General features: G+C 48.8%; 7 protein-coding genes across 7 annotated transcripts; 4 read left to right on the top strand and 3 right to left on the bottom strand.

Annotated features, from left to right (window-relative positions):
• Positions 1 to 905: 905 nt before the first annotated feature.
• On the bottom strand, positions 906 to 58,225 carry PTCD1 (pentatricopeptide repeat domain 1). The gene is made up of 9 exons (XM_057416818.1): positions 57,797 to 58,225; positions 56,575 to 56,715; positions 56,159 to 56,377; positions 55,469 to 55,570; positions 54,399 to 55,154; positions 54,056 to 54,172; positions 53,546 to 53,728; positions 53,129 to 53,337; positions 906 to 916 (listed from the first exon to the last, which is right to left on the bottom strand). Exons 1-8 carry the CDS (start codon positions 58,223 to 58,225, stop codon positions 53,152 to 53,154), a joined length of 2,133 nt encoding a protein of 710 aa, XP_057272801.1. The 3' UTR covers positions 906 to 916; positions 53,129 to 53,151.
• ARPC1A (actin related protein 2/3 complex subunit 1A) lies at positions 13,453 to 29,557 on the top strand. The gene is made up of 10 exons (XM_057416825.1): positions 13,453 to 13,616; positions 16,659 to 16,740; positions 17,337 to 17,441; positions 19,960 to 20,182; positions 21,604 to 21,711; positions 24,952 to 25,164; positions 27,018 to 27,093; positions 27,299 to 27,492; positions 28,209 to 28,299; positions 29,149 to 29,557. Exons 2-10 carry the CDS (start codon positions 16,677 to 16,679, stop codon positions 29,185 to 29,187), a joined length of 1,113 nt encoding a protein of 370 aa, XP_057272808.1. The 5' UTR covers positions 13,453 to 13,616; positions 16,659 to 16,676; the 3' UTR covers positions 29,188 to 29,557.
• ARPC1B (actin related protein 2/3 complex subunit 1B) lies at positions 35,608 to 40,699 on the top strand. The gene is made up of 9 exons (XM_057416826.1): positions 35,608 to 35,766; positions 36,396 to 36,500; positions 37,160 to 37,382; positions 38,269 to 38,376; positions 38,562 to 38,768; positions 38,890 to 38,965; positions 39,032 to 39,228; positions 39,941 to 40,031; positions 40,458 to 40,699. The coding sequence occupies exons 1-9, from the start codon at positions 35,703 to 35,705 to the stop codon at positions 40,494 to 40,496; spliced, it is 1,110 nt and encodes a 369-aa protein (XP_057272809.1). The 5' UTR covers positions 35,608 to 35,702; the 3' UTR covers positions 40,497 to 40,699.
• PDAP1 (PDGFA associated protein 1) lies at positions 42,050 to 49,669 on the bottom strand. The gene is made up of 6 exons (XM_057416833.1): positions 49,630 to 49,669; positions 46,759 to 46,850; positions 44,843 to 44,950; positions 44,356 to 44,477; positions 43,403 to 43,554; positions 42,050 to 42,867 (listed from the first exon to the last, which is right to left on the bottom strand). The coding sequence occupies exons 1-6, from the start codon at positions 49,640 to 49,642 to the stop codon at positions 42,809 to 42,811; spliced, it is 546 nt and encodes a 181-aa protein (XP_057272816.1). The 5' UTR covers positions 49,643 to 49,669; the 3' UTR covers positions 42,050 to 42,808.
• BUD31 (BUD31 homolog) lies at positions 49,849 to 52,650 on the top strand. The gene is made up of 5 exons (XM_057416834.1): positions 49,849 to 49,871; positions 50,027 to 50,190; positions 51,013 to 51,135; positions 51,902 to 52,068; positions 52,388 to 52,650. Exons 2-5 carry the CDS (start codon positions 50,097 to 50,099, stop codon positions 52,436 to 52,438), a joined length of 435 nt encoding a protein of 144 aa, XP_057272817.1. The 5' UTR covers positions 49,849 to 49,871; positions 50,027 to 50,096; the 3' UTR covers positions 52,439 to 52,650.
• A 158-nt stretch (positions 58,226 to 58,383) lies between the features above and the next one.
• On the top strand, positions 58,384 to 65,215 carry CPSF4 (cleavage and polyadenylation specific factor 4). The gene is made up of 8 exons (XM_057416832.1): positions 58,384 to 58,652; positions 59,519 to 59,569; positions 60,308 to 60,460; positions 61,246 to 61,341; positions 61,490 to 61,583; positions 62,278 to 62,350; positions 63,185 to 63,277; positions 64,166 to 65,215. Exons 1-8 carry the CDS (start codon positions 58,550 to 58,552, stop codon positions 64,232 to 64,234), a joined length of 732 nt encoding a protein of 243 aa, XP_057272815.1. The 5' UTR covers positions 58,384 to 58,549; the 3' UTR covers positions 64,235 to 65,215.
• A 1,141-nt stretch (positions 65,216 to 66,356) lies between these two features.
• ATP5MF (ATP synthase membrane subunit f) lies at positions 66,357 to 68,003 on the bottom strand. The gene is made up of 3 exons (XM_057416836.1): positions 67,850 to 68,003; positions 66,887 to 67,003; positions 66,357 to 66,536 (listed from the first exon to the last, which is right to left on the bottom strand). The coding sequence occupies exons 1-3, from the start codon at positions 67,941 to 67,943 to the stop codon at positions 66,508 to 66,510; spliced, it is 240 nt and encodes a 79-aa protein (XP_057272819.1). The 5' UTR covers positions 67,944 to 68,003; the 3' UTR covers positions 66,357 to 66,507.
• Between the last annotated feature and the right edge of the window lie 40,336 nt (positions 68,004 to 108,339).

Below are 108,339 nucleotides of genomic sequence, written 5' to 3'. Positions count from 1 at the left end.
AATGAAATGCTTCCAGAAGCCTTTCTTATAAAGCATCCCCAAGGGTCTTACTGAGACACCAGGGCTGCCGGACTCCAGCTGACAACAGGTACTTGGCCCTTCCTCAGATCTAACAGATGTGCAAGCAGGAAGCTGAGCCGCGGAAGCTACTCCTGGACCTGGAGGAGGCAGCCCTGCAGAGCAAGGTCAGGGCTCTCCCCTGCACTGGAAGCACACGGTTGCCATGGCAGAGCTCATGGAGAGTGAAAGCAAAGCTGGAGACAGACAAACAGGTCACAAAAGCAGAGATGGATGCCCTCAGTGCAAGATTAGTCTGTGCAGAAATCCAAGGTGAGAGGCCATCAGGGAATTCCTCAACAAACCAATGCAGCCATCAGTGCCCGAGAGGCAAACCAGCATCAGACAGCAGCTGTTTGCAGGTGGTGCTGATGAAGCAGGCGTCCCCCTTGCTAAAGATCAGGACACTGCACTCTCCCTGGCTATAACAGTCATCCCATAGTAATTACAATCAACTGGAATAAGCAGAGTCTGCAAGAGGAGGAGGATCTTTTGGCCCTTCAAACCTTGCTCAGCATTTTATGACTGACTTCTCTTTGACTGAACTCACATGGTGATGTTCACTATCTGGAGGATAACCTGCCTGAAGCCAATGCCCAGCTGGCTCAGGTGGAGAAGAGCCAAGCTGAATTTAATGCCATCAGGCTCCAAGGTACATTCCTTGACAGCTTTGTGCAATGTTACCTTCTCTTCCCCTACATTTCATCCACCTCTGGTCTCCCCTATGTCCTTTAGGAAATCTGCCCAGTCCTTCACTTCTATTTTCTCTCCAGTCAGATTGAATTAGTTCTGCTCCTACTTCTTTATGCAGTTTTCCCACTGCCAGAACCAGCCAGCTGAGTTTGGGAGCACAAGGAAGCTCAGAGCAGGCTTAACCAGATTGTCCACATCAAGATTTCTCTCACCTTGAAAGCAGATGACTTCAACAGGCAGCTGGAAGAAGAGCCAAAGGTTCTGGGGAACACAACTGCCTACAGTGCCTACAGAGGTTGCTGCTGTCATGGGACGTGCAGTGCCAGCTCTTCTGCATGCTGTCCACTTCAGAGCAACACATCTTGTGTTGGCTCTCACAAAGGAACACCTCCTTATCCAAATTAATCTCTAGGCCTGTTACCAGCTGATCCTGGAGGGGGGGGGGGGGGGGCACAAGCCTTACGTGGGTATGAAGATAAGATACAGAGTGTCCCAGAGGTCAGCAGCAAAGAGCAGAACACACACCTCTTGATTCTCAGTCCACTGTCCATCCAGTAAGTCATATAGCAGCTTACTTGCACAGATCACACAAGTTTGGCTCAAAATACACCAGTGCTTCAGTTCTCTGCCTTGGAAATTTCTACTTATCTCTAAAGAGTATTTCTAGTGCTGCACCTGTATATCAGAAGTCTGGCAAGAATTCTTCCTGTGCTCAGAACAATCACCAAATGGGTTTACTGTCAGAATGCCTTTGAAACACTGCTTGAGAGAAAACAGTGATGGTGACAAGCCAAGTTCTGTTTTCAGTTGTATAAGCTAAAATTCAATTCACTGCAGCACAACAAAAAACAGGTACAGAGAACACAAACTTGGCTCCCGACAAGGAAGGGAGTTGGGGCCTGAGATGTTTCTAGTCAAAGAGGGGCATTCCAGTTGTGGGGAGTGAGGTCCGTGTATTCCTACTTCCAACAGGACAGATGCACAGGAATGACTGTGCTGTGTCTAGTCCTGCACTGCAGCTGTAGTGAAGTCTGGCCAACCCCAAGTATGATTTGGATCCAATGAAAGAGTACTTGGAGGAAGAGGAGGAAAGCAAAACTGAACTATAATGCCTGGTCTCTAAACTCAATGCTGAAATCACAGTCTGGAGGACTAAATGCAGGCCTGATGCCATTTGAAAGATACAAAAAGCTCGAAGAAGCCAAGCTTTCAGGGGGTCTGGGATAGGACTTACGGCAGTCTTGTTATTTAGTTTGGCTGCTGAGTCACAGCTTATAGATGGGCTCTGTTAGGAGTCAATTTGGTAAGACAGAAACAAAGCAAAGGGCTCCAGCCAAGAGACAGAAAATAACACTTGGAATTATAAATAGACTGTTGAGCCCTAACACTTGTACACTGACACCAGAAAACCATCACCGATCCTTTCTGATAAAGGCTTGAATTTGCCAGCCTTTCTTTCTTCCAGCAGCCTACAAAAGCCCACTAGGCATTTCCTAAGAATAAAGCAAGCCAAACCAGGCTAAAACCTTCAGGATCTGGTCCTTGAGATCTGGTATTACAAGCAAGAAGTCCAGCCAAACTTTGTAGCAGTCTAACAGAGCTAATAAAGGTGCTTTCACATAATAGCAACAAAATGTTGAGGCATCTGGAGAGTTTCACACTGTGTGCCTGAACAAGTTGAGACAAATTCAATAAGCTACAGCATCTCTGCGGGACTTGGTACTGAGACCCAGGGATACCTCTAAGGGAAGGAGGCTCAGACAATATACTACCTGAATGGAAGGTAGGGAAGCATCTGTCACCAGTAATAAAGACCCAGGCTGCAACCTAGTATGCCATATTTACCAGTGGAGGGAAGAATCAGCCACATCCCAGCAAGGTTTTCATAGTCCCTTTTCTGAGACTGCTGCCAGGTTTTAACCTTTTCACTGGTGAAAACAGTGACAGTGCTCTAGGAGATGAGAGCTGCTGACTCCTAACACTCCTCCTTCCATGAGCTACTCACCAGGATACTTCTGCCCTCCTTCCCTCAAGACAACGCTGGCTGTGAGGCTCCAAGCAGCAGGGAAAACAGCTGAATCAGTCCAAGACTGGGTTGCCAACATGGAGAAAACAAAGCAGAGGCTTCAAAATTAAGGACCTCACTGCTAACCTTGAGAAGGCAAGAAATCCAGCTATTCCAGAGTGCATTCAGCACAAGCCTGCCCTTCAAGGTCTAAGACCTGGGAGTCTATTAACTCAGGTTGACTTTGGACTGGTTCCTTATTTCCTAACATTTTAAGACCTCTCTATTAAACCCCAAGTAATCCGCATGGCCATGAGAAGCATGGCTGAGGTTTATAACATCAAGAGAAAAAGCCCAGCTGAGAGGCACAGCTAATTCCTAGGAGCACACAGTGTGATTCTCATAAGCTCATTAGCTGACTTCCAGAAACAAGAGTAGAGCTAAAGCAAAAGTCTGCCTTTACTGCAAGGCAAAGGATTCATCTTCTTTTTAAGGATAATGATATCCTGCTTTGAACTCTGCAGCACCAGTGGGTTGGCCACTGGTTATTAACTACCACAGTCCAGCACAGCTAAACAACATCTAGTTTAAACACCAACAACGCTCCTTCATTATGTTAGTATCTCTACTCATGCTAGTGTCAGTGTAAGAGCATGAACAGCAGTGCACCTGTGGGACATCTGAATCAAAATGTCACTTAAAATAGGCACAAAAGTTGCTCCAAATCCCCTGAAGCCCTTGGGCATCTGCCAGTGACTGCAGTTGGTTTCAGAGCAGGTCTCGAAGGCCGATAATCCCCACATACAGCATCATGTTACTGGGCTCAAAAAGAGCTGTTTCACCATCCCATACTTTAATGAAGCAGTTCTTTATTCTACAGTTCCTGTGGTGTGCTTGTCACCATGGCACCTGAATGCATGTGCAGATCATAAGGATATGTAGAATACTTGTGATTAAAAGCACCTAGGAAAGAAAAATGTCCCTTTCTTCTTTATGACAGGCAGTTAAACACAGTCTAAAATAGTCTTGAATAACATCTTGTTTGGAACCGAACTTGAAATAGAAAGTCACAGTAATCAACCCAGGCAATTCCTAACAGCACATCTGCACAGGGAGTATCTGAAGTGGAAAACATTTGCTCCCCAGCAGCAGCATTATAACCACAGGAGCAAAGAGGACTCTCACACTGCTGGGAACTGGGTGATCTTGTTAAATTCCTAATGGTGAGGAAAGAAAGTGCCATCAACATTTTAATCATGCATTCAGAGTGACCAAGAGAAACTCTGACAGTCATGAGAGTGGCTGCCAGCTTAACCGTGACTGGCTGGCAGGACACACAGAGAAGTGAAGCGTGAAGAAAACTTGTATCCAGTGAATGCTTGGCTTTATCTTTCCAGGCCAATGCTGCTTGTGCTGCCCTGGACAAGAAGCAGCAGAGAGCCTTTGGTAAGATGCTAGCAAAATGGCAACAAAAATGCAAAGAGCTATAGGAGGAAAGGGACAGTTCCTAGAAGGAATGTACACAAGTGAAATCTGGAGCTTAGGATTGCCTATGAAGAATCCTTGGAGCACATGGAACCTATGAAGAACAACAAAGCCCTTCAGGGCAAGTCCTGATTTGCTGTCTGCAAATCGTAAGCCACTTAATTCCTACTGAATGATCTCTTGTGTCTTCAGCACCAATCTCACCTGTATTCCCAGCAGTGCTTTCATTCTCTGGGGACGTACATTTGATGCATTTACAGTCTCAGGACAGATTCCGCTCCTGGGACAGAGTTTGCATTCACAAACATTCCACCTCTATCAGATCATCCAAGACTGTAACCAGCCCCAGCTTACTGCTGCCAGGGAACCAACTCTAGGAATAACATTCAGGATCCAGGTCCCTTCTGAATCCCCAAAACACAATAGCATTTTGCTTGTACTGACTCTTATACCAGGAGGTCATCACTCCAGACTGGGCCATGATCTCCACCAAAGCTCCACGTAAGGGAATTCTGGACTGATTACAGCACTAGACTTAAATCAGATGCAGGCTGCAGTCCCAGTTCTGGTGACCAGCATTCCCTCTAATTCTGAGCAATTCCCTTAGGGGACTAGTAACAACAGCCAGATTTACCCTGGGAAGACATTTCCTTTAACCTCAGAGGGGAGGATGAGGTATCTCCTGGAATCAGTTAGAGCATCAATTAAACTCCTGCTCAGAGTGTCCCTCTTTGCATCACTTCTCCCCCACTGGTGGCACTGGGAGACCAACTCCTTTGGCTCCTTTTATTTAGATTTTTTTTTTTAAACACTTCTGTAAATTACAAAAATTGATCTCTTACAGGAGGCTGGAAGAGAACACTGCAAATGTTTAGAAGATGCTACAAGCTGGGGCCCTTGTGGCCAACAGCAATGGACTCTCTGGCACAGCCCCAGTGTTTTCTGGGCTTTCTCCCCTAACCCTTCACTCTCCCCTACATCAGCTGGCAGAGAGCCCCATGCTGCTGGAGAGAGATGATGTGGTGCCCTGTTCTCACTTTGTTAGAGCAACCAACTGAAAGGGGGAAGAGAGGAAGGCTGGATAAAGGCTGGAAAAGAATTCTCTTGATTTAACAGGCTTCATTCTTCCACCTCCATGAACACATGCAGCCAGCAGGGCTCATTCACAAATCCAGGATAATATTTAGCAAAGAAAGAAAAGGGCAGCAGATAAAAAGTGACTGGAAGCATGTCATGCCATTTCCAGTCAAAGAATCTGTCTGGGGCACTTGGTAAAGTTCATAGTCCTGAAATAAACTTATCACATGAAATATCCATTTGCTTCCCTAAAGGAAATCAAGGATCTAATCAATCAGCTGGAAGAGGGAGGAAAGAGCATTCATGAGCTGCAAAAGACACTGGAGATGGAGAAGGATGAACTGCAGGTGCCACTGGAGGAAACTTCCCTGGAGGTACCAGTGCTACAGATGTGAGAGCTGAATGCCAGCATGGTGCCCGCTGCCCACATTCCATCAGATGGATTTGGGGTGAATAACCCCACAAAAGGCATTTGTTCACTATTCTGTTGCACCCTTCCTTGCAGGCCAAAGAAAGTAAACCGATTTCCATTCAGCTTAAAGCAGCTCAGGTTAAAGCTGAGGACACGAGAAGGAAGGACTTGAAACCACCATGTACAGCAATGGTATGACATTAAGCTTCAGGCAAAAGCTGCAGCATGGAGGAAAGTTTTATAATCATCAAGGGGAATGACCCCTTGGACCAGATTGTCTGGAGGTGGTAGAGTCTCCCCCATTGGAAGTTAAGCACAGGCTGTTTACATGTTGTCTAATGGGACTGGTTTAGCAGGAGGTGAGCCAGATTTTACACAGATCACCTCCTGAAATCTCTCCTGGCCTTATCTTTTAAAAGAAGGTCACATAAATGGCTTGGTGTAAAATCCTACCTCAGTTTTAAACAAGCTTGAAAAGTTCCTGTAGTTTTATTACTTGGTGGGCAATAATTTGATGCAAAGGCTGGATCAGCCTCAACAAAACAGAATGCTGGACCATATGTTTCACTGGACCCTGCAGAAATAATCACCAGCATGCTGCAGCTGAGTCTCTGCAGGAGAGTCTGGAGATAGAAGTGAAGGGAAGTCCTGAAGCTCTGTAACTCAAGAAGATGGACACTGACCTGACTAGCAGTGAAATGTAAGTGAATTGTGCCAACAGGAACAAGAGAGCTTGTCAGGACACTGCATAAACTGCATGTTCAAGGTAAACTAGAGAGAGTGGAAGCAGGTCCCTGGGTGGAAAAGCATACCATGTCTATTTGATAGCACCAGCAACAAAGCAGTAGATTATGTACTTGTGCAGAGAGACATCTTGAACAAATGGAGAATTTCTATTCATAAGCCCTGGTTCTCCCCCTCATACCAATTTAAATCTGCATTAGTTCCAACAAAGCTCATACAAAATAAGCATTACTATCAGCTCTTGTCAAACCAGAAATCCAAGGAACTATTCACATGTAATTACAACAAAGCTCTTTTAAGTTGTAACTGCTGTTTTAACAGGATAGCCTAGAAACGGACAAGAAACTAACAGAAATATAAAACTAAGGAGCTTCCTTTGGCTCTTCAGTTCTAAAATAAAGCCAAGTACATCAGTAAAAGGCTAGTCTCTTTGTTGGAATAAAGTGATACAACTACTGCCAAGAATCCAATTTTAGTAACTTAAAGAATAGCAAAGATTCTTTCTCTCTATACACACACACATATATATATATACACACACACACACACACTCAAACATAACTTGTCCTCAGTTATGTCACTCTCAGTCAGAAGTAATCCTCTTGAAGTCAGGGTGGCTACAATGATAGGACACAGGCAAACGTACAACTGGGATCCTGTGTTGTGGGGTTTGCTTTTTGTTTTTAATCTGGCATCACCTTATAAAATAGCTTTACAGAGAGACCTCTTTTATCTTTCAGCTTCCTCTCCCTTCCTTATCTACATTCATCTTTCATCTGCTTTTTCAGGTCCAAATGAATGAGGATTCTCAGCAACATGAGGAGCTGCAGTAGCATCATGTGCCACCCCTGCCTGCTACAGAAGGAGCTGGAAGTGCAGACAGGCCTGGAAGGCAGTGAGCACCCTCCCAAAACCCCAAAAGCAGGCATCGATCATGGAGAAGACAATGTCCATGCACAAGGAGAGCAGAATTATTTAGGCAACAGCCATCTCTGAGTTTATGTCGACGTGCTTCAATGTTAAGCCTTAACTCTGGGTGACAAGTACAGGATTAGGCCAATAATGGATAAATATAACAGTCATCTGTAAGACAGGTCTGGTAACTCTACAGAACACAGAATTCAGTCTTTCCAGATGTTACACTGGCAGCAGGACTTTTTTAAAGCACCACCTTGGCCCAGCTTTGCTCCTGGCAAGGTCTGTGAAAAGACTTTGAGCAAATTTGGTGGAAGAGTTAAGACAGAGCTGAGCACTTCTGAGAAACCCACCTCAAAAGAGACAGTGCAAAATTCTGTCCCCATTGAAACTATCATTTTACTGGTTGTTTCCATGGTGCTCAGATCCCTTCGATAGACTGTAGCCCACAGTGAGCTCCATCTTAGGGAAGTTTTAAGCCTTCTTGTGTTACAGATTGCAGTATGAAATAACATACCTGCCGTTTCATTTTGTGCATAAAGAAGCTACTTTCACATTCACCATTACAGTCTGCAGTTCTTTTCTGTAAAGACCATACATGCTGACATTTCCAAGGAGAAGAGTGTAACTTCTGGAAAGGACTGATAATACAAGCAGCATCTCTCAGCTGCCATTATGGGACATCAGTTACAAGAACTGAGTTGTAAATGTGACTTTTATTCAAATAGGTTTAAAATCACGCAACCAATACATTCACTTCCAATTGACTGATGGTAAAGGGATGCATTTTCAGCAGGTGAACTGCCATCTCCATACCAAATTTGGGGTTTAAAACTTATTTGTTATACAAAACCTATATAGCAGAGAAATCGTGCAGCATTCCAGAACACAACGGCACATTTACATGATGATGTTTTGCTGAAAAGCAGTTCGTGTTGCTCAAATGTAGTTTTTCCCTATTAAAGCCTTTGTAGTTCCATTTCCTTAAGAGCATGTTTTTTGTATTATTAGTTTTACAGCAGCAACAACAACATTCTCCAATGATTCATATCAGCAAACAGTAAGCACTAAATGAGCTGTAAGGGTCATATTTTCCCATGAGATAAAAAGAACCATACACACCATGAACAGTGGAGCAGAGACCATGTTTGTTGAGATGCAATCAAATGCAGTTCCAGTTGGGTCTAAAGCCAGCTGCTGCTATAGCAGCATGACTTTGGAATAATATTGGTATATAAGATCCATACAAACAGAAACTCAGGGAAACAGACTCAAGGCCTTCATAAATAACAGGGTCTATTTTTGCCTCTGAGGCGTATCATCATTTTAGCTCTCATTTAGTGTGCAAGTAAATACACAGGTCCTAATGTTCCCTATTGCAGATCGAGATGGGCTGAATCCCACTTGGTTTAATAGTGCACAATTTTAGAGAGAAAAAACAAACTCTACAGAAAACTGATGCACAAATCATCTCTTCTGAGAGCCAAATGGGAAAGCTGGCAGATAAAATATTCTGGGTATCTAAGGCTTCTTTCTGCCCTCTAGAATCAGTCTGCCTACTGTTAAATGGAAGCTGGAGGCTGACCTTCAACACACTAATGAGCACAGGGAATTCATCAGTGAGTATGCAGAGGTTGAGAAGAGAGCAAAGCAAGCTGTAGCTGATGCAAGTCACCTCCCCACCTTTCTGCCCTTTATGTTGTGGCTGGAAACCTTAAGGTATATAATCCATTATTTCTCTCCAGTGCTGATTTCAAAGCACAACTTGTTAGCACTTGCATTGCTTTTTATGATCCTGAAAAGCAGAACGCATGTTAGCTCACTGACTGCAGCCTGGCAAAATTAATCCACAAAGAAGAAATCCGCTTCCTCTCTGCCTCCCTGGTAATCTACATCACAGATGGCACCCTGAGGAATTCCTCCATTTTCTCTTGATTTGTCCTTTCTTTCACTTATTACACAACTCCACTCATCACACCGATCAGGCCTCCAACAAAGAGTAGGCTGGCTTCCCTCTCTAGCTAGTCAATGGCATTCATAATTGGCACAGAGGGGAGAAAAGTTGCCAGGACTGAGCAGATTGCTCCTTTGGCACTGTGCTGACAACTGGCACTTCAGAAATATCACAGCTAGCTGTGGATTTAATGCAGAGCACTTCCCCCCTAGACTAAGGCTGAGCCTTCTGCCACCTTCGGGCTTTCAGCTACTGCATGTTCAGACAATATCTTCACCTTCCATCTCCAGCACATGCTCAGCCACCCTCTTTCCACTGAAGAGTAGAAATTAGAACTAAAGCTAATGAATTAATAAGAGGTGGGGATAACACCTTTGAGTAGTCCAGTGGTACTACACAAGCATATCACCACTTGGTTTACAGTCTGATCCCAATGTGTTCAAGTGAGCTAGTATTACTCCCACTGATTTCAGTGCATTATGGATCCAGTCTTTAGAAAAGCAGCTTATGATACACAGGAAAATTAAAGCTATGGCAAAATTTCTCAGAAGGTAACATACAGATATGGGGTCTGTGTATCCTAGCTGTCAAGGATCTGTATAAATAGCTGTGTTGTCAATCTGTTTCATACCTTCCTCATAGGCATCCTGTGTGGCTGAAGATCTGTCAGGAGCAGGATCATTATGTGCACCTGGAAAAGATTAAGAACTATTAAAATGCAATAAAAGACCCAGAAGTCAAGATGGAAGAGGCTGAGCAGTTAGCCCTGAAAGGAGAAAAACCCACCATCATAAAACTCCATGGTAAGAAAAACATGTACAAAGATCATGAAATGAAAGATCATTCCAACAGAGCAGATGTGAAACATTTCTCTGCACATGAGCTTCTGCATTCAGCAGAAATATGTGAAAAGGAACATTTTCATTCACCAACCAACACATCCCAAAGGGAATGCACTAATTTAAGGAAATCCAGACAAGGCAGAAAAGATGTATGTAGGACACTCTCTACCCACTGGAGCACAAGAGAACTTCAGCACTTTGCACCCCATGCACAACTCATCCATCAGAATCGTTACAGTGCTTGAGTAGAGCAGGAAGAAGCCCGTGGGAGCAGCAGCTGATCTACACCCATGAAGGGGAATTCACAAGGTGCAGTGTTATCAGCAGCATGACTTGTCATTTATTATTCAACTGCAAACTCTAGAGAACGAGTAGCTTCAAATTCCTAGGGTAGATAGTGGAAGGTGTGCCTGCCTATGGCAGTGGGGATGGAATCAGATGAGTTTTAAGTCCCTTTCAACCCAAACCAATGTGGGATTCTATGATCACTGATGAAAACTGCAGTTACCCGTTTGTATACACAAAAGCCTGTTTGCAAAACCCCTCCTTTTTGACTAGCTGCTATCCATCTGCATGCATCTGCTGCATGAAGATATCCCAGCTCTATTTTGGTTTTATATATCATAAGGTCTGACTGCACCCAAACTACTTTCACTCACATCAATTCAGTCATGCTTTGGAAGCCTTAATCTCAAAAACACTGGCATCCTTTTGGATTAGCACAGCATAATTGTATCAGCAATATACCAGGAACAACAGCGGAAAATTCTCCAGCAAGCTTCACTGGAGACAGGGCCTGAGCTTGTAATGCTTCAAAGCTCTGCAGTGCTCCTCATTTAGATACTTTCATTCCATCTGGTGGAAATCATTTTGTAAACATAAAACCATACTTAAACATCATTGCATTCCCATTACGTAACTTTACTTGGCCCAGTTGTGTATCTTTAATCTCTGCAGCTGATCTAGTTTTATCATTCAGCCAATAAGGGCTGCAGTGATTACGTATCTCTCCGTTCCAGCCATGGTAACACCGATTTAGGAGCCCATCAACTCCAGCCTCCTTCCCAAATGCAAAATCTTGTATTGCACTTTGCCATTCCAGCAAATATCTGTCTGATCCATTCTTAACCCCCTCTAAGAGCAGCCCTACACCCTGTCAAGTCAGTCCAACACAGGGCTTAACGACTTCAAAGGAATTGCTGAGATGTTTTTTCACTGTAACCTAGATCTGCCTTGCTGTTATCTTAGCTTCTGACTCCTCGCCCTACCCACAGTGGACATAAGAGAACAAATTGTTCCTTCCCTCATAGCAGCAGCCTTTTATCTATTTGAAAGCTACCCACCTCTTTCCTCAGTTTTCTGTTCAAAGACTGATCATTATTGACACCTTTTTCTCCAAAACATCCCTGTTTCTCTTGTGCAGAGCTCAGGATTCCACATATTCTTGTGGCACAGCTCAGTAGAGCAGGACTACTGTGTTTGCTTTACCAGCATTTTCTCACCCCTAGGGACCCACATGGCCTTTCCTTCTTGTTCCACAGCAAGATGTTACAGACTCCCAATCCACCTGGGACCCATGGCAGCTCCTCCATCCTTTCCTGCAGCACAGCCAGCTGCCCAATTCTTCCTGGTCTTGCAATTCCAAAGCTGAGTCCACAGCAGTGCACCTGCTACTGAACCGCATCCTGATTTTTCCCAGAGAGCTCCCATTTTGAATCCTAGCTCTACGCCTGTGTTTATCCTGCCTTCAAACTCAATCTCATCTCCTAATGCAGTAATTACATTCTGCATTTCAACATGGATGAGTAATGGACCCAGGGTAATTCCCTGTACAAGCACCGATTGTACAAACCAAGTACATTTTCCCCTCAACCAGTTTTGCAACTCCCTTAGAGAAGTATTATCTAGACTCAGTTCCCAGTTTATTATTAGAACATCCTGCAAGCCAGTGTCAGAAGCTCTACTAAAAATCAAAATATATGACACAGAGTGCTTCTCTCTTATCTGCAAGCCTTGTTATGCTGCAAGAAAAGGAAATGAGATTGGCTCAATTCATTCACGACAAAGCCATACTGGCTCGCATCCACCTTCTTGCTCCCTCCTCGATGCTTATAAATTGCATATTTTCTCTCAGACTCAAAATTAAACTCCCCACTCTACTGCTCCTCAATATATCTGGGAGTCACCAATCTCCCCCCACCCACTCATACTTGCCTTTTGTTGTGCTTGAGCCCACAGACCCTCACAGGTAATGGGAGTCTTTACAATTTAAGCAGATCCCAAACAGCAAGCAGCTCCTCAATGGGATTAAGTGTAGGGCAAAGAACTGCAAATACCTTTCTAGATTCCACCCAGATAGGAGGGAATGTCCTACAGCATCTGAATGAGTTAGGATTATTATCCCCTGCAACAGAGAGCACCTTGCTTCCAGCCTCCAAAAGGGAGGAGGAACACAGAAACTCAGTGTTGCAGCTCTCCAACTCTTCCCAAGTCACCCTACACTGGACAAGCCCACAAAACCCCCTTTCAGCTCCTCACAACCTCCTCCCCAACCCTACCTCAGCAGACCTCACACAAACCAGCCCTCCAGCAGCGCTTTGGGCCTCTCCAAACCCAAAGAGCCCACAGACACTGTGCTCCTGCCCCTGCTGACAGCAGCCACCTTCAGATCACTACAGAGAACCATAGGGTGTATCAGGTTGGACCTTTAAGATCATCAAGTCCAACCATTACCTCAGGATTTACCATGTCACTGAGGGCCTCATCTACATTGTGTGCACACTTCCAGGAACAGTGTTTCCATCACTGACCTGGGCAGTCTGTTCCAATACCAAACCCCCTCTCCATGAAGAAATTGTTCCCAATATCCATGCCTGGCACAGCTTGCGGCTGTTCCCTTGTTTTATTGCTTGTTACTTGGGAGAAGCAACAGACCCCACCTCACTATATCCTCCTGTCAGGCAATAACGTCCCCTCTGAGCCTCCAGACTAAACCCCCCAGGTCCCTCAGCCGTTCCTCATCACACTTATGCTCCAGGCCCTGCACCAGCTCCATTGCCCTTCTCTGGCCCCACTCCAGCACCTCAGAAGCACACCGATAACACAAACTCCCCTCTCTTCCCAAGGACACTCGCACCTTCCCCCGTTGAGCCACCGCGCACCTCACAGCGCTCCCGCCTTTGTGTGAGGCGCGGCCACGCCGTGCGCGCACCCTTACCCCTCCCATCCCCTCGCTCTACGCATGCGCACAGCCGCTCCCGGCCGGCGCTCATGCGCAGAGCGCGTTTCCTGGCTCCCTTGTCAGTGCCGGGTACCCCCCCCCCCTCCCTCCCCTCGGCCTCCGCCGCCGGCCGCTCCCTCTCCCGCCGCCCGGAGCGGAGTCGCGTTGACTGCCCAGAGTCCGCGAGTCCCGCTCCGCTCCCGCCGCCTCAGGTGAGTCCCCGCGCCGGGGGAGGCTGTCCGCGGCCCCGCTGGGCCCGCCTGCCCCCGCCCCGGCAGCGGCGGGGGGTGAGGGGAGCCTGCAGGCCCGCCGGTGCTGAGGGGATGGCGGCGGGGCGGGAGCAGCCACCCCGTGTGAGGGTGAGGCGATGGGGAACACTCATCCCCTTCGTCCTGAAGGGACGGGGCCGCACCGGGGGATGAAGGGGCTGGGAGGGAGGGAGGGAGGGAGCGGCTCCTGCCTGTCCTCATGCCCCGCCGCGGCCTCCGCACCTGAGTTACCGGTGGCAGCCCGCAGTCCATCCCAAAGCGGCCGGCTTTGTAATGGTGTCCGGTGTCAGGCTTGCCTGCGGGGAGGTACCCTCCTGGGGAAGCTGCCGGAGTGCCTTTAAGGGAATGACAGCAGCGGGAGGCAGGCCTGGGGTATAGGCACTTCCAGGTGTTTGGAAGTGATGTTGGTGCGCTGAAAATAGGGAAGGATTTAAATGCTCCCTTTCTCTTTCACATACACACATGCTCTGTCCACTTCTGGATACAGCATCCTTGCTAGGTGCTTGTCCAGCAGTGGTCTTGCCCCACGTTATTTCTAACCCCATTGAGAGATAACAGCAGGTGTGTCCTGTACTTCCCAACCTTGACCATTTCATACTGGAAGAACTGCTGCACAAAGGTGCAAGTTTCCTTTTCTCCCCCTTGATTGAAACTCAAGGGCAGTTACTTTGCATTTGAGGGAAATAATAGGGCAGAGGTAGTTGTGTTAAGTACTTGGCTAACAAAGTTATCAGAACAGTATCTTCCCTGTTTGACATTCCGAGGTTACTGACGGGAGGCACTGAGGTTTTTCCTGCATAGGAATGACATTAAGAATCACAGAGCCAGTTGTAGTTTCTCTAGTGAAATGTGAGTTTGATTTTTGTCTGTATATCAGTAAGGAATAACTATAACTGGGAAACTGCATTAAGATTTATCTTCCCAAAGCAAATAACAACTCTCAGGTGACGGAAATGAGTCCCTTTCCAAAATGGAAAGCAGTCGCTTGCTACACGTTACAGTTCTCAAGAAACCCAATCAATGGGAAGCAATGGATCATGGCTCTAGAATGATGCTGATAACATGTAGGTTAGTAAAAATCTCTGGACTCAAAGTTAGGATGGGACCACACCATTTATAACCAGTGCCAAGCCATGAAGAAAATACCAGGCTTGTATTAGAAAGTGTTTCAAAATAGCTGCCTTCCTTGGGGAGGGGAGATTGGATATTTTTACATTTTATTTAGGAAAAAGTAGGAAAGGCTGAGCATTCCTTGTCGGTAGAGCAGCTCCTCAACTTTTCCTGTATATGGAAATGTCCTGCTACCGAATGTTGGCATGGACGAAAGCAAGATTGTGGAAAAAGCAATTTGCAGTTGGGTTTTGCTTATATTAACCCATGGAATCTCAGATGATGGCTGGCCAAGGGCAAAGGTAACTCAGACTGTGTCAACATTTTCACATTAATAAAAAGCAATGAATTATATTGCTTAGCACTGTATATATGTAATAGTTTCATTTGATGGGTAGAATATGATTCTTCAAAGAACCATGAAAATCAGTTCATACAGTTAAAGGTTGTATCGGAAGTGCATTTGAAATATAACCAGAAGTTGCATTTCCTTAAAATAGTAGTGTTTGAGGCCTTAAATAAAAGGAGGAAAGGAAAAGTCTCTCCAGTTATTTGAATTTCTGGGGTCCTGCATCATCCCTCCTCCAGGATTCAACACTTGCAGTGTATGCGTTAAGCCAGTGCTGTGGTAGTAATTGCTGAGCTCCATCAGAATGTGCTCTTCTTTCATTCACTCCCGAGTTTCTGTTGGACTGCCATTCATTTCCTGTTTGCTTCCAAATTCCTACCTTGTCCTCAAGTCTCCACCCTCTGCTAACATGGCCATACTTGGATATGTTGTAATTTCAGGCTAGAATGGGTGTGGGTGCCTTGGAGTAACATCACAGAGCGATTTCTTTTCAGATGGATATAGAGGGGTAAAAAGCCTTTGATCCATGAGCCAAGGATAAATTACTGTGAAAATTAGTGGAATACATGGAAGGAATTGACAAATCCAAGTTGTGTCTGTTGAACTGTGCGGGTTTCACTTAGCACAGGTGACCTTGAGTTTTTACAATGTTATCTTCCATCTGTTTATGCTGCCCTGGGTTAATACAGGACATAAAACCCAGCACAGTATTTTAACCTTCTGCTTGTGGGAAGGTGCAGCTCCAATTGCAGATGGCTCTTGCAGCAGGCTTAAAGAAAAAGCAAAGTATCTAGGTTTTGGTTTCGAAACAAATTAAAATACATGACTCAGATTGTTCTTTTAGTGTTTGAATCTCATGGGGGCGACTGCTGAGCTATAAAGCAGTTCAGTGCTAGAGTTAATTTGAAGTAATTAGTAATTAGTTACTAATTGTAATAATTTTTCCCTAGAACACGTAGAAATGGCTGTATCAAATAGTACATCAGCAGATTACTGTTACATCTCAATGTTCTGGGCACACACATTTAAACTCCTGAAAAAGAAGAAAAACATTTTATTGTAGTGCTGCCTGGGAGCCTTGGTACATGTCATGGTTTGGAATCAATTCACTCAGCTATGTCCCTGGATTATTATTATTATTTAAATATTCTATTTCCATAGTAAAATTCTTAGGGTTGTTAGACTTCCCAAGACCCTGCTCTCTCATTTGGGAAGTTACAGCAAGTGGGTGCAGCAGCAAATGGATCCAGCTTTTAGGGCAATTGTAATTAGCTGTAATAAGCAAGACAGTTAAAATTCATCAGCCCACTGAAGGTATTGGGGTGAATGGCAAAGGCAGCTCCTTAGTGGCCTTGACATGTCTACTGAGTAAGTTGTGATCTTCTGTAAGTGAATTGTAATACTGGGCTGAAACAACCTTGGTGAATGGTGAAGGCTGATTTTGGTTTAATAATGATCTAATTTGGAAGTGTTTTGTTTTGTTTTCCATTTTGCACCTTTCAGCTTTTTCACTTTTTACAACATAGGAATCTCTTTAACTCGGAATGTCTCTACATCAGTTTTTACTGGAGCCAATCACCTGCCATGCGTGGAACAGAGACCGGACTCGTAAGTAACACATTAGCTTTAACTGTATTTTTCCATTGCTGTTTTCTCTTTGCTGTCAGTTTGTGATCTCATAAGGTTCTGAATCACATTTAGGGAAGGTATGGTCGCATTCATAGTGCTACATGCTAAATATCCCACTTTGGATCCAAAAAGCACTCATCTTCTAAATCTCAGCTTTACTGAACCCATTACTGGAACTCTGGCATATGAACAAATCTAGTCCTGCTGATGTTCCAGAGAGCTTTGCCTCTTGGTCTGCCTCTCATGAGACTGACCTGGCCTTTACCCTCTTAGACCCTCTATTTCCATACCCCAGACCAGCCCTTTCTTTTAGTAGCCTAGTTTTCCACTATACTGTGGAATACTGTATGTTCCAGTACATACAATACTGTATGTTCCAATACATATGTTCCATATGTCTTGTCTTTCTCTGCATGTACTCATGACCATGTTATGACCACAGATGTCAGCCCTCAATAAAACCTATGTAATGCTCTGCAATTTTAGAATGCAGTTTTTAGATTTTCAAGGCTCGGCAAGTATTTAGTATTAAAAAGCCTTCTGTACTATTGGATTGTATTATTTTTTTCTTCAAGAGATTGCCATTAGCCCTAATAATCATGAAGTCCACATCTACAAGAAGAGTGGGAGCCAGTGGGTAAAGGCTCATGAGCTAAAGGAACACAATGGACACATTACAGGTAAGAGAAGATTGTGCTGTGCCAGACATTAAGTTTGCCCACCCCCTGTTTTCCCTAGTCAAAATCCTGGGAACACTTACAAATGGGAAGTCTTTAAGTGTTGAGTAAATTGATCTTCTTATAGGTCGGCATTCCCACTTCTGGAGAGCTTTGCAGCATTTTTTTCCTGGACTGCATGCAGTGAATGTCAGGAAGAAAATCCCAATACATGCTGCTTCCTTTCCAGTGCTAGTATTCAAACTTCATCAAGTGCACAGCTATTGCTTTGTTTTGTGGTTTCCAACAGTAATAAATATCCTTCTTAGGGACTGTATAAAGACCTGAAGTGGTCAGCTGTAGGCTCAGGACAGACCATCAGTGTGCGTGATTTACTGCAGGCCTAGAGTGTCTGCAGTTCCACAATGAAAATGTAAGAAGAGCTGCCACGATGAGTCACAAGGTGGTAATTTTAAGATGTGATTGTCCTGTGGTAGCCTCTTATATTACTGTTTTGTTTGGGTTTTTTTTATGGTGATATTTTTGTAAGGGCTTTATTCTCTAAGGAGAGGAAAGTAATTAATACAAGCACTTGCACAAAACAGCAGTATCCTTTATTCTGTTCTCAACTCAGTAATGGGCAGAAATAGCTGCCTTGACTGGAGGGTTTTGCAGGAACTTTATTCAATTTACCTGATTCTTGCTGTCAAAGAGCACAAGTGTATGTGCTCTTTTGTGAAGAGCCACTTGGGCTCAATTTACAAGTGACATGCAGTTTCCCAGAGACAGCTCTCTGCATTTTACTTGTACCTGTTAGTGTTAGAAGCCAAATATTCATGACTTGGGAAAAGAGCTTTCCCTGCTCTCCAGCGCAGCGTATACCTTTGGAATACCAAATGCTGTGGATGTAGTGAAGAGTAGACTTAAACTGTGGTTACACACAGGAGATGGACTCATCAGTTCGCTTGTTGCCTCTGATGGGAGTGATTGAGTTGCTGTCATTCCAGCTTCTGATCACGAGGGATAAGGTCCCTTGTCTTGTCTTGTATGTCTCAATTCAGAGATTCTGGTGAGCTGCTTCCAAAACGAGCATTATTCAATCTTTTTGTTGGCTTAGTTTTTCTCTGAGCTAAAAAGCTGATCTTGGGTCAGAAGAGCATCAGTGCTGGCACAAGGGAGGTGGTGGGCAAGAGAAGCAGAGAGAGGCAGGATGGTCCTCGTTTCAAAAGCAGTGCTAGATTGACTCATGGAACTATGGTTTTGGAATACAAACTGCTTCAAAATTGAACTTTTTAAGCATAAGCTTACTTTGAAGTAGACCATATATGAATTATATAGTAAAATCAATACGAATTCTTTCTGTATCTTGTGTCCTTTTCAGTTTGCGTGCTTAAGGAGTGTTTTTAGTACTGAATGAAGTTATGGAAAACCACTGGAGGATAACTTTGAGGCAGGAGAGTTTTGCACACTGCATCTCAAAGAAAAGATGAAAAATAATGTTGCCATAAGACTTAACAGTTGAGAACATCCTTCACTGCATTGGAGGGGAAAGAAGCAATGTCAGGCTTACCAAAGGATTTGGTTTATTCTTTGAGATTGTTATTTTTGCTTGGTTTCTTTCTCATGGTACATCTTAAATAGGCATGGGAAAACTAGGGATTATATCAGTACATAAAGATTGATAACTTCTAAATCCCCTTCCTAGCTAAACTTCCAGATTCTGACTGCAGTCTGGCAGCAAGCAGACAACCGTGTTAGAGGTTTGTGCATCAGTTTAGAATCGCTGGGTTTCAGCTGCTGAAATGGGTCTCGTGTGGAAGTCAGGGGTTTGCCAGTCTTTGCCAGTGCAGAGCTCCACCTGTGGGCCAGCTGGCAGCAGGCAAATTCTCTGTGGAATCGGGAAGTTTGGAATCTGCAATTTGGATGAAAGCTAGAGGGAGAAGCAGATACCCTGAGCAGTATAGAATGGTTCCTGGGAAATAAGAGAAGAAGGAGCACTGTGTGCAGGTCTGATGTCCTCAGCATAAGAAGATGTTGGAGCAAGTCCAGTGGAGGGCCATGAAGATGACCAGGGGCTGGAGCACCTCCTGTATGAAGACAGGCTGAGAAAGCTGGGGCTTTCAGCCTCAAGAAGAGAAGCTGCAAGGGGCCTACCAGGATGCCAGAGGGACTCTTCATTAGGGACCGTGGTAACAGGACAAGGGGTAGTGGGTTCAAATTAAACAGGGGAAGCTCAGGTTAGATATAAGGAAGAAGTTCTTTACTGTAAGGGTGGTGAGGCACTGGAATGGGTTGCCCAAAGAAGTTGTGAATGCTCCATCCTTGTCAGTGTTCAAGGCCAGGTTGGATGGAGTCTTGGGTGACATGATCCAGTGTGAGGTGTCCCTGCCCATGGCAGGGAGTTGGAACTGGATGATCTTAAGGTCCTTTCCACCCCAAACCATTCTATGATTCTAAGGGGAATACTAACATAATAGTAATAACTATGGTAAAGCAAAGAGTACAAAGAGGCAAGTTTATTAATGTGACCTCTACATTGCAGGGATCGACTGGGCTCCCAAAAGCGATCGCATTGTAACTTGCGGTGCTGACCGGAATGCCTATGTGTGGAGTCAGAAGGATGGTGTGTGGAAGCCAACCCTTGTGATCCTGAGAATTAATCGTGCAGCTACCTTTGTGAAGTGGTCTCCCTTGGAGAACAAATTTGCCGTGGGAAGTGGAGCTCGACTTATATCTGTGTGCTACTTCGAATCTGAAAATGACTGGTGAGCTGTTTGAGTTGATTTCCATTTCTACCGTTAAGATCATCACGGAAAAGCTAAAGCTTGGAGCTTGGTGGTGGTAACTGGGTTCCTATCTTGCTAATCCCTAAAATCTTCAGGAAATATCAGGGATAGGCCTCATCAGTTCTTTTATTTGTACATCTTAGAGAAAAGGTTCCCTCTTCTTTACTCTGGTGTAGCACCTGAAGGCCTTGGACTTGGCGTATTTTCAGGTTATACATGTTGGTGTGGATGTGTTCCACCTTGTCATCTGCCTGTTCTGTATTCTGTCGTATATTTGTATCCCACTTTACAGATTTCAGACAGGACTATCACAGCCATTTCCACCGTTAACACTTCTTTCTCTTTGGGATATGAACTTAGTGCTTCTGATCTTTAACGGATCTACTTCTGCACGTGTTAGAGCTGCATTTACCAGATCGCCTGTAGGTGAAATCAGTATGTTGAGGATCTGTTACCTTGGGTTGCATAAACCTGCATTAAACCACAGGTGTCTGTGCCCGAGGTGTGCAGTCTTCCATGTGGAGATGGGAAATGACAATACCATCTGCAAAATACCTTTTAAAGCTTGTTTTAGACTTTTATGCTTTCCAGCAGACTCAGTTATTGACATTTTCTCCGCCTCACTTGTCTGCAGGAGAATCAAAACCTATCTGTTGAAGACAAACCATTTAGTGTGATCCTTAAAACTGCTTTTGCCTGATGGAAGTAAATTGAGAGAAAAAGCACCATCATCCCAAAGGCCATCAAGTGAATAACAGATTTCATTACTATTTTGTAAATGGTTCAGACTAAATCTGCTGGGATGTATTTAGGTTGATATTGATGCGTTCAACATCAGGACCACTTTTCACTATAATTCAGATAATTGATGTGTGGACGAGTCACATCACTGCCAGGGCACCCATTACTTGTTGCATTTTATACTTATTGTACTATTAAACAGTAGAGAAGTCAATAGGCAAGAGAGGTGGCTGTGAAACTCATTGGAAGGAGCTGGAGAGGACCTGTGCTTAGTGAGCTAAGAAAATAGTGCTGCTTAGCTCAATGTGACAGAAAAAGCTGAGCTCTTATCATAGATCTGAAGGACCAAGCAAATACTGCACAAAATTGGCATTAAGGAGTCCTGCCTGATGTATTAGAAAAATCAGTTGGAAGGGGAATACGATTCAAGTGAAGAGGGACTTCATAGTGTTTAAAATTGGAATTAAGATAACCGTATAATGTTCACAGACCTCAAGGGAATATGAAAGTTTTGGGCATGAGTGTTTTGCAAAACTGATGTGCGTAGTCACTGCCAAAGGGTGATCTTTTTGAGGAGTACTTCATGGAATTGGGGGAGTTTGGTAGAATATTTCCATACTTACTGTATATCTCTCTCTTTTTTTCTCTCCTTAATTTAGGTGGGTGAGCAAACACATTAAAAAGCCCATTCGTTCCACTGTCCTAAGCCTGGACTGGCACCCCAACAACGTTCTGCTCGCTGCAGGGTCCTGTGACTTCAAGTGCAGGTGAGAGAAAAAGCATCTGTAAATCCCTTTGGATTACTGTTAGTCAGTACCATGAGCATGCTGATGATGCATTTGCTGTCAGAATAGAAGATGGCTTGTTGCATACTGGTGTTGTTACTGCAATAAAACATCCAGCTTGAGAAACTTTGGCTTTGGTGCTACCACATGCAGACTTTGAGCTGCTAACATGTATCTGGTGAGGGACATGCCTCAGTTTCATAAACTGGTGGATTTCTTTATTGGCAGTACAGAGGAGTAGTACTACTGTGCATGCATTGAGTGCTGAGGTCTAGTTGTTCGGCTTAAATTAGGTTAGGAGGTGCTACCTTGTAGAATACCAACATTGCTAGTTAGTTTAAAAAGCAATATCCTAACAGTGCAGTTCCAAAACTCATGGCACTTCCAAAGGCAGGATCTCATCTTTTTCTTCCCTGAGTCACTTGTTCTCTCCTCTTTGTGCTACCCTTAACATTCTTGCACCCCTGTAGTGAGCAAGGAGTTTCTCACCTTGAACAAGTGGTCAGGGAATTGGTCCACCTGAAACTCAGCACAGCAAAACACATTTTTGAAGAGCATTATTAAAACCAAGGCTGGTAAAACCAGATGGGGATGTGAGATAGATGGTGTGGTTGTGAAGTTACACAGTGAGGGATAGCTCCTGCACGTTGCCCTCTGCTGAGTGGCTGGGGTCACTGTAGTGAAGTCTGCATGGGAGCTGTCTGCAGAGCGGTTGACTTGGATTCAGCTTTTAATTAATCACTGGTACCTTGAATGCTAATGAAAGCTTCTTTTCTTAAGTTCTTTATGTAATAGGGCAATTTTTAGGCTTCACAGTGTGTACTAAAAATGACTAAGTAGGAGGGGGAGGTGGGACTATTACACTCCTTATTTCAGAATGAAACCCAGGCATCTAAATTCTATCTTTTGATACCTTTTTATGTAAGGAGAGGTGTTAAATGGAAGCTGGGAAGAAGAGGAGAGTTGTCTCCCTTTCCTGCCGTAGCTCCAGATTTAATGAGATAAACTATACATGTTCACTTCCTTTCACAAAAAAAAAAGGATGTGAAATGTATTCATTCATCTTCCAGAGCAACTGCTTTTCACATATGGGAACTTGTCCATGTTCATAAAGCATTTTAGGACTTCAGCATTAGGTCAGCTGATAACATATATCTCTCTATTTATCTGTTACTTTGGACTTGAGCTCTTTTGTCTCCAGGCTTTGTTGTGTACATTGCATCCCTCATTATCTCCTCTTCCCAGTTGTGGTTGAGGAGTTCAATTTGCATCATTTTGTGTTCACTGTGACTTGGGTTTTGGGGTGGGGGGTGTGTATTTTGGGGGGCTTTGTTGTAAGGAAGTCAAGGTGTTGTTCAGTCTATTTCCTAGGAGCATTCTCTAGAAGGCTGACTTAGTCTTTTGTTTCCCATCAGAACACTCACTGTCCTGCATCCTACTTCTCTGAAAATGGGGTATATTTTGAATGCCTTCCCCAGCTCTTGATATAAAACATTTGGGAAACTTTCTGCTTTTCCTTAACATCGTAGTTTAGGGTGACTCATTTCATCATTTTGCTGCTTTTATCATGGAAATCTCCATATTGAAATATTAAAGAACAGTAGTAGGGATTGGTACTAGGTTTATGTTTCTCTTTCTTCCCCAAACCCATGAAAGAATGTTCTCCTTGGTGAATGGTGAATACAGATCTCTAGAATTCCAGTTCTAGGGAATGTTCAGTGACATAATGAAGATATCTGGGCCTGAAGTGTGCATCTGTTCTGATAAGTGGCTCTGAGGAGAATTATGAAATGGGTCTGCCAGAGCCACTGCCAACTAATAAGCAGCAAAGTGGGAGACATTTGGGTAAAGAATGGAGCACAAAGAGGCTCCAAGATGCTCAGTATTCAGTTTCCTTGGTACCTGGCCTGGATGAGCTCCTCTAACACAGATCCAGCTACCACCACTGCATAGATGTGAATTTTATATTCTTGCTGGAACAAGCTGCTGTGGGAATGAAAGTCATTTCCCAATGTTCTTTAAAGGCTGGGACCTTCAAGCTGAGTGAACTTCGGGTTTAAAAGAGGGGGAGATTTCAGTAAGGGAAAATACTCATTTTCTAACAGTTATCTTTAAGGTCTTTCACTACATAGGAATGATTTTTCTGCCTTGTGTTAAAGGCTGTGGCTTTAAACATCTTGTCCCATTTCCATACATTAAGAGATACGTCCTTTTAGCCATCTCTATAAAATTAAGTTGGTTGAAGGATTATCATTAGATTATATTTAAACTGATAGAGCCCAATATAAATTCACACTTAATGCTCTGAAAATCTCTACCTAATATAGCTGCAGTTAAACCCTTCTTGTTCCAAATGATCAGCTTTATTTGAGTAAGCTGAATATAGAGACCTTTTGAAGTGGATACGCCACATGTGTAAAAAGATCTCAAATAACAGGGAGGGGGAGCAACATTTCCTTAAACTCACTATATATATATATGTGTATGTGTGTGTGTGTGTATGTATATGTATTGTTTGACTGCAACCAGTATTTGATCAGGGGTTGTCATTTATACTGGCATATTTCTCTGGTAGTAGTATGCTGTGGCTCACTTGTTCCTTCTGCTCAATGGACTCTTATCCTATGTTTGTGACGTCCCCGTGCCTTCCATGGTAACAATCAAGAACACCATATTGTGGCATGTCTGAATCATGCAGAAGGAATTTGATGGAAGGGGGAGGCTTTTCTATTTAAACCTATCTCGCAAATTGTAATGCTGGCATCGGAACATCGGTTTTCTTTCTTTGAAACCAGGCTACAAAGGGAATGTTCTGAAAAAGCGGGTAATTTTGTAGGTGTTTGTAGCAGCTTCTAATTATACAGTGCAATTTGTGGGTTTTCTCTTCCTGAAGAACTGACTCTCAGAATTATTAGGACCTCTAAAGGATGAAAGGGAAATCTCAGCACAGTGGAAAATGCAATGACAATGTATGTGCTTGTGCCACCTTCTGGAAAAGGAGGAGAAAGAAACGAGTACAGAAACCTATGTGCATTCCACCCTTTGTACTATTGCTTTCTCTCTGTATAGTGAAGCTTCCCAGCCACCAGTGCCTTGTTGGAAGGTAGTATTTTATTTGGGTGGAATTAGAATGCATCTGTTTGCTTCCGATACCAAATGTGCATGAAGCTCCCAGGAGCTCTTGTTCTCTCTTTGTTCACATTGAAATCTCTTCATTTGCAGGGTGTTTTCTGCTTATATTAAGGAAGTGGATGAAAAACCAGCCAGTACACCCTGGGGCTCCAAAATGCCTTTTGGGCAGCTGATGTCAGAATTTGGGGGTGCTGGAAGTGGTGGATGGGTGCACAGTGTCAGTTTTTCGGCCAGTGGTAACCGCTTAGCCTGGGTCAGTCATGACAGCACTGTGTCAGTTGCTGATGCCTCAAAGAATATGATGTAAGTATGTTCTTCCTCTCAGTTAGCAGCTCTTTAACATAGAAGGGTGTGGGATACTGTGCTTACAACAACGAGAGCTGTGACTGCTGTTCCCACTTGTGACAGTATTACTCTTGATTCCAGGAGTCTCTTTGAGGCCTATTGAAATAAGGCAGACTCTTGGAACTTAAGGTGATATAATTGACATTTCTGATAAGAGCTCTTCAGTGGGGGTGCAGTCACTTTACCCAGGGTGGGAGCATTTGAAAGAAAATATGTTCCACTTCAGAGACTGGGGAAAACCAGTATTTCCTTGTAAATGGATTCAGGAGAATCCAGCAACAAACTCGCTCTGTAACAAAGACCTATTCCCAACCAGGATCTGGAAAATAAGTTGCTTGTTAACTCCAGCCATTGTCCTTACGACTCTGCTGCTGGAAGGTTTCAACTTACACCTTTCCATCCAACAATATGGTTTATTAACAATTCATAGGATCACAGAACGGTTTCGGTTGGAAGGGACCTTAAAGCTCATCCAGTTCCAACCCCTGCCATGGGCAGGGACACCTTCCGCTAGAGCAGCTTGCTCCAAGCCCCTGTGTCCAACCTGGCCTTGAACACTGCCAGGGATGGGGCAGCCACAGCTTCTCTGGGCACCCTGTGCCAGTGTCTCACAACCCTCATAGTAAAGAATTTCACCCTGATGTCTAATCTAATTCCTCCTGCTCCTCATCTGCATAACTCTTCAATGTCTGTGGCTTTCTAACCAAGAGGGAAGAGGTTCCTCATACAGTCTGGCAGCAGAGATCTCTAGTGGATCAAGCTGGCATTGCTGTGCTTCAGTTTGAATTACGGTGACAGCTGCAGCTGCATAAGTACCTGGCTGGGGACAGCATTTAAGTATAAAGTGTTCTGGAGTTCTTCCCTCATTTGTTACAACATTTCTAAAGTTGACTAAATTTAATTATAGAGGCATTTTCCTCCTGAAAAGACGATGTGAAGCTCTAAATCTTCATGTTTGTATACGTAAATGAAATGAATGGCTTCATTAATTTGGACTTTTTTGGAGGAGCCCATTCTTTTTAAACACTATTTACACACAACATTAAATAACACCAGCCTTTACCTGGAATACTTCATGTTTGGTCCTTCCAGGACACTTCCATTAGGTTAAAACATCCTATTATAAACTGCAACCTTGTGGTGTCACTTTGGGACAGCTGAGCTGCACTGACTTCCTTTCCAGTAGGAATGGTCTCTAATTTGGTTGGAGCCAAAGACAAGAGGTTTCATAGAATCATAGAATCATAGAATGGTTTGGGTTGGAAAGGACCTTAAGATCATCCAGTTCCAACCCCCTGCCATGGGCAGGGACACCTCACACTAAACCATCTCACCCAAGGCTCTGTCCAGCCTGTCCTTGAACACTGCCAGGGTTGAAGCATTCACAGCCTCCCTGGGCAACCCATTCCAGTGCCTCACCACCCTAACAGGAAAGAATTTCCTCCTTATATCCAATCTAAACTTCCCCTGTTTAAGTTTTAACCCATTACCCCTTGTTCTGTCACTACAGTCCCTAATAAAGAGTCCCTCCCCAGCATCCCTATAGCCCCCCTTCAAATACTGGCAGGCTGCTCTGAGGTCTCCATGCAGCCTTCTCTTCTCCAGGCTGAACAGCCCCAACTCTCTCAGCCTGTCTCCATACAGGAGGTGCTCCAGTCCCCTGATCATCCTCGTGGCCTCCTCTGGACTTGTTCCAACAGTTCCATGTCCTTTTTATGTTGAGGACACCAGAACTGCACACAATGCTCCAAGTGAGATCTCACAAGAGCAGAGTTTCAATGAAGTCCTTTAACACATGTTCTTGTGTTCAGGGTTTCGCAGCTGAAAACAGAGTTCCTCCCACTCCTGAGTGTCTCGTTTGTCTCCGAGAACAGTGTGGTGGCAGCTGTAAGTGTCTTTTATCTTCTCCTTGTAGAGTGTTGTAGTGTTTTGGAGAGGGAGAAACACCCAAGTTACTACTAGAACTTAGTAAGAACTAACTTATAGTAGCATACGTGTAAGCAAACTCTTCCATAGTGTCAGAACAGCAGCAGAAGAATGAGATGGTGATTGTGTTTGTTTCCTGACATGCTTTTGTGCTGTGTGCTTGCAGGGCCACGACTGCTGCCCCATGCTCTTTAACTGTGACGACCGTGGCTTGCTGACCTTCGTTTCCAAACTAGACATTCCCAAACAGAGCATCCAGCGCAATATTTCCGCTATGGAACGCTTCCGAAACATGGATAAAAGAGCCACTACGGAAGATCGTAACACGACCCTGGAGACACTGCACCAAAACAGTATAACGTGAGTGTCTTGCCTGCTATTCCAAGGGGAGGGAATGCTTTCCTCATCGCTTTGGTTTCCCAGGATGTACTGCAAACTGGGGAGAGCTCAACTTAGGTACACCATCCGGGTTTAGCTGGTATCCCCTCTTAGCCTTTTCCTACCAGCTGTCTGTTTCTGGGATTTATATGGAAGCTGGTGGAGTTAATCATTAACATGGCATGCATGCTGCTGCTGTTTGCTCATGGTTAGTGTGCTCTGGAACTTCAGCAAAGCTTACCTTATCAAATATGTAGCTACTTCACAAGGCATTGGTAGCGCTGTGCAAAATCCAGTCAGCAAAATCCACCTGGAGCAGGAATTCCCATACCAGCTCCCTATTGCTGAAGTTATTTCCAGGTGTATTTATTCATCAGAAGGATCAGTTCAGGTTCTTCAAGTACAATATCCTTGCATTGAATAAAATACGTGAGCCTGGGGGATGCTGGCGTTCCTGAAGCAATTTGTCTTTATCCAAGGCAGATGTTCAGGCTGCAGCCACAGAGCAATAAAAGAGCTTTCAGAATCCTATTTCTGTGCTTATTTTTCTGAAGCATTGTACCAGAAACCTAACATAAGCTCTGTTACACTCATATCTCCCTTGGAGAGAGTAGGAGTTGAATTCAACCCAGGTTTTCCAGCTTTTTGGCTCTCTGGAATGGGTGTCTGTGTTACCAGCTCTCACTCTCTGCTTTCAGCCAAGTGTCTATTTATGAGATAGACAAACGAGACTGTCGTAAGTTCTGCACCACGGGCATTGATGGAGCAATGACCATCTGGGATTTCAAGGTATGCTTTTACTACTCTGTGTGTGTAGTGGGAGGGAATTTGGTGATCTCTACCATCAGCCTCTGAGCCTCAGCCCTAACACAGGTTTTATTAGCAGCAGGAAATCCAGGCTGGAATGTTCAAACCTATTAGTGAGCTCCATAAGGATGAGAGATCCAAGATTTTCAGCATAAATGTAGATAGACTTTGTTTAGCAGATGGTGCTAATCCATACAACTTTTTCATGCAGTCTGTAGGAATCCCACTAATTCTTCCTCTAACCTCTATTTCAGCCACATTCAGGCTGGAACCATCATTGGTACGACACTGCCCACTACCTCTTCTTGCTCACATCCCTTTGGGCTCTGTTCACTGTCCTTGTGCAGAACATGGTCCTTCCCTTTCATATTTAACTTCCCAAAGCAGTAAGAAGATACTCAAAAGAGTTACACTGAGTCCTGTATTGAAAACCCTGACAGGATTTATGGATGCAAACGCTTGCTTTGCTGAGGACTGGCCAACAGAGGTCTCTGCCGGCCTCCCCAAGGTGCTGAGAGCCTGCTCTGCCTCTTAGGAAAGCCGTAGTTTGTCTATTCTGTAATGCAAAAGGTCTCTGGTGGGGGCAGGAGCCACGAAACTGAGGTGATTTATAACCTGCTTTAGTGCAGGTTCAGGAGAAGGGGATGGAATCATTGGTCTATATATGCATGAATTTGAAAGGAATGGCTGTAGAGGCCTCTGGCTCTTGAATCTGAGTCTAATCCAAAGTACCCAGGGCTTTTGCTTGTTCCTCTTAGTATCAGCATCTCCACTGAATTATTGACCACAGGAAACCATAGCAGATTGTGATTAAGATGTTTCTCTTTCAAGACCTTAGAGTCCTCTATCCAAGGGCTACGAATCATGTAAAGATGGATTGCCCTCATCTAGCAGGACAAACTGCTTGACAGAACGCAGCTCCCACATCTGCACAAACCCGAAAAGGGAGGAGGAAAGTGGAATAACTTGGAAACACGGAGAAAATACAGCTTGGCCCATTTTCTTTTGGATCTCAATTTGGTGAATTGTGTTGGTTTCAAAATCAGCCGTGATTGTTCTTATCTCTTTTGGTTTGGTTGTTCTTTCTGTTTTCGGTTGGTTGTTTCATTCCATTCTTTACCAAAGCTGCTCCTTAAGTAGTTCGTTGCAGGAAGTTCTGAATCACTAACTTAAAAGGGGAATGTTATGTAAATTGTCTGCTAGAAATAATAATAATAATAATAAAAACCATAAAAACTGATTCTTTGTTTGAATGCTCATTGGCATAAAAAGGAATTAGCTCAGAAAAAGTGGGAAGACCCCTGCACTGATACTCTGTGGCCTTAAAAGAGGCAAAGTTCATCTTTACTGAAAGTTTCTTAGTTGACAGATGAAGACCTGGAGGTGGGATGAGCTGGATGTGATCACTCCTTGGCTCTCCAGTCTACGGATCAGCCTGTGGATGGGAATCGGGGAGTCTCGCTTGGTGCGATACTGCCGCCGGTGCACTGTTGTGGTCGCGATTGGCACTTGTTGTTCTTCGACCTTCAGCAACCCCACAACAGAAGGATCCTTTGAGAGACCAGGCAAGGTGGACAGCTGCTCAGTTTCCTCTGTCTCCAAAGCAGCAATACCAAAAGCCCATCGGTACCCTGTTGGGTCTTTGAAGTACCCTCTTCTGAGGATGCATGGAGCCTCTGGACCACTCACAATAGGGTGCTTTTGCCATTCCCTCCCAGTCAGGCTGATTTCAGCCTCCAGTACAGCCAACTCTTGGATCCTCCTGTCACTCCAGAAATATAGATGTGTTCCACCCCTTGACAGCTTGATGGCATCAGGCATGGATGTGAAGAACTGTTCCCTTGAGGTGGTGATTTTGGAGGGTGAATACTTTTGTCCTGTTCTTCTTAATTCTGTCTGCATTGAATCTGGTAATAGAGCAAATTAGTCTGAATGTCTTTCTTGCTGTGTATTCAGTGGGTCAGAGTCTTCCAAAGGTGAATGACCAGAATGATTTGTAGTTACCTTTTAGGACCTGCACAAAGACTTCTCACAGTGCTTAGGAGACAGGCTGGAAATTGCATGTGGAAAGTGAGACAAAAATCTGCTGAGCCCCCTCTTAGGAGGACAAAGTAAAAGCAAATCACTGTAAGTCCATGGAGCTACACAGACCTGCATGTCCTGTTAGAGCCAAGTGCTCAGCCTGCAGCAGTCTGTGTTTATAAAGGCTGGTGGGGACCTGGCACTCGTTTAGGGAGGTGTCAGCATGGGCTGGCTTCTGTGCACCTCCCTTTTGGAAGCTCAGTTCTGAGCCTCAGGAGCTCACAGAGGCGTTTGCGTGTAACTTGGTTTGTTCACATGGTCTGGTAACTTAACTGCGTTGCTGCCTCGAGGCTCTGGAGGGGCTTCTCTGCCTCCCAAGCTTTACAAGGTTTAAGGCTTCATCTGAGAATGCAGAAGTGTCTGACAGAAAACCCCAGTGACTGAACTCACCACTTCCTCTGGCACCAGAGTTGCTTCATACTCTGCTCATCTCAGCTCGGGGTGAGCGACAAGGGAGGATGGGAGATAAGCTCACAAAGCTGCTGCTGTTCTGCTGCTGGACCACTGTGTCCATCACAGAGCTGGGGCATTTTCAGGTGCAGTGTTGGTTGTGTGCAGAGGATAGGCTGGTTTGCCTGTTCCTCCTGGTTCTCTGGTGTCTCCCACCTCCCTCCCCCGGCAGTCAAGCATAGCTTTGCCATTTCCTCTCCCTTCTAAACATAAACCAGTGACTCTTTAACCTCAACTCATCTTGCAGCCTAGTGACCTGATGTGTACAGTGACTGGTGGTGGGGTTGGCTTTATCAGCTAAACTCCCATCAGTGCTGATGCAGTTGAGTGTCTTCTGGATCAAAGGGACCCTGTCAGCCTTGGTGGCTAGACAGAAGATGGCTTTGTCCATCTGTGTATGTATTAGAGGTGCTTCTATCTCACAGACAGGAGTGATTATGGTTCAAAAGTCACTTCTGGAAAGCGTGGTGCTTTATTTCCAAGTAACATAAAAGGTTGGGGGTGGGGGGGATCATTTAATGAGAGAGTGGAGAAAATGCATCTCTGAATGTTTATGCCTTGTTCTTGACTGTGTGGAAGAGCTGGAGAAGGTCAAATGAGCCCATTTGCTCCAAAAAGCCAACAAATTGAGGTGTGCTGAAACTGTTTGTGTGAGGGAAACACACGTGCTACAAGCCTGAGATTGAAACCAGGTTAAAACCACCCCAAATGCAGGGGCAGGGGGCTTGTGCACTGCCCTGCAGTGAAGAACGGTGGCTCTGGCTCTCCAGGCCATGGGGGGAGTGACGTTCTGCTGCCACCCCCTTGTCCCTAACAGTGTCCTTTGTGTCCCGTGTGGGTGAGGCTTCACTGGTGTACTCAGCTAACCGCAGCACCAGGCTGCTTGGCACGTGCTTGTATGTGCTTGGGTTAGTGGTGCCTCTGAAAGCAATGCTCACAATACAGCTCGTGGTTGCAGTCTTAATTACAGGATAGCGGCTGGCTGCTTGTGCTCAGCGTTGATGCTCCAGCTGACACACTGCTGGGAGCAAGGAATGGGGCTTGGAGCAAGCAGGGATGCTCACGGGAGCTGCCTGAGAAACTCCCCAGCCTCTAAAGGAAAAGAAGCTGCTGCTTTTCATCCCTTCTGCTCCATCTCGAAAGAAAACCCAGCAAAAAGATGGTCTGGAGCCCTCAGTGTCTGTGCAATGGGATGGTGCTGCGGGGGATCCAGGCGTTACAAGACATGGACACAGAAGGAGCTTTATGGAAAACAGAGGTAAAAGCACGTGAAAGGATTTAAGCCAAACCTTGAGTTGGATGTGGGAGGAGACCCGGCAGGGCTGAGCTTTCATCCCTACCACAGAGCTGGGTTATTCCCCCATGGGCTCTCAGGGGCAGCTCCTGTATCCTCAGTGCTGGCTCAGATTGGAGCCACAGCGGGAGCCATGGGGGGAATGTGGTGGCTCAGCAGGGAGCGCTGGGCTGAGCCTTTCCTTTCCCTTGTAGGAACATAGCCTGGTTCCTGCTGTGGAAGTTAAAGTGGGCACTGTCCATTCACATCCCTGCCTGGAAGGGAGCTGGTGTCAAGGGATGAGCAGATGGTCTGTGCTGCATCCTCACATCCCACATGGATGCTGGTGTTGGTGCAGGAGGCGGTGGTTGGATACCCAGGAAGCCTGAAGCCTCCTGGTGACCTGAGGACCGAGGAGAGATGAGCTTCCCGCTCAGTGCCATCCCCATTGCCCTCATCTGCAGCTTACCCCTCGCATGGGGATTGATCCTGCAGCTCAAGAAATACGAGGGTATTTTATCCATGCCCTACAGCTGGGAAGCTCCATCAGGGCTCTGCCTTCCCTGTATGAGCCCCCAGTGCGCTGCTGTCCTGCTTCTGCAATGCTAACCCGGTCAGAGAAGCGCTGAGTTCATCCCTTCATGTGGGACTCTGGCTTGCAGCAGCGGGGTGAGACGCTGAATCCCATCTCCCAGCACTGCCAGCAGGAGCTGAGCTCCTGGGAATTACCCTGCCTGGCTGGGAACGGGGTGAAATCAGTTGCTCTGAATCAGGAAGGAAACAGAGGGGCGCACACATGGTGTGTGGGGTGAGCAGAGCCGTGACTGCACCCAGATTGGATCCCAATTAGGCTCAGTGGGATGCAGGAACCAGCAATTGCTGCCCAGGGCGGCCAGATCCAGGCACCGCAGGGTGCTTCCAAGCTGTGGATTCCAACGATGCCAAAGGATGTCTCACCCCGGCTGCGCTCCTACTGCTCCCATCTCATCCATACCCTGAAACACATCGGGGACCCAGTGCTTGGGGAGGGGAGCAACCCTCTCTTTGCCATAGGGATACAACAGGAATCCTTCCCCGGCGCCGCCGGGAGCATCCCATCCCATCCACGTGCAGCGATGGGGAGAGGCCTGGCTGCAGCAGGCAGGGGCAGGGCGGCCGCCGAGCTTCGCGCTCCCCCAACGCCTACGTAAGGAAGTGGTTGCATCGCTCCGAGAGGAAAAGGGAAGTCGGGGCAGGCAACGGCTGCCGCCGCTCGCTCGGGGCTGCCTTCGTGTCCGCTGCCCATGAACTAACCCTGCCCGCAAGGTAAGGAGCGGCTGCCGCTGTCAGTGGGGGCTGTGGGTCACCCCTGGTGGTGCTCGAGGGGAGACGGGGACCCTTCGGTGGGGTCAGGGGGGTGCAGGCAGCGCTCGGATGCTCTGGAGTGGTGCTGTTGGTTGGTTGGGGTTTTTTTTCTGCCCCGGTTTGGGGCGAGTTTGGGTTTGGTTCTCTCTCCCCCCCCCCCCCCCCCCATTGGGGTCCCGCAGGGTTGGTGCTGAGCCAGAGCTCTCTGTAATGTGTCCTGACCTCCTTGGGTATCAGCCGCCTCCTGCTCTGCCCGCTGTGAGGAAGAGGAGGGTCAGAGCTGCCCTTCATCTGCCCTGGGATGGTTGTGTCCCCCCAGGGCTAGGTTGGCTCCTGGGGTACCCCCTCGCCAGCACTGAGGGGTGTTGGGGTCCCCATCCCCGGGGGTCAGCGCTGGGGCCTTGGGGGTGCAGGAGGACGGGGCCACTGCGGTGACCAAGGAGCAGCTTCATGGGGTCCTTATGGGACCCTTGCTGTGTCCCCGCACTGCTGGGTACGACCCAGGCTCCGCAGACCCCACAGTGCAGCTCCTTGGTGCACGGCTTCCTCCCGGGACTGGGAGGAGCCCCTGGCGCTGGCTCCGGCCAAGGGCTCGGTGTTATCTCCTCCAAGGATGTTTCCGAGCTGCTCGGGGAGATAAGGGAGCCCCATCGGGTCCCCATCCCGCCCTGTCTGCCCTAGGAACCCCTCTTTCCCTACCCCTCCGTGTCCAGTGGGAGATGGCCACGGCCCCTCCGATGCTCTTCCCTGCTGGGGAAAGGGGTGCTGAGCTCCCCATGGGCTGTGAGCAGGGAACCGGCCATAGCCCGGCTGCTGGGGAAGTGAAACGCGAGCCACTGCAGGGAGAAGCTGGAGCTGGAAGGGCCCTTGGGCTGGGGACGGCTTCTGCTCCTTGGCACGATGGTGGCAAGAGCCCCTCTGGGAGCTGGCATTGAATGGGGCAGCAGCAAAACAGCCCGGGGAGGAACTCCGAGCATCCAAAAGGGAAGCATCGCTTTTGCCTTAGCACACATTGAAGGGGGAAAGTGCTGCGGATGGGGTCCTGCCTCCATCCCTCCTCCCCGGGAGCTGTTTTATGCAGGTCCCATTTCAGATGCTTTCCTGCTCCTGGTCTATTCCGATGCCAACAGCAGCATCCCTGCTCGCTGAGGGTTCAGTTCAGCACTTGTGGTGCTACTCTGGCGGCAGCAGCTTTGTGCCCTCCTGGTACAAAGGGTACCAAAGGCATCTCCCTGCTCAGCCCCAAGCCCTTGTCTGGTGTGGGGGTCTCAGTGGCTTGGCCCTGGGGTGGTGAAGGCAGGGTTGTGCTGTGCATCTGCGCTGGGATTCATCCATGTGCAGTGATGGAGCCGGTTGGTTCCTTAAGGGGAGACCTTAGAGCAGCTCCAGTGCCTAAAGGGGCTGCAGGAAACCTGGAGAGGGGCTTGGGACAAGGGCCTGTAGGGATGGGACAAGGGGGAATGGCTTTAACCTGCAGAGGGGAGACTGAGATGAACTCTTAGGCAGAAGCTCTTCCCTGTGAGGGTGCTGAGGCGCTGGCACAGGGTGCCCAGAGAAGCTGTGGGTGCCCCATCCCTGGCAGTGCTCAAGGCCAGGTTGGACACAGGGGCTTGGAGCAAGCTGCTCCAGTGGGAGGGGTCCCTGCTTGGAGCTGGATGAGCTTTAAAGTCCCTTCAACCCAATCCAGGCTGGGGTTCTGTGTTGCTCCATGGGTTTTCTTTCCACCCAGATTCCTTAGGAGGGACGTTTCCCTTCCCCTGTGCTGCTTCAGCTGCCAAAGAAAACGGGCAGCGCTCGGGGAGCTCCCAAAATAGCCCAGAGGTGAATTGTGAGTAATCCCCATCCCTGGCACACCCTGCCGAGGTGTTCCCCTGCATCCCTGCATCCTCATGGCCCAGGGGCTGCGCTGGTGCTCTGAGCGCTTCCTGGCCCCATGGCACCGTGCTGTGACACTGATGGGTGCTGCAGGAGAGATGGGAGCTCAGCCAGGGGAAGGGATTAGTCACTGCCTCAGTGGGGCTGAGTACCCATGGGATGGGATGGGGTGGGATGGGGTGGGAAACCCCTTCCCCGGCAGAAGGGGGATGCAGTGGACTGCAGCGTGGGGCTGATTCCAGTGGGAGGGAATGGGGGATGCTCGCTAAGAGCAGGGGTACCACTGGGGGCTTGTCCCCATGGCCAGAGCATCACCTCCTGATGGCCGCAGGGGTCTCTCCCCATTGCCAGCCCGTGAGCCATGGCCTACCACAGCTTCCTGCTGGAGCCCATCAGCTGCCATGCCTGGAACAAGGACCGGACCCGTAAGTACCATCAGCAGGGCATTCCATCCCAAAATCCCCAGGGATGGCCCAAAGCGCCGGCTGAGCATCCCTGCGAGTGGGCTGTGGCTGGGTTTGGGAAGCAGGTCCTGCCATAGATGGATGTGGGGCTGGGCTGGGCTGGGCAATGTTCCCCTGCATCCCCCTGGTCCTGCTGCTGGAGCTGAGCCCGGCACAAGGAGTTGCCAGCAGCGTGTCCGGCCCCGAGGCACCGCGGTGCTGGGAGGGACGGATGGAGCGTGGAGAGGGGAGGGAAGCGGAGCGGGGCCGGGTGATTCACAGCCGATGGCATTTCCCGGCTGCAAGCAGGGATGTGGGAGAGAACAAAAAGGGCTTTATCCACTGAGCCGGGCAGGAGGGGCTGGATCGGGGCTGAGCACCCACAGCCACCCCATCCCATCTCACCCCATCCCACCAGCCCCATGGGACCCTTATCCCTTCCCTATAGGGTCAGATGCAGGGCAAGGCTTTGGGGCTTGGTTGGACCCCACGGTGCAGACGGGGAGCCTGGAGCACGGGAAGGGGCAGGTTGATGCTGCCCGGCCCCACGCTCCCCATGGCAGAGCCCATGACCCAGGGGAGGGCTTTACCCCACTGCTCTTGCCCCACAGAGATCGCGCTGTGCCCCAACAACCACGAGGTCCACATCTACCGCAAGGACGGGGCCAAGTGGAGCAAGGTCCATGAGCTGAAGGAGCACAACGGGCAGGTGACGGGTGAGTCCTGGGTGATGGAGGGGATGGGGACAGGGATGGACACGGCTCAGCTGCTGGATGGGGGCTGTGGAGTGGGTGATGGAGAGGGAGCCGGTTGTGTCTGCCTCTGCTGGTCCTGATCTAGCGTGCCGGAGAAGTGGGATGGGTGGAACTGGGGAGATGGAGGGGATGGATGAATGGAGGGGTGGAAGAGATATGGATAGAGATAGGGTGAGGTGGTTTGGGATGGAATGGGGTAGAAGGGATGGGAAGTGTTGAGGTGAGATGCTATGGATGGGAGTGATGGGGTGGGGTGGGGAGTGCTGATGGTGGGATGCAGTGATGGGGTGGGATGGGGAGTGCTGATGGTGGGATGCGATGACAGGGTGGGATGGGAAGTGCTGATGATGGGATGTGGTGATGGGGTGGGATGGGGAGTGCTGATGGTGGGATGCGATGACAGGGTGGGATGGGAAGTGCTGATGATGGGATGTGGTGATGGGGTGGGACGGGTTGGATGGAATGCTTTGGGGTGGGAGGGATGCGAAGGTCTGAGGTGGATAATTTGGGGTTGATGTGGGACCTTGGAGCAGAGGCAGCCCAGAGCAATGCCTCCAGCCCCGAATGCCCCCATCCCCACTGCTCCCTGGGTCACCATCACCCCCTCCTCTGCCTTCCAGGCATCGACTGGGCCCCCGAGAGCAACCGGCTGGTGACGTGCGGGACCGACCGCAACGCCTACGTGTGGACCCTGAAGGGCAACGCGTGGAAGCCCACCCTGGTGATCCTGCGCATCAACCGCGCCGCGCGCTGCGTCAAGTGGTCCCCCAAGGAGAACAAGTTCGCGGTGGGCAGCGGCTCCCGCCTCATCTCCATCTGCTACTTCGAGCAGGAGAACGACTGGTGGGGATCTGCCCCGGGAAGTGGGTCTGACCTGCGAGGGAGGGAGGGAGGGATGGAGAGATAGGAGGAGAAATGGATGGATTGGATGATGGATAGATGGATGGAGAGAGGGAGGGATGGAGAAATGGGAGGGATGGAGAAATAGGAGGAGAAATGAATAGATGGATGGATGGAGAGATAGGAGAGAGGGATGGAGGGAGGAGGGAGGGAGGGATGAAGAGATAGGAGGAGAAATGGATGGAGGGATGGAGAGATAGAAGGAGAAATGGATGGAGGGATGGATGGATGTATTGAGAAATAGGAGGAGGCATGGATGGATGGAGAGATGGATGGATGGAGGCATGGATGGGTGGAGAGATGGATGGAGAAATAGGAGGGATGGATGAAGAGATAGGAGAGAGGGATGGAGGGAGGATGGATGAATGGATTGAGAAATAGGAGACATGGATGGATGGAGGCATGGATGAACGGATGGAGAGATAGGAGGGAGGGATGGAGAGATAGAAGGAGAAATGGATGGAGGGATGGGTTGAGAAACAGGAGACATGGATGGATGGAGGCAGGGATGGATGGAGAGATGGATGGATGGATGGAGAAATAGAAGGAGGGATAGATGGATGGAGAAAAAGGAGGGATGGATGGATTGGGAGTTAGGAAATTGGAGGAGGAGGAGATAAGAGGGACAGGAGCTGCAGGAGGAGACAGATGGGGACATGGAGGGAGGAACACCCCATGCCCAAGCTGCTCCTGCAGGCTGCTGGCCCTGGGCACCTCCTGATGCACTTGGAGCTGTGATCACCCTCATCCACCCCCCCCCCCCCAAGCCCGGTGAGGGGGTTCCAGCACTGCTGATTCTCCCCTATTGCTGCCACCCCCGTCCCCACAGGTGGGTTTGCAAGCACATCAAGAAGCCCATCCGCTCCACGGTGCTCAGCCTCGACTGGCACCCCAACAACGTGCTCCTGGCCGCCGGCTCCTGCGACTTCAAGTGCCGGTGAGGAGCAGGGGGATGGATGAGGATGGGTTGGGGTCCCACCTGAGCACAGCACAGAGCTGGGTGGGGCAGCACAGCCCTATGGGGCAGGCTTCCCCCTGCTGGGCACAAGGGAGGCATGGGAAGGGCTGAAGGTGCCCTGGGGCAAAGGGGGCAGCGATGGAGGCTCTTTCCCCCCTCCCCAGGATCTTCTCAGCCTACATCAAGGAGGTGGAGGAACGGCCCAGCCCCACGCCCTGGGGCTCCAAGATGCCCTTTGGGGAGCTGATGTTCGAGTCGAGCAGCAGCTGCGGGTGGGTGCACAGCATCTGCTTCTCGGCCAGCGGCGCCCGTGTGGCCTGGGTGAGCCACGACAGCACCCTCTGCCTCGCCGATGCCAGCAAGAGGATGGCGTGAGTGGGGCTGGGGAGAGCTCGGAGGCATCCGGGGTGGGTTGGGGCGGGCGGACGTGGATGCAGGATGCTCTCCTTGTGTTCCCAATGAGCTGAGTGATGCTCACTCGCTGCCCTGCAGCGTCACCTCCCTGTGCACCAAGACCCTGCCCCTCCTCGCCGTCACCTTCATCACTGAGAACAGCCTGGTGGCTGCGGTGAGTCCGGGCTGGGCCGGGGGGGGTGGGTGCTGGGTTAGGATGGTGCTGAGCCTGGTTCTGCAGGGCCACGACTGCTGCCCGATGCTGTTCACCTACGAGGAGAGCCAGGGAGTGCTGACCTTCAGGGGGAAGCTGGATGTGCCCAAGCAGAGCTCCCAGCGCGGCCTCACCGCCCGTGAGCGCTTCCAGAACCTGGATAAGAAAGCGAGCTCGGACACGGCCAATGCCACGCTGGACACCCTGCACAAGAACAGCATCAGGTGGGTCCATGGGGGGTGACTGGGTCACTGCGGGGGTGCTGGCTTCCCCCAGCATCCCCTGGCTGTGGTGCTGTCTGGCCTGGGAGCTGGAGCATCCCTGGGTATCCTTGAGCATCCCTGGGTATCTTCAGAGCATCCCTGCACATGGGTGGGAAAGATGGAGGGGTCCATCCGCAGGAGCTGGGACAGCATTGGAGCATCCCTGGGTATCCCTGAGCATCCCTGCATGTGGGTGGGGGAGATGGAACAGCTCTGGAGCACCCCCAGAGCATTCCCAGGTATCCTTGAGCATCCCTGCACATGGGTGGGAAAGATGGAGGGGTGCATCCGCAGGAGCTGGGGCAGCCCTGGACCATCCCCGGGTATCCTTGAGCATCCCTTAGTATCTCCGAGCATCCTTGTATGTGGCTGGGGAAGATGGAATGGTCCAGCCCTAGGAACTATGGAGCCCTCCTCGAGCATCCCTGTGTATCCTTCAGCATCCCTTGTTATCCCTGAGCATCCCTGCACATGGGTGGAGGAGATGGAGGGGGCCAGCCCCGTGGGCTATGACAGCTCTGGAGCATCCTTGGGATCTTCTGTGTATCCCTGGTTATCCCTGGAGCGTCTCGACACATGGATGGGGGAGATGAAGGGGTCCAGCCCCAATCCAACCCATGAGGGCTTGGCAGGATGTGGGGCTGACCCCCACCCACCTCTCTGTGCCCCACAGCCAGATCTCAGTGCTGGCAGGCGGGAAGGCCAACTGCTCCCAGTTCTGCACCACAGGGATGGACGGCGGCATGAGCATCTGGGATGTCAAGGTGAGGCGTCCCCATGGTGCCACAGCCCCCCCCAGAACAGGAGCATCCAGTGTGGAACCCCCATTAACCACAGCTCTAACTGCAGCCCTCACCCTGGCTCTGTGCAGTGGTGGTGGGGCCCATTGTACCCATGGTGCCCATATGGGGCTCCCATAGTCCTGGGTGGGATCTGCTTTAACCTAGTGCTTGATGGGGGCATCCCCGGTTTCAGAGCTCACCATCAGGGGTGGGTTGATGCCAACCTTGCACAGGCATCCAGCACCAACTCCTGGCTTCAGCTTTGCCCACATGACTTCAAAATGAGGCAAAACCAGACGAATTTGGGATCCCCGGAACCAGCTTCCCCCCTGTTTCAGCTCCCCAACCACCTCCAGTCACCTTGGAAAGCACCAAGCTGATGGCAACCAACCTCCAATTCCATTTCAGAGCCTGGAGTCGGCACTGAAGGATCTCAAGATCAAATGAAGGAGCCCTCCAGGAAGGGGGTCCCTGCTGCCAGCCTTGCCTTGCCCTGCTGCTCTGCCCTGTGCCACACGGTGCCACCAGCCAGCCCCGGTGGCTGCTCTGCAAGAAAACAAGTCCTGGTTTTGTTACCATCCTCCCCGATGCTGGTCATACGTCGCTTAGAGAGCACAATAAAGGAAGGAATTCCCTATAGAATCATGGAATGGTTCGGGTTTGGAAGGGATCTGAAGGCTCATTCCAACCCCTGCCATGGGCAGGGACACCTTCCACTAGAGCAGCTTGCTCCAAGCCCCACCTAACTTGAACAGTGCCAGGGATGGGGCAGTCACAGCTTCTCTGGGCACCCTGTGCCAGCGCCTCACCCATCAGCTGTGCAATTCCACACGCTGGGAGCCAGCTTGGAAACCTTGGGCTGCCAAAGCAATCCTGCCCCTTTCCAACCAGGCAGCTTTGGTCAGAGCACCTTCCTTACCTCTACCTTGGGGTAGGAGCAGTCCCACCTCACAGACCAACGGGGAGGACAAAGCTGCTGAGGAGCCTTGGAAGAAGCTGTAAGGAAGCGGATAAATCTGTGTTTTGGGGGTTAATTGCATGTGGTAATCAACGGGCAGGGTTCCACACAGGATATGTAATCACACTGAAGTGGCTGGTGAGGGCTTTGGCAAAGGCAGAGGAACAACCAGTCCCTGTGCAGGTGTGTGGGGCAGGCAGGATGCCCAACCACTCCTCCAGCATCCCCGTGCCTTAAGCCAAGTGTCTCTGCAAGGGAAAGCCTACGTTGATCACCACAAGGGAAAGGAAGCAGTGCAATGTGGGATCCCAGGTTACTCCTCTTGGGATCAGCTTGGTTAAACCCATCAAAGCCTGCTCCTGGTGGTGTGCCTCCGAGCAGCCCAGCCCTGACCTCGACCATGGCCTGAAGGGCAGTGCTGGGGAGCAGCTCCAAGGCTCACACCTCTACCTGTGACAAGGGAACCAAGCTCCTCACCATGGCGTGAGCAGGCAGCTCACAGCGGTGTTCCTGGAGCACATCCCTCTATCCCAGCCAAGTCCCTTGCAGCCACACAGAACAAGTGGCATTTGTCACCCTGACAAGGGTCACCTCAATGGCAGTGACTCCAGAGCGCTCTTGTCTCACCTCTAGGATCAGATCTCCTCTAGTATGGGAAGCACTGGAGTCTCTGGCACAGGCTGAGAGGGGGCTCCATGGATCTCCTGGGGCATCCCTTGCTCCAGCAGACAGGACATCTGACAGGAGTAACAAACAGCTCCAGGCCTGGCCTCCTGACACAGTGACTGCCTTGGCCAGCATCCCAAGGGAACGGTTTTCTCCACCTCCATTGTACAAGGTGTCCACCAGAGACAGCAGCAAAAGCTTCCTGCCTCCAGGCTGCATCTGCTGATGGAGCTCCTGAACCTGGAGCCCAATTCCACACCACAACCAGCACCACAACAGCAAAGAGCAGAGGCAAGGAGTCACTTCACCACCACGCTGGTGCTGCACCTCAGGTCCACTCACACGCACACACACACACAAGTTGAGGATGGAGCCCTTCTGATAACTTACACTTTAATCAACCAAATATACAAGTTTGGTTGGTGTTGGGTTTTCAGCTTTATCAAGTGTTTTGTTCCATCTGATACAATTGATGTTGGGTCTTTTTCCTTTAAACAAAGGATGACATGGTTAAAAACCGGCACTATCCCTAAGAAGGAGAAGGAAATAGAAGTAAAAATGAAGAGGAGGGAAAAGGGGAGACTGGCTGCAACAAAAGAGGGATGAAACCGGGAAGGAACAGCACTCCAGATGTCCATGAAGTCAGGTTCCCAGCTCATACTGCAACACGCTGCAGCAAAATTGGATGGGTCGTTTGCCCCCCCAAAAAGATACCTCAGATACATTATCCTTTGGGCTTTCACTAGCAAGTCAAAGTTCCCCACCCCATGTTCCCCCCCTGCAATGACCCCACAATCTAGTCTCTTGCAATCTAATAGTTGAAGCGTCTCCCTCCCCCCCCCGACCCCCACCCCAATTGAGTTTTTAACCCTAAAACCAGCAAAAAACATTCAGGTTTCCAAACTGTTACAGAGAATTGCTGCTCAGCACAGCTCTGCACCAGAGAGAGCAGCTGCCCCTAACCCCAAATGGAAATCTGTGCCAGGATGAGGACAAACACATCGTCAGTGTCTCTTGGAGGTGAAGGTGACTTCGATGCCGCAGCAGACCCTATGTGGTATATGCAACACAACAGAGGTCCTGGCAGGCACCAGGCACAGTTCCCTGGTGTTTCCTCCTCTTGCATGTCCTGTGCTTACTTGTTAAGGGATAGTGACTGCAGTCTTTTACCTGCCATGGCCGCTTCGTCTTTTGCTGGGGGAGGAAAACAAAGCAGGTAATGAAGAGATCCAGCCTGCCCCACCAACCCCTGGCACATCCCTCCAGGGTTGAGAGCAGGAGCCCCCCTTGTGTGTTCCCCTTCTGTCCTTGGCCTCTTTCCAGGCATCCACCAATTACCCTGGTGCTGATGCATGAATATCCCTGTGGAATTCACTGAGAAGATGCGCTCCTCAAGGAAGTCCAGGCAGGTAGAAGTGCTGTGAATTCCCTGGGCAGTTTGGATTCCCCATGTGCAAGGAATCCACTAAACCTCCCCACACTGAAGCAAGCATTGTCTGGGCAGCTGAGGACAACATGGATATCAAGGGCAATTCCCTTCTTTCTTTCCCTGCTCCTTGATCAGATGTCCTAGAGCTTTTTAAGAGTGAAACATCTGAAGCTGGTTTTGATGAGGGCAGTTGTGAAGACACAACTACCTCAGGGGATGAGGGATTACTATGTGTGACCCGAGAGACCATGCAACCATCACAAAGAGAAATAAGAGGGTTATGATTAATTACTCTCTAACCTTTTCTTTCTTCTTCTTTCTTTCTGGCAGCTTCTTCCCTTTGCTTCCGAATGATGGCTAGCCGGGCGAGATCTGCCTTTGCTTGTTCTGTTTTACCAGCTAGGTGCATTTTCATGTATCTTTCTTTTGCCTTTTGTTTCTCTATTTCCTCCCTGTTGGGGTGAAACACATACAAGTCATCAGAGCATCCACGAGCAGGTAGGTACAGGCAGAATGGGGGAGGCTTTTGGATTGGGAAGGATAGAGAGCCTTCCACAGAGGCCTAACACCAGTTTTCAAGCACAGGTTTGAACAGGGATAAGGCGAGAGATTACTTCTACCTACATTCAGCTAAATAAGGACACACAATGAGGTAAGGTGAATTAGCCCCAGAGCACCCAGCACCACAACATGCTTTTCCCAGCTTTACCCTCAAAGGTGTACTTCTGCCAAAGCAATCTGGCCCAAAGAAGGAAGCTTAAATCTTCCACTCTAAAACTCTCCACTGCTAAATGAAACTAGAAGGTTGAACTCTGGTTCTCATCTGAGTCATCTGCTCACACAAAAATGTCACCATGATGCCTGGGGACCACTACCTGTCACTAGGGCACTTTCCATAGGAAGATTAAAGCAGAACCCACAGTGATAATGGAGTTCAGTTATGTCTGATTTTTGGCCTAAAACTTCAGGACAGGAATGGCCTAAAGCCACTTCACAGCAACAAGCTCCCCTGGCTGAGCTGCCTGGCTCCTGAGTGGTTACAGTGACTCCCAGAGACAGCCAACTTCCATAAGGTATGTAAGGTTCTGAACCCCACTGAGTCCTGCTTGACAGTTCAGTGCCTGCTTTAGACACCAATGCATTGAAAGGGCTTCCCTGAAACACCAACGCAGACATTCCCAACAGGGAAACTCCTGGAAGGATGATATTCCAGGAATGCCCTAGCTCCTGTTGGGATAGCAGGCAAGACTCACCGCTCTCGTCGTGACAGTTCCTTAGGTCCATCCAGGTCCAGCTGAGTTACTTTTTTGGTTGTCTGAATTACACGATTGGGGTTCTCTATGTCTATCAACCCTTCCACTCCTTTGCGCTTTTGCTAAGGTTCAAGAACAAGAGGAAGGTTAAGAAGCTCTCATATATCCAACCCTGTGTCGTAGAAGAGCTCAGCAGCACACCCCAAAAGCAAGAGGTTTGTACTGCCAGGCAGCAAAACCACTGGTGAGCCAAGATTCCTACCATCAGGCATCTTCAGCCTTTCTGAAATCTGGGCATTTCACTTACAAAAACACATTCTGAGGACAAAATGCTGTTAAGGAAGGGGGTTTGGCTTCTAAAAATAGCTTTTCCATACAAGATTTATTAGAGGTAGCTCTCAAAGAGAGAATCAGGAGATTGCATTGCTCTTTGGCCCCAAGGATTTGGGTGGTGCAAATGCATTAAGTGCCCCGAGAATGACAATACCTGATAATCCTCATCGTCTTCGTCGCTGTCATCTGAATCTAAAGACTTCTTCTCCTTTTTGGGGTCCCCTGTTGCTCCTTCGCTTCCCTCTTCTTGCTCCTCTTCTTCCTACAGGGAACGAGAGGAAATATATGTCAGTAAAGATCCCAAATCCATTCTGGAAGGATGAGAGACAGCCTTAAGCACTGGTGTTCCTGATGTGGCCCTGTGACACCAAAGGTGCTCTTAGAGAACACGAGCTCATTCTCAGCATGTAAGTATCCATCTGCCCCAGCAGATCACCCCTAATCAACCCTGCTGCTCTCCCTGTGCAACAGGCCAGGAGAATGACTGTCACAGAGGGAACTGGCACTTTTCTTTCCCCAAATGAAAGACCTCCAGGAGACTTTTTGGGCCAGCTTTCCAGTGCACAATATCTCAGGGACAGGACACTACACGGATGTAGCGTAGAGCTGGGTCTCAAACTAGATCTAGGCAAAAGAACACTAGAGAAGAGAAACTTGACAACCAGCAACCAGAATATTATTAGCCAAGAAATCACAGCCTATTCAGCACAGCTTATACCAGTCAGAAGTCTAGGAATTCCATTAGAAGAACCAACATGGGTGGGAATAGTTTACTTTAACCACCGCCAGATATTCCTCATCCCAGCAAGCGGATGGGCTATGGGCAGTAGAGGAAGAATTTTGTTAATTTTGGGGGGTTTTTTAAGCTTTCCCTGATAAAATAACATTACATGTAACAAAAAAAAAGAAAGAAATCCTTCCCAAAGAGCAGTCCTCTGGTTTGCTGTGAAACCAGACAGACATTTCAAGCAGGATCCTGCTTGTTCTGTTCTATTTCCAGTGGGTATTTTTATCAACAACTCGGAAGTAGAGAACACTTCCAGAGTTTATGAATGACATTGCACTGGTAGGAGCTGGAATCATTCTGGAAGACCGGATCAGCCCCATAAATGCTCTCAGAATTTGGAAAGATGGCATGGAACCAACAGGATGGAATCAAAAAACAAACCAAGAGGAATTGTACTTAGGAAGAAGAGATCCAACCCAAAGTTGGAATATGTGGCTAAGCAGCAAACCACAGCATCATCTTGAGTTACAGCTGCTCAGAACATTAAAAGGAATCAACAATCTGGCTCATGACTGCTTGAAAGTCATCTTCTCAGAGGTATTCATCAGTATTTCCTATATGGGGTGTAATTATCCTGCTGTAGTCAGTGCTACGAGGCTTCAGCTGGAATAGTGCTTTTGGGCTTAGGCAGCGCTTTCAGCAAGTCACAGAAAATCAGCAGTGAGATAATCTGGGGATATAAGAGAGCAAGTGCTGCAAAATGTAGCCATGCCTTTTATAACATCAGTCAGGTAGATGTGGAACGTGTTACAACCCTATGCTAGGGCATAGAAACATGCTCAAAAAAGGACTTAGGCCAGAAAACTCTGTTATCTTTCCCTACAAGTCAGAGGCAAACAAGAAAATCACGTGTATAGGAAGAAGTCAAAGGAGTTTGGTCTTTTAAGTCTAGAAGAGGGCAAATATAATAATTTCATTGATAAGATGTCAAGATGTGAGCCCTTGTTCTCCATAACCAAGCTGCAGAGCATGGATATAAAAATGAGCTGACACTGGAGACCAGAATGATTCAATACAGAAGGAAAAGATGTCCAGAGCTGCTGTGTAATCACCTTTCCCAACTGTTACCCTTCCAGCTGTGAGCTGGATGGTCTACTTGGCCTCATTTCAGTGAGGAGCCAGCCTGGATGACACCTTCCAGTCTCCCCAGCCACAGCTATTGAGAATTCACATTGTGCTCACTGCCAGAATGCTCTGCAACTCTTGACTAAGCTGATTCCTCACACACTGCAAGTGAAGCCAGGACCTGGGACCATGAGCACACAACGTTGGCGAACACATACCCTTGCCTTCTGCTTTTCTGCTTGGAGCTGGGCATCGATCTCTTCAGGACTGGTGTACTGTCTTGCTCGGCCTTTGTGGCCTCCTTTTCTACCTGTACAGAAAAGTAAAGTCAATAAATGGTTTAGTGATAAGGTTCCACAAAGGTCTCCTCCTCCTGCAGCACTCTGTGGATTTTCAGTGCAGATGGGACAAACCAAACCAGCTCCTTTGACAGAATCTCAACAACAACAAAAGCCAAGAGTTTTGGGTAAGTGGCACAGAGAATTGGGATTACTGGTCCATACAAAGGCACCCAGAGAATCAATTCCTTCAGTGGCTCAGTCCCACAGCCACTCCCTGCGTTTCCTGCACAGGACGAACCACAGCCTATTCCTGAGGCAGCATGGTTACAACTAACCCTCCAACCAGCTTCCCTCCTTAACCCCTCCCCTACAGTAAGGCTGTGCCAAGAAAAAATAGGAAGCTAATTGGACAAAAGCTTTAGGAATTACAATGAGAGCAGAAGAACTACTAGAAGGAGCCTCCATGTTTTACTGCTTTACAAGGAATACTCAAAACAAGCTCTAGGAACCAGGAACAGGACAGATGCAGCTTAGCTGGCTGGGCTGTGGGGCTAAGATCTGCTCTCAACTTCAGCACTTCATTAATCCACAGAACTCTGAAGCCATTAATGCTTCCTGCAAGTGACTGCTGTGTTTGTGTTTCCTACTGGAAAGCAAGCAGAGCAGAGTCAGTGTCTAGCCTTGAGCTGGAGAGCTCAAGGTACATCTGGTACACAAGGCTGGCACAAGGCAAGCAGCTCAGGCAAGGAGCTCTCTGCTGCTGCAGGAGGCTTTGAAGGAGCAGGAAATCCTTGCTCTCACCCTCCCTGCTTCACCTGCTGAGGGCAAGGCAGTGGGGATCATTCCTCCTTTCTCAGGGAGGGATCTGCACTGTGCCATTGTCCTGTCGGACTTGGTGGGACTGGGAACACCAGGAAGGCTCAGCCTCTGTGGGCTTTAGGAAGTCTGTGTTCTCTGATCAATCCTCTTGGCTCGATAGAAACAAAGCCTCACGTGGTTTAGCTCAATAAAAGCTAAGCTTTGGAATAAATGATCTCAAAACCCCCACAGTGAAGCCTTAGAGACTCCAGAGATGTTTCCCTCAGGTGAAACGGGGAAGTGCAGAGACCACCTTCTTCTCCCCAAACTCAGCAATGGAAACTCATGGGTACTCAAACCAAACAGCTGCACCCAAAGGTGTGTGTTTTCCATGCGTGTGCTCCCAGCCATCCCACGTGGCAACACTGACACCCTCTGGGAACGCTGCAGCCCAGGAAGGAGACATTACCTCAGTGCCTAGCAAATGACATCACTCTAAGTGGAACAGGAGCATCTTGGACACTATGTAGCACCAAGCAAACTCAAATCAACCAAACCAACATCATGCCAAAGGCTCAGCTGCCGCTGGGCAGCTTCTCATCCAGCTGGGCTTGGGATTTCACAGAGCTGAAGGACACAAAAGCCTTAATACTGCAAATAAACAGTAGTAATAAGAAGGGGAAGCAACTAAAGAGTAATTATCTCGCATTAAATGGCTAAAAAGAAGCAAATGGAAGAGTGAATCAATCTCATTTACATTTGAGCACATAGAGAAGTAAGACTGAGCTGTGGCAGCCATGGCGAGCTCAGCTCAGTGCAGATGGAGCTCTGCTCTTCCCAAGGAGATCAAACCACCCCTTGGACAAGCAGAGCGGTCCTACATCTGCCACTGACCTGCTGCATTGTGCTGCACAATGCGCCTGTGCTCCGTGCCTCGGTTTCCCCATCTGGAAAAGAGGGGCGATGAATCTGATCCTCTTTTAAACCAGAAGCACCTGCAGGAAAGCCCACGGGTGCCTAAGGCAGGATTGCTTCCAAATATATTTGTCTTCAGCTTTAAACAGCGTAATAAAGGAAGTTAAATCAAAGAGAATGGAAGGATATTGATGGACTCACCTTTTCTTTAAATTAAGGTATTAAAACCAATCCAAATAATCAGAAATAATCCTATAACAGATTGTATCAGCGGCTCTTTAATTCCCACCCCATTTTTAAACAGTGAGGGCAAAAATCCACTCTTCTGCTAACAACACAGTAACTGCTACTGACTTAGGGAGATAGGTGAGAAAACACCCCTCTTTTCCCAAGGACCAAAAGGTCTTAAGCATATAAAACTGTACAACACAGAGAAGTAAATCCCAAATCATGGGGCATTTAAATGCAGCACCCAGGGTTATAGCCCCCCATCCCCAGTTCTTTGGCACGTGAAACCTTCAGCCCTGTTCACTAACGCTGTGCACACGGGCACAAACCAAATGCTGAAGGAAAGCCTACCCAGGGGAGCGGATCTGGTTCTAAACGCTTGGGAAGGCTGATGAAATCAACTGGGGCAAACCCGAGTGAGGAATGACGAGGGCTCATTTACGTGCTATGGCTGGGCTTTCACCGACGCTCACCCAGGAGCCAATTATGCAGATGGTGCATGTGGAGAATGGTGCATGTGGAGAAGGTTCTGGGTGCATCCAACCCCTCCTTACTTCTCCTCACCCACACTTCCTCCCCCCCCAAAGCCGGTGCCCGCTCCGCCATACCTACAGGAAAGGAGCCACGTTTGGAACCCCTGAACCCGAAATCCCTTCAGCGGGGGGGGGGGACGACCCTTCCACAGCCCTCCAGGAGCGGGATGGGCGCGGAAACCGAGACCCCCATCCACAGCCGGTGGAGGCCGATGAGGGGAATGGAGACCCCCCCCCTCAACCTCCTCAATACCGGTAATGGGGGGGAGGGACATGGGACGATCCCCTCAGACCCAACCCGCACCCCTCCACCCCGTGGCTTCCCGGCCCCCACCTCCTTTGGGCATCACGGCGGCGATGGCGGCTGCGTTTGGGCATCCGCGCGCACGGCGGCGATCCCGCGGCTGACGGTGGCGCCGCGGCCCGGAGGGGTGAGCGGGGCCGGGGTTTCGGCTTCCCCCTGCCACGGGGTTGCAGTGGGGCTGGGGGAGCCGGAGCTGACGGAAGCTGTTGCTTCAGGGTGGCCCGCGGTAGGCGAGGGCCTTGTGTCGCCTCGTTTCGCTGAGGGGAAACCCGGTTTGTTGTGGTGGGGGAACGCGGCGTCACCACGGGGCCGCGTCTGGGGAGATACGGCTCATTCACGGCTTTATATTTTACCTTGGAAGCGGTAAATAAGCACAGGTGTCCTCGGAGAGCTGTGTCTAACTTTGTTTTATTCTGGTGATTCTAAGGACTTGGGAGCACGCGGAGGTTTGAGTGCAGTTAACCGCTGGTTCCTTCGCCTTCCTCCTTGCTGAGGCCATGCCGAAGGTGAAGAGGAGCAGGAAGCCTCCGCCGGATGGCTGGGAGCTGATAGAGCCAACGCTGGATGAGCTGGACCAGAAGATGAGGGAAGGTGAGTGGCTGAGCTGGGTCTGCTCAGGGATGGGACCCTGGAACCAGCTGAACCTTAACTCCCTCCAGAGCACAGCTTCCTCTGCTAATACAAATATCCCATCACAGATGATAATACATATACATAATTATATATATAATATATGTATTATCATCTCTGCCTTGCAGTGGTACTGCAGGCTGAGCCTGGACAGTATTGGGCATTCTCTTCCGTATGTACTGTTTTCAGAGCACTTTGTTTGGGGCACGTTGTTTTGGGGCAGCTATGGCTGAGCCCTGGCTGAAGCTCACAGATGTGAGTGGAGGGACTGGTCATTCTTGTCCATGCTGTTGGTCTGGTCTGATGGGCCAGGGCAGCCATGAAGTCACCTGTCCCCACAGTGCAGGTCACGTCATCCCCATTCTGGTCATTCAGGCATTATTAATGAAAGGAGCTCTTCCAGGTCAGGTCCTTTTTATTTGAATTATATTTAGGTTAGACATAAGGAGGCTCTTCCCTGTGAGGGTGCTGAGGCACTGGCACAGGGTGCCCAGAGAAGCTGTGGCTGCCCCATCCCTGGCAGTGTTCAAGGCCAGGTTGGACACAGGGGTTTGGAGCAACCTGCTCTAGTGGAAGGTGTCCCTGCCCATGGCAGGGATTGGAGCTGGATGAGCTTTCAGGTCCTTTCCAACCCAAACCATTCTATCATTCCGTGAATCTTCTCCCATTATGCTCAGTCTTATCTCTGTCATGCATATGTAAAGGTTCTTGGAACAGTTTCTTGCAAAGTGACTGAGGAATTAAGATGGGCACCTGAAACCTGGTATTTGTGTTCCCTCCCAGCGGAGACTGAACCTCACGAAGGGAAGAGGAAAGTGGAATCCCTTTGGCCTATCTTCAGGATCCATCACCAGAAAACACGTTACATCTTTGACCTCTTCTATAAAAGAAAAGCTATCAGCAGAGGTGAGGAAGGCAAAGGCTTTACCTGGGTGGGTGTCGTGGTTTAAACCCAGCCACACAGCTAGTTCACTCACTTCCCCTCTTCCTTCCTCTTTCTTTCCTTCTCACTCCCGGAGGGATGGGGAGGAGAATCGAAAGCATGTTAACTCCCACGGGTTAAGAACAGTCCAGTAACTAAGCTATAACACAAATCACTACTGCTACCACCAATGATAATAATGATAAGAGAAAATAACAAGGGAAGAGAATACAATACCACCCGCTGAAACGACTCCGACCCAAAAAGAGAGCCCCATGCCCTTCCAGGTAACTCCCAGTTACCTTCCCGGGCATGACATGCTGTGTGGTATGGAATACCTCTTTGGCCAGCTTGGGTCAGGTGTCCTTCCTCCTGGCCTCCCCTCCTCCCTGGCAGAGCGTGAGCCTCACAAAGTCCTTGGTCAGAGTAAACATGACTTAGGAACAACTAAAAACATCGGTGTTATCAGCACTATTCCCAGGCTGAAAGTCAAAACACAGCGCTGCACCAGCTACTAAGAAGGAGAAACAAACCTGACTGCTACTGCTAAACCCAGGACAGTGGGGGAGAATGGAGGCAGACGTCTGCCTCCATGGGTGTGTTGGTCAGAGGGATGAGATGTATGGGGAAGGAAGAGAAAGCTGGCAGCTCTCTGGCTTTACTTACTAGTTACTGCAGGTAGTAATTCCTGATGGTGAATCTTCTAACACTTCCCGAGAGCTACGTGTGATGCTGTCTGCTCCTCTACAGAGCTCTATGAGTACTGCATCAAGGAAGGATATGCTGACAAAAACCTGATTGCAAAGTGGAAGAAACAGGGTTATGAGAACCTCTGCTGCCTCCGGTGTATCCAGACACGGGACACCAACTTTGGAACCAACTGCATCTGCAGGGTCCCCAAAAGCAAGCTGGAAGTGGTAAGAGTTTTCAGCTTGTTCCTCTCCTTGTGCTGACCCTTGTAGCATCTGGTCTAACTTCTGTGCCAGGGATAGCAGGAGGGGCAGTGCTGTTCTTCCTGGTAATTGCCGTTAGTTCCAACATTTCATATCCTTGCTGGTAGAGCTGGTATCTGATTGCTTCTTAAGTTACCATCAACTTTGGCATGCAGTTGTTTAAGGTTGTTAAAGCAGAAAACCTGATGATAGAAACCCTTCTCATGCAGACCTGTTCTCTGCCTGGTGGGCCCCTCTGCTCATGTCACTTGGCTCAAATCCCTTCTCTGTGTTTCTTTTCCAGGGGAGAATCATTGAATGCACTCACTGTGGATGCAGAGGCTGTTCTGGGTGACACCTTTAGCCCTAAAACTACTTTTTGAACTCTTGAGGGATGTCATCCTACGCAGCGGACTATTGGAGCAGGTACCAGCCACCTTCTGTTTGATTGCTTATTTCTCTACAGCAATAACCAGCAACGTACTCACCTGGATCATTCTACAGCGGTGGTGCTTTTGGAATGTGGTTTTGTGTAGCCATGTATTTTAAAATAAAGTCTGTCCCCCTCGACTTGTTCTGACTGGGCTGGATGCGTTCTGGTTGCTCTGCCTACTGGGAGGTTTTCCAAATGGGGGTTATTTTTTAACCAGCTCTCACTCTCCTTTCTCAACAAAGTGAATTTAAAAGGCTGTGTAGAAAGGAAGTAATACACTTCTCAAATGGCTTTCTGAACCAAGCTCTCTGCTGAGGTCTGTAACCTGGAATCGGTGCATAGATTCATGCATGAACACACACAGGAAAGGGACAAAACTAGCACTGAGCTAAACCACTGTTAAATCTGATGTTGCTTCTTCCTTTTTAAGCACAGGGTTTGTTAAGCTACAGCCTATGTAGTCCTCTGCAACTGAAAATTTGCTTGTCCTTAAAGCAAAGCACAAGCATCGTGTTACACAGTTACCGCAAGAGCTCAATTTTCACATTGAAACACCAAGGAGCATTACTATGGTTTAAAGGAGAGAGTTGGAAGTTCTTGCTGCGCAAGGAAGGTGGAGAACTTCAGCATCCTTCTCAGTGCTGTTTCTGCCCCGGCTGTTCCTGCACAGCTTCTGTCTCACTCTCATTGACTGCATGTTTTGGTGTCCGGTATTGGGCCCAGGGGTGGGGGGTCTCCTCTCCTGCCATTACTTTTAACCACCGATGGTAGTAGCCACGGAAACCATCAATTTTCTCCAGGTAGCGGTTCTTTGACTTATACTGCAAACAGAAAGCCAACAAAACAAGTGTCTGTTAGAAGAGAGCTCACTTGGATTCCAGCATGCAATAGCTACAAGCTGCTCCTTAAGACCCAGCTATGGAATGATTGCCAGCCAGATCAAACAAACCCAAAGGAAAAAGGCAGCCACTTCTATTTCCCTTCCCTTGTTGTGTGTCCTTCACGCTGTGAGCAGTTGTGGCTACTCACCCTGTCGAATGTTGGGGGGTACTGTGCTGCATACTCCAGCTGCCGTATGATCACTTCGTTGGGAGGCACTTGGTTATTCCTCATGTCCCGTAGGATCTCTGTGAGGTAACTGTAATCCAGCTTCCTCACAGCAGCAGCAATGAGGGTGCTGTAGATGTACTTGTTGGGAGTTATTCCAGACTTCTGGAAGCAACAAAACCTACTGTTAAACTTGCTTATCTGCACACTAGAGCAGGATTCCCAGAAGGAAAAGGCTCGCAGCCACAAGGAGCACAGCTCTTGTTGCAGGCCCTGTGTAGCAGCTTAAGAGTGCCAGCATACCCCATTGCAAGCCCTCTCCTGTCCCAGCAGATACAGGACATTTGAGCTGGCAGCTACTCTGGAGCTGCATGGTTTTGGAGTGAGAACACAAGCCCCCAACACAAGAATCACATCCTGTCTTTTTAGAAGCATTAACGCTTCACTTTGCCTCTTCCTGCAACAGAGGTTTGGTTTGGGGTTTCTTATTACCTTTAAATCTGAGAGTAACTGCAGTCCATCCTTCTCCTGGCGGCAAGCAATTGCCAAGTTACAGAAGGTGTGGAGGTTGGGTGATAGGCCCCTCTTCACTAGAGCTGGCAGCATGCTCTGCAAGACACAAGTGTTGGCATCAGTTTCCAGAAGTCTTGGTGGAGCTTTCCAGACAGAGCTGACTGTGCTAGAACAGAATCCACAGATCCTTACCCATTAACCCTGTGGAAAACACTCTGAGATCCCCAGTTGCTAGTGTGGACAGAGGAACAGGTCTCACAAAACACAGCTAATGAGGGAGGCCTGAGACAACATGGCTGAGTTTTGGGGTCTTTTTCCTCACCTTTGCTCCTTCCAGATCTCCCTGTTTACTTTTCTTCCTTATTAAAGTGTTAAAGAAGGTCACATCTACTTTTACTTTATGCTTATCTAGGAGTGCCAGCAAAGCAGACTCTGAGGGGCTCTGGGGTTCCACCAGCTCAGCCAGTAATGTGAATGTTTTAATGTTGGGTTCTGCATTGTCCTCTTTCATTTTATTCAAGAAGCCCTCCACATCCCCCATCAAAGCCAGTCTATCGGATGGTGCAGACACTCTCCCCAAGGAAACCACGGCTCCGTTGGGCATCTTGGAATCCAGCAAGTTGGGCAGGTTGCTGAATTGCAGTGTCTGGCTTTGGTGTGCTCGTTCCTGCTCCATCTCATGCTGGCCTCTACTCATCAAGGCTCCAGGCTTGCTGAGAGCTAAAGAGGGGCTGTCGAGAGCTGCTGCTTCTCCTTTAGCCTGGGTCACATCTCTATTTTGTGGCCCGGCCTCTTCTTTAGGCTGCACTGAGCCTTCCTGAAAGAGTTGTTTTTCCATAGCTTCCACATCCAGCTGGACAGCAGCTCCACTCTCTGGTCCCTTCTTCTGCTTCTTAACCTTTTCCTTCTGCCTCCCGGGTGCAAGCCTGAGCTGAGGTGAGTTCTCACTGGGAGGGCTGAGCAGGAGTTCAGAAGCCACGGCAGGGTCACCGATCCCACAGTCTCTTGCAGCACGCAGCATCAGATTGTAAGTGTGGCTGTCACCTTTTATCCCAAGCTTAGCCATTTGTTTCCAAACCTAAAGAGGAGAAGATGAACGTCAGGTGTACATGATATTAAATAACAGGGGTGTTTCTAGCAGATTGTATCTGTGAATGGTGTCTGCTTGCAGAAAAGGAGTGAGTTTAGAGCATGATAAGATGCCACTGGACTGTGGGATCATCCATGGTGTTTTACCCGTCTGTGAGACATCCTGATGGACATCTGGTTTACAGAGCTTGTCCCAGGAGGAGCTGAACTCCCTGTTTCACCAGCTCTGGGCAACCTCCTGCCTTCTGTGCATTCAAGTTACAATTCAGAAGCACTTCTTCCTCCCCACTTACGAAGACAAACCTGTAAGGCGTATCGGAAACCACTTTCGTTGTCCTTTATGCAGCCCATCAGAAGGAAGCTGAAGGTCTCAACGGTGGGAACATGGCCCTTGTGCACGATTTCCTAGAAGAGCAGAGACAGCATTAAACTTCCAGTTACCCAGAATGTCTGCTGCAGTGAAGTTCAAGTACTGCTGTTGTCTTCTGGGGATACAGCAGCAACAAAGCATAGGTGAGCTCCCAGAACGGTCGCTCCAGGAGAAAGAGAGCCCTGAAATGCACACCCAGATCCCAGCTTCCTCCTCCTGGGAGCTATGGGAAATTTAGGAGCAGAAACAGCAATGCTTTTGGCTTCTCCCAGACCGGCCCTTCAGAGAAGAGCTGCTGTAAGAGCTCAACAAGAAGCTGGGTATCAGTATATGGGTCTTCAAAAGGAGGAATGGAAACAGACACAGCATTGTTTGTTGAGTCTCTGACCAGAGTCTTAAAGCCAACCTCTGCAGCTGCCTCCTTTTATGTACCTGAGCCTCATGTTTGCTATGTACCAAGACCATTTCATTGTATGAGACCAAGGATCAATGAAATACAAACATGTGATGTGTAATCACCTCTGCTGGGAACGAAGTAAAAGTGGTCTATGCAATATGGCAACTTCCAGGAGCTGTAACTGGAGCAGACTGCATTAAATACGGTATTATTATATAGTATTTACCTTCAGTACATCAAAGCACATCCTGAGATCAGAGCACAGGGCACAGGCCTTCAGCAGTGCGTGGTAGGTGATGAGGTTCAGCTCTTCATTCTTGCTTTTTAGCTGCTGCCGTAACTTGAGAGCACTCTGCAGACCCGAGTCCTTCCATGGGGATTCAGCACAGGCATTGAACAGTGCTGTGTAAGTGGCCTCGGTGGGAGTTAAGCCACGTTTCTTCATCTGCAGGAAGAGAAGGATTTGAACTGGCTTTTTAGGAGAGGACTTATACTCTTTGAACATGTTTTTAAGAGTTTCAGGCTAAGAAAGGTGCAAACTCAAAGGTATTTTGGAGACAAAGTAATGCAACCAAATGCATGACACAGCTTTAACTTAGAAAACATAACAAAGGTTTGAGAGAGGAGAGGATATGAACCTACATCATTGTAGAGCCTGAATGCTTTCTTCACATAGCCAACCCTGCCACAGCCACCAATCAGAACTGTGTAATTGCCTTCTTCTGGCTGTACACGTTCTTCCTTCAGCATCTGCACTTCGAACAGCTCCAGAGCCTCTGCCAGCTGCAGGGAAGAGGAAAATCCATGCTAAAGCAGCACAAGAATCAATTATAATGGGTATTTTGTATGCAGCTGTGGCCTGACTGTGGTGAAAGCCCTACAGAGAGCATAGGATTCCTCACAAATTCTCCTTTCTGTAAAGATGCTAAGGGATGGGACGATACAGATGGGACTGAGCTGCATCTTTCACAGACAAATTGTGCTTAACAAACCCGATCACCTGCTATGAATGAGTAACCTGCTTAGCTGATACAGGACAAGCAGTGGACACTGTCTACCTGGGTGTCTCTAGGGGGCTTTTCAATACAGTTTCCCAGTCTCCTAGAGCAGCTGATACATTACTGTCTAGACAAGGGGTCTGTGTGGTGAGGGGGGGACTGGCTTGTGGTGAACAGCTCCTTCTCAAACTGAGGACCTGTCACTCGTGGGGTCCCCCAGGGATCAATATTGGGCCCAACACTGTTCAGTGTCTTCACAAGTGGTGTGGATGATGAACAGTGTGCCACTACAGCAAAAGAAGGCAACAGGATGCTTGGTTACATCAACAGCTGAGACAGAGAAGCCATCATCCCACTCTACTCGGTACTTCTCAGGCCACACCTGGGAATACTTGGTTTAGTTTTGGTCCCTGCTATGCAAAAAGGATGTGGACAGGGTGGAGAGGGTCCACAAAATTGATCCAAGGAGCAGAAAGCCACACAAGGCAAAGCTGACAGAGCTGGGCTTGAGAAAAGAAGCCCCAGGGGAAGACCTTGTCACCATGCTCGGTATTTAAAGGGTGGCTACACAGAAGGCAGAGGCTCCTTCTTACATGGAAAAGACACAGGGCAATGGGCACAAGAGAGTATTTCCCAATGAGATCAACCAGCCCCTGGGATAACCTCTCCAGGGAAGCAGCGGCTTCCCCAACACTGGACACTGTTGAGATTCAGCTGCACAGGGTGCCGGGACATCGTTTAGATCATGCTTTGCCGACAAAGGTTGGACCAGATGACCCTTGAGGTCCCCCCCCCACCTGATGTTCTGCGAGTCTACGATCCCCCATCAATGCCGTTACCAAAGCAGCGAAGAGCCGGGCACAAACCTTGTTTTCTTTGATGAGAGCCTTGCACCGCAGGAAGTACCAATACGGGGTGTTCGTGGGGCCGCGCCGAGCTCTTCGTTCTGCTTCTTCCTCTCCCTCCTCCCGCAGCTTTAAATTCTGGAGGCGCGGGGTCGTTTTGTGATAGTATTTCCTTGAGGAAAACTCCTGAGACAGCGTCCCGAACTCCACACCTTCATCATCGCCATCCTCCTCCCGCTCCCGCTCCTGCTCCTCCCCAGCGCCGCTCGCCCTCAGGCCGCTACGGGGCAGCTCTCGGGACGCTTGCGACGACCCCAACAGCCTCCACCCCGGTCCCCGGAGCTGCCGCGGTGCCTTCCCGGCGGGGGCTGCGGCCGGGCCCCACCGCACGGCGCTGGAAGCCCAGCGGCACCGCGACGCCAGGGGCAGGAGCAGCCCCAGCGGCCTCATGGTGCTTCAGCGGGGCCCGGTCCCCCCCCTCCCTCCGCTCCCGGCTGCCGCCGCCGCCTCAGCGGGGCGGAAGAGGCGCGGCCTCCGCCGGAGCTCGGCGCAGCCGGGTCGGGGGTGAGTCCCGGCATTCCGCGGGCGGGCGGCGCGGGGCGGCCAGGAGCTGCCGCCGCCGCTCTCCCCGTTCCTTAGGCGCTGCCGGCGCGGAGCAGAGCGGGCCGGGCCGGGCCTGCCCGGGCCCGCCCGCCCGCTGCTCCCGCCGCCATCATCACCACCACCACCATACCCCCGCTGCCGGCCCGCTGCCGCCGGCCCCCGGCCGCCACCATGCAGGAGCTCATCGCCAGCGTGGACCACATCAAGTTCGACCTGGAGCTGGCCGTGGAGCAGCAGCTGGGGGCGCAGCCGCTGCCCTTCCCCGGCATGGACAGTGCGTGCGGGCACCGGGTTGTGGCCGGGCGCTTCCCCCCCACCACCCCTCACCTTGAGCCGGGGAGGAGGGTGGGGGAACGGGGGGGGAGGTTTCCCGGGATCTGAGCGCTTTAGCTCAGGTCTTGTCCTTAAATCCACCCGAATTCCGCGTCCCCGGTGAGGTTTGTGTGTTAACCCAGGTGTGCTGTGTTACTGCTTAGCGAAAGCCTGGAGGATGGAAGTTGGGGCGTTTTCAGGAATAAACATCACTTTCCTGCACAGTAACTGATGTTTTTTCCCCCTTCCCTCCTGATGGATGAGGTATTTTGATGATAGGGAGGCTTCTCCTTTGGGTATATCCATGGGCTCGGCTCTAAGCCATTCCCTTCGGTCTGATAACCGGATGCAGGTGGTCTGCAGGAGACTTTGCTGAAGCTTCCGGGCTCCTCAGTTTGTGTTTTAACCCCCTCAAACATTGTGGGTCCTGTTGGACCAGAAGGGGGTAACACACCCATGGTTGTTTCAGGCTCCTGTGGTCAAACACTGTAAGGCTGTTGTTGACAGGGCTGTAATTGCAGTGTGCACTGACACGATTGACTTAGCAGCAGAGGGAAACCCAGTCAACACAACCTAAATACCTGGAAAGCAAAACAAGCACCGCTAAATCTCTGCAAGTTCCCTTTGGTGCCCCCCAACAAGAATGCAGGTGTTTGCCAGGGCCATAATGGAGCAAGGAACTTAAGCAGGGCAGTAAATTCCCCAAACCGGACCAAAGCACTGCTTTCCTTTTGATGTTAAGGACCAGATGCTCCCTCTGGGGAAGGAAACAGGTTAAAAGTTGCCACCAGACCGAGTTAAAATGAGTTATGTTTCTTCTCTCCACAGAATCCGGCGCGGCTGTCTGTGAATTCTTTCTAAAAGCGGCCTGTGGAAAAGGCAAGTGAAGTTTCCAATGGAATTAAGGGGCTGGAGGGAGGGAGACCAGTGGTTTCAAGCACTGCCTATGTTACTCTTGTGGTTTTAAAGCCTAGAGTGAGGATGAGACTGAAAGATGCAGCACTTGGGGAATAATGGTATTGAGAGGTGGGGAGGTGAATAAGCGATGCAACCGGTAAAGGGAGGTTTGAACTTGCCACACACAGACCTTGCTGTGGACGTGCTGGGATTATTGCTGTGGTTCTTGGAAGTCGGGATTCTTCCAAGTAACAAGGGATGGGACAAGAGGAAACGGCCTCAAGCTGTGCCAGGGGAGGTTTAGGTTGGACATTAGGAACAATTCCTTCCCCAAAGGCTGCCCAGGGCAGTGCTGGAGTCACCATCCCTGGAAGCATTCACAAACCACGTAGATGAGGCCCTCAGTGCCATGGGTCAGTGGTGGCCTTGGCAGTGCTGGGGAGCAGTTGGACTTAATGATCTTAAAGGTCTTTTCCAACCTGCTTGATTCTAAGATTAAGAGCTGGAGACTGTTGCTTACCTTGTTAGAGGGTGACATAAGGCTCACCTGGAACTCCCTGTTTTGCTAGTACCACTAAAGGCTAAATTCCTAATAGGAAGTGATGTCTTCCAAACCACATCTTGCAGAGGGGAAGAAAGTGTTGCTATTGCCCTGTGCTACCTTGTGCTGTGTATTTTACATGTTGTTCTTTCCCTTCTCCTTGCCCTGTCCTTCCGCAGGGGGTATGTGCCCGTTCCGACACATCAGTGGGGAGAAGACAGTTGTTTGCAAACACTGGCTACGAGGACTGTGCAAAAAGGGAGACCAGTGCGAGTTTCTACACGAGTATGACATGACCAAGATGCCTGAGTGTTACTTCTACTCCAAATTTGGTAAGGGCTGTTGTAACTCCTACTTCGTATTCCTTGCTGGCGTGGGAGTCTGGTGAAGAGGATCCCAGTACATCCCTGTTATCCATCTGTGGAGCGTTACGTTTCTTTTCTGTCTGATGGTATTAGACCATAATGTTTTCAGGTCTTAGTCCTTCACTTTACTACCCCCCCCGATTCTGTGACATACTGTAGATGTCTCCTCTCCCAAGAGCTTGTCCGTTGGGGGAAGAGGTGGGAAGTTCAAGTTTTGACTGGGTTTTATGCCTTACGTTCTCTTTGGGTACGAGATGAGTAGGCCGAGCAGTTGATCTTTGCATGACTCTTATTTTGGGGAGATGGTGAGCAGCAGCGGGCATGGGGGTGCAAAACTTTTATGCACTTGCTTTCCAGCTCTGGAGATGTGGACATAATGAGGCAACTTGCTGTCAGAAACTTACAGTCTTGTAGGTTTCCTTGGATTGAGGTTAGTGTGCAATTTGTAGTTTCTCCACGCTTCTGGTGCACTGAATGTTTGGGTTTTGTTACCGTGACTGCTCTTTTCAGTTTAGTTTCTGCATTGTTTCTAAAAGCACCCGTGTCTAATCCAGCCTGGTAGAACTTTGCTCACCGGGGGTGAGTCCTTGGTGTTCTTCATTTAGGGTAAGGCAGGCAGTATGACTGTTGTGCCTGAATTTATCCATGTTGGTAATGCTTTGTGGGAGCTGCGTGAGCCAGGTAACGTTTTGAGAACCATTTGATCTTGAACCTGCACAATTGACTAACAAGTGTGTTTGCCTTTGCTACAGGGGAATGCAGTAACAAAGAATGCCCATTCTTGCACATTGACCCGGAGTCTAAGATCAAAGACTGTCCCTGGTATGACAGAGGCTTCTGTAAACATGGTATGTCCCACAGTTGCTGCTTCTGTGGCTATAACTCAAGGGTAGGGTGTTGCTGTTCTTTCTTTGGGTGATCTGCTTGCGTACTTGCTGCTGCTGAGTGCTGGGGTACGTATACATGGAACATGAACTGCTGAGCTTTGTGTTGCAGGTCCCCTCTGCAGACACCGGCACACTCGGAGAGTCATTTGTGTGAATTACCTGGTAGGATTCTGTCCAGAGGGGCCTAGCTGTAAATTCATGCAGTGAGTATGCTTCCAGGCTTGTCCTGTCATCTTGTGTTTCTCTTTGTAATCAGGTCTGTGTCAAACAAGGGTGCTCCAGTGCTTCCCAGTGGCTTTGGAGACTCGGCCAATGTTTAGTTTCTTGTAATGATCTAAGGATATGGAGCAGGGCCTTTTTAGGGGATTACCCTGAAGACTTCAGAGTGGAGATCAGATCCCCTCAGTGCAGTGGGATCACATGGGTTTGTCAGATAACCACAGAATGTTTTGGGTTGGAAGGGACCTTAAAGCTCATCCAGTTCCAACCCCTGGCATAGGCAGGGACCCGTTCCACTAGAGCAGCTTGCTCCAAGCCCTGTGTCCAACCTGGCCTTGAGCACTGCCAGGGATGGGGCAGCCACAGCTTCTCTGGGCACCCTGTGCCAGCGCCTCAGCATCCTCACAGGGAAGAACGTCTGCCTAAGAGCTTGTCTCAATCTTCTGTTCTGGAAGACTTCACAGCTACAGGGATGTCCTACATCCCAGATTCTCATTTTCCTATAAATAATTGCTGAGCATCAGAATGGAAGGAGAAGTGGGGAGGGGGAAAGTCTGTTCCCTGTGGGCTGAATTGACTTGGCTGAATGGTTGGTTGGTTGGTTGGAGTTAATTGAGCTGATGGTAAAATGTTGACCTATGATTTAAAGGTCGATTTTCTTGTTTCCATCTAACCCAGCCCTCGGTTTGAACTGCCAATGGGAACCACAGAGCAACCACCGCTGCCTCAACCGACACAAGCACAGCAAAAGGTACACAATTCCCCCACCTGCAAAGCACTGCCTGCAGTGCTCTGTAGTCAAAAGTGGACACCTGGGCTCTTGCTGGAGAGTCTTTATTGGAGAAATACTCAGTGAATGAGGGAAAACCCTACCTATTTTATAACAGGATATGATATTCTTTTGTGTTTGAGAACTTGGAGAACAAATCCTAATCAACCACAAAGCGCTGTACTCCTTCCAGCCTTCTCATGTCCACCATATGATCACAACAGACTTGCTGCTGCTCCTAGTACTGTGGGGCTTTGCTTTGCTTTTTTCCTCCCTGTGCCCTGGTTAACCTTGGTCACTAGTATTGTCCTGCAGCTCAAAGGCCAACAGTAGCAGTTCTGTTACTTGGGGGCACTGCCTGGAAGAGAGGGTGCAATGCAAGAATTAAGCAGTGAACAACAGTGAGTGCTGTTAGAGTGATGAAAACCCTACCATTTCTTCAACTGTATGGTGGAGATGTAGTCACAGAGCACTCCCACATGACACAGAAGCACCTCATACGTGGTTGTGCAGCAATCTGCCAGTTTTTATAATCTGTGTGATACCTGTCAGTGATGACAAGGGATATTTTGGCAGCCTAAACCTACTCCCTAAATCTGCTTTCCAGAGAAAAACAGAATTGCTGGGCTTTGTAAGCCTCGGTGCTCCATTTCTTCTCTGTGCTGTTCCAGCTGGCAGAGCACCCACGCACAGATTTGGAGGAAAATTGATCATTTGATGTATGGGGTGCTCTTTTCCCTTCTAACAAAGTAACAGCCATAAAGTTCTTTATCCTTGATGCACTTAATGACTCAGAACCCTTCTCCTGACCAACAGAGGACACCCCAAGTCATCGGAGTCATGCAGTCTCAAAATAACAACGCTGGGAACAGAGGACCCCGGCCGTTGGAGCAAGTCACCTGCTACAAGGTAGGCTAGAGGGGAGGGAAAGCAGAGGGTGCTGGGTGTGAGGAGTACAGAGTGCATGTCCCAGCTCCCTGTCCAGCTCAGTGTTAACAGAATCCAGTGTTGGGGAATCCACCACTTCCCTGGGAGATTATCCCAGTGGCTGGTTGTTCTCATTGGGGATTATTTTCCTCTTGTGTCTAGTCAGGATCTCCCCAGCAGTAACTTGTGCCCACTGCCCCTCATCCTTTCCGTGTGACTCCTTGTAAAAAGGGAGTCTCAGTCTTTGTAGCCAACTTTAATACTGGGACATGGTGACAGGGTCTCCCCTAAGCCTTCTTTTCTCTAGGCTGAACAAGCCCAGCTCCGTCAGCCTTTCCTTACAGGGCTTTTCACTCCTTGGAATGTTGTGGCCCTTCTCTGGACCCTCTCTAGCCTGTCCACATCTTTATTGCATATTGGGGACCAAACCTGAACCCAGTATTCCAGGTGTGGCCTAATGTGTGTCAAGAGTGGGATGATGACTTCTCTGTCTCTGCTGGTGATGCCCTAATTCAGGATAGCTGACTGGGAGAGCCCCACAGATCTTGGATACAGTGCCCATTAGGTGGAATAGTCTTGGAATCTTCTTGTGCGTTAGAGCTCTGCACTGTTCACAGCAGTACGCTGAGAGCTCTCTCTTCTGTAGTACAATAACTTGGCATCGTGTTGCTCCCAGCACAGAAGCAGCTTTTGCTCCAAGGAGTGGAAACAGCCCATAAATCATGTCTTTTGTCACTCTGTGGTTCACTTCCCCTGCAAAATGCTGCATCTTCCATACACAGCATCTGAACAGATGCTGCTGATAAAGGCAGCCAGAGGAAACGAGCTGTAACTGTGTAATAATTGCTCTCTCTTCCTTTCTCCTTTTAGTGTGGTGAAAAAGGTCATTATGCCAACAGATGCACCAAAGGACATCTGGCCTTTCTCAGTGGACAGTGAAAGAGCAGAACGAAGAGTGCGAGGGAGTTATTAACGCTGAGAAAAGGTTTCTGCCTAGCACTATGTCTTGAACTATTAATCAGGGGGTTTTTTAATGCCATTACTGAAAGAACTGGTCAGAGGCTGGCTGCTGCTAAGCAACATTTTTGTAACTGTCCACAACTTGTTTTGTTTTATGTTTTAACCTTTTTAAAATAGATTTTGGCCTCTGCCTCTCTTCACTGAGCCCTGCTGAAAGGTAGATCTAAAAGCCAATCGATACGCAAACCCCTCACTGGTGCAGCACTCTACCTAAACACGTCTTCTGCCAGTGTTTCTTTAAAGTGTTTTCCTTCTGCCACTTCTCTTTGGGGAGCCTATGGAAGCAGGCAGACTGGGAAAACTCATACTTGAAATGCCTTCCCTTCAGTGAGGAAGCAGAGATTCTGCTGTCCTGTAGCTCTTAAAAAGCAAAGTCATGTTCCCAGGTCCAGCCTGTTGTAGTCAATAAGCTTGTCCTGGTGGCTCACTTAAGGCCTCACGTATGTGAGGCTGTAAAACTCTCATCCACTTGCTTTGTTTCTGTGCTTCTTGCTATACTGAAGGCTAGAAATTCATCTTCTGGGTGAGAACTGATCAAGGGGAGAATAAATTGGCATCTCTGTGCTTAGCCAAACAGTGAGGAGCAATGATTATAGGAAAGCCATGCCTGTGCTCATGTTCCGTTTGCAAACAGCAAAGGGAAATGAACACAGCTTGAAGAGAGGAATAGAAGAGCCTTGTCTCAGCCCCCCCCCGACATCCAGCTCACACTGAGCAGGTATTTCCATAGCCTAGAGAAGACTGAGAAGTGGAGAGATATATTCTTATGGAACACTGCTTTTAAAAGTGGTAGAGTGTTCTGAGAGCAATTTTTGTAGCCAAACTCCTTTCGTTTTGTGAGAAGATTATTTCCAAAGGGCCAATGACAAAACATCAATTAAAAACAAGACAAAAAATGTACCGACAACGTGAGCCTTATTGATCCTGAGCCCTCTCCTTTGTTGCCTTTTTACTTTGTTTTTATTGAAATGGACTGATGGAAAAAGCTGGGTGTGAATTTCTTTTCTTGTAAGAACAAGGCAATATGCCTGGATGAAGTGACCAGAGCACTTATTTGAGTGACTGCTATTATTTCACTGTGGAGAGTCAGTCAAAACAGGTGTTTCATGACAGACCATTGGATGCTTCTTGTAAGACATTGTGCCTGCAGAGGCTGAACAGTGGTTCAACTGTGTGTTACCTGTGTGTAACTGGACATGTGGAAAAGGAGCAAAACACTTTGGTACCTGGTCACCTTCCCCACCTAGTTGAGTTTATGGTCTTCCCTATCTGAAGAGATGCTTTGCAAACCTGAAAGCCTTCCTGTTACCACCATAGCTCTTCAGAGATTGTTCACATCCCTTTAGAAGTGGTTTTCTCTCTCCCTCCTGGTCAGACAAGCATACTGCAGGTTGCACCTGCAGCTACAAGCATCAGCAGGTAGTGTTGTGGCAGGATGTGCTTGCTGAATGGGACCAAACCCTCAGATGCTCCTTTAAGCCACACTTACGAACATTGTGGCTCTTGTTAAAACTTCCCAGTGCTGCCTTGAAGTCAAGCAGTAAAGTTTTCCTTTTAATATAAGCTTATACACATTCAGAAGAGCCCTCCAGCTTCTTTTAGCAACACAAGCAAGGTTTTAATAGAAATATCAGGTTACCAGAGGCAAGAAGCATTAGAATCCCAGTGACAGTGTGGGAGTTGCAGGCCTCTTTAAAGCTAGACTATCTGGAAACTGCTCAAATACGTGCAGTCCCCAGGTGACAGCCTGACTAAGGATTAGAAACACATGGCCCCACCACCAAGCCACCTAAAGCTCAGATACTGTTATTTCAGATCAAAATGCCTCCTTTCAGCTACTTCATCCTGTACTAATGGGCATTAGGAAGTAATCCAATGCTTTTTACTTTTATCCAGAGTTAAACAGGAATCAGTTGTCATCGTTTCCCCAGTTCCTAATACAACCTAAACAACACTTTCCCCACCCTTAGGTTTTAGGGGTGAAACTGAGAAGCCAAAACCTCACTTGCACAGTACAATGAACAAGTCAGTTACGAGAGTGTCAGCTCAGTACACGTAAAGTGTCTGCACTTTATTATTGGTCATAGTAGTACAGATGTTAGCATGAATAGTTGTGATGTCTTCAGTCAGGGAAACTGTTCAGCAGCCAGGTCTGTTCCAGAGCTGTACCTTCACTTCCTGAAAGCCACACTTCAGTGGTACTTCCTGCGGCGCTCGTGCTCTGCAGCATGCAAAACAAAGCAGGTTAGTTTTACTGAAGTCACCAGAAATACACACCACACCTGAAATAACAGCAAAGAAAGCACTCTAAGGACAAATCTGAGCATGCAGCTTCTAAGCACCATCAGGTCAGACAGGCAACAAGAGCTACATCACCAAGAGACCAATGGCCATCTGATAACTAAGTAAATATTCAAGTGTTTTGCAGCTAAATGAAGCCTGCTTGCTCAGGCTGGGATTCAAGCAGCAGTGGTGTGCACAGCCATCCATAGCAGCAGCAGATTGTTTCTATTGCCCCAAGCAGCCTCCCGAGCCACGCTATACGCATACAGCCGCATTGCTTTTACTTACTCAGGTGGCTGTAGCTCCAGATGTAGCTGATAACAACATAACCAGCGAGCACCATGGAGATGCCACCCAGGCCCCCTTTCCTCACATCGATGTATTTATTGTAGTATCTGTTGTAACCTGCGGAGGAAGAACATTGTCAGAGGAGTTACACACTGGGCAGGGTCTGAAAACAGCCTGGTTTCACACAGCTTGGGTAGATGGTTCCTAAGGAACATCTGAGGGTCTCAGAGAAGAGAAGGCTGCGAGGAGACCTCAGAGCAGCCTTCCAGTATCTGAAGGGGGCCTACAAGGATGCTGGGGAGGGACTCTTCATTAGGGACTGTAGTGATAGGACAAGGGGTAACGGGTTAAAACTTAAACAGGGGAAGTTTAGACTGGATATAAGAAGGAAGTTCTTTACTGTGAGGGTGGTGAGGCACTGGAATGGGTTGCCCAGAGAAGTGAATGCTCCATCCCTGTCAGTGTTCAAGGCCAGGTTGGACAGAGCCTTGGATGCCATGGATTAGTGCGAGGTGTCCCTGCCCATGGCAGGGGGTTGGAACTGGCTGATCTTAAGGTCCTTTCCATCCCAAACCATTCTATGATTCTAAATCCGAATGCTATAGCATACAATCTACAGAGCACAGACACAATCTACAGCAAAGGGCATGGGTCAAAACTTACACAAGAAGAAATACCAAAAACAAGCCTTTGGTGGATAAAGCCCAAGCAAGAAACAAATCTACCGATGGAAAAACACGATGCTAAAGAGGAGATGCTGTTCTGAGAAAGCAAAAATCGCCTCGAATCAGCCCGATAGTACCAGATTCCCCCCCCACATCCAGCACCCAGCGATGCTCATGCACCGAGGTGCCTTAGCTCCGGCAGGAGAAGGGATCCGCACCCCTCATTGTCCCCGCCGGCCGCGGGGGTGCGGAGCAGGATTGATCCTCTGAGCCCCCCCCTCACCTCACCTCACCTCACCTCTTCGTATGGCCCCCAGGATGCCGCCGGGGGTGAAGTCCCTCATGGCCAGCCAGCTGGGCAGCTGGCCCAGCTTCACGTCCAGCAGCTTCATGTCCTTGAGGAGAACTGCAGCACATAAAGAGACAGACACAGCCGGTCAGAGGGGACGGGAGGGAGGGAAAGGGATGTTGGGGCGGGAGCCGCGGTCACCTTCGTCCCGCTCCGGAGGGGCCCCCTGAGGAGGTGATGGCCGCGGTGGTGCCGCCTTGTCCCGTCCCATCTCCTCACCGCGGGGTCGGTTCCTCAATGGGGGCGGCACATGCTGCTTCCATCGGTGGGCATGTGGGGTCCTGCCAGAATGGCGGCCTGTCACTGTGCTAGGGTCTCCGTGAGGGGTTTCCTGCCCTGACCCCGGTCTCCTCCTCAGCAGCAGCAATGGACCCATGGAACGGTTTGGGTTGGAAGGGACCTTAAAGCTCATCCATCTCCAAGCGGGGACCCCTTCCACTAGAGCAGCTTGCTCCAAGCCCCTGTGTCCAACCTGGCCTTGAGCACTGCCAGGGATGGGGCAGCCACAGCTCCTCTGGGCACCCTGTGCCAGTGCCTCAGCACCCTCACAGCGCAGAACTGCTTCCTTACACCTTATGCAGGGTGTACTCCGATGGTAGAAGGTGTCAGCATCCCTGTGAGTGTTGGGTGTTAGCGCTGCAGCTTGTGGGGAAACAGCAGAGAGGGAAAACCCCACCATTTCTGCATCAGCATCATCACAAGACTTCATCATCGGTTTTGCAGGGCTGCTGGTCTCCCACAGATGATTTTTCTCCAGTTCTGAGCAAGTTGCAGCTCTTATCCCTGTAAATGTGCATCCACAGATAGGCTATACTGCAACGTGTGTTTAGATTTGCTATCATATTTCAATGTAAGAGGTGAGGGCTTCCCAGACCTCTTTCAGGGGTCACCCCCTCTCCTGCAGTCTTCCTAGGTGAGAGCATTGGAATGTTCAGCTGTAATTTTCATAGGGATTAGGTGGCAGATGAATAACATACCCTGTGGTTCCATTTCAGTGCCCACTCAGGACTTTTCCCTATGGGAATATGCTGTGTTTTACTACAGCTCCTCAGGAAGGATGTCGAAGGCACCGGTAAACGCTGGAAGCAAACCTGCGTAACCAGAGTGGTGGAAGAGGTAACGTGCAGATAAAGACATCTTTTGCCTTCCTGCAATAGGAAAGAGCCATCAGGAGTTATTTCGTATTCCTAAGTGTCTTTTTAGGGGATTTAATGCACTCAGGCGCCCAGAGAGAGCAGCGTTGGTGTTGGGACGGGGATGAGGACTCCGGCAGGTGTCACCCGCATGTAGCACAACGGAGCCGCAGGAGGGATGCTCTCCGTGAGCCTGACCTCTAGAGGTTGCGCATGGAATCATCCAGGTTCGCATCAGAGTCAGGTCTTGTTGATGGTGCTGGACCCCGACCGCAAAGCGATCCAGCAGTGAACGGGGAGCAGCCATCACCATGGGATGCTCAGGTCCGCAGCCAGGACCCCATAGTGCCTGGATATTAAATCCCCATCGCACTTAGGGCTGTTGGGACGGATGGGAGATGATGAAAACTAAATCAAGGACGCTGAGCGCAGCCCACAGAGCTCCTACATAAACTGATCTTTGCAGCTTGAACTTCCTTGAGGTCATAAAGCCTTATTCCACAGTCCTTCCTCCTGGCACTACAGTATCCCTGTGTTAGGGTTTTTGTTACCTGGTATTACATGAGTTGAGGTACTCTGTAACGCGTTACACAGAGGCTGGTCTGTTTCACCTGCTCGTTTATGGGAATTCATTTATTTACACGGAATAGTGCTCTCCCATAGCATAACGTTAAAAATAAAGGCAGAAGGAATAGATTACTGCCTGTTTATTTTCCTTTTCCTTATTATTAGAAAGTAGGATTAGGGAAGAGCGGTGTGCCTGCTCCCTTGAAGAAAGGGTTCCAAATTTAGTCCTTGTTAAATGAGTTAAAAATACCCGTATTAAAAATTTATCCTTTATTATTTCACTTTACAGGTAACTGTCATTTTATTGCCGAGTGTCCCCTGATGAACTACGTGGCCTTTTTATACTCCTTGCATAAAAGCATGCTTCAGACTCGCTTCCCTCGTTCTTGCAAGGCAACCTATTGTTTTAAATGGGATCACTCATGCAAGGCAGATTAATTCACCTGCAGGAAGAAAGCCAGTGGTGGGTGCCTCATTTTCAGGAGTTCCCTGCAGAGCAGAATAGCACATCAAGTTCCTTAGAGTGCTTATGGCAAGCTCTGGAGGCATTTGCTTTGTTAGGGCAGGAATGGAAGTCGGTAACAAGGGAACATCTCCCATGCAAGCAGAGACAGCACTGACCCAACCCTTCTGCTTTGGTAGAGTAAGAGAAGAATAGTGCTGTTGTCTTTGTGCCATCTTAATCCTGCACCAAGCGGGAAGAGTTAATGGTTTGGATGGGTGGGAGGTTTTGCAGCACACATTTCCTCCCTTTGACCTGTCCTGCTGGCCAAAATGCAGGCTCTTGTTGGTTATCAGATGGGGGGAGGAGGAGGAGGACTGATGAAGGAAGGCATTTCTGGTGTATTTCTGTTTGCTTACAAGAATGCTCACAGCCCTTCTTTTCTGAACACAGAAGAAATCATGCAAGTGAGAGCCAGTTTCCTTACTTATAGCTCCAGACCTGCTCCAGGCAGCAGTGTGACCCCAAATCCCTCTGTTTTCTTGCATTCACTCCAGGTTTTATATCAATGATTGTTCAGGCTCTTTGAAGTTTCTGTGCCCTGGCTGTTTCAATGTGCTGTCTTTCTGTCTCCTCCTCCACCTGAACTGTATTGTTCAGCCACACATAACCTTCTTTCCTTTTAATATCCTACCCAAAACTGTCCTCCCAGAGCCTTCAGGTACTTGAGCAATTTTGCATTGTGGGTGAAAATAGACTTAATGTCTCCTTCAGCTACCCTAAATAAAGGCATGCAGTTCAACCTACTGATTGCAAGCAGGTTTAACCCAACCTATAAAACTAAAAGCCTAATGGAGTGTTGCCCTGAGGTTTTCAGCTTACTGAAGACCCCTCTAGAAAATGCTGTGAAGTTTATAAGTAATGGCATAGAAATAATAGGGACTACGTCAGTCAGAAACCCCGTGTGTTTGCAACAGACGTCAATGGGTACGAAAGAGGTTTCCTTTTTCCGGTAGCAGCCCTAACACATGACATTGGAGCTTTCAATCCACAGTTGTGGCCTGAAAAGTTAAGTAACACTTCATTAAAGTTGCTGAAAAGGAGAAGTAAAGGAGAAGGAAGAAGCGTAACACAACATCTCTCAGACTGTGAGGAGGCTGGGATCATCTGTTCTGTGGTGTGTGCCACCCCTTGGAAACTGAGGGTCTCACCTGGGCCTGGTGGTCAGTGATAACACAGTAATCATAGAACATCAGGTGGGAAGGGACCTCAAGGATCATAGAATCATAGAATCACAGAATGGTTTGGGTTGGAAAGGACCTTCAGATCATTCAGTTCCAACCCCCCTGCCATGGGCAGGGACACCTCACACTAAACCGTCCAGGCTCTGTCCAGCCTGGCCTTGAACACTGACAGGGATGGAGCATTCACAACCTCCCTGGGCAACCCATCCCAGTGCCTCACCACTCTCACAGTAAAGAACTTCTTCCTTATATCCAACCTAAACTTCCCCTGTTTAAGTTTGAACCTGTTACCCCTTGTCCTATCACTACAGTCCCTAATGAAGAGTCCCTCCCCAGCATCCCTATACCCCCCCTTCAGATACTGGAAGGCTGCTCTGAGGTCTCCACGCAGCCTTCTCTTCTCCAGGCTGAAGAGCCCCAACTTTCTCAGCCTATCTTCATATGGATCATCTGGTCCAGCCTTTCTTAGCAAAGCATGATCTAGACGTGATGTCCTAGCACCCTGTCCAGCTGAATCTTAACAGAATCCAGTGTTGGGCAGTCCACAACTTCCCTGGGGAGATTATCCCAGTCTCTGTTCTCATTGGGAAATATTTTCCTCTTGAGTCCAATCAGAATCTCCCCAGCAGTAACTTGTGCCCATTGCCTCACATCTTTTCCATGTGATGCTTGTAAAAAGGAGCCTCTGCCTTCTTTGAAGCCACTCTATAATACTGCAGTATGTTGATAAGGTCTCCCCGAGCCTTCTTTTCACTAGGCTGAACAAGCCCAGCTCTGTCAGCCTTTCCTTGTGTGGCTTCCCAGTCCTTGGATAATCTTTGTGGCCCTTCTCTGACCCGCTCCACCCTGCCCACATCCTTTTTGCATAGCAGGAACCAAAACTGAACCAAGTATTCCAGGTGTGGCCTGACAAGTTCCAAGTAGAGTGGGCTGATGACTTCTCTATCTCTGCTGGTGATGCTCTTGTTGGTGAAACACAGCATCCTGTTGCCTTTCTTTGCTGCAGCTGCACACTGTTCACTCCTATTGAGCTTAATATGCAGACACAGTGCCTGTAGGTGTGTAAAGCAGCACAGAGTGGCCTTCAGGAAGGTCAAGAGATGAGGATTTACCCATCTGATCCTGTGCCCACTGATGACAAAGCACTCAGGAGCAAACCTACACAAGTGGACGGATAGGTTCTGAAGCATAGTTTGGCACAGGATGCTTCTTGGCTCCTAAACACTTATTTCAATCTGATGTCTTCCAACCAGCTTAAGCTAAGTGGCTGCAGCCATCAACGAGAAAGAGAAATCATGGGCTACCAGTACTGCCAGAAGCTCAATGGTGAGATGCAGGTTTCATCAACCAGTCATTTGGAGAAAAGTTCTGGTCCCAGGTAGCTTGATCCAGTTATTGTTTGCTTGTACGAACAGTTGGATGTGGTGAGAGCAGGGCAGCTGCTCAGCAAAGGTCTCAGCCTCATTCATCTAACATTGTGCTTGTGGTAGAAACCAGATTCCTGAGTTGAACAGGCTGAGAAAGGGGGATGGAGTTTGGAATCTTTTCCATGGCCTTTGGAAAATGGTGAATTGCCTTGTGTAGATAGTAACACCTCAAGATTGACCCAGCAAAAGCAGTTGAGAGAATTAACCTATGACTGTAAGCAAATTGCTTGCTCTGTATTATTACTGAGCCATTTTCCTTAGTCAACCTCAAAACACTTTACAAAGCAGATCACTTCCCAGTGATTAATAGTTTAGCATGTACACAGTTCTTTTCTCCTTCACAGCACTTGAGTGTTGATGCATCTTCATGCTCCTCTGAGAATGTATGTAAGTGAATGTTATGATTATCTTTTCAAGTGGAGAAATTGGAGCCCTTGTTTCGGACTCGGAAAGAGAGATTCCTCTTTCCTCCTTTGGTCCCATCTTGCTGCCCTTTGCTTGAATGCAGCATCAGTTGCAAAAGTCCCTTATTGTGTAGGTCTTTGATCAGCCTGCTGGTTAGCTAAATATATACCTGTGGGGAGGTAATTACATGCTATCAGTAGTAAAGTGTACTAAAATAATTCACGTTCATTAAAACACTTGCAAACCCAAAGCAGGAATTTTCACTAAGATAAACCTGCTGCAGTGACAGCTGTACCTGACACTGCTGCTTCCCATAGACAAACATGGAAATAAACCCAGGGACCAGTAAAAATCACTTTCTTCATGCTAAGAAGAGGAAAAACATGCACCCATTGGGAGGGCTGTGGTGGTATCAATCCAGAAGGGCTGGGTGGGATACACCTTCCATCTGTGCAAGCAGATAATGCCTTCAGGATCATGGGGAAGATTGGTGTGATGAATCCCATCTTATCAATGTGTCTGGTTAAGTGTCAGTGTCCTGGCAGGAAGGTTGTGTCACCTTGTTACCATCTCTGAATCCACTGTCAGGTCCTGCAACACCATCATTATCAAGGAATGGTTTGGGTTGGAAGGGATCTCAAAGCTCATCCAATTCCAGCCCCCTGCTATGGGTAGGGACACCTTCCACTAGAGCAGCTTGCTCCAAGACCCTGTGTCCAACCTGGCCTTGAACACTGCCAGGGATGGGGCAGCCACAGCTTCTCTGGGCAATCCATGCCAACACCTCAGCACCCTCACAGGGAAGAACATCCTTATATTTAATCTCAGTCTCCCCTCTGACAGTTTAAAGCCGTTCCCCCTTGTCCTGTCATCACATGCCATTGTAAAAAGTCCCTCTCCAGCTTTCTTGTTGGCCTATTCAGGCGCTGGAAACCGCTCTAAGGTCTCTGCAGAGAGAAGAAGTACAAATTCCTGTACTTTTCCTCTCTTCCCACATTTACATCTGATGAAAATAATCAGCACTTTCACAGCCTTGCGTGGATATTGTCTGTCTGACCTTCCCAGCTGAAGCAGTTGATGGATGTTCTCCCTCTGTACCTCGTACCTTGGAAAAAGCTCGGTCACTGACGTGAGTCTGACGTGACCAAAGGCACTGGTGGGTTTGGGATGTTATCACTCCCACAGCCCTATGGCACCCACTGATGTTGCTTCCTGCAGATCCCGGAGCACCACCAGTCTCCAGTTCTACCCAGTGCATTTCCCCACTGAGCACTTCTGGGAGGGCTGGTATCCCAGTATCCCAGGTTTCTCTTTCTTCCTGATGGCTGCAGTCGCTTAACCTGTGACAGCAAGAAGATACCAGATGGAAGGAAGTGCTTAGGATCCAAGAAACACTGCTGTTTCCTTTAAACCTCTTCTCTTCTTTTTACCAGCAGGTGAGCTAAGCATCTTACAAGCCACAAAAGAATCAGGAGATTTGTAGGGCTGCAAAGGAGAGCCATAGCTCAGGTCCGGGCAGGGAATTGCCCCTCACTAGGTATGTAGTAAGAACTGGCCTTCCAGTTTGGTATTTGCATATCCAGAGTTAGACCATCCCTCCTTCTCCAATCCATAGATACAGTCACCTTTGCAGGATTCATGGCTGTGTGTGATTAGTTGGTGGGTGAGTTGGTAAGATACCTGCTCCTCCATCTGTTCTCCCTTCTCTCAGTGCTTCTCTGTGGTGCAGCATGGATGCACGTGTGTTTGTTTGCATCATTCTCTCCCTACATATATCTCTGTGGGTTTTGTTGTCATACTTCACTTACAAATAGTGAAGCTTTGCACTCCCTCCCCACCTTGCACCAGATGAAACTAGTTTCTTGTGAGGTAGTGAAAGCAGCACAACAGGTATGTCTAATCAGAGGCCATGTTATCCTATATGCTTGGCAAGAACTGAGCTGAAAGCCAGGGTGAGAAAGAGATTCCTCTCTAAAGATCAGCTAAGAGTCCAGTGGGATTTCAGCCATGCCACTCTGACATTCCAACAGGGCACACGTGGGCACCCCCCTTCCCTCTCCTGCTGTGCAGCACGAAGTGGGAAGGGCCGCAGGGGACTGGGAGAGGGGAGCCAAGCTGCAGCAGGAAGCATTCAGATGTATTTCATTTCAGGGTGACCTTTAACAGGTGTGGATTTACTGATGGGGAGGGGAGAGGGAAGTAAGCAAGGGATTAAGGGGACTTTACTCTCCCTCCACTTTAAGCACCAGCTTGCACAGCATTCCAGTACTGTGAGATGCAATTTGTGGCTGTATGGTTTTGTATCTTCTGCCTCCCTTGGCTCTGGGATGCTCTGCCCCTGGTGCGTAGCACTGCTGGGATTCAATAGATAGCAAACTGTACTGTCTCCGATTTAAACCTGGGAAGGGGGAGTAAAATCACCCTCCTATAAGCAAGAGCTGGGGTTTAACCTATAGTGGAAGTGCACAGTTCAGGCAGACACAGGGTGTTGGTACCTTCCCTGGGTGACTTTGCCTGGAGTCACTTCTTGTCCTAGTGCTGCTCCATGCTGCTGAGCAGCTGCTTTCCTCTCCCCCAGTGTCTGCTGCAGTTTGGTGATGGATTAAGGCAGCTCTCCGTTTTCCTCATCCCTCTCCGAGGGGAGTTGTAAAGTTGGATTAATTGCATTTTGTAAAGCACGATGGGCTCCTTGGATGATAAATGCTACACAAATGTGGAGTATTTTTTAATGAGTGCTGTGTGACGGCTGCTGCAAAGTGCTTGTTTCATCAAACTGATCTGAGCTGCAAAGGCTCCTCACCCTGCTGCTGCCAGGCAGCAGCGTTGCCAAGCGCTCTGTCTTTCATGGGCTATTTGATTTGAGGGTCCCAAGGCAGTTGTGGAAACTTTAACAAAATAAAAGGCAAGGAATATATGTGTATATCTGTATTTGGTATAACTTTCCCTTTATAGATACACTTATAGATTATACTACAATACCACCTCTCAATAGGGAAAGGAAAGATCGGCTGGCAGTGTGGCTAGGCGTCATGGCTCTGTGGCAGAGGGATGTAAACTGCTCTAGTTTTGCCTGGCACCAGGTCAGGCACCAGAGTTCTGGCACCGTATGGTTTGTGTTTTACAGGTTTGTATGTAAAATCAGCATCTGCAGCTTCTCTGGTCCTCCCTCCTAAGCAAACAAGGTTAAAATGAAGCCTGTTCACAGAACTAAGGGTGGGTTCCATAAGGAAAATGGCAGCCTGCTGTAACTGAAAGCAGAGTGCAATTCCTTTTGCTGGAATTTGGTCAGGAAAAAAGGAAGTAATTTCTTAAGCTAAAAGACTTGCCTTGGGCTACTCAGTGGCTGGAACTTCAGCCTTCCTCCAGAAAGCTACTTCTGCTGTTATCAGACTGCTGAAGCGTCAGATCACTGCGGAACAGAAGAGAGATATGACTTGAAGGAGCACTTAAAGTAGAGCCTGGAAGAAACAGTCTGTAGATTTCCATCCAGTGATGGCTCAGTCCTTTGGGATCCAAGGATGCTCTCTCAGCAGAAGCTGCTGGTGGTGTAGGATTGAAATGGTGGCATCAATCAGTCAAAGCCCCGTTTACGCTACCCTTCTCTTAAAGCTGTTGCTTTAAATTCACCTCTTTTGGATCTTTTATAATCTCTGCTTCTTTTGGCAAGCTAGAGTTTTCCTTAAGGGGAGAAGAATGGCCTCTCTGTAAGACATTGGCTGTGCCAGGAAGGAAAAAGAAGACACAAGTAATGAGCTGTTGAACCCATAGTGAGATGAGAGGGATGAGTGAGACATTTAGGGAATAACCAACCAATCATCCAATCTCACAAGCCATTTGTCTTTCCTCATTGTAAGGCAACACCATAGTGGGAGAAATGTAGGGCCATTCTTCAGAAGATTTATTGCCCTGTAGCATCTGTGTGAGAAAACTCTTAAGTGCTGAGTAGAGCAGGAAATTGGAAGTAGATTTCCTGACCTGCCATTTAACAAAGTTCTTGGATCTTCTATGGGAGAAGAGTGCTGGAGTTTCAGAGCTGGCTCTGGCTTTATCAGTCCTGGGAGAAGAACCAACATCGGTTTGGTTGGAGCTGATAGAGGCTTTATCATTTACTGGTCTAGATAGTAGGAGGATTCCAGAGTGCTGCTTTAACCAGCAGAGAGGAAAATACTGCCCAGTGCTGTGGTGGATCTAACTGTGCCTAGGATCAGTGATCCAAAAGCACGCATGTGAGCTACTGGAGTTTACAGGACTTCTGACAAGAGAGGGGTGCCTATGTTTCCTGCCTGTGAACATATCTCTTTACAGCCCTCTGTATGTACAGCATTTTCTCAGAAACCAGCCTCAGGGACAATTATACGTTAATAGCTACTTCTTTCAGAAGCAGCCAGCCCTGCTCCTGAGAAACAGCTATTTTCAGGCAGTCTTGTTCCTGAGGAACTGCTATTTTTAGTGAGTTCTATTTCTGAGGCAAAAAAAAAAGAGAAGAAGAAGCCATTTCTGTATCCCTCCACCATGGCCCAGACCCACTGGCTGTGGTTGACTTGCATTCTGCAAGAGACATTTCCTCTTTACATCCCAGTCACCTGAAGCAAGTGGTTCTCCAGCCATTACAGAAAGCAGCGATCTGAGCTGGGGCTAATTAATGCAGGGAGGGCTTGTGGGAGGCAAAGCCTTGCTCATGTACTATAGATTCCATTAGAACGAGTAGGGAGATGTAATAGGGTTCTCCTGGGACATGCAGGACTTTTAGATACCTAATTTGGAAGTCCGTTCTGGTATCCATTTTCAACGTCCCAAGAGTAATGATTAATCCTGTACTCCAGGTTTCTCTGAATCAGCTTGTAGCTGTAGTAAATACGGGCTGAACATGATAACGTCATTGATGCCATGGGTAAATGACTTGAGGCAAGAGAAGCTCGGGTTTTGTGGCCGTTAACTCACTGTGCACAGTTATCTGGCAGGGATTTCAACCCAGGAATCTGCAGCTCAAAGAGGCTCCATCAGAGCAGAGGAATGTGGTGTTTTGCAATGTAAGTGGTTAATGCGCTGAAGGCCCCATCAATGCACCCAGCAATGCTGTGTTCTCATTCCTACAGCATCCCAATGGCATGGACCTGGAGATATTCTGTATGTTCTTGAAGCCGTGGCCTTCCAAGGGGCATTTAGTAGAAGCAACCACATGAAGATTCCAGTAATACCCTTTTGTTATTCACTGTTTTAATGCAAATACTGGTGTCCTGACACAAGGGTGAAGGCATTCTCACCAGGCTGAAGCTGCCCTATATTTCAGCAGAGCCCATACAAAGTTCATCTCAGGTGTGTTATGATCTCTTCCCTAGAGCTGCTTCCTGTGGCTGAAGGTAACAGGCTTGGATAACAGTGGCATCAGCAAAGAACATACACTGGAACCACGTCTTGGCAGGTTTGTTATATACTGGTATCTAAGGTCTTTCCTTGGCAGGATGTTGCTATTTGGATTCAACAGCATCAGCAGCTTTAATCTTTGAACAGGGTCACGGCAGTATTGAAAAGAAGCCACTCATCTTTGCTCCAGCACCAATTGCTCAGGGGCTGCTCTCTAAAGACTCTGGCATGTGTGTGTGTGGTCTGAAGGTCACTCTTTGTTGGAGAGAGGCTCTTCTTTCCTGTCTGAGTGAGGAGGGGAGGCTGTTAGCAGTTCAGCGTTGTAAGCAGTTTCCCTTCACTCTATGCAGGCAATACTGATGAACTTGGTCTCCAAGTGGAGATTGCGTATGTTGGGTTTAACCCTCTGCAGGAGAGGAACTGAGTTGTGTTTGTCCTGCAAAAGCAGGCACTCCCTTTGTCCCTCTTGTTTTAAAACATTCCTCCTATCCTCCCATCTCCAGGAAAAGTCATTATCTCTGGACAGTTTCTTGAAACCCAACTGCCTTTGTATTCCGGTCATAAGCAGAGCGTTGTTCAAGGCGCGAGCGAGTCGTGACTGCTTTTATCACAACGAGAGCCCATTATTGGCACTCATCCCCTTTTTACTGCTTCACTAGAGAAAGGCAGGTGAAAAATGGGACAGAAATCTAGGAAATGAAGGGTAATTTACAGTTCACAAAGGAGCAGTAAAAATTAATTAACTGTCTGAGGATCCATTCCAACCCGGGCCACGGAGTTTGTGCCAGCTCTTTGCATTGCGTAAGGTGTCTGTGCTGTGCTCAGCTACTGACATCAGGCTTGTGTTGTGAAATTAAGGCTCTTTGCTGAGCTAGAAATCCTTTGGGGCATGCAAAATGTGTATGCACACCTAATTTGGTGTGCCAAAGAGACATGATGGTGCATATAACTCCGGTCATTACATGCTCAACTGGCTACTTATGACGTTCACTATTAGTTGTCACAGTAACTGCTCGTGTAAATTACGGATGCAGTTATCCACATAATTTAACACCGAGCTCCTTTGAAAATCCAGGCGTAATTCCTCCTCCTAGTCCATGTTGGTGTCTATATGAATGAAACATGCTTTACACACCATATCCATACAGGCTAATCCAAAAGGGGACAGAGCCCTGGAGGGACCAGAGAGGCAACAAGACACTGGCCCAGCCTGGCTATGGGCCAGTTTGGTCCTGCTGGGGGATGCAGGAACTGAGCAGCTCCAGCTTCTTGCCAATCATGTTGCCAGCCCTCCAGTCAAGCCTGAGATCCCCACCTGGAGAAAGAACTTCACAAATCAGAAATGTCCTAAATTGGATCCTTTTTTGGTGCATCATTTTCAAAACTGTAATTTCCATTTGAGAACTATTTGTCCTGATCCTGAGCGTCAGCTGAACTCAGTTTTTTTTTCCCCTGTAGTTTAATTTAGGCAGCAGATGCCATCAGAATGTTAATGCCTTCTTAATTCTCACCTACATGCTTTTATTCTTATTAATTTGTTATCTGGGGCTTTAATATTCTATTTTTTTCCTGCTTTGATCAGTTGAAATAATTTGATGGCAGCATTTCAACAGGGCTTGCAATGGGGAAGTGTGTAATGGTGCATCACCAATGTATGTTGCTGTGTATCCTGCAGCGTGCTCAGCTGTTGTGCTGTGCGAACATGAATCATGTGATGGTTTTAGGTGATTATAGATGAGGCCTTACTTATCCCTGCTGTGAATAACTAGAGAGGGAACAAGCTTTAAGGACCATTTCCCTGGTTCAGGATTTTGCCCTCAGGGTTGGTGATCCAGGAGTGTGACCCCAGCCCATGGAAGTGCAACGGAGCTTGCATTCAGAAGTGCTTAGATAGCTGCCCAGCCACAGCAGATGCTTTCAGTGAGCACCCCTAAACCATGGATATGGGGAGGTGATGGAGGTGTACCCACAGGATTCCCTGTCCTCTGCTCAGGGATGGTGATTCCTAAATGAGAGCTGTGGGGAGCAGGGCAGGGACCTTTCCCAGCTGGGATGCGGTGCTGGAGGACATCACCTCCCAGCAGCAGAGCACAGCAGGAGTTCTTTGCAGGGATGCAGGGATGGACGGGTTCATTGCTGCTCCCCAGTCAATACCAGATCCAACTGGGGTGTTTCTATTGCCTGGGTGCAGGGTTAGTAGTGAATGTTACTTAGGAAAGGATGTTTCAAACTGGCTAGAAGTAACAAAAACAAAATTAAGGAATGCCAGAGAAATGAACAGTTTTACTGATTTAATCAAACCTCTTCTGCTTAAAGGAGGAGGAAGAAAAATCTCCTAAGTCCCAGACAGTTTCTCAGTGTGGTTCAGTCCCTTCTGGTAGCAGAGAGAGGGGACACCTTGACAAACTTCACTGTGGTGCCACTTCAACAAAGAAACCCTTTTGCCTATTAGAGGATGCGAATGACCTGAATCCACCTATCAGGAGGTAAATACATAGAGGCGGCAGGGAACTATTTGACCCTTTGTGTTAGGACAAAACATTTTACCATGTTGCTTCTCAAGCCCAGTTTCTAGAATAGGTTCCAGCATGTGTGTACTTGGTGCTCTAAATCAGGTTTACCTACCTGCAAGCTGTTCAGTTTGTCCTGGCAAATCTAAGTCTGAGGGCCTGAAAATACCCCTTTTCCTAACACTGGTTCAATTTTAGGAGTCATTAATTCAGGAATAGGGGTGAGACTCTCTGTCTGCTTGTTGTTGTTTGTTATTTAGGGGAAGGAATGAGTTTTGGGTTGTCCCCCAGATTTTCTGGGGAAAGTATAGGACCAGGTTGAATTTTATCCCTCCAATACTATCTACAGATACCAGAGGGTCAGAGCAAACATCTCTTTTCACTGGATACTACCTACAGAATGAGGGGTGCAGAAAGTTGCAGAGTGCTATGGTCAGCTTCTATTGGATTGCAGAGGAGTTTTGGAAGGTGAGGTTTGTGTTCCAGTGCATTTGCACTCCCAGTAACCTGCATTTGCACTCCCAAACATGTCCGAGTCCCATTCCAGATGTGCCCTTTACAGACTATGATGAATAACTGGCTAGTCTGTGTGGGGTTTTGCACAGGATCTGTGCTCCAAGCCAGGCAAACACTAGCCAGTGCTTGGAAGTGCAGATTGTGTTTCTTGGAGCACAGTGACTCCAGATTGGAGCTTGCTCATGTCCAGGCAGCCTGAAGAGTGACTGAAAGGGACAAGTGATAGGCTTGTGAAAGAAAATCTCTGCATTAAAACCAAGGACTGCACAAGGCAGGGACCTGGGTAATAGCTGCATCCAGTGGTTTACTGGGGAAAACCTGAGTAGAGTGAAACTGGCTTTCGTTTGGGCAGATGTAGTTCATCTGATGATAGGATCAGGGATGGGACAGCATCCTCTGGAAAGCTGGGATTAAGATACACAAGCAATGCATGCAAATTAGGAATCAGATTATGCACACGAGAAGTACGATGGTCTTCTGGTAGTTTTGGTTTGCTTCCAGGTTTGGATTTGGAGCCCTTTATTTCTGGTGCACGAAGGCAGCACTGATGTGCTGTGCCTCAAAAGATGCTTCTGTCCCTGAGGTCCGGATTCCAGCATGAGCCGGTGCAATGGCAGTCACGCACTCAGCACAGGCTGTACCCTCTCCCACTGTACTTCCTCCCCCCAACAGGAAAGTGGATCCTTCTCCAAAGCAGCTTGGACAGAGATGCCAGAGGAAAAAGTTTCAGAGGCCAGGTCCTTCCTGTCCATCACCCTTGAAACTCAGTCCCATTAAGAGATGATAGCTTTCTGGCTGATGTGAACTGCTGCATGACACATCAGATATTGTGTGTAGGACTTGAAGAGGTCGATGAGAGTATCTGAATCATTCATTACCCAGTAGAAGCAGGTGAATGGCTGCTATTGTCCTTATCCTTTCAGAGGAGGATGCTCAAGCACAAAAAGGTTGAGAGACTTAGCGAAGGTCCCTAAAGGAGGAAGCATCAGAGCTCAGAAAGTGCTTGGTCCCATGCTCAGACAGCTATTCTTCACTTGTTTCTCTCTGAACATCATTACTAAGGATTAGTGTTACTACAGATGCTCAGCTTGTGCTGTAGAATCACTGTCATGTGAATCTAGTCTTTTCTGCTGGTTTTTGTTGTCTGTGAATCAATCCCAGTTCACCAGACAGCTCCCATTGTGTCTCCATGATAAGCTCTCTCTCTTGGTAGGTGTTCTGTGTACTTGGTTGGTCACATAGTTCACATGGGACTTTCTTATTCTGAGGAATGAGGCTTTTTGTAAAGACAAGGAAAACCTAAATGTTAGATTACTGCGAACATTCCCTGGGGCTGTGTGGAAGGATTCATTCTTCAGGCTCCTGAATGGTTTCTTTGATTCTCAGCAGCTCTTGTTCACAAACAATGTTGTTATTTGTGTCATTATTGCAACCAGACATTGACTTGGGCACCGCTAGTGCAAGGTGCTGTACGAACACAGAGCAACTGGGTGGTCCTTGCCCTAAGGCAACAGTGAGATCAAGGTTTGCAGTGTGCAGCAGGCCAGGTCTCTATCCTTCCAGCTCTAGTGCAGTTGACAGGTAAATAAGAGAAAGGACAGAGTGGGAAGGTCTTGTGCCTGAGATGTGTATCTGAGTTAATTACAGAATAGTGGGGAATAAATTCATATATATATATATATATATACACACACACCAATAAATATGCATAAATGAGGGATGTGAAGAGACCTTCTGTCTATTTGGGAACAACTAGAATTCCTGCTAAATAAGACTCAGCAATTCATGTGGCAACGAGGGTGGTCTTGGTTTTTAACCAGTAAAAGAGGCAGCCTCTCAATCCCTGTAGTATCTGTTTCTTTCCCTCTTTTTCTTTCTTGCTTTTCCCAGCCAAATACTCCAGCATACCCAGAAAAGCCTGTTCTTTTCCCAGCTGGCTGCATATCTACGGAAAGAGTCTGTGGCCCTCTCCCATTTCAGGCCTGTTTGACCTTGCCTTTTAACCAGATGTTTCACTGAAGAACTTACACTGGGGAGAGCCTGGGCTGCGTTCAGCTGCTGGTGAACTCTCTGCCTCGGCCAAGCAGCTGTAAATAAAACCAGCCCAAGGAAAACAAGACCTTTTCTAAACTGAGTTGGCCAAGGACAGAACTGACTCCAGAGATGCAGATGGCTGTTAGCATATTGATGAGGCTGCAGAGAGAAGCTCATCTGCCATTCCCGGTCTTCAATCTTGCCTTTCACTTAGCTGAGGGATCAGTTTTTTGTGGGGGGAATAACAGCTATTGTTCCCCTGGTTTCCAGGAAGGTTTGGAGGTCTGTGACAGAGCCCCATTCCAACACTGCCCACAAGTGCATTATCCTGCGTGCAGCTGTCTGTGCATTTGAATAAGTTTCTGGCCAAGAGCGCTTAGAAATGCTCTTGCAGGGCCTGAAAGTCTCGGAAGAAGGAATCGCAAGAACACCATTGCAGAGTGATTAGTCAGGGACATGCTTTCTTTTGACATCTCCTCTCTGTTGAGATTATTCACCTGGCCCTTGCAGGCAGGCTTTCTGCAGGAACAGTCCTGCCTTCAGCACTCGATCAGGACAAGATGTGAGCAATGTCTTCTGGGGTTAAAACTACAGTGGGAATTGTCAGAACGCCGTTCTGCAGTTTGGGAAGATCAGCTGGGCTGATCACTAGTTTTGATGTGTGTGTACCTCACTTGCAAGGTGGCATCTAAACCAGCGTGGGGCCCTCTCATCCTGAAGTGACAAGATAGAGGATCTGGGGGCTGTTGCTCCCAGCTCTTCCAGCTTGGTTTGGACCTGGGGTTCAGATCTGGAAAGGCTTTTTCCATCTGAGCTGTGCTTGGCCAGGTTAGAGAACAGAGGAGCTGTGTAACCAGAAAGATTTGCCCCATCATCTCTGAACAGAATCAGTTCCTGAGCCATTCTCTGGTGAAAGGATGTATCATGTTGAGCTGAGATCCCTGGGAGACGGGTTGTTTGGCACACTGATAGCTGCTGTACCAGGCAGCATGGAGGCTTGTAACTGAGCACTGTGCACACAGAATCATGTTGATATCCACATCAGTGATTTCTCCTCCACCAGGGTCAGGCTTGCCTGTCCCCAGACATCTGCTACCGCTCAGCAGACATCCACCACTGCGTTGAGATATTTATCCAATATTTAGTATTCCCTCAGAGGGAAATGTGCCATCTCCTGCTCCTACTTGTAAACTAGCTCCACTTTCTCCAGCCAAGTACCAGCTCGCTGTAGGAAATGATGAGGTGACCTGGCTACAACCCATGGCCGGTTTCTCTTCTCATCCATCCCCATAAATAATTTTTAATAACCAGAGTGCTCTTAATGCAGCAGTTCTAATGTGGGTGAGATCTCTTTAACCTAATCTGAGTATTAAAGCTGGTCACAGTGATATCTGAGCACCTGTGACTTCCTCAGACCAGCTAGAATTCAGGACTGCAGAGCCAATGGCTTTTCCTGTTCATGCTGTACTGACACATCCCTCTTGGGGTGATTAATACCTTCCCGAGATGCCATTAAGGTCAGTTGCACCAAGGTAAGGAAGGGATGATGGGGCCATAGGGCAGATATTCCTTTCAGATTCCCAAGTGAAAAGGTTTTCAGACTTTCCAGACCTTGCCTTCAGCATCTCAGAGAGAGACATTCTTCTTCTGGAAGGAGCTCTGGGGGTGGCATTGCTCAGTCAAGTGGGCACAAGGAGAGAGCTGGAAAGAGCAAGGGATCCGATAACGCTGTTTTGCCCTCTGTGCTTAGATCGACACTTCACTCTGTTTTAAACATCCGCTTCATCGCTCCTGCTCTCCAATATCCCACTATGGCCCCAGCAGGAGCTATTTTAATCCCTCATCATTCATCAGGAGGCCCCTTCCTGTTCCCTTTCCATGTGCTCCTGCATGCATGGATGTGCATCTCCAGCAAGAAATCCTTTCGTGCTCGCTGTCGTCAGAAAGGTCACCCAGGGATATTCACAAACAGCAGGTGTAAAATTAACAACGGGTGCAATGCCAATCATCTGGCAGGAAGGAAAACATTGGACAATAGGTAGAGCCAGGGTAAAGTTTCCAGCTGAAGGCTCGTTGCCTGATATAGGACAGCGGATCGGTGGGCTGGGAACTCTCCTGAGAATGTGAAACCGATAGGGTATTAGCAGCCCCTCCAACACAATTGTTTTCAGCTTGCTCAACAGTATTTGGGGATGTTTCTGAGCAGGATGTGTGGGTGAGGAGGCATCTTCCAGCCAATCAGCCGGGGAGATTTCAGCCCTCCCCTTGAATTTCAACCTTTTGTTTTCCCTAATGGAAGGGAAGGTGAATCCTCCATGATAAATGTAGGGATCTTAAAGCATTTTGGATGAGTTCCTGCAGCACGCTAACAAGTGGTGCTCTCAAGGATTATGGAAATCACGGAGAGATGGCAAGATAGATGGGTGGATGTGATCAATATGGTTTATGACCCCTTATCTTTATGTTAATGGGACTGATTTTAGTTGCATGAAACAACGTGAGTATAACTCGAGAACGGCATCTTCACGATATAAGTCTTTTGGAGGCATGGTAGATCCTGTTAGACCTTGACTAGTGTCAGCTGCCAGGAGGGTGACTTGAGTTTATGAGCACAGAAGTAAGGTTTACTGTGTAATATAGGTGTGGACACGTTCCCACGTAAAGTTAGCAGCACTGAACGTAGTGAAGACGATGCAGAATGGAAAAGGTTGTTGAGAAGTTTGGTTTAAACCATGATGAGCTGTTTTGCAGGTGTTAGTGAGGGTGCTGTAGCTGTTCCCAGCACGGAGAAAGAGTTTGACCAGAGATTTTAACTCACACACAGCTTCTCCTCTGCTAGAGGTGAAGCACTGAAGTCTTGCCTCTGTGAACTAAGAGTAAACGTATGGGGATCACTATGCCTACAGCTACCTAAAGTACTTCTTTAGTAGAAGTAGACTTCTTTAGTCTCCTCTGCCCTTCTCCCCTCTCCTCAAAGCTGTCAGTTAGTGTGCCATGATACCAGGTATCCTTTGGCAAAATACTACTGCACCACAACCAGAACCTGTAGACAACCTCCTGTCCTCCTAACACAGCGTCCATCCTCTTTTTGAACACATTTGCCGTAAGCTCCATCCGTCACAATGCAGTCAGCGCTGAAGAAGCGCTGTTGTGGGTCTCTGCGTAGGATTCCTGTTGCTCCCACTTAGCAGGGATCTCCCCCACGGGCTGTGCTGACAAAAGATGCCTGGGCTGAGAGGAGGTCTGATAACGCAGCGTAACGCCCCCATACGTTATCAGCAGCACTGCCATGGCCAACGGGAGCAGGGGGAGGGCTGGAATTCTCCCATTCAATTGGGTGAACCTGACACCTTCTCGTTCTTGTGTCCTCGTGGCTCGGGCACTTGACATTTCTAAACATTCTCAAGCAAGTTCACTGGAAAACTATCCCATGTCAGGAGCTGCTGATGTCAAGGCTAATAACAGTCCCGGGGTCAAATCCTTCTCATCCTTCAGACAAGGACCTCAAGATTTGGCTCCAAGTCAATAACAAGGTTTGTCGCGTCAATGACTGCTTGTTACGAATCGCAGCGCAAGCCTTTCCCAAACAAAGTGTGTTCCTTTGGTTTTCCATGCACGAAAAGGTTAGCAGTTTCCAAAGGTGGGTTCCCTCTTCCTTCCGTGGAGCAAAACCCATGAGCTCCGAATGGGCAGCAGCGCATTGCCTCGGAGCAAGAGACAGGGACACTGATAAACCAACCCTCTGGAATGGTGCAAGCTGTTTGTTTTCATCTCTAGAGATGCTGTTGGGTTGTTTTTCCATGTCCCCTTCCATCATTTGGATGTTAACAATACCACTTGGCTGCCTTTGTTAGTGTTACAATGGGCCTCAGAAAGAGGGAGATAGCCATATTGGGAAGTGGATGTCAGGGAAGGAGGGAGCAGGAGATATTTGCTCACACTTGCGCTGCAGTGAAAAAAAGGAATTGTAGGTTGACATTCACTTTGCTATTACATTATAATCCCAACAGCATGTTGAGAATGATGCCACTGGAATGGTGTCCAAAAGGATGATTATAACCGCTTCCTATTTTTAATTTCCTCTTAATAAGGGGAATGGGAGCCAATAATGATCCTGCTCTGCCCTTCCAGATGTCAGAGCATTATAAAGCATGGGTTAGCAAGCACTGATGTCTCTCTGCAGGCCTTTCTTCTGCACTGAAAGCTCCTGAGTGACCCAGGTACAAACCAGGGCGCTACAGAAAGTGCTGTACCTGCTTTTCTGTTGGCCTCATTTTACGAGGGACTATTTGAACCATGGAGAAATAAGGTGACTCGCTCCACGTCCCTTGGTGACTCAGTGGTAAAGAACAGATTCAGCTGTTCACGTCTCCTCCTTTTGCTCTGCCAAATGACCCTTTTGCTATTATTTACAAGGCATTTGATACGAGGTGCCTAAATGTGTAAGCTGATGTTCAGAATTGCTGAATCCTCACTCGTTCCCCTCCAGGCAGTACCTAAACGAGATACCCACGGGGAAATCTGTCTTGTCTTGAATATCAGCAATTGCTAATGGTTATTCCTCTTTATGCACTCACATAGGTTTTAGCAGGTGGACTCCAGATCCAATCTGAAGCATGCAGAAGCAGCCCAAGACACGGAGGACCACAGCAGGTAGCCTCAGATTCCTCAGCTGCTATTAACAATAACATGACTCTGTGACACATCACTCCTAAAGACCCCCCGATGATAGGAAGCCCTTTGGCTGGGAGGCTTTGAACTATGGTTGTCAAGCGTCTTAGCTAAGGGAAAGCAGGTCCATATGGCTTGGCTGAGTGATGCTTTGCTTCTGAGCAGCTCCTGACTCCAGAGAGAGTGAGTTTCTCGTTTTGCACAGCACAAATCTCCTGCTGTTTCTGTAGGATGTCTCTCCATTCAAAGGTCAGATTTTATGTGTGTTCTGAGTTCCTAGAACCAAGGTTTTGCTGGGCTAGAAAAGCGGAAAGGAGAAGACTACATGAGGTTAGTAACATCTGAGCAAAACAGCATTTATGGCTCAGAGAGCAATTCCAATTATCCAGCACTTAGGCATCGAGAAGATTCAGATAAGAGGTCTCAGATTTAGCTCCTCTCTTCTCTCTGCAAGTTAATGTGCCACTTCTTCCTTTTTTTTTTAAGCAGACAATCAGATCTGTGATAGCAAATTTCAAGTTAGAAGGAAAAGATTGTCTCTTCAGAGAATGGAAAGAACCATTTTGGCTCCAGGGTGAGTTTTGTGATCCACCTGAAGCATGGACATCTGTCTTTACACCTACATCACATAGAAGCTGATGAGCTTGTTGCAAGAGTAGCTAGATAAAATCCTATGGCTTCTTTATAAAACTATTTGAGTCCATGGTACATCATTTGCTGTACTGGGTAAAACCTTAGTGAGCTCTTGTTATGCCTCCTTCGGGGCTATTTATACACTGTGACAATGTAGGAACCTACTTTCTGACTTCTTCCTTAAATCTGAGAAGAGTCAATTGAAAATCATACGGTTCCTGCAATATTAGATCATATGAAAACCTGAACAAAAGCTCTGCTCTCTAGCCCCATCCATTTCTTTTCCATTGCAAAGGGACAGATTGCCAGAAGAAGAGATATCATCAGCGAGCTGATAGGAGCTGTCTCCCTTCCTTCCCTGGAGTGTTTATACAGGTCAGTCCTTCTAATATGTAAGCTCTCATCTCCTGGCAGTTTACTCATAGAAGAGCTTCCCAATTTTCCTTCTCTCCTCACTGCACAGCCACCCACAAACAGCTTTTCAGTCATCTGAATGTTGTAGATCACTAACATATAACAAAGCTTTAAGGAGCATGTGCAAACAACCTATATACTAATCCAACAGCACTGTATTGAGGCTTGTCTTTACCTTCTGGAACAGATAACCATCATCTTCAGAAGAGCTTCTTCCTTAACACCTTGCTTCTAAAAGGCCATCAGTCCGATCCAACCCGCTTTTCTACTAAGAGCTGTGGGTCGGAGCCCTGTTACACTTCTGAGTGTTGCCCATGTCACCCATGGTACTGCTTCTAGTTACCTGGGTATGTCAGCAAACACTTCTGCAGGGTACTGGCAGCTGAATTGAGGGTTAAACAAGCAAAAAAGCTCTGCTTCTCTGAGCTTTTTGTATCTACCACAGAGCTGATTGAAGCTCTCCCCCTACTTGCCCTTTGCATTATGCTGTGGGGTAGAGAGGAAGCAATCCCCCGAATCTGAAGCTCTCCTACCCTTCTTTTCCCACACAAGTTATCTCCCAGCCTTTGCTTGCTTGTGCTCCAGCCCCCTTCTGAGCGTGCTCTCATTAAGACCCCAGAGGGAGGAGGTGATGCTCTGAAATTGTCTTAATTGCTCTTGTTGATGCTGGTTACGATGGCAATAGGTTGCCATGCAGAGGAGGCTTTCTTCAGATGTGCAGCTTCTCCATTGTTCCGTATGCTGAAGGATCGTCTGTAGGCAGCTCCAAGTCACTTACAACAATAGATTCAGCTGAAGATCAGTAATACTGGGTGACTCACAGTCACACACATGCGAGACCCACCAATCGCTGTGGCGTGCCACTGGATTCAAGGGGAGGTTAAATGTAGCTGGTGTGCTCTTGCAGGCTGCTGGAGAGGTAACGTGCTGCACTTGCACAGCTTCTGTATCCAAGAGCTCCCCAAACATGAATGGAGAATGTTGTTTTGCTAGGGCAGGCGGTGACTTACACTCACTGGAAAGCAGGGAATGGAACAGAGTGTGTCTTTTGTCCAATGGAAATCTGCATGTGCCAGAGTTTAAACAGGGGTCAGGAATCTTGACTTTTACTCCCTGATCTATCTGCCAGGCACTCTATCATCCAGAACCTAAAGAGGCTTTTTTATGTGTATGGTGTGCTACTTGAGCTATATCCCATTTATCACCCTTGACAAATGACAGGGAACAGCTCCGTCTTGCAGGTTCTTCTCTAGACTTCTGCAGCACAGTGCCTGGGTCTTCATTTGGCAGAGACCCATTGGAGATGATGTTGAGATGCCTTAGCTGTGGGTTTGTCCCTTCTGTCCCACTGTTCAGACTTCAGGTTTCATGCTTGGGCTGACTGCATTGGACTAGGGCTCCTTTGCTTTCCATTCTTACTTTTCTGGATAGTCCCAGACTGACAGATCAACATCAGAGACACCCTACACCCCTGCGATCCATCCATTGAATCAAGAGGTCTGTGTGCATCCTTTCCCCTATATTCTTGGCTCAGGGATCTGTGTGCCCTCCTACTATGTCCCCACTCGTCCTCATTCACCCAGGATCCACTGTTCTCCTTCCAGGTACCAGGCACTCCATGCCTCTCACCCAGGATCCACTGTTCTTCTATGTGCCAGATATCCACTGCCTCTCCCACCCCTCATTCTCCTTAATTCTCCCCTGCTGCTAGGGGCTCATCATATCCCCCCATCTTTCCTTTCCCCCCTGCTGGATGAGCCCTTTCTGGGAGATACATTATTCCAACAGCAGGGAACACAGGCAGAGCTGCGTTCCCAGAGAAAGGCTGAGCTGTGCTAGGAGGGATTAACAGCTGTCATCAACCTGCTCTTGACTCCAAAGTCCGTTATGGAGCTGGGTCAAACTGCTGAAACTCCTCACCAGATTCCTATTTGCTGCCTATTTTCAGTCCTTGGATGCTGACAGCAGCCCCATAATTTCCAGTGTCAGTCAGGTTTGGTGCTCCGTGGTTCCATATTGCACGTACGCCAGCAGACAAGTGGAGAAATACTTTCCAGCTGAGTGTGAAAAATTGCCTTGCTCAGTCCATAAGCAATGTGCTTCGTTGAGTCTAGCTAATTTTCTTCCCATATAAAACAGTGCAGCTTCTGCATAATTTTGTGCATTACAAAAACACCAGCTCTCAAGAGCTTGATGGTGGGCCAGGCCCCGAGTGTGTCGCTAAGCAATTACTGAGTCCCCGCCTGCCTCAAGCTGAATAAAACCTTGAGGCAGAAGCTGAGGACCTGACCCCTGATTAGATGTGTGCTCTTCCATATTCATAACACCCGAAGTGTGCTTATACTGGGTCAGCAAAGGGCTGATTCAGTATCCTGGCTTATATATATAGCCCCGAAGAGGGTGTCTAGGCAGGACTGGGGAGACTTTTCTGTCATAAATATGTATTTCATTTGGAAATATAACTTATATAAATGGTTAGAAGTTCTATATAATTAGTAACCCTCGGTGGATTTCTCTTCCACAAACTTTCCTAGGTTCCCCTGGCATTCATATACAGTTTAAGCCTCCTCATCATCCTGTGGCACAGAGTTCCTCAGGTTAACCACACATCTCCTTTTACTCGGACCCAAAATCCCTCTGTTTCCAGGAGGTTTGGAACCACCAAGCTTTTAGTTATCAGTGGTACGCATTGACAAAGACCTTGAATTAGCCATATATTTAGCAGTGAAGTTGTTCTACTTTCTCCATCTGTTTGGATCCATTCATCTGCTGTAAACCTGCACTGCAATGTAGTCACCATGCTGGTAGGAGACATGCAGAAGGTACCAGTGGTCACCTATGAAACGTTACCCTTGGAGTCACCACGCGTTGCCATCACTAGACGGTGACATCTCCCAAGCTTTGGAGCAGACTTGGTTGCTGATCCAGAAGAGGGCAATGGTGACACATCCTCACTGATGCTCCGAACACCAAATCAGCTGAGGACAGCCACTGTAGGAATGGAGCCAACTAGCCAAACCACCTTGGCTAGCAAATATGCATGTTCCTGGCTGGTTTGTGGCAAGCAGATTGAAGTAGGAGGCAGCTTTCAGCTACTGTCTCAGGTCAGATGGGACTGTCAGTCAATTGTTAATTATGACTCTTCTTACTAATTTCTGTAACTTCCATCACCATGGCAGCTAACTGCCGTGGAAAGATTCAGCCAGAAAAAGGAGAAGACAACCAAACTTTTCACAGCAAGAGAACAGGAATGAGCTATAGAGGAAGGGGGTGGAGGAAGAGATCTGTTAATCGTCTTCAAGGAGAGTCTGAAGCTGGTCAGGTTTGGCTTTGAATGGTCCTACTTAAGGGAGTCAAACCTGTGTTCTCACTGTCCTCTGCTGAGAGCTTACATCCCTGCTCATTGCAGGGGAATTGGCCTAGATGACCCTTGAAGGTCCCTTCCAACCCAAACCATTCTGTGATTCCATGATTCTATGATGCAGCTAGCCTGGTCCCTGAACAGCACATGGTGGAAATAAGGTGCTTGTTCACTGCACAGGATGCTGGGTGCTAGGATTTTTCTTACTCCATGCCAATTACTGGAAAACTGTGTTATTATCACATCTTCCCTGCCCTGGCCTGGTCAGTCGATCAGTTTTAATCTCTGGTGATGGCTCTGTGGCCACATAGGAAGGGAAGAGGAGCAACTTGACAGCACTTTGAGCTCTGATTAATTTTTCAGCTTCCTCCCTTTCTGCTTATTTTGTTGCTTTTTTCCCTAGTGCTGAATGTGTTCTTTCCCCCTGTGTCACTTTGCAGAGGGAGACTGTGGAGACAAAATGCCACTCACAGCCATCACAGGGCATTTAACCTGTGGAAGCTGGATGGCAAGTCACAGTCTGGGATCATACAGGACAACTGATGACTTCTGTCCCTGCAGCAGCTCACAGGAATATAGTGACCCAGTGCCTGGGTATATCTGGAGCACGGGCAGAGCAGGTTGCATGGGACAGTAAAACAACAGCCATTTTGTTGCTATTTTGCAGCAAAAAGTGCCAAAATGACTGTGATCCATTCAGCAACTTGCGTTTCTGATTAAGCTTTCCAGCCTGTAGGCATCTTCTCTCATCCATGTCTTACCATCGCCATATAGAAACCCTTCCTACTTGGCTCTTTGCAGACCAAGCCAGTTCATTTCACATAATGCCTCAGCACTTTAGAGAAACAGACTTGTTCTAAGCCCTTTCTGGGGCTTCAGGGATTGCTTTGAGATCCAGGAGAAAAGATCCCTATTCTGCCAATGCTTATAGATTTCCTGAGACCTTTATCAAACCACTTACCCTATCTCGAACCTAACTTCTGTATCTGGAAAATAAACAACACAACACTTTTCCCTACCTCTGGTTTTAGGAGGATTAACAGAGAATCTAGATGGTATCAGACTCCTTGTGTTCTGTGCTTTACAAATAGCCCAGAAAGCTGATTTGTGTGCTGGAGGGACCTCACTGTGCAAGTGCAAGATGGGGACACCGGGTAGGTGCTGAAAAGCAGCGAGACAAGGCAGAGCTGTCGGGCAAAGAGACCCCAAGCATTGCCCACCAGTTGCTGTCAGCTTTCCCGTCGGCATCTCGTCAGGGATGCGCAGGGAAGAGAACGAATCACTCCGTGGGTGTTCACAGGAAGCTACCCCCGAGCGCGCGGGAGAGGCACGGGACAATGCACACGAGGGGCGGCTTGAGAATCCATGTGGGTGATCTTCCCAGCAAGCCTGGGGGAGACTCCGTGATATGCCTGAATGAGGCACGAACACCCCCTTCCTCGGCAGAGAACTCGGCTCTGGCAGGTTCTGATCCTTTCATTCACATGAGGTTTTCTCTTCGCTCCCTAAATGCCCCTGCACTTTGCTATTCAAGGCTCTTTTCCTTCTCGTTGTCACTGCCACAGCAGCGCACGAGGTTGAGGGATTACAGATGAGTTTGCATGGAGGAGGTGACTTGGCTCCTTCTCAGACCCCAGTGGAGCCGGTAGAGCTGAACCTTCCAGTGCCCTCCAGAGCCGTCCCCACCGAACAGCAGTGGAGGGAGCTCAAGAAGTATTGCCTTTCCCTTCCAGTGCTGCCACCCTCACTGACGTCCTCGCCTAATCCTCTTGCGACAGCAGGCTGCTCATCAAAAACCCTTCGCTCGCCACGTTGCCATCATCCTGGGAAGCCAACTGAGCGCGGAGATGCTCAATTCCTCCCCCTCCACACACCTTCCATTGTCTTCAGGACTGACAGCTCTGATGTGGAGCAGTGATAATGCTGATGCTGTCAGGGCCTGGTACAATTGCACCGCAGGGAAAAAGGCGACTGGCTCTGACTCATCCGAGCCGCCTGGAGCTCAAGATGCCTTGTGCTTGTCTCCTGGCACAGCTCATCACAGAGCAGTGCAGCTTTCGTGGGCTCTGGATATTGCCCTGTGAGGCAGGAGTTGACCATAGGCCTTTCAAAGGGCTAGCACTGGTGGCCAGCCATCCTTTGGAATGCTGGAATAACCCACAGGAAAAAGGAAAAAGACTCATTTCTGACCTCTGCTGAAGGCTTTGGTGTGCGTGGAGGAATAAAGGTGATTGGTGTTTCTGTGCTTGACCTGTGTTCAGGGTGCTTAGCAAAGCACCTGTGCAACTCCTGAGTGATAATGATGGCCTGTCTTTGAGCTCCTCACATGCCCATCCTTACGGAATGAGCTGAGCCAGGGCTGAATTTCTGGGATGCTCCAGAATGCAAGGGGTCCAGGCTTGAAATAGCATCAGAATTGCCACCCACCGAGACGGGAAGAGCATTCCAAGAGGTGAAGCTGGACTGCGATGTGTGACTTCTGGTGACCTTGAGGAAAGTGGCTCGATGCTTCCCATCCTGGCCAGGTCAGCAGCTGAAATTTCCATGACTGAAAGCAGAAACTCAAGGGGTCATTTCTGTTTCCTTTTTCACCTTTTCCCCAACATGACATTGAATGAGAGGCGTTAGGAGCCTCCTCCTATAAATAGGATCACCCCTGTCAAAGCTGGTTAAGTCATACCCAGTGTCAAGCCCATAAACAAGATGCCTCTCCGATGCACTGTCTGGAGGGTGCAGAGGGGTGTACAGGGAAGTTTGACAGCTCCCTGTTGGAGTCATTGGCATTGGGACACCAGCTATTTTCAAGGCAACAAACAAACCCACCCCTAGCTCTGATATGGAGGATGTGGGGAATGGTGCAGGACAGAGGCAATGTAGTTGAGGACCACTGCCGTGTGTTGTAGCAGAAGTGAAGCTGTATTGTGAGAGGAGGCAGGTAAGGCATAAAGTATGCAGGTGCTGGCACCTCCATGGCTGCTGCCACAGTAGGGATTAAATGCTCTGATTTCACCTATTCCTTCAAGTTCTTTCCTAGAGCTCTGGGATGACCTTGGAACCCTGCACTTCCAGCTGACTCAGTTTCCCCTGGAGGGAGCTCCGTGAGAAGCAGCAGTTTCAATGGCATCCTTTACAAAGAAGCTTTGCCATACTGGAGTCAACTGGGGCATGGCAGTGAAGCCAGAGACACAAAGCAAAGCATCCTTGAAACAAGAGAGTGTAAGTGTCCCCCTGTGCCAGCTGCAGGCACATCTGGACAGAGCTGGCTTGGCAGAGCTGCAGGGATCCACAGGGTGATGCATGCATCACGGTGGGTCCATAGCAGTCCACCATGGGGCAGTGGGAGCTGGAGAAGGGACCCTGAGGCCACCTTTGCTTTCCTTCTCCCCCCCCGGGAGCTTCTTCCCACCTCTTCACCAAACTTTGTGCTGCTCTGAGACTGGGGGCTGTGAGGAACCTGTTGTGCTGAAGTGATGTCAGTGAATGTGTCTTCAAAGAGAGCAAAAAAAAAGACAACAAAGAAGGATTAAAATCATTAAGAAATAGATCATTTCTGCAGTCTGATTTCCCCACAGATCCCCTGAGCAGTTGCATCAGTACAGCTGAGGGGGTGGAAAACTGAAGTGGGGGCAGAAAGGAAGAAAAACTTTCTAAGTCAGCTCCATCACTGAACATCTCCTGTAACTATATGGAGACCTACAGCCACTCGTCCCTTGCAGACTTCAACAGTGTCTGGTTCCTGTGTGTGGAGACGCAGTCAGCAGAGCAGCGAGGGGAGATGTCTTGTTTGAAGCTGAACTGAGAGAAGCTTAGCAGGGGTGGAATTGCTGCTTGTTCTGAGATAGGCTAATTATATTCCGTGTCCTTGGAAGCCAACCCTTTTCCATTCTGCTTGCATAATAGGCATCCTATAGCTGTCACAGGAGCACAAGGCTTTCCCTCCCATCACTGCTGTACACAGCAGCCTGTCCCACTGCCAGCCTGCACCCCAGAAGCGCCGGGATGTCAGTCCTGCATTCCCCACAGGTGAATGCTGAAGCACTTTGGATTCCTTGGAGATGGAAACCTTTCTAGAAACGCTGGGTAAAGTAACTCTAATTCCTTGCTGTTTGGGATCAAGCTGGAGCCTGCTGCTTAATGGGGGATAAGTGGATGCAGTGCAGGCAGTCGATAACTTTACGCACACACGCGGAGTCCTTTGGATTCCTGAGCTCCAAAAGACGCAAGCCCTGTAAGGCACTGACTCAGCTCGGAGCCTTTTGACTTTGTTTTTCCTCCTTTACAAAGTGACTTGTACTTTTATTCTTCCCCCCCCACCCCTTATTCATTTCTTTTTCCCCCCACTTACTCATTTCTTCCCCCCATAAAAAGTTTGCAGCTTGTCAAACAACTCTCCCTCTCCCTGTCTCTTTTCTCTTTGCCTCTTGCAGTGGGAGGCGAGATAATAATAAAAGGAGCAGTTTTCAAATAGAAAGCCCCGCGTGTTACCTGGGAGCTGTCTCTCAGCATCCAAATACCCTCTGGGGCAGCCATCGCCGAGTCCCTGCTGGTGTTCTGTACCTGCCAGACGCTGTCTGTATCCTGTCACTGAACGCCCCTGTCAGGTCTGTCACTTGGTACAAGCAGGACTGACTGGGCCCTTGTGAGATAGGATTTCCCTTTACACCTCCCTGCTAAGCGTTCCTCACTTTTTCCCTTTCTCCCAACAGGGAAAACTGCTGCTTCAGCTGCTGCCATGGCTGTTCCGAGGCTGGAGGAATGGGTTTGGGAGCGTTTGTGCTCTCTGAAATGCTCCTCGTCTTGAGCAGCCCTTTGGTCCTGCCATACATCTCAGCAGGGAGGAAAGGAGGCTGGGATGCTGCCTTCCTCTCGCAGTCCTCAGTCCCCGCTCAGCTTCAAGCTGAGCCCTTCAGCACTCCCTGCAGCCTTTTGGGATGTCTAACTTTTGGCCACCTTTTTATGGCCTTCCTGAATTGCTCCTAGGAGAAACTTTCAGGACAAGGAGCTCCAGACCAAGGTATTAATGTGAGACCTTCCCGTAAGACCAAAGGACTTGAAATGCCTCCCCTGAGCCCCACAAGAGGGGGAGCTGCTGGAGGTGACGGCCCAGCCTGCAGCACTTACCCCAGCCCTCCCCATTCCCCTTTGGGCTCTGAGCTAAAAAGTTCATTTGACTTTTACAAGGGCTGGAGGGACCAAGCAAGCAAAGCCTCAGGGTTTAGTCAGTGGGTACAGCATGTGCCTCTTCCTTCCCCCCCCTCCTTTCATTGCTGCTGACAGCTCTCCTGCACACATGGTGCCTGCTCGGCTCCAGAGCCTCTCCGCAGGATGAGCCTATTGACTGGGGCAGGAGAGCATTTGTTACTGCCTCAAGTAACTACTTCTCTTTCACTTCCAGGGCATCCCAATACCCTCTGAGCTCCAAGGAACCTGAGAAAGGCAGGGAAAGAAGGGGAAGAGATGCTGCAAGTGTCTAGAAGCATGGAGATGCTTTATGGGATGGAAAAGGGGTTCAAGCATGAGCCTACAATCACAGCGACTGTGCTCTGGGGCTGGGAATGAAGCGTTGCTCATCCATTCATTATGGGATTTTTGGGAATCTTTGTAAATAAGCCAAGAACATGAGAAACAGAAATTCCTCCTGCTAGTGACACTGCACAGAGCCTTTGTTCTTGGCTTCTTCCTCCCTTGGAAGGCCTCAGAGAAGTTCTTCCAACAACACATCTCCTCTGTTCAGCCTCTTCCATCACTTAGCAGTTATCCATTAACTGGCCATGAATAATTCCATCAATTAGCCCATCTCTTGAGGATCCATTGCCTCAGGTGCCAGCAGTGCCACTTTAGCACAAACAAGAAAGGAGCACTCAAGAGCTCTACATAGAAGCACTTGTTTAAGATCTCTTTGTTCTTGCTACTTTTATGGTGCTCCCTGTTTCAGTAAGTACACAGAGAGCTCAGGATCAGCTCATATCCTTCTTATAGTTATGACTCCTGCATCCTGGGCTGTGCTGGCAGAGGAGGATCAGCTCTTTCTGGCATCCATTTCCTTGCTCTTTGTGCTGGAGGCAGTGTGTGAGGATGCCAGGAAGGCTTTGAACCAGCCCATGGTGTCCTGTGACCTGGTCAGGCGCGATGGATGCAGGATGGTAAGAAACAAGGCGCATGTGTTGTGATGGAGACTGTTCCTTAACAAATGGTTTCAAAGGAGAAGGGAAGTAGCAGGAACTAGCAGAAGAAAGGATGTTTTCAGCTCTTGCAGGGGGATCTGGAGAAAGAAAGATCCTTTTGAAAGCGTAAAATGGTGTCAGTAGGAACATAGTATTGTTATTCCTTTGATGAGACCCCTTAGCTGGAAATGGGAGGGCTTGCAGGTTATCCCAGGTAGAGAAGAAAGTGGCAATGGAGTGGAGGCTCCTTTGAAGTGCTCTGCTCCTACAAAGAAAGGACACATCCCCACAGGAATCGGAAGCAGAGGATGCGGCCATGCTCAGCTCTGCCCTGCTTTGTTGGTGCTCAGCAAGGATGTGTCTGACCCTGTCTTTTCTCTGGGCCGTGCTCTCAGAGAGCCCTGCCTGGCCGAGCACGGAACTTCCTTGCTCCTGTTCGTCCTTTGCCATGGTTTCCCCTCTTTATTTCCCCTGGCACACATACGCTGCTTTGCATTTAAGACATCACCTAGCAAATTCTCTCAGCCCATTCCTGGGTGCATCCGTGTGCGTTGTGTTTGAGGTGCAGATTGCTGTTGGCTTTTTCTCTTCTATCAGTGCCTGTTCTAATGCTGAAGATGAGCTGTAGGGACAAGATCAAGGCACAGGAGGAAGAGAGAAGGTAAGTGGATTAACCAGGACAGCTTTGCATGTCTAGGAGTTCTTAAACTGTGTGATGGTCTTGCAAGGGAAATGATGGAAGGCTGAAAACTGGGGAGACCCAAACCTAGCCTAAGGTGTAGAGACGACAGTGAAGGCGAAAGGATGCGACATTCCCTGGCATCTGCTTTTTGCTCTTGCACTCTCCAGCTCCCAGTCCCTGATGCAAGCAGGGCAGCAGCCAGCTGGTACGAGGGGAGCTGTACCTGTTTCCATCAGCCAGGAAGGGGTGTGTGTGTGACTTGCTGCTATGCTTTTACTGCCCAGATACCTTTTTGACAGCTTCTGCACCTTGTGTCTCTTCACAGGGCCAGAGGGGAGTGTGAGCAGCTATTTCCTCGTTCCTTAAGGGAAATGCTAAACAGGGACACAAGAAGCTCTATACCCAAATGTGGGGGGTAAGCTCAGCAATGCAGCTAGGCGGTGCACTTGGCTCTGCTCAGGTGCCACAAAGGAAAAGGCCAGTGGCTGCAAATTAATTACTGTTAATGATGCCACCTTCCTGCAGAGAACAGCAATCTCTGCAGAGGGCACAAGCCTCGCTTTTGTCCAGTGCCCAGCCTGCAAAGATGCCTTCTGGCATCCCTGCACTGCCCATGAGCCCATATGTTCCCAGTGGGAGCCACGGAGCCATCAGGCAGCGCCGGATGGAAGCATGTTTTGACTCATGGGGCAGAGGCTGTGTGGAGAAGCCTATTGTTCCCGAGTTGCTTCTTTAATTGACACAGTGAAAGAAGCCACATCTTCCTGCCTCCTTCTGACCAGGTCTGTAATTGAATTCAGCTCAACATCTCCGCTACAGCCCCCCCCCCCCCCCCACCCCAGGGGCCTGTCAATCAAGGATGGATTTTTTTCCTCGCCTTGGGAATTTCTCCTTAGTCCCATTCTTTTCAGTTAATAGGATCTAGTGAGAAAACCGGTAGCGGTAAATCTCCCAGCCCCCATTTCCTACCTTTCCCAAAGGTGCCTCACGAAGGAAAGGGCTTGGGCATTGAACATGAGGGACTGAAAACGTGTGCAGCTTTCCTGTCTTTTGTTCATTCATCCTTTCCCTCACTCCCCTCAGATCTTTTGTTTCTCCTTGCCAAAACTGCTTGTGCACGCTTCACTCAGGATCTAATGAGACTGTTTTAGAAGCTGCAAAGCTGAATTGGATCCTTCTTTCTCCCCCCCCCTCCTCTCAGAGTGCAATGCCTGTTTAACCTTTCTCCCTCGGCATCCACCTCTCTCAGCAGCCTATTTGCAACTCCTTTGCTTGCAAAGAAAGCCCCGTGCTGACTCGTTTGAAAATGGGGGTTGCTGGGGAGGAAGGCAGGAGTATGCGATAGAGCTGCGGGGTACAATTCCAGGCTGGCTGCAGGGCACAGTTACTCCATGGATCTGACTTAGCCTGGTCTCTCCAAGCCCTGCCAAGATGTAGAGGGTTTTCATTGCTCCTTGAAAGGGAAATGTCGTTTGCATGGCAAAGAGTGAGAAAGGACAGGGCAGCTCTCCAACCTCTTTATCCCATTCTAGCCTCTCTCCCCCTCCCCATCTCCCCTCTTGGCACCCCTACGCCGCTGAGGACTCAGCGCTGCATGAAAGCCTCCAGCCATCACTGGGAGAGCCCTTGGGGGTGTCTGAAGCTGCTGGATGCTGTTGCACACCCCTGTTAAACTTCGCCCTTGCTGCTGCGTGCGGGGAGCTGCCCACGCGGACCAAAGTTCGGTCCCCAGCCCACCGGTTCTCCTCCACAGGCGCTGACGTACGAGGCTCTGCAAGGCAGGAGGCGGTGAGGGGAGGCTGTTGGGGAGAACGTGTCTCTGAAGCGGTGCCTCCTCGGTGTGCAGAGACAAGAGCATTGAGGCTGGGGTTTATCCGGGGCAGAGAGCGTGGTGTCTCCGAGCTCGCTAACCCTGCTCCTTGTCCTTGCCAGCCACAGCTGGTGGTGGGCGGGAGGAAGGAGCAGAGGGAGCAATCCCTCCCTGACCCTCTCCTTGGTGGTCTCCTTTTCCTGTGGACACACGTGAGAAGGGATGAGGTTGCCTGGATTTTGGCGATGTGGATGCATTATGCGTGATGCCCGCCTGAAGGACTAGAAGGCAGAGAGCTTTTTCCTCCCCTTCCCTGTGGTTCATTCCCGGTTTCCAGGAGTTTTTCTGGTTTGGTTTTGGCTTTGTTTGCTTTGTTCTTGCTGGTTTTGTTTGAGTTTAAATTGCATGTGGCTGCCAGGTTTATGTTCCACGTCTCTGTGGGGATCCACATTCACTGCCCAGATTTCCTGCAGCAGGAGGAAGAAGCTCATACACAGCTGGGAAGAGCGTATGAACCTCAGGATGTTGCTCCCAGCATCCTGCTCCTGAGACCACTGAGACAGTACCTTCACGTGATGCTGAGGTTGGTTACACCAAGAGCTCACAGGGCAATCTGACTCTGCAGTGTCCCAGAGATACCAGCACCTCCATAATCATGACTGGGGAGAGCTCTGCATGTGCTGAGACCCTCTTTTAGCTGGCAGCGACAGGCCTGGAGGCAGGGACAGTCATACCAACATGTGCTTGTGTCCTGCCTCCACCAGCTATGAGGAGGAGGAGGAGATCCTTGTTTCTAGGTTGTGCTGAGACATCGATGGGATCATTGGCTTAAGGAGATGGAAGCACTTGTTTTCTATTCACAGTGTCTTTACTTTCCCAGGCCTGGCACAGAGCAGGGAAGAGGCATCTCCAAGCCTGAGTTCAGCTCAGGGGGAGCAGGGCTGTTACCCTGTGTGTGTGTGCAGGATTGTTCTCACACCCCATTTCCTTCATAGACAGAAAGAAGAGTTATCAGGAGCCTGCACTTGCTTCCAGCTGAGAGGAGAAAGGAGCAGAGGATGATGATGGTGTCTCAGGAATCCGGGAATGATCAGGTCTCTGCTGGGCTCACCATGGCAGAAACTGATATGGCAAGCTTGTGGTCAGGGTGGGTGGAAAAATCATTGCTATCAGCCAGAGAGGGCTCTGAATTAAAGTCATCACCCTGATGGTCTGCAGAACTGAGCTGCTGCTGTAAGCGTGAGCTGCCCCGGGCCACAGAGGACATGTTCCCCAGCTCATGGGTCACTAAGGGCTGCAGCTTCCCTCCTTGCACTACCTGGCTGCTCACAAGTGAGGAGCACTTCAGCTGATGCTCAGCTGCCCCATCACCCTCCTGGCTGCTTTCAGGCACAGTTGGGGCTCTTGGCTCCATTCCACAGCAGTGCCTTAGTCCTGGATAGAACCCCCAGTTCTATCCTGGCTGTGGCCCAAAGGCCCTGAAGACACAAAGGAGATGTCCAGTTAAGCTGCATGATCTGAGGGAAGGGAAGGCAAATACATCCGAGTTACAGGGTGATTGTGTAATGCATTAATGGAGAAATGGAGCTGAAGGACTTCATCTGGGATGTGAAGTGAGTTAGCGGCAGGCTGGAACTCTCCTAATGGGTGCTCTCTCCTAGGTTTTCTACCTTTCATGAAGCCAGGACATGTTGCTTCAAAACAGTGCATTAGGAAGCCTCTTAGTGTTGAGTTAGGGGTGAGTGGGGAGAAAGAAGCCAGGAGATGGAGGAAAGCACTAAAGAAGATGCTGAGAGATGCAGCTCGGAGCTAGATCTGAACTCCTTGTGGCTATGGACATGACCAAGAGCCTGGACACTCCAGCACAAAGTGCTGACTCCACTCTGGACACAACAACCCCAGCCCTTCCCTACCACCAACGTGTCTTTGGAGGCACCTTCCCAGACAAGGAACTGGGCAAGAGCAAAGCCACCTCCTGTCCTCCCCTCTGGCACAGGGCACGCAGCAGCTCTACTTACCTCTGTGTAATAAGGTTAAATCACCGCCTCGTTAGAGCCCTCAAATTAAGTCACCACCTTGCTGGATCAATACCATTTTCCATGATGCACTTGTGACACTGAGTCTGGGAGATGGATTGATGCTGGGAGGCTGAAGGGCTGCAGGGAAACTCCAGTTAGAGCCAGCACTGGGCAGGGTTTGGTGGCAGAGGGAAAACAGCAAATTTCCACTGGAAGCAGCAGCTGATGGCAGAGGCAGGATGTGTGGGACATGGGGACAGTGCCCATGCCCCCGGGCACCTTGTGGGGATTGGTGCTGGACCCCTTTTTTAGGCTTGCAGTGCTGTTAGAGGGAGCAGGTCCTTGTCTGTAAGAAGGTTTATTTGCTTGGGCTAAAATAGGCTGATCTCTCCTTCCCACTGCTCCCCTTTGCTTCTGAGCAAGGTCTAGGAGAGGAAAGGCCAATGGAGCAGGTCCTATGGGATGATCACAGCGGTATGTGGGTACCTGGGGCTGCTTGATGCCATGCTGATCCCTCTGCACAGGAAGCACAGCCTTCCCACCCTCAGACATCATTGCAGAGGCGATCTGTCCCCAGTGTCCATCTGAACTGCCACCCTGCACAGGCTGGGGGATGAACAAAGAGGCCTCGAGCCCTCTGGAAAGGTGTTAACTCGTGTCCACCAGCTTCCTGTAGCTCTAATGGGGGCTGGATCCAAGGAAGGAGTCCCTGGGGATGGGTTTGAGGTGAGCTGTGGGGCAGTTTGGGTATCTGGGTGCCAGATCGCTGTGCTCCGAGCTGAAGCCAGACCAGAAACAGTCTGTGGCCAGAGTGAATCCTGGCAGTCCCAAATCCCAGCCATGGGGTTTTGCACATCAGCCAGCTCCTTGTGCAGGGAGGTTCAGTGTGGACATCCCTGCCCTTTCCTATGGACCGGAGACCACCCACCTCATCCCAGCCACCTGCCCTGCTCCAGATGCCAGGGCTAAGGTCACTCCTGCACCTATCACCCCCAGGACCACCGAGCCCTTGATCCACTGGTCCTTGTTCCTCTGGCTGGAGGGGCTGGAGGGTGTGTGTGTGTGTGTGTATATGTGTGTGTGTGTGGTTTGGAGCAGGGGCTATAACCCCCTTCCTGCTGCTGCAGCTGAACACCACATTGCTGGGTGCTACAGAGGGGATGGGTCCAGTTTGCTGGGTGAACTGGTGGGTTTAAGCCTTCCGGTACAAGCCTGGCTCTGTTGAGCATCCCTGTGCAAAATCAGAGCCTTCCCAGCCCTTTCCCTGGGAGCAAGGAGGGGATTTAGAGGAGCAGTTGTAGCCCTAAAACAATTCCACACCCACCAGACCCAAACACCTCCCACCCCCAGGGTGCCCACATCGCTGCCAAACTTAAACTCCTGGGTGCTGGCTGTATTTTCTTTCTAAAACTGGAGCAGCATCATTTACTTGAGATGTTTGGCATCCAAAAACAAATGGGATTCCTCCTCTGAATCCCTCTCCAGGCATTCCTAGAAGTGACCTAGTGGCTGTCACAGCCTCCTATTGGGGAAGAGGCGGAGGAGTGGGTATTGAGGCAGCAGGTCGCTGCCTACCCCAAGGCTGAGGGGGTTGAGTGGGTGCATCTGCATAAAGCACTAAGGCAACAGGAGGAGTGCAGAGCTAATAAAAGTGCCCAGAGAGTGGCAATGTGGGCAATGAGGTGACACTGCTTTTACTTCGGGGCTTGTCATGTCTGGCTTGCTTAAGAAACCTTGTTCTCTCTGTCCCAAGAGCCCTCAGAGGAGCGGAAGCGTTGCTGCAACCCAAATGTCTCCGACCTGCCTCCAGCAGGGATGCAGGAGAAAGTCCCTGGAGCAGAACAGGACCTGTTGGAAGTAGTGGGGGCCTCTTTGGGCTGAAAAGGGCTGATTTAAAGGTGAGTAAGGAAGAAACTTTCCTGTGTTTCTGCAGGGAGCACCGAGCTCATCCCTGCCCTGGAGAGCAGGGAGAGGGCACATGCATCTCCATGTCAGTGCTGTCAGGGCAGCGGGGCTGTCCCTATAGAGGCAGAGCTGAGCTCTTTGTTCATCCCTGCCCTGCTACAAAACAAGAAGAAAACACTCCTGCCAAGCACAGCCAGAAATAACCCAGGCCTCCAGCAGCCAAAAAGCTTCCAAGGGGGAATTTTAAAGTGCTGGGAATTTTAAAGTGCTGGGAATTTGGCCTCTCAGCCTGTGCTTCAGGCTCCTCTGCTGTCGTAATGTCCCAGGCAGGGAAAGGCAGACCCTGATGTCCAGGACCAGCATCTCCAGAGGGAACAGTTCACTACTGGGTCAGCTCAAGACCTGCTCAGCTCCTGGTTTCACCCCAGCACCATCATCACAGCTCCTGCCTTGAAAGGACACTGGTAATGGACAGAACTTCCCCTGTGGTATGTGCTTTGGGGTGGTGATCCCTCATACCTTGCGATGACAGCCTCACTGCTGGTGAGGCCAGGCTATGGGTATCTGTGAAGGGAATGTATGAAGGGTGGATAAGCTTGAGTGGTCCCACTGCCCAGGGGAGAGAGGAGTTGAGGACAGCTAAAAACAGACCTTCCCTGTCTCTGGAAAGGACAGCAGATTCCAGCACTATCCAGATGGGATTTGAGTCACACGGTGAAGAAAACGGTCTCTCTGTGGCACATGTCAGAGGCTTCAGGGAAAAGAAATGCTGCTTCTTTGCCCTGGCCCCACTGTTTGCTGACCCACAGGGATCTGCTGGCCAGCTTTTCCCTATGTCAGCATCTTCTCACCAGCCCAGAGCAAGGGCATTGCGTGGCAGATGCTCCACGGAGGAGGAGACACCTTGTCATACAGCGATCAGCTCCTGCAGTGGCTCAAGGCTGCTCCATCCCTTTGCTCAGGGATGTAACACAGCGCATTGCTCAGCTTCCAGCATCTACAGCCTATAGAAACCTCCTGTGCTCCTAATCTGTCCCTTTTCACCCCAAACTACCCCTCTGATGCAGGACACCGAGATATAACCAAGCGGTCTGGGCACATGCAGGAGGTCACTGAAGATGTGCTGCCTTTGCCAAACGGGTCTTGTGATGGATACAGGATCGTCTATTTAAGTTTTATAGGGGGTATTTTCCCTTGCCAGGAGCTGGAGAATAGAGGACCCGGGTACCATCTGCCCAGGGGACTGGTGAATCATCCTATTTTCCAGTTAACAGCACTTGTTTGCTTTGGGAGATCTCCAAGTTAAGGGGGAAGAAAAAGAAAACCCAACCCATGGATCTTTTCCCACACAATAAGAAAAATGCCTTTTTTTTTTTTCCCCTACAAAAGCCAGTGTCAACTCTGCTTTTACTTAGCAGTGGGCTGGGTAAAAATAGACAGTGAAGTCATGATGCCTTCAGAAGAAGAACCAGGTATGGTCTGGGTGAGAGAAGTCAGGCTTGGGGGAAGAGGGGTAAGAAGCCAGCAGGATGAGGGCAGGCAGGGTTTTATCCCCGCACCGTGCTGGGACAAGGAGAGCTGCTCACCCCAGTGCCTTGTGGTTTCCCTGGAATGCTGCTGGGAGAGCAAGGAGGCTCTTTGGTGGATGCACCACAGTTTAAGCTGTTGTTCATGGGCTGCGGCTGGGGCTGTGGTCCAGCAAACACCAGGAGATCAGCTCTTTGTGAGGCTGAGACACTTGAGGCACCCTGGAAAGCGAGGGTAGCAGCAGGGATGGGAAGCTGAGGGGTCGTGCTCTTGCTTTCTCCAGGACCATATTGCTGCAGCCTCCTCTCCCAGCTTTCTGCTCCCATCTGGATTTTCCTCCTGTTTTATCACTGTGCCAAGGCTGTGAGCACACTGGGCTCTTTGGAAGGAGGCTGCGTGTGAGGGACTTTGATGTCTTCTGCTCCAGGCAGGGGCCCTGGAAGCCACTTGGCCACCTGGAGCGTGAAGAGGTGCAGCTGATGCCCACTCTTAGTTCTGCTGGTGGGAGGCTCCTGTGGCAAAGCCTTCACAGGGTTTTCCATGCAGGGCTGGGGCATGTCTGTGATTCTATGTCCAGAGCTCAGCCAGCCTCTGTGCTGGGATAGCTGCAGGTAAAGATGCTCTGGGGCAGAGTCTCTGCACCGTTCCTGCAGCGCAGGAGGAATGAGGGATGTGAGGGCAACTTCAGAGCCTCCCAAAGGAATGTGAAAGCCCAGCGTGTACCAGGGGAAGGGTGAGTCCGGCTTGCATTGGTCGAGTGCTGACCCCAAAGTGCTGCTCCTCCTCAGCCTGCATCACTATGGGACTCCCCTCAGTCACCACCCAGCTCTGACTCCGTCCTGCCAAAGCCACAGCTACTGCACTGAGTCTGTACCCTTAGCACCGACTTAGGTCAGGAGTGAAACGAGCTTGGCAGGTCTCAGCCTGCCCCACCATGGCTATTGCTTTCCATGGCTGGAAGCACTGTGGTAGCTGCGAGGAGATGCCAGTTTTACGTAGCAAGAAGATGATGCTGCGCCGCAGGGGTGAGGTGCTCTGCCAGAACGGGGGGGAGCTGGAGCTTCAGGCTTCCAATTTTCAGGATACAAGGGAGGGTTTTTTTTGCCTTCTAATTTAAACAAATAGGAACTTCCAAGGGAAAAGCTAATCCCTGTGGAAGCTTTGGCCTCGCCTGCAAGGAAGGAACCTTCCATCAACAAGGAGAATCATACGGTGGAGGAAAAAGCACATCCTTTTCTGCTCACCCGCTCCTGTTTCTCTGCAACGGGAAGCTGGGGAATATCTGCATTGCTCCCGGATCAGTCACTGGAACCAGCATTCTCGTTGGAACAATGGCTTCAGCCTGGGCCCTCATTGCCAGAGCGGCTCCGCTGCAGCGCTCCCGGGTTTATTTTTGTCCGGGAATGGCTTGGAATGGGGTTGTGGAGATCAGGTGACGGTGCCTGAGGAGCGCTTGGCATCGCCCGTCCTGCTGCCGCGTGTGCACGTGTCCATGGAGCAGGGAGCAGGGCTCGGTGGGCAGGGTGATGCACCCGCATTCCTGGATCCTTTTCTCTTGGCTGAGCACGCTCTGGGTTCCATCTCGTGGGAGAAGGGATGGCTCAGGATCCTG

Source organism: Pezoporus wallicus, unplaced genomic scaffold (assembly GCF_028554395.1).
Source record: "Pezoporus wallicus isolate ANWC-B61680 ecotype Strahan unplaced genomic scaffold, APGP_CSIRO_Pwel_v1 scaffold_7392, whole genome shotgun sequence".
Classification (NCBI taxonomy): Eukaryota; Metazoa; Chordata; class Aves; order Psittaciformes; family Psittacidae; genus Pezoporus; species Pezoporus wallicus.
Note: the sequence above shows the minus strand (reverse complement) of the source record. Positions and strands in the feature narration are given on the sequence as shown.

What these genes read in the sequence shown, in the direction of transcription:
- CPSF4 (XM_057416832.1), top strand. Translation starts at nt 58,550, where the DNA reads ATGCAGGAGCTCATCGCCAGCGTGGACCACATCAAGTTCGACCTGGAG. An exon ending in AAAAGCGGCCTGTGGAAAAG is followed by an intron (nt 59,570 to 60,307) that starts GCAAGTGAAGTT and finishes GTCCTTCCGCAG; the next exon opens with GGGGTATGTGCCCGTTCCGA. An exon ending in AGCAAGTCACCTGCTACAAG is followed by an intron (nt 63,278 to 64,165) that starts GTAGGCTAGAGG and finishes TTCTCCTTTTAG; the next exon opens with TGTGGTGAAAAAGGTCATTA.
- ARPC1B (XM_057416826.1), top strand. Translation starts at nt 35,703, where the DNA reads ATGGCCTACCACAGCTTCCTGCTGGAGCCCATCAGCTGCCATGCCTGG. An exon ending in GCACAACGGGCAGGTGACGG is followed by an intron (nt 36,501 to 37,159) that starts GTGAGTCCTGGG and finishes TCTGCCTTCCAG; the next exon opens with GCATCGACTGGGCCCCCGAG. An exon ending in CTGCACAAGAACAGCATCAG is followed by an intron (nt 39,229 to 39,940) that starts GTGGGTCCATGG and finishes TGTGCCCCACAG; the next exon opens with CCAGATCTCAGTGCTGGCAG.
- ARPC1A (XM_057416825.1), top strand. Translation starts at nt 16,677, where the DNA reads ATGTCTCTACATCAGTTTTTACTGGAGCCAATCACCTGCCATGCGTGG. An exon ending in ACACAATGGACACATTACAG is followed by an intron (nt 17,442 to 19,959) that starts GTAAGAGAAGAT and finishes TCTACATTGCAG; the next exon opens with GGATCGACTGGGCTCCCAAA. An exon ending in TTCGAATCTGAAAATGACTG is followed by an intron (nt 20,183 to 21,603) that starts GTGAGCTGTTTG and finishes TCCTTAATTTAG; the next exon opens with GTGGGTGAGCAAACACATTA.
- PTCD1 (XM_057416818.1), bottom strand. Translation starts at nt 58,225, where the DNA reads ATGAGGCCGCTGGGGCTGCTCCTGCCCCTGGCGTCGCGGTGCCGCTGG. An exon ending in GTTTCCGATACGCCTTACAG is followed by an intron (nt 55,155 to 55,468) that starts GTTTGTCTTCGT and finishes TCTCCTCTTTAG; the next exon opens with GTTTGGAAACAAATGGCTAA. An exon ending in GAGATCTGGAAGGAGCAAAG is followed by an intron (nt 54,173 to 54,398) that starts GTGAGGAAAAAG and finishes TGTGTCTTGCAG; the next exon opens with AGCATGCTGCCAGCTCTAGT.
- ATP5MF (XM_057416836.1), bottom strand. Translation starts at nt 67,943, where the DNA reads ATGAAGCTGCTGGACGTGAAGCTGGGCCAGCTGCCCAGCTGGCTGGCC. An exon ending in CCTGGGGGCCATACGAAGAG is followed by an intron (nt 67,004 to 67,849) that starts GTGAGGTGAGGT and finishes CTTCCTCCGCAG; the next exon opens with GTTACAACAGATACTACAAT. An exon ending in CTGGAGCTACAGCCACCTGA is followed by an intron (nt 66,537 to 66,886) that starts GTAAGTAAAAGC and finishes TGCATGCTGCAG; the next exon opens with AGCACGAGCGCCGCAGGAAG.
- BUD31 (XM_057416834.1), top strand. Translation starts at nt 50,097, where the DNA reads ATGCCGAAGGTGAAGAGGAGCAGGAAGCCTCCGCCGGATGGCTGGGAG. An exon ending in GGACCAGAAGATGAGGGAAG is followed by an intron (nt 50,191 to 51,012) that starts GTGAGTGGCTGA and finishes GTTCCCTCCCAG; the next exon opens with CGGAGACTGAACCTCACGAA. An exon ending in CCAAAAGCAAGCTGGAAGTG is followed by an intron (nt 52,069 to 52,387) that starts GTAAGAGTTTTC and finishes TTTCTTTTCCAG; the next exon opens with GGGAGAATCATTGAATGCAC.
- PDAP1 (XM_057416833.1), bottom strand. An exon ending in CAGAAAAGCAGAAGGCAAGG is followed by an intron (nt 44,951 to 46,758) that starts GTATGTGTTCGC and finishes CGTTCCCTGTAG; the next exon opens with GAAGAAGAGGAGCAAGAAGA. An exon ending in GAACTGTCACGACGAGAGCG is followed by an intron (nt 43,555 to 44,355) that starts GTGAGTCTTGCC and finishes TCACCCCAACAG; the next exon opens with GGAGGAAATAGAGAAACAAA.